General features: G+C 41.3%; 5 protein-coding genes and 1 non-coding gene across 8 annotated transcripts in view; 1 reads left to right on the top strand and 5 right to left on the bottom strand.

Moving 5' to 3' along the window:
- The first annotated feature begins 27369 nt into the window (after positions 1–27369).
- Positions 27370–78662, top strand: LYN (LYN proto-oncogene, Src family tyrosine kinase). 2 transcript variants are annotated; one of them, XM_059815474.1, is made up of 13 exons: positions 27370–27438; positions 48773–48909; positions 50149–50197; positions 50290–50395; positions 50746–50844; positions 50954–51057; positions 52533–52682; positions 53855–54007; positions 59558–59740; positions 60678–60754; positions 70201–70354; positions 72174–72305; positions 77307–78662. In XM_059815474.1, exons 2-13 carry the CDS (start codon positions 48778–48780, stop codon positions 77507–77509), a joined length of 1542 nt encoding a protein of 513 aa, XP_059671457.1. In that variant the 5' UTR covers positions 27370–27438; positions 48773–48777; the 3' UTR covers positions 77510–78662. The 2 variants fall into 2 exon arrangements, with proteins under 2 accessions (XP_059671457.1, XP_059671456.1); XM_059815473.1 differs by having other exon boundaries at positions 27412–27438; positions 48773–48846.
- Positions 78663–80993: 2331 nt separating this feature from the next.
- On the bottom strand, positions 80994–103468 carry LOC104254588 (kinesin-like protein KIF20A). The gene is given in 22 exon segments (XM_059815676.1): positions 80994–81269; positions 82519–82638; positions 84312–84379; positions 84462–84579; positions 86223–86388; positions 87610–87749; positions 88413–88583; positions 89874–90039; positions 90651–90797; positions 92788–92859; positions 94530–94641; positions 94723–94920; positions 95397–95493; positions 98594–98601; positions 98742–98830; positions 98832–98842; positions 98943–99127; positions 99227–99365; positions 100254–100373; positions 101923–101997; positions 103081–103229; positions 103426–103468. Coding segments are annotated over 22 exon segments (2670 nt in total).
- A 2874-nt stretch (positions 103469–106342) lies between these two features.
- On the bottom strand, positions 106343–109069 carry RPS20 (ribosomal protein S20). Its single transcript, XM_059815365.1, has 4 exons — positions 108976–109069; positions 107800–107899; positions 106984–107057; positions 106343–106566 (listed from the first exon to the last, which is right to left on the bottom strand). The coding sequence occupies exons 1-4, from the start codon at positions 108976–108978 to the stop codon at positions 106384–106386; spliced, it is 360 nt and encodes a 119-aa protein (XP_059671348.1). The 5' UTR covers positions 108979–109069; the 3' UTR covers positions 106343–106383.
- Positions 107141–107205, bottom strand: LOC132316817 (small nucleolar RNA U54). Its single transcript, XR_009483947.1, has one exon. It is a non-coding gene; the product is annotated as a small nucleolar RNA U54 (small nucleolar RNA).
- A 16052-nt stretch (positions 109070–125121) lies between the features above and the next one.
- MOS (MOS proto-oncogene, serine/threonine kinase) lies at positions 125122–126171 on the bottom strand. Its single transcript, XM_009809487.2, has one exon. It carries the CDS (start codon positions 126169–126171, stop codon positions 125122–125124), a length of 1050 nt encoding a protein of 349 aa, XP_009807789.2.
- Positions 126172–139220: 13049 nt separating this feature from the next.
- Positions 139221–144179, bottom strand: part of PLAG1 (PLAG1 zinc finger) — a 6100-nt gene continuing 1141 nt past the window's right edge. The window contains exons 1-2 of one of the 2 annotated variants that reach the window (XM_009809486.2): positions 141069–141310; positions 139221–140484 (exon numbers count right to left, since the gene is read on the bottom strand). In XM_009809486.2, coding sequence (XP_009807788.1) covers positions 139221–140484; positions 141069–141310 — 1506 coding nt within the window. Of the gene's footprint in view, positions 140485–141068; positions 141311–144179 lie in introns of those variants that run through there. The other variant, XM_059815593.1, reaches the window with a different exon arrangement.

Genomic DNA, 144179 nt, shown 5'->3' with positions numbered 1-144179 from the left:
GACCCTAGCTGCAGCCATGCAGGGAGGAGGCAGGAGAAAAGGCTGAGTCTGCAAACAGGGCTTGTCCACCCCAGGGTTTGGCTTCCACCTCTCCTTAGCATGGTCCTGTGGTGTCTCCTAAAGGTGCCCGAGGCTTTGGTAGTGCCTGAGCGATGCTGTGAGCAAGGCTGTTGCCCGGGGCAGAGGAGGGGAGGGCAGCAGCCCCCCTGGGAGCCTCGACAGTGGCTGGGCTCTGCTGGAGGGTTTCCCTGTGCTGGGGAATTCCCCGGCCCCCAGCCTGGCAAACACCCCCTGCACCGTATGGCAGGGTCTCACCATTTACCTTCTCCCTCTCCTACCAACCTAAGAGTGAGCCCTGGATTTCGCCATATAAAGAACGAAAGGATCGGTGTCTTTTTAGCACATATCACAACAGGGGTAGCTCTGGGTGTCAGGGAACGTGGTTTTGCCATCAGCCCCTTGTGTACCCTTCTTCAAGTCTCATGCAAATGTGTTTTTTGAGCTCTTCCTTTTGGCAGGTCTCTGGGGTCTCGGCCCATCACCTCGTGAAGTTCTAAAACCGGAGCAAGTTTCAAAGCGCTTGCCAGCAGCACGGGCTTCACTGAAAACCCGAAACGTTGCTCTGGGTTTCTGGGTTCTCAGACCGCTGAGGAAAAAAAAGTGCTGTTGGAGGCAGTCTGGGTTTGACAACAGCATGAGCTTTCTGTCTCTCTCTGTGGCTCAACTCATTTTCTTCCTTTTTCTCAAGGCTGTGCTGCAACCTTCTTGTGAAACCCCTGTGGTTTATTAGGGGAGTGCAATGGCATCACCAGAGCTTTAGCACTGCATCAACATGGGTAAAGAGGCTTACAGTGTGCCTTTGTTGTGTTGGGAGTAATGAAATACCTTTCCCCAATCTTTTGTCCTAAAAATGTGGCCAGAGAATGGGCATCAGAGAGGATATTCCTCTGCATAGTTACTGCGGGTTGAATAAATACATTTATCATACCAGTGCACTGCTACCTAGAGCTCTGGGGGTTCATCACATTGTCACAGTGTCAGACAGTGGCAAGAGCTTTTGTGAAAGGCGGTATTATGATCTGACAGCAAAACCCATCCTAGGGTATTCATTAAATTGTTCCAGGTGCTGGGACAGCCTATGATTATCTCAAACAGGAGCAAATTGTACGCTCTGCTTTCCCGGTATACGCGAAGTTAATCTGCAAGTCTGCCTAGGAAGGTTAAACACGGACAGTTTTGCCCAAGAAAACTCCAGACTGGCAGAGCCCATCGCCCCGGAGAGTTGTGCAGGGAGGACTGCCCGTGCCAAACGTCCGTGCTGGTGCGGGAATGATTTCCATGGATGCAGGTTGCAGCTGGGCTTATCCAAGAGGTTCCCTCAGACCTCAGAGCGTTTGGATGTTCCCAGCAGATGCAATGATGTTATCTGCAGCTCAGGCTCAGACCTGTACTTTTGGAAAGCAACTGCCCCCAAACGGGAAGCTGGAGTTCCCCAGAAAGTGGCTGCGTGGGAACCCTGGGCTGCGGCTCCCGCTGCAGGAGAAACCGCACTCTGAGAAGTGCTTTTAGTGCTGGGGTTTGACGCCGAGAAGCCCAGTTCTCCCAAGGAAAGTGAGTCTCATGAAGGTTCTTCACCTAAGACAGAAATTACCAGCCAGGGTGTTCATTAATCCTGTCTAGAAGAGGTGCTGTTAAGAGTCAGGTTTGAGAACAACCTTTGTGGTCATGTAACATAAAGCAGGATGTCTTCTGCAAGCAAGTGCTCCCGATGGCTCAGGAATGAGCTGAGTACTGGGAGCAGGACAGAGTGCAGGGCCAGCGGAGCCGTGTTCAGGCTGCAGAGCTGAACGCCGTGGTGCCTGGATTGCAGCTTCTGCAAGAGACACTGCTTGTGTCCACTTCTGCTCTTGCTGCCAAGTTTTGTGACTTTACTGGCAGTCTCTTGATTTTTTTAGGCAGCTTGTAAAGAGCATTGTCTGAAAAAAAAAGAAGAGCTTTCGTCTAAAAATAAATCTGTAGTTCTTGCAGTTAAAAAAAAAATGAACAAAAACAGCTGACACAAAAACAAGACCTGGATGCAGTATAATAGTTCAGAAAACAGATAAAAATGTCTGAAATGTAACTATTTTGCAATTGCATTGTCGGCAGGTCCACTTCATGTTTTAGCCTGAGGCACAGAGATGAAGAAAGGCTGAGATGATTTTTCGGCAGTTGGGATTGACCATGCTGCTTGTCTGTTACTCTGATTTATCAGCTTTGTTTAAAGAACTGGGGGAATTTATTACAAACAAGTTAAAGAAAGAAACAGTCTGACTTCTTGCACATTTATTTTCTCTGTTAATGAGAAGAATGACCTAATCCAAAATTATTGCCACTTGTTATAAAAATTCGAAGCGGAGAAATCATTTAATCTCTTTGCAAGTAGAAAACCAGTTCACAAACAGATGCGGTGGCTGCAGAATCAAGGTCTGCCAAGAAGAAATCCAATTTGGCTGATTTGGCAAAATTAACACTGTCGAATTAGCTAAAAAAATGAGCTCTGCCAGCACAGAAGACTCAGAAAACCCAGAGGAGGAACCAGCGAGGAGCAGCTGTTTGACAGCTACGAACCATGAGGTAAGTGAACCTGAGTATTTGGCCAACTCAGAGCATGTGGACAGACATGGTAAGCGGTGGGGATTAGGGACCTGGGAAAATTGCCAGAAGAAGAAATTCCAAGGAGCAGTGGGTCCCAGCTTGGAAGTCAACTGCTTGGGTGAGAAATAAAAAGAATCAGAATTTATAGGTCATGGTTTATAGGTATTCGGTCTTGCAGAAAGTTCATGAGTTTAAGAAAAAGCAGATTGTGGTGCCCAGGCTAGTGCAGGTGTTTGAGGAAATGCCCGGGAGCAGAGCTGGATTACTACACAGGTTTGCTGATGCTAAAGATGCTGCTGCCTTTCGCAGCAGGCCATCGTGAGGAATGGCAAAATGCACGGCAATTCGCAGTAACTTAGATAAAGGAATATAAAGAAAAGCTCAAATTCCTGCTGGAGTCCGGGTTGTATTAAGCAAACATTGCCCCTTCCTTTCCTCTCTTCGTCTGCAATGTGAGTTTTGTATTGCCTTTTGGGCCATGCAGGGAACTTTATTTTTCATTTACACGAGAAGAGTGATCAGCTGATCTTGGTGACAGATGTCAAGTCATTTTTTTGAGACCACACGCCAAGCGGCAATGCTAGGGTCCCCACCAGCAGTATCATTTTCCACGGCTTATTGCGGAGGAAGTAAATAGACGAGCTGCTCCGTGCTGGCCACAGCAGGACTCCCAAGCGCTGTAGCACACCAGGCAAACTGCGCTTTTGGGAAAAATACCACAGGTTCTTCAGCTGGTAGGCCTGGGAGCCAGCTGTCCTGTGCTGGGGGTAAAGAATAACTGGCCAATATGATCCGAACAGGCAGCAGGGTGGTACCAGGTACCCTCTTGACAGCATCTGAAACACTTCAAGCTCCCCACGGGTCTCTGAAGAAAGCCAGGGGCAGGAGGCAATGCAACCAGCTGCCAGCCCCCATCTATGTGGGCTAGCACCTGCGCTGTCCTTTCCTGGTTAGTTTTTCATTAAAAACAGGTCAAAATGAGTCAGTGGCCTGAGGCAGTGACACTTAGCTGCTGAGGTGTGATAACTGTTAGTTTTCTGGCCGTAAGAAAAATTAGCAAGGCTGCAGTTTGCTGCTTGCACTATAAAATGTATTTGCTAAGACCATTGGGGAGTTAACACAAAGAGCTGTGAACAAACATATCTAAAAGTACACAGTATACAGAAGAAGAAGCAACAGTCATGACTGCTTGCTAATGCCTGGTTATTCTAGCTGAACGCTTACTTGGTACCACGGATGCCGTGAGCCCCAAACCCCTTCAGTGTAGCTGAGGAGAGATTCCCTGTTTTCTTCCTGTCATATTGCCTTCCTACCAGGGCAACCCAGATTCCAATCCCAAGATCAGTGTCCAGCCATGCAGGAGAGGTTCCTACAGCTAGGTCCACATAAGCAAGCCACGCAGCACCCTGGGAAGGGAGCAACAGACGAAAACAGCCGGTGCAGAGGCCCCGTGCAGCACACATCGCTGGGATTTTATTACAGAGCAGCTCTAATCCGATCCTGTGGGGTGAGTGTGCATCGGTGGTTGAAGTGATCTTCTGGCTAAGTTTTCCCTGGCGGGAATTCAGCTTGCACTCTCCAGGACTACACTGCAATATGAGCCACAGTAAGGGGGGCAACCTCAAAATTATTTTAAAAAATGTGTTCTTGATCCAAATTAAACTACCAGTCTAAAGATATCTAGAGACAACGGGTGCCTTACCCAGGGACTGAACCCCAGCTCAGCATCCCAACACTCTCTAGCTGGAAGAACTGGAGGGCCAACTGGAGCTAAAAAAAATAAAATCACTGCTAGCCATCTGTGCTTCTTCTCCTTATCTCTATGTCTGTCTGTCTCTACAGACAGCAACCGAACGCTTCTGCTTTGCATGTCAATATAATTTCACTTTGCCTTCACTTAAAATTCATTTCAGTTTGAGCTGAGTGATTTCAGGCTGGCTGGCAAACTACCAGTGTCTCATTCTCTAGGGAAGAGCAGTCGCGGCTGGGACTGTGAAAGCAGGGCGCACCAGCTGCAGGCAAGGTCCCTCTGAACGTGGGGGCACAGGCCTGTTCCTGCTCCGAGCCGCGAGGGCTGGTCTGAAGCAGCGAAAGGCAGTGGGGAACTGGAATATCACTGGCATAGCACAGGACAGGGGACACCCTAATCCTGGCTGCCTCTCCAAAATTATCATTCTTTCCCTTCCGTAGCATTGTCTATGGACTAAAACTGTGTCATCTCCTGTGAGGGCTGCAGATATGCACCACCCTTACAGGTGCTGGCTCAGAGATTAATTTAATAATAAATATTATTCTGTTAATTATGTATCTACTGTGGGTTTTCCTAAAGTATCAGATGCTGCTATGTAAACACCACAGTTATCTCGATAGGTTATCTCACACACTGCCTCCACCTCTTTCCCATTCGTCTCCATCTTGTTAGGCACCAAGTGCGCACGGATGCTGTCTGTCCATACTCCCGGGGGTGCTCAGGACAGTGCCGCTCTGGAGCCGTGATGCAGATGTGGAGCTGCTGGATGTAACTCAGAGAAGAAATGATGCAACTCAGTCTAAGAAATTAATGAAGTGGTAGCAAGTAGAGCAAGATTGTTTTGAAATAAGAATGAATTATTATTGTATACTAAGCTGATTATGCAGCTGGGTTGAGATGTATAGAATGCCTGGGCTACACTATAGCTGGGAGAAGCCAGGCACACAGCCAGCCCCATACAATGCATGTGTTTGTGCGGCTGGTGGCAAGCGAATCCATCACCCTCTTCGGAGAGTACTGTAAATGTGAGCGGGGTCTGCCAGATGGCAGACATCCGGAAAGACACAGGGAGAGAGCAAAGCGTAACGGCATTGTGCATGGCAGTAAGCAGGCTGGGTCTGTCCACAGATGGAAACTTGCAAATCACAGCCCTCGTGTGAGCTCACAGGAAAACACTGACAAAGTCAGACCCCAGTTCCCCAGCCTCCTCTGCGTAACTGAAAAATCAGGACGAGGGTCTGGCTCGATCTCATCTTCTAAGGTTGCACAAATCTGGAGGAAATGGCAAGCCTGGATGTGGCTGAGCTGCTCTTGGTGTAGGGCACGCAGAAGGGCTGTAGGAAGACAAACTGACTCACAGTGCTCTTGTAGCTCATTAGATCTGGGGCTAACTAAAGACTGGATCATCCTGTAGATTATATCAGATTAAAATTCCAAAATCAAAAAGCACAAGGAAGGCAAATATGTTCCCTCTTCCTCCTCCTGGTTCCTTTGCTTGTCACTCTCCATGGGCAGCCACAGGATAAGGTGTCCTAGAGCTGCTGAATGCCCATGTGGAATAGGGAGGGGGAATTGTTATGTAGCTTTTTTTCTCAGTTGTGTTATGCTACTACTTCCAAAAATTGAATTCCATGAAATGTAGACAAGAATGGCTGGAAGAAAAGAAAGCTTTTTTTTTTTTCTTTTTCTCCTACTGCATCCAGTCTGTATTTGACTAAGTTTCTTGCTTCTTTGCAAACCTTTTTGTCTTTTTTCCCTTTCAAGGCAGGCTGAGGAAACGGAGAGAAACATGGGACTCATGTCCTCCTCCCTCGCCTCGCCTGCCTCGACTCAGAAGATATGCAGGCAAGGACGAGCTGCAGCTCCCTGGGGAGAGGGTGCTTACCTGAGACTTCTGGCTCAAGCGAGTGAGTCTCTGTGTGACACACTTTGTGAATTGCTCCTCAGTGTGGTCAATAGGTCCAGTCTTCTAGCTTCTGGTGTTCTTCTGGTGTTTTATTCTTATCCCATATGAACTCAAGTAAGGGAAGTCTGAGACCCCTGTCTGGGTCCAAGTGAAAACAGGTAGCTCAGAAAACTTAGTTTGATTTACACCAAGGCACAAACCTGTTTGGACAAACAGATATGTCTTTTTGAAGGCAGATATTGATCCATTTTTTGAGTTCCACCTTACTCCAGTAACAAAAAGACCTAGCAGAAACACCACGATTTGGGTGTTGGGCTGTGACATATTTTAACATCTTCTGTGCAGCAGCTCTTTAGACCACGTTGGGGTGTGTATATTTGTCAAGGATTGACAGAAGGGTGCTTTGTAAAGATACGAGGCCTTTCCACACTGCTGTGATATAATGGGTTGTTAGTGACTTGTCAGTTCATGTTTGCAATTACTGTTATTACTATTATTTTAAAACTGTGGGTGTTTCTAAAATTGTTTTATATCAGATAATAAGTATACTCATTCTTCAGTTACAGTAATTAGTATTCTGAGTTTGATTCTGCCACCTCGATTGCTCCAAGAGCTGGGACTGGTTACCACATATGCAAAGCTCTTAGCTCTTTTCCATAAATAGATTACAACCTCCTAGTTTTAACTCTTGATGTCCCAAAGACCATCCCTCCTGCCTCTGTCTCTTCGTCTTCATTCCTGTCATTTCTTCGGAGTTTCTCTCCCACCAAATGGTATGTCTTGCAAAGGAGTGCCTCTTTTTGACCAACATAAAAACACAGTCCCTAAGCAATTCCCATCCCTTGCGATGGTGCTGTAGAGCACATTTGCTTGAAGCGGCCCTAATGAACAGCTTCTGTATTAGACCCTCCTGGGCGGCTCTTACGTTTCCTACCAATTGTGCACGCATTCCCCAGCCCTGGGAGGGGACACTTCAGATCATTGCCAGGCTACAGCATGGAGCAGCCTGAAAACAAAGCTGGTGAGCAGTGGGTAGAGCAGAGAAAAGCCTTGATTTTAAAAACTGCCTTAAAAAACCAATCTGAGTCTGACCTAAAAAGAAGCAAAGTAGCGAAGCAAGTCAGTAAAAGCAAAGACAGGGGAGGATTCAGTAGTGTGGCACTGTTGGGTGCAACAACAGCTTAAGGTATGTTATTAAACCAGAAAAATGTTTTCCTGGAGAAAGCTCTAAAGTGACCTTTCAAAGGAAGAACCACCAAAGAGAAAAAAAAATCCAGACTAGCGAAACCGTGGAAGATGGGCCACAAGGACTTGCATTGAACCAAGGAAAAGAGACTGGATTATCTAATAAAAATGACCAGATTAATTTCTTTTAAAGCCTTGTTAGGAGGCTCCATACGCATTTTATGGTCCATCTGCTGGCTGGGGAATGTAATTTTCTCGGAGAGAATCAAAATCTGCCTTTGTAATGATTGGGAGATACCTAGAGCCCTCAAACTGTGGTACAGTCGACTGTATTTCATTAGGTAAACTGTTGTCTTCCTCACCAGACTACACAGGCATATTATTCAGAAGCTAAAGCCTGTTTACCTTGTTACCTACCCAGGTAGGTTTGCTGCTCTCTTATTGCCAGATGAAGCATCTCAGCTGGTTTTCTTACAGTATGAAAGTAAAGGAGCTGCTGGCAGATATTCATTATGACAAGTCATCAGGTTTGAAACTCTCTTCACACCTTGAGTTTGCCATCAGCCAAGTCCCTTCACCTTTCAGACCCACTACAAAGCCTGGGATTTTCTCACAGCTGATATGGGGGTTTCTATCTGTGCAACAGCTCAAATTCCTCAAATAGCAAATGCATCTTCCATTTACCCGCCAACATGGGGAGAGATGAAATAGCCATGCTGGAGCTCAGGACAGAATCAGGTCTGTTGATCACTGCCTGGGTGTATTTGCACACAGGACGTCTCACTCCGACTGCAAGGTGAAGCTGTGAACTGGTACATGGCTTCACTGAAGGTGCAGAAAGAGCCAAACTGACTTTTTGTTAAATGTGACAAGGTTAGAACATACTGGGTTTATTTTTAAGGAAAAAATATACAAATGCTCCTATTTCTAGCACATTTATTTGATTTCTAGCAGGTCTATTTGTAGCAAGTGTTTCCACCAACACTAGGAGACAGGTCCCTAACCCAAACTACCAATGGTCCACTTACTGCATACAACCAACACATCCTCCCTTCTGTGGTAATTGGGTGTATTAATAAAGCAAACAACAACCAAATAATATCGGTGAGCTCCAAACCCCTGCTCCTGGCTTGGCTGCTGCCAGGGACCATGTTGTAGATGTGCTGAAGTCAGACACTTGTCCTTGGTTTTTATGTGCTGGGGACACCTGTCTTGGGGTGCCAGAAATGCCATGGAAGCCATTTAACTCTTCCCTGAAAGCTTCATCCCAAAAAAACCCCCTATCTTCAGGAGAACAGTGCCAACCTGTTATACACTGCTGTTGAGGGAGATTGTAGCTCGTTAAGATGCAATGAGTAATATGTTTGAAAATGTAATTAAAATGTTTTTCGATCATTCATGAAAACTCTTTTAATGCCTTGTAAAGCTTGATAATGTCTGCGGTTGTACTTTGACCTGATGAAAGCTCTGAATGGAAACTTATACAGTAGGTAATATTTACTCTGGCAGTGTGTCAGTAGGCAATGTCTACTGCTTTTATTGCTCTGTGGAATAAAAGTTTTGAATTTTGCTCTGTACTGAACCATTTATTGTCTTGAAATTGGCAGCAGGAACACCCAGCTGGATGCCGGTATGTTTTGTGTTTGTGAACAGGCTGATCCATGGGAAACAATCTAGCAGACAAATCAACTTCTTTATGAATTAAACAAAATCTTTACTTGGGTATGAGGCATTTGAGCCTGAGGGAGCTATTATTTTGGAAAAGGCCCATAAAAGGACTTTTTAAGACACAAACTTTGTGAGTTTTAAGTATAATATTCTTAGACTGCCTTTAGTTGTGCCTTGCTTTGCATAACCCATTGGACTTTTATAAAACAATATCTTCTATGTAAATGGTGCTGGAGTCCAAAGCTCTGAACTGAAAGCCGGAACAGACTTCAGTGTCTGGCCAAGCTGTTGAGCTGCTTAAATTGTTCTTCTTCTGCCTCCCACCTTTTTTTCTGCCTTGTCCCTGGGACAGGAACTGCCATTTCCTATCTGTTCCTCTATTGCATAGCACCGAAAAATTCTTTCTTATAGGCAAAAGAGAGAGGTAGAAAGTTTACCCAGAAATAGCTGAATGCTCAAGACCGAAAATAAGCATAGCATCTAGAGATAATTCTGTGTGCTTAGAGCCAGTCCTATCAACTCTCACAGTCTTGTGAATGTCATGGGATCTGAAGCTTTCTTAATTCTCCGACTGATGGTAATCAAGGAGCCACATGATAATCTTGGCTTCATTAAAACAATGAAAAAATCACATGTAAATTTCTAGCTTTGTGGTTACTGAGGAAATATGAAGCAAGACAGTCTTAAATCCTGAAGGTAAATAAAATCATCTGATGGTCATTCTGACCCTTTATTCACTCCTCCTGGGTTAACATGCCTAATGTTTCTTGGCTGCTTCTTAGACATGACCATACGACAAATTGGTTCATCGTGAAATATCCTGTAACAGTCTTTGCTCTCACCCCCAGTCAGCCACCTTTATGATTCTTTTTCTCCTTTACAGGTCGAAAAGTGTGTGCTGACAGTCAGCCTACAGCAATGTGCATTGGATATTCTCACAACTTACACATGGCTTGTTCTCTCTGTAGTCTTAATAAAGGGCTCATGTGCTCTTCTTCTTCCTTAAATGCTGTGTGCTCAGGCTATTACACTGGTAGTCAATGGAAATAGGCTCCATTCTTGCAGACTTCCCGCATGACTTTGGGAAAGTCACCGTAATAGTTCCTCCATTTTTTCTGTATGAAATGACGATAATCGTATTTCCTTTCCTGGACTGCAGACTCTTTTGGACAGGTTGTTTCTTAGCACAGGTACGTACAGGACCATACTCAAGCAGGCTTTATAACCGATCTCTGTTTACTTTATATGTCCCTTGGAGCAGGGACTGGGATTCAGGTTTCCCCCTCCCAGGCTGGTCCAGAGGAGATATGACAAAGGGAGGAAGCAGACACCAAGCATCCCCACAGCTGTGCACAGGCCCCGCACCAGCGATCTACAGCCTGGACACTCATAGGTGAGTAACCTTGCACTGGGTTCCATAAAACATGAACTGGGAACAGTTTAAGGTTGTTAATGCAGGTGTGAATTGCGGCTGGCATGACTAAACACTCATGGATGTCGCTTTGTTAGAAAAAAAAGATCAGGATAATAAACTCAGTATATAATACAGGTCAAAGAGTATGCTTGGGGCAGGACTTTTTCCAGTGATCTGGATGATACCGTTTGCTTTCTTGTAACACAGCTTTCAGCGATTGGCAGGCACATTTTTGTCACATGATTTTTTCTGGACTACGATAAGCTTCCAAAGAGAGACTTAGTTTCCTTATTCTTTCCTTAAATTCATATAGCTTTAAGATGTCGCCTTTAGCCATGTTTCAGAGTTTGAATGCTTGATATTTTCAGGAAGAAATGTGAGAGAGAAAGAAAAACATAATAGTTTCCGATCATCAAATATTTTGGGTGAGTCATTCGCCTGCATCGCTAGATAAATGCAACAGGACATCCTGTAACCGTTGTGCAGTTTCTTTAACTTCTACTTTTTTTTCCCCTACAACATAAATAGGGAAGAAAGTGGCAATGGAGTCCTCTCCAGGCACTCCTCTATGCCTGGATCCTCTCCCATATCAGGAGAGGGAAGTCACAAGTTGCCTCTTGCGGTGACTACCCACCTCAGTACTGAGATATACAGACAAATTGTGGTCTCCTGGCCAGCGGCAGGCAATTCAGAGGCAAAGCCTCCTGAGGGAGGCTAGAGAAGCTCATGTTACTTTCCTGAGCCTTTTGCTTCGTGGAGGAGTTTCAGGAGTTACTAGCATCAGAGGGAGAGCGTAGCTATGAGTCTTCACCAGAGGTTTCCTGGAAAAGACCTGGAAGGGGAGTTTCTGTGCCAGCAGTCCTTTCTCTTGCCCACAGTTTCAAGACTAATGTCCCCCAACCATTTTTTTAGCTCTTGCATGCCAGTAGAAGAATTCCTAAGAGATTTCTCTTCTTTCTTTTGGATGCAGACAAATGGATACAGCTGACCAAAATACCAGTGAGAGTGGCATAACTCAAGTCAAACAAATCCGGCTCCCAACAATAAATCAGAACATAATAATTCTGGTCATAGAGTTGGCATATTTAAAGGTAACACAGAAAGGAGGAAAAGTTGAAAAACTGGCAAAACAATATATGCTTTCCTCTTTCTACTCTATCTGCAAGTACAAAGAGCTTTGAACCTTGGATCTATCAAAAGTCGATCTGATCTTACCCAAAGGCCTTGGAAAAAAAAAAATCTGATATCAGGTAGATAAACATCTAGCCAGAAATCTTAGAGTAAGCCTGAGAGACAGTTTGCATGTGTGTGTGTATACATATATAATCACCAAAAATTAAACAGACAAATTTACGGTGACAGACCAAGTGAAAGGGAATTAATAGAGAGGTAACAAATAAATAAAGCCTAACTTTCAGTAATAATTCCTGACAGAATTTTGGAGGCATGACTTCACATTAAACAGCTGGAATCTCCTGAAATTCATCTTCCTTCTCAAAATCCCTTTTCAAGATTTGTCCCTACTGTGACACTCAGAAGCAGTTAGCTGATGAAACTTGAATGGTCATGTGTTATTGAGGTACAGAGGATTTTATTTCATTTTTCATCGCCACTTACTGTATTTTTAATTATTATTATTATTATTGCCCTTTACTCAGTGTCAGGAAATGCCTTTCCATGTTTACACAGTATGTAGCACAGTAGGCTTCAGTTGTGGTGGTGGTTTCAATAAACACCATTAATAATTACCAGGAATGAAATCCGTCAATAAACAAGTCTCATAACTTTATGATCTGACAGTGAAATGAGGAGAAGTCAGTGTCCAACTCCTATCATGCATGTTTACTTCTGGCACTGTTCTTCCTCTCTCTCCCATACAGATATAGCCTCAGGAGGCAGAACAGTAAAGATGAGGCTCCGTGGTTTTGGTTACTATTTACATCAACATTTTCTCCAGATTGAGAAGTTCCCTGTAGTTCTTTTACACACTTTTCATACACACTTCTCCCACTCCCTCATTCTTTGAGTCTTTTCCTGATCTGGTCACAGGTATATTGGCAGCAGGCATTTTCTTCTTTATATTGGCAAACAGGTTTTTTTCCACATTTCAATCACCAATTCTCCTGCTCTCTCCCAGTGCCATCTATTTCACAACTGTTTTTGTCAACAAAACATCTTCCACTCCCTATCTGCTTTCCACATCGGGATTCATGCCTTACATCCAGACTGGGAAGTCTCTGGGGCAGGGACTGTCTCTGGATTGACATGTATGTATGTTTACCTCTCCTCAAAAAGCCCCAGCTCCAAACCTCAAAGTCCTATTACAGTAACTAATGCTGGTGTGGGTGAAAAAGCTTTAACCTATTCATTCCAGGAACCACTCTAAACACTACTTTCTAGCCTTGACCAAAAGGTAAAGGTTACTATCAATTTATTGATGGCCCTCCTAACCCTTGAGCTCTTCTTTCATCCAGCTTCAGGCTCTGCAGCCTCTGTTGAGGCTGTTCAACATTAGTAGTGTAGAGACTTTTCTTTTTATCCTTTTTAAGTGCGATAGCCTTCCTGAATAATTTGGGGTTTCCCTGCTTTTCTTCAAATATTACCTGAACATTATCTTCCACTCCTAATTGTTCTCACATTATTGTTTTCCAAAACCTTTGATTTAGTTGGCTTAGTAAAACATGCTATGAAAAATGCCCCAGGAAAGAAAGCGTTGCTTTGTTCCAGATGGTATTTTTATTTCTGTAAGAGCTGGGAACTCTCTTTAGTTTACCCACTAACCTGCTTTCAGTGTTTGTTGTTGGTTATTGTGGTATCGCTTTTCTATTACGTTCTCATCACCTCGTCTGGTGTAATCACTGTAATCCTTTACTTCTCTTTGTGCTTCAGAGCACACATAATACACCAGTTTAGGGTCGTACTTGTTTCTTTTGTCTTTGACAATTGACACAGCTGAGCCAGTTCACAAAAATAATGAGTATTTTCTGAGTAGTTAATTGAAAAGTTTTTATAAATTGTCACAGAAAATAAATAGTGAAGCCTGGAAGGGAAAGAGAGTTTGTGTTATGCTGCTGTTAGTTTTTACATTTATCATTGTCTGTCTTTTTTTTTGTAAAGCCTGTTTCAACGCAGCCCACGTACTGGATAATGTCAAGAAGCGTAATACTCACAAAGCATACGCAGCAGCGTGTTCAAAAGCGGCATGCTGGTTTTTGCATGAAAGAGTGGGTAATTCTCTGCCCGCTGTCCATATCTAGCCTACTTCAGTCTAGCCAAAATGCATCTCTGTCAGAGAACTGGTGCATGGCTTATATGGAGGTCACCACTGTCCCCTTCCTTAAATACAGCACAAACCATCCTCAGGGTTCACATCGTCGTTTGCATGTAATGCAGGAGAATGATAAGGAAACAAAGTCCTTTCATGGTTTGGCATCGCCCCAGTCTCCCGGGGTTGGACAGTCTCGGTGACGGAGCCTGTAGCTGCAGAACGGCAGTGTCCGGGGAGGTGATGCGGTGTTGCCCCCCAGAAGCTGTGGCCTGTGCCTGCAGTTGCTGAGGCTCTGGCAGACGCTGTGTGACCCCTCTGCACAGGAGTTTGATCCCGGCTGATGCCCTCAGCCTCAGAAGGCTGTCGGCAGCTGCTGGCAGAGGTGGGTGCACAGTGTGGCTGTTCTGTGCAGGTGCTTCCTGACCACCTTGGAGCCGAGGCTGGGTCGAACACCCCTCCTCTGCCTAGCCTTCCTTTCACCCACACAGCCAGCTGAACGATAATCATCGGACTGTCCTACAGACATCTCTGGGCTTCACGAACATCTGCCTCTGCCTTCCTTTGCCTTCATATCCTGCCACAGTACAGTGTGGCAGACGTGCTCCCCCTCCCGAGTGTGACACCCAGGAAAGCAGTCCTGGGAACCTGGCTGAAGCTTCCCCCATAGCTGGGGGCTCTGGCTTCCCCCCAGGCCTCATCGCATTCACACGCTCCCCATCTGAGGGTCCACAAAGTCTTGGGAACTCCTTGTCAGCTCCCTCCTGGCACATGACACCAAAGTGTGGCTCCTTGGTGGAGGAGTCCTCTACACCACCGAGTCCCTCTTTCCTCTGGCTGTCGCATTCAACCTGAGGGTTTCTTCGAGCAGTGGGAGTCCCGTGGGACTCCTTCACAGAGATTTTTGGTGTTTCTCCTTTTAAAGAAGTAGCCCACACTGGCTCCTGTTTCTCTTTGTTCATATTCCCCGCTGCATAGATGAGGGGGAAGCCACAAAGTCAAAAGTAAATGGGCTACTTAGTCCTTGAAGAATTTACCTGCCATGCCTGAGGGATCTGTCTGGCCAATGACATTTCTAAGTGCTATAATTTAATATTTTTATTAATTAATATTATTAATATTAATGGAGCACAGAAATTTTGCTCCGGCAGGCAAGGTTAAACCTATACAATTAATTAATAGTCTTTTCTTTCATACGCTTTGCCTTAGGGATAAACTTGGATGAGAACAAATGTGTCTTAATATCTTTGTTACATTTTTATGTTTTTTCATCAGGATTTTGCTATTGTTGTCATAATACTAAATTGGACGTTAAAAGCCATATTTCTAAATCTGGCTTTCAAATATCAAGCAGTGAAATAGCTGCACACAGTGTAAGACAGTGCTGTCCTATGCAAACACCGCATACAGCATCTGGATGCAATCTGGATGGGTGGGCTCAACCTCGTACGCAACAAGCCAGGTGTGACTCTCTCAGCAGTTTTCTTATTGCTCAATAGATTTCTTCCAGACGCTACCTGCAGAGCAGCTGAGAGCTAAAGTAACTTCTTCCAGTTCAAAGACAACCAGGGATGGGAGAGTATGATGAAAAATTGCAGAGTGGAAGGTGTGCACATGAATCAAAAGCATGATCTCACTTCGGGGCCAGTGTTGCTGATGGCTGACCAGGTAGGGCAGAAGGCTTGAGTGGGGTGGGTTAAAGGGAAGCTTATTTGAGAAAAAGGCCTTAAGAAAATGGAGATTAGCAGACCAAAGTGATTTGAAGACAGAATCGCAGAATAATTTATGTTGGAGTTCAACTTCCCACTCAAATCAGGGCTAGCTTCAAAGTTAGATTAGGCTGCTGAGGACCCTGTCTAGTAGTTTTAAGTATCTCCAAGGGTGGAGATCCTACAGTCTCTCCAAGCATCTGTTGCAGGTTTAACCACTCTTATGGAGAAAATATTTTTCCTTAGATCCATCTGGAATTTTTATTGCTGTGTCTTTGGCCATTGCCTCTTGACATTTCACTCTGCACCTCCAAGAATCTGGCACCTTCTTCTCTATAACACATCTTCAAGTAGCTGAAGACTACGATTAGACCTTCACTGAGCCATCTCTTCTCCATGATGAACACAGGTCTCAGCTTCTCCTCATAGGTCATGCAATTCAGTTCTCTAATCATCTTTGTGACCCCCTGCTGAACCTGCTCCAATTTGCAAATTGATCCCTGATGAGGAAGAGGTAAAAGATAATAGGATAGAAGAAAAGGTAGGAGACAAAAGACAATAAGGAGAAAAATCTTCAAAAAGCAAAGCCCAGAGCTATTAGGTTACTGTATGCAAAAGAAAATGGAAGGTAAGAAGGCAAAAAAATAGCATGAGGAAAGCAGCCACATAGTTCCAGCTGTGCTCTGTAGTAGCTCTGTTACCAGAGCATCTCAAGAATTCAGCCCAAAAAGCTTTTATCTGAGAGAGCTGTTGTTCCACTGATCCATTTTAAAGGTTAGTGTTGAAGTGGATTTCTTTCAAAAGTGGCTTACTAAAAATCTAATTCATTTTGCAGTAGTGTGCATAAATTATGGAGAGTATGAAATGGGAGGTTATTCACATAAGACAGTTACTCAGAAAAGTGAGTGATACTGGTTTTTGCATTAAGACTTATTCGCTCACAAACATGAATGTCTAAGACAGACAACTCTGAGACACAGATGCAGGCGTGGCAGATAGATAGCGATGACCAGGCTCTGCTTCCTTGATTTTATTGCAGCAGGCATGGCCATGATCTTGCTGTGCAGCCACATTCCCGTTTGTTTTGAAGCATCCTCATCCTCTGGAAGCCACTCTCTAGCTTAGTGGCATAAGAGCCACTTGGCAGTTTTTGCTCAAAATGGTCGTCAGGGCTGTGCTGTCACTAATAGAAATTTCTTCTACTGCTTTGGGACTGCTGTGAACCATTCCTCTGATCATGAGCTTGACAGATCAACTGGCTGTTGCTCAATGACCTCATCACCATAGTTGGCAGACATTGATTTGACACATCAGCGCAGGCAGCTACTTTGGAGGCCGGGTAATGTCAGTCCCTGACAATGCACTACATTCGTGCAGAAGTGATGGCAAAGCAGAGCAGCATTTTGAGTAATGTCACCAAGCAATGGGACAACAGCTATCATGGTTTAAAATGTGTGCACGTTTGCCTTTTTAGAGAAAGCATTTGTGTAATTATCTACAAATCTAATCCAATATATGGTTTTAGGGATTGTCTGATAGTTTTTTTTTCTCATTTAGTGTATTACTTGGTTAAGTAGATATTTTAAATTTTCAGCTATACCTGCAAATTATGAAGCAGATACCTATCTGGGCTGTGGGTGGGGTTTTTCCACTTTTAAAATATTTTTATGACTAATCAATCTGCTTAATCATCTAAATAAATGTTAACAGTTATCCAAACCTGTCATCTATACTGAAATAATAATGTTACCTATCAAAAGCATTAGAAAATTTACAGAAAGAGAGAAAATCTTCATAGCTCTATATACTCCTATTAAGTCTAAATGCCAAATTGAAGAGGAAATCAGAAGTCAGAGAAGTAGGAGAACATGCAGAGTCAGATATGGTCAGCTGTGTCCCATCGGAGCCCATTTAAGAACCTGAAAGATATGGAATCCAGTTGAGCTCTTTTGGCGATGATATCCAAGGTGCTGGGAGTCTCTTAGCAGCTACACTTCTGGATGGTTCCGATACTCTCCACTCTCTTTGTAGCTCCCTATTTGGTGGCCTTCCTGGGAGGTGAAACACTTGGAAAAGTAGTATCATCCTTTTGATTTCTCAGGCCCAAAATAGTGGGTTTTTTCTACCTACTTTCACCAGCTTTATTTAGCACAAATCGTAAGGTTGGAAAAACTGTCTACAGTATTTTAGCTAGTAGATTAGAATTAGATTAGAATCTACTGCGTATCACATATTTTAAACGTTAAAGATTGGGTTCATTCAGTTTATCTCTGAGCTTGCATATTTCACAAGCACCCTCACAGCTGCACCTGAAGAAATGCTGATATATACACACAAATAGCAAATTAGCCACACTTATCATTAGGCAATTTGCATGCCTAATGTAATGTATGCATTTCTATGCTTTGGGGGACTATGCAGTGCACCTCTGTGTTTCTTTTTGTGAGCAAACCTGATTTACTTCTGAGTACCAGCTCGCTTAAATGTAACCCTTTATGAGTAAGAGGGCTGCCTTAGTTACAGCAGTGTTTGCACATGTGTGGAACCTAGTTGCAGGTAGCACTAATAACCTCGTGTTAGTAGTGTGAACTGTTTGTCTTGTTCATGGAAGCTGTTTAATATAACTTTATGTTACAGTGCGGACAACAGAACAGAACAAAAAACAGAATGGAACAGAAAAAAAATGTCCATATGCTTGCCAGTTTACTTCATATGGATGAAAATTAACTTAGTTAATCAGACATCTCCTAACATGCATGGCATCTACAAGATTAGCCTAATGCCCCCGGAGCTCAGTCTTAAATTGCTTTTGATATTTGAGTTGTATTTATAGTGCCACCCTTGCCTCTAAGGCTGTGGTCCAATACAACAGTAAGCTTCATTTTAAGTACTACTGGACCAAAATTGCAGTGGCCATCTAATACAAAGCACTGCCCTGATACATGTAAGAGAAAGTTTTGGTGGATTAAATTCGTATCAATTAATTTTAAGTTGGCTTTGCCGTAGTATAAATTCAGTGGCTCCCTCACAGCTAGCACCGTCCCAAGGGTCTGCCCCAATGCCCTCGTGCCTCTGCCCTGCTCATTCTATTCAAAGATAACGATCCTTGGATGTCACCTGCTAGCTTGCAATCTTACATGTGTTGGCCATCTCTAATGGACACTCACCAGTCAGGCTTCTTTGTCATAGATCTTATCCTAGATTCCTGCCTTGCATCAGATCTCTTCATCAGATCTCTTCCTTAACCCTTGCCTTTGCATCAGAGTTCGCACAACCAGTCTGCCAATACAGCACTGTCACGGACTCACAGCCAACCTAACTAAAGTCAAGCCATAAACCTATGCAAGCCATAAATATAGCTGGTGTTCCTCAGAAACAAGCCCTTAAGCTGTACCACAGTGCAGACCTTTGTGGGCGATACATATCAAGATACAGTTCACCATTTCCCACAGATGCTTCAGTGGGGACATCAAATGGACTTGGGAAAGTTAAGGAAAAAAGACATGTCTCTGGAAAGTTCTGCAAGGTGGTTTGGTGGTTAGGGGCAACAGTGGAAAGGAAAGGATGGGTGAGATGGGTGCTGACAGGTTTATTGTCATTACGGTGGTGGACCATATCCTGAGTGGGGACATACACATACTTTCAGAGAAGAAAAGGGACTCCATGGCAAAGAATCTAGGGTATCCCTTTGTTGTACTTGAGGTCACTCACTTTAAGGTAGAGGACAAATTTGAGCACAAAAACCTGCCCACATGGAAAAGACATCCAAGGAGAAATGAAGTACTCTTGGCAGCCAAAAGCCCCATCTATTCCCAAATGCTCCAAGATGGCTTTTTTTTTCCTTTTCCTGGGTTATCTTAGCATTTTTTAGGCATTCATTCTGGTCCCAAGTACTTTACTAACAAACTAACTAGTACATGAGGAATGCTGCTCCCTAACTCTGCTCCCTAACTCTTGCTTTCCCCTAAGTCTGTGCCAGAGGCTTCTGCCTTGGTTTGCCCCAAGCTTGTGCCATATGGTACCTCCCCATTACTACCCAGAGTGTCCCTCCGACCCCTGCACCACCATACTTTGTGTCAGATTGAATTGCATGTCATACTCATGCAAGTCTTCCAGGTCTGTGGTCCCAATATGTCCCACTATTGCTCTCTTATCCCCAGCAGTCCTGTCCCTTGGAAAGAGCCACTTGACATGTTACCAAGAGTTAGGCTTGCCTGTAAAGTAGAAGAGGCTTCACCACCAGAGCAATCTGTCTTCACTGCCCTCCACCTTGTTGCAAGTCCACTTATTTTCTGTCTCAAAGGCAGTAGATCATGCCATGCATCCTTCAGAAATGTATATTCTTCCACTTATCCTAGGAGGTCTCCTTTTCCCCAGGTCTAACACCAACGTAGGTTTGCCATCCCTCACTGACTCCAATCCACAGCCCTTCATGGCTTAGGAGCAACCTATCCAAAGAATATGCACATGGAAGCTGCCAACAGTTGAGCCGATCCAGGCAGGGCAGAAGCTGCTGGTGTAGAGCTTCAAATAACCTTTGGAAAGGTTAACAACCTGTCTAGTTAAGGGAAGAAAAAGGATTACTTTTATTCACTTACTAACGCAATTCTGCTGACTGTGGCAGAAAACAGAACATCAAGCACAGGGAGTTCACCACATGATAGCCAGCAAGCTTGGCAGTTCTGTGGCAGCAAATGTGTGGATGCTGGAAAGAGGTGGTTGTGATGATAAGAACAGACTCCGTCTTGGACTAAATAAAGTATCCTAGGACATCCAAAGAGTGGAGCCAGTTGACAAATGCAGCTGCTGTTGAGATCACAAGTGCTAGCATAGACTCAGAGTAGATTGGTAGTGACCATAATGAACATCAGTTATTCCTACTCCCCCAGAATCTCGTGCTACCTCAGACTTAGCCTTCCTGACCCCTTCATATCCTCTCCTAAACACCTCCACAGCAGATAACTTATCCAAGGCTCAGCAGCTGCTAAGGGAACAACTCCTAATAGAGCAGGCATTGCCTGCAGGAGATGCTGTATGAGATTCTTGCTACAACCTGATCCTGGACAAGAATTTGGGCAGTGCCTATCTTCTACACTTCAATTTAAATATGTCTGGAAATAGTTGCTGTGTCCAGTTTTGTTCAAGATTTGATTTTCTTTTTGCTTTTTTTTTTTTTTTTTAATTACTTCCTACTTTTCATTTGTTTCCAGCTGAGATCATTATTTGGGGGCTTTCACAGCAGGGCTGGATGGCATCAGAGATGTTAAGGGTTGAAATTTCAAACATTTCAAAGCCTGGGGCAAAGAGCTGCAGAGCTGCAACGGATGGGATGGCGCAGCTGGGATTTCAAAGCCAGTAGGGCCTGGCTCCAAGAACGGGATACAAAGGGCTTCAGGGGGAAACAGCAACTGGGAACAGGAAAGTCAGAGAAAAGTTGATTTACTGCTCATGTCTGACATATGCCTGATTTCAAGTTACAGCAAACAGCTGTTAACCACTCAGCAGAAAACAATTAGTCAGGTTGTCCCTGACAATGTCACCCTCCCAGTTTTCACAGGAAACGAGCAAGCTGCAGCTGGTGGAGGGACTGGCTGTAGTTCCACTTGTTACGCTCCTACCCTGCCACCATCTGATCTTTCGGCTCTCTAAGTTTTTGTGGAGGACACAGCATGCAAAGGGGAGCCTGGTTTGGAAGGGCAGTTCAGTAGCCCTCCAACATCCTTTTGGACATGTTGCACAGCCATTTTGAAGCCCTACCCTGAGGTGAGCTTTCCTGGAAGAGGTTGAAAGAGGTTCTAGCAACAGCTAAGTTGCTGATAAATGCAAAATGAGGTCAGCAGGCTCATCCAGTATTAGGGTGATTCAGCAACTCCATTGCTCCAAATGGGCTCAGCAGCAGGTTTGTACTTGGCATGGCTGCACAGCATCAGACAGGCAGGAGATATGAAAGATGTGAGTGCCGTATGCCTTGCCAGACCAGCCAGCCTGAGCTGACAGCAGTGAAGTAGCTGTAATGATCCATGATAGCTCCTCTCGGCATTCCTGCTGATGGAAAGTTGTCAGGAGACAGGAAATAAAGACATCACCCTACCATGTTGCCATTATAGGTGGCACAGCCTTCCAACACGTCCTCCGCGTCCACAGAGGGTGCAGGCTGAGAACTTTACGGGTGGCAGGTGTCACCTCCTAACTCACACAAGTAGCCGTCACCTTCCCAAGCCCAGGCTGATGGATAATGCACCAGCAAAAGTTAGGTGTTTCCAGGTTTCATATAACCAAGGCAACCTTCTTCTTGATGCTCAGTGGTACTCCAGTGATAACTATCTTCTGTCCCAGATAAGAGCTACTTCTCACAAACCCTGTCCAACAAGGGGAGGGGGCTGATAACTTTAATTGGTACCAAATGTTTTCATCAGTGCTACCAGCTCTGACTTCATTAACTCGACATCCACATATGTTGCCTGATGCTCTGTGCTGTCCCAAAAGAAAATGAAAGCTGTACTTGGTACAGGGATGCCTCATACTGCTGCATGGCTGTGACCGGGAATGGGACTGCTTTCCTACTGCTACTGCAGCTGTTCAAGAGCAGCTTGAATACTGCACTGCTCTTGCACAGCGGCAATGCTAATGATGGTCCAGTGCCTCTCCACAAGGAAATTTTCTGTAGCAACTGGCTGATCTTGGAAAAGGAAAGCTACACTTTGACAGCAGCCCACTCTGGAAGCTGCCTCCAGAAACACCATGTTGCTTCTGAACTAACAATTCACATGGCACAGGACAGGCAAGATGCAGGCCGGACACCCATCCAGGCTGGTGATACTAGGTGTAATGCCCAGAGTACAAGGCAGGAAACAAACAAACAAAAATATCACCACTGTGTAATCCTGCTAATTTGAAATGATCATACACCTGCTCCTGAATTAGCTCAAATCTGTTCTTTCAGGTAATTAAATATTAGTGATCACAGAACTGTGTATTAAATTAAGCATAAATTAAACACATTCTTTAATAGCGTCAGCAGCCTCTTCAGACCAATAAGAATATCTGCAAATGGCCACAAATCTTTGAAAGCAGATGGCTCCTGGAACCACTTGTTGTCAGCTCACCCTTATCATCGCGTAGCCAAATGAGCTGTGAAGAACCCATCGGTCCAGCTGCTTTTCTTGGTTCTGTGAGTAAGATGATATTCATGACAATCAGGACGACCCTTTATTTGAGCTGTCATTTCTACAGAAAGGCAATCGGGATATTCTGTAGGGCACTCAGAGGCCATTTTCAGGATACTCACCAGTGCCCTGCCACCAACACAACCTAGCTCATTGCAACCAGTTCTCAAACCAGCTTCCAGTGTTGGAAACATTTTGACTCGCTAACTAGCAATTTTTAAGCTCACAGCCATGAAACAAGCGGAAACAAAATGGGAAAGATTCCTGTGTATAAAAAAGGGTAAGGGCAGGTGAATAAAATATTTAAAATCAGCAAAGACACAGAAGAAGCAGCTTTTATTAACTCTCAGAGTACCTCAAGGCAAGCACTTTTTCTATGTCCTGTATTATTATGGGTCATTCATGGGAATTAAAAGTAACAAGATGAAATAAAAAAGGGTGAATTTAGGATTTATGGCCAGAAAATATCAGTGCAATAAAATGTAAGCAGCTGTGCATTAGGCACACCCCTGTCTATGGGAAAGATGCCAGCTGTCCCTAATTTAACTTACTGAGTATTTGTAGTGTTAGTCTGAATGACAGGTCAAATGCAGGTTGAGTCAATAGAGGGATCTGTGCATTATTCCCTGAAGTGTTTTTAAATAATTTCCAAAATTTTAGCCATAAAATTAGTCAAGATTGTAAATGAATACATTTCAAATAATCACAATGGAAGTCCCATTAAAAATTAAGATTTTTTTTTGGTTTTGTTTCTCTTTACTATCGCAAAACTTGTTTTTCCAGGCTCCAAACGGGAAACAAGAACAGGAATTGATGAATATCCACACATAAGTGTGCGTTAACTTGTTGCTTCATACTTGAAAGTAACATTTATTTCCTATACTGTTTTTCTTTGAACAAACAAACAAAAGCAAACCGTCTTTATCACATGAAGAGCATGTTTCTTAGAATAAAATTTGTAAATATTCTTCTTACATAAGTCAATATGGCCTTCTCTAAAATCACAGGTTACAATAAGAAAGGAAACAATGCAAAATGAATGCCAAAACATACTGCTTTTATTTTCTGGGGTTTTGTGGTTTTTTTTCCTCCAACAACATTGTGTGAAGAATGACTGTGTGACTTGGATCTCATTTTTTATAATCCACTCTTCGCTACTTGTTTAAAAATTACCACATCATTACTACAAAGCAGGTTAACAATTTGGACTTTAACTACTTAATGATAATCCCTTGAGGAAGAAATACAATACAGAAAAACAATGCAAGCAGTGACTATGTAAACGCTGGAATTTCTAGAGAAAAGACATTTTACTGTGTCAACAAATTGAGAACAAGTTTCCAAAACTCTGGCTCATTCAAAAAAGCCAAATGTCTCAATGTTTTAGTTTTACAGGTATCTTCACTCTCTCTTTCCCTGTTCTTCTATGAAGAATTCAAATCCTTGTAAACTTATTTTTGAACAAAGTGATCTTTTCCCTGCCTTTTTTTTTTTTATTGAATGGACCCAGGTGTTGCTTGGGATCTCTCTCAAACTACTGCTCTGGCTGTGCCACTTATGCTTTCATGACTACTAGTATTCTTCTATTACTGCACTGCTTTTGGGTTCCAGCATACTGTAGAAAGAGCTCAGCAACAATGAGATTAAGGAATATATAAAAACATAGAGTGAAGTCTGCTGTCCGTTTTCATTGTCCGTGACAAAGTTTACTGCCCAGAGCCACTGCCCCTTACAGTTTGTGCCACTTCATGCTCCCAGACGCAATCCAAACAATGATCGGCAGCTACCTACACGGGTGCGTAGTTGGGTTGGTCTGGAGTCTATAGGACTACGTATAGGCCAGTAATTAATGGTGCCCAAGGAAACTTTCCTGGACATTCTTCTGAGTCTGCTGACAAATTACTAGATTGATCCCAGGCCACTTACCACTCGTAAAATTTCCAGAGCTGATCTGGAAGTTAACCTGGGCCAGGGACTACTCCAACACCAGTTTGGTGTAGTCCCCATGTTCTGGATGCCAAGAGAATTTAACAGCATGGGCATGGACTCCTCGGTACTGGAGCACTGTCTTGCAGCCATGCTTAATTCAGCAGTAGAGACGTAGTCTGGGAGTCAAGTAGGCCCAAAGCGGAAAATCAATAGCTGAGCATGAATGCTAGCTGGCTAATATGGCTCACAGTCCTTCGTACAAGGACCTCCACTTCAGTGACAGGCTTCTACTTTCTTTCTTGATCTATACACGAAGACGTTTAAAACATGTGACTAACAGCAGATCCAGAGACACAGGGAGGCTGGAACCAGCTTTTTTTTTCCCTCTTGGTGAATATATAATGAGCGAGAGAGTTCCCTTCCTGCTTACGCTTTCTAAGGTAGATTTTGTACATATTCCTCTTAACAGTGGGAACGAGGATGCACAAAACCATGACTTATTTCAAATGATACTAACAACCTGTCTTTGTTTTTTCTTCTTGTAAAGCACAGTGTATTTATTCTACTCCAACCCTTCTTCGTATTAGTTCTTTCGGGGCAGAACTGGTGAGTTTGTGCTATGCCTTCTCAATCTAATGTTGCACAGCAGCCTGTTAAGGGTAATTCAGCACTTTTTTATTGTTCCAAATTATTTACATTATAGGTAAGATTGTATTTTACCAGACTGCTAGACTCTATTATGCATTTATAAAACTAAATTTTGGTTTATTTACACTAATGCTTTGATAGGAGAATTCTAAACCCGCTGGAATACTTGATAAGGGAAAGAAGAAATAGGAAGGAAAGGAGGAAGGCCAAGACAGATGTGGGATCTGTGCACCATTTCTCCTCTTCCAGGAGAAAGACACAAGATGGAGGTACTTATGCTATAGAGGAAAGTGCAAACATGAGGCATTACCAGTACATTCTCTTGACCCTCTGTGTTAGCACGTCCATACTGAAATTGCTCATTTTGCATAAACTTTTGGAATCCAAATTTCTGACAGAAAAAGAATCCCCAAACCCAAAGACAATGTAAATTAAATCAGATGTTTCCTTTTTGTATAAACTTTTCATAGGGGAGAAGGTTGTTTTGTGGTCTTTTTTCCTTCTTTTTAAACACCTTTAAATAAGTTGGGGAAGGGAGAAAATATTTACCAACTTTTTATTAATAGATCTTGAAGGAATTCCTTACTGTCTTACCCTACAATATTTTTAGAGGCTGGTCTTATACATCTGCATCTACATTGCATTATTTGAATCATTGATGATGTAATTCAAAGAAGACAAGCAACTATTGCCCTCTGCTTTTCAGAGCTCTACAGATGCCCAGGGACATCTGGGACTGATTTAGAAATGTGGCAGATTATGGTCTGACTGCTTCTACGGACTGAGTCTTCTGCGGGATCAAGGTAGTGGCCCGTGTGCTGGAGCCACAGCCTTGAGACAGGACTGCAGCTCCTACTACAGTGAAGCGATCGTGCCAGTTGCAGGTGACCATGTGTGGCAGACCTTTACATCAGTGCCAAAGATCTGTAAGTCCTACTGACATGAATCAGGTTCTTCTCTTAAACCCATAGGGTGTGAGCTGCATTGAGCCATTTCCAGCTATTTGGATGGTCTGCTGGAAGTCCTCGCCAGCTCCTCACTCTGCTCCAACTCACAGTTATTCAGCCTTGTTGGTGGACTTCAAGAAAGGGTACAGAGATACCTTTCAGCATCTTGTACCACTCTGACTGTTTCCCAAACTTGTTTCACTGTCTTCAACACTTTACCTGGAAAGCTTAAATGTCTTTTTTTTGTTTGTTTGTTTGTTTTTTAAATTCTGCCTTTGAAATCTCCATGACCCGAACTCATCCAGGTGGTCTGGCAGCACACATACGACACCCGGACTCCAGTTCTCGTAGAGCTTTTCAGCTGCATCCTCTGGGTGTCATGTCCACACATTCATATTTCCTGTTTTGCTGACCTATGAGATCTTATTTCGCTTTTCAACAGGCTAGTAAAAAATCCTTTAAAAAAAAAATCAACAAAAAAATTAAAAGACAATCTTACTTGCTCTTTGTTTTCTTCCAACCCAGCCTCCAATGGACCTTAGGCGTTGCTACAGTTGAGCTTTGGAGACGTTCATGATGGGTTTAAGGCTGTTGGTGGACCAAGACAGCCTCTTCTGTTTTCCCCCTCAGGCTAACACGGTTTTATTCCGTTACAACTTCTAACGGAGGCCAGTTCGCCTCATGAAGTTTGCTCCGGGGCACGGGGGCACTCACTCCTCGAGCGCAGCAGCTCCGCCGGCCCTGAGGCAGCCCGGCAGAGGCACAGCCCCTGCACCCCCTCCACGGCTCCTGCCCCACCTCGTCCCCGCCGCAGCCTCCCTCCGCTCAGCCTGCCGTGGTTCAGCCGGAGGAGCCGCGCCTCCCGCCCGCAGCCGCGGGGGCCGGCGGCAGCAGCCGCCCGCTCCCCGCCGGCAGCAGCCGCCCGCTCCCCGCCGGCAGCCTCTCCCGCTCTCGCCCGCGCTCCCCTCGCAGCCCCGCATGCAAATCTAACCCGGCACCAGGAAGTAAGGCCAGCGGCTGCGAGCCAACCGCCGGCGGCCGTGCGAGGTTCCTCCGCCGGCTGCCCCCCTCTCCCGGCCGGCGGGGCAGCAGCGCCGCGCCCCGCAGCGCACGCACACCGAGGCCAGCCCCGCCGCCCCCGGGACACCCCTCTCGCCGCCCCGGCGGTAACCGTGGAGTTCGCTCGCTGCCGCTCAACTTTCGCACCCGGGAAAGTAAGTGCCTGCGCCCGTCGCCCCGCCGGGCGGCGGCAGCGGCGCCGGGAGCGGCCGGCGGCGGGGGGAGGCAGCCCCAGCTCTCCCGGCTTCTCCCACGGGGGCGCACCGGGCGGGAGCGGGGTGGGCAGCGGCCGGGCTGCCTCCGTGCCCGCCCCTCCCCACACCCGCGGCACGGCACGGCACGGCACGGCACGGCGGGTACAAGGTACTTTCCGGGGCGGCTTGCCCTCGCTTCTGCCTCCCGGAGGAGGTGCTGCTGCCGCCTGACCTTCCCGGTAGGACTGGAGGGGGACTTAAAGGAAATACGGCATTTGAAAAAAAAAATAATCATTCTCAAAAGCATGATTTACCTCTTGCCGCTTTGCCCGGCTTCTGCTATGGTCTTGGGGGCTCGGGTGCCTTCTGGCTGGTTCGTGCCGGAAAGCACGTAAAGTTAGCTGACCAAAGTCTGCAGTTGGGGTTTCGAGCCCAGGCGATAGCCTTGACTTAGGAGAGGCGTTGTGGCTTCTGGGTATTCTTCCTTACACCGCTTTCTTTCTAGGAGAGTAATTCCTGGAGCGTCTTCCAAGTTCAAGCCGCTTCTACTTAATTGTGTGTTCGAATGTGCTTTAGCTTGAAAGAAAGATGAGAAAACGGTATTGTGATGTTTGGTGCATGGTGTTTCTTGCTGACTACTATTGTAATGGTACAGTATGCCTAAGGAATGGTCTGGAGGGGTTTTCTCATTCCAGTTTTAATTTAGGATCTGAAAGTCAAGCCAGGTCTCCCTAGTTGATGCCGTACCTTCAGTAAAGCAGTTAAGAGCTTCTGTTGAAATTGTTTCTCTTGTGTGTTTGCAGTGAATGGGTTTGCAAGAACTCATCTTGCTGCTTCGCTCCCCTCTGTCAGCACCAAAGACCAAAGAGATTAACACTTAAAACTTGTTTAGCCAGATCGTATTACTGTGGAGAGGGAGCACAAAGGTTGAGTTCTTACTCTGTTGTTTCATCTGAAACCCCAAATCAATAACCTATCTATTGCCTTTCATTCCCACCTTTGAAAAAAAGAAACATTCTGACCAATCTTAACGTATTTTAGCTCATCGTAATACAAATTAGAAATTACATTTTATAGCTTGATCCCATAAAGTACCTGGAAGACTTTTGTAATTTAGAAATCTTAATGTTAGTTGCAAGTGTCTGTAAAGTATGAGTGCCAGGTAGATAAGGCTGCACTCATTGTAGTATCACTAAGGACTTACTAAAAAAAAAAAGAGGAAGGTTTTTGTTGGGAAATTGCAAAGCTATGTTGGGAAAATGTAGCTCAGTTTTACCAAAGGGATAGCCAAATTGTGTTTGTGTGAATTGTTTCCAACCCAGTATTGAATGCAGAGTAGGTGTTACCTAACCTTTTATGTGTTGGGACTTTGTATCTTTATAATAGGTGTCATCAACAACACCAAAAGTATGGATGAGAGAAAAAAAAGTAGCAACAGGCTAGAAATAAGTTAAATGCTGTTAACAGGACATTATGAAACCTTGGGCAAGGATTGAAATTAATGAACTCTGAGATCAACAGATGTCTCATTCTATGGATCTCTTCTGAGGTTTATAACTTTTTTCTGTCTCCATTTCAGCTTTGTGAGCTACCGACTAGTTAGAAAAGAATTCTTGATTTAATAACATAAAGATCTATTTTAGTTGTGTGCTGTTGAGATTTTTTTTTAACCATAATGGTGTAGAACGATCATCTTTGTTTATAAAGTAGCTGGCTGACTTGAAGTTACTCTGCTTTTCTCCTGTAGTTTTTTTGAGTAAATAAGGGGTTTTTTCCTATATAAATGTAGAGACGACAAAGTAAGGCTTAGGTCTTTCCTTATAAGTTCCTTGACCAGTGGAGTTGCACAATGACTCTGACAATGCAACGAATTATAAAGCGTTCGCATACAAAGTTAAACCGCATTGCCTTTAAGATGTTTAATATTCTGGGTTTTAATGTTACCCTTTCAAGAGAGTTTCTATAAATGTGAAATTCTTTCTTGCATGTATTTATGAATATGTAAGTATTTATGAATGTGTAAGTAACTTTCATAATACTTTTTCTCCCCCATTTTATCTATGTAATTGAAGTGAGCTATCTTCCTATGGCCTTGTTGGCTCTTCTAAGATAAATGGCATCACAGAACAGCAAGTGTTGTGGGAAGCAGTTCCTAAAACGGGCAACGAAAAAGGGCCGAGGTTTTCCTGGCTCAGCTTAGTAGCTGATCTTCAGTGGTGTGGCTCATGAGAACAGAGATGCTACATCTGGCCCTTTTTGTGCTGCACATCAGAAAGCAGCATTTGACCTCTCTGTAGCTATTCAGGAAAGTTTAAGAACTGCAGCATTTAATCTCAGATGTGATTCCATTTCTGTTACAAAAAGGAGACGTTTTTCTCTCTATACTTGGAATGTTATTTGGACTCTTTATGGGCATCTTCGAGGTTTTTGGATGGAAACGTGTTGACCATGAACCAATTTTTATTTTTCTCAAAGGTCTAGGTGATCTGGGGATGGGGTGAGGTCTTTCCTCCTTTCCATATGTGGATATTCTGAGTGACTGACTGACTTTATTTCTTGTGTCCAGGGAACTGTAGAGCCAGTTTTACTCTTGGGGTTCAGGGAGCCCTTTGCAAAACTGAATGAACACAGAAAACAAGCAGATGACGAATAAATAAATAAAGGCATGGGGTGGGCATTAGATGTAGACTAGGATTACTAGCACTCTGCTCTAGTAGCATGGCTGTACACAGAGGTGTATTTCTGCAGCACCAGTGGTCCCTGGAGGAAGTGAACTGTCACGTGCTGATGCAAGGGATGGGAGGAGAATCCACTGGCCAGGGATCCCAAGGGTTGTGTGAGCTTTGTGTGCAGTAGGTGATACTTCCTTCCGAAGCTGTGGAGCCGGGTGTGTAAATAATTACACCAAAACGCGTGACTCTGCTAAGTAGTATTTATTGGTTTTTTACCCCAGAGGATTTCTATCTCTAAGAAGAACAGCTTCATTCTGTAGAAGAACCAGTTACCCAGCTGAGAATTAGAATTTTTCTCCTGCTGATCATATTCCTACTCCTATTTCTCCCATTTATGTGTGTCCCCTCTTTCATGAGAGTGTAGGAGTGCTAGAGATGCTATAGAGAGAAAGACTTCCAGACTTGTCGAGCCATGCCACAGGAAACTATGTAGATAAAAAATGTAAAATTACATTGGTATGAAAACAGTCTTTAGTGAAGCATACAAGGAGAAGGAGACTGCCATACTGTAAACAGTAACGGTACCTTCTCAAAGAAATGAGCTTCTACTAATAAAAGGCAAATACAATGTAACTGTCCTTAGTGTGACTGTTCCTAGTTTAAACTTAATTGTCCTTCAGGGAAGGATGGAAAGGCCTGTGCTTTCGTATTTATTTTTGCCTGATTCAAATACATTTCCTGTTGACATTGTCATTAAATGCTGTAATTTCCGAGACTGAATCATTCACGGTGGTGTTCAGCATCTTTCCTGAAAATGTGGGTTTATGGAACAAAATGCAAAGGCAGAATTCATATTGTGTTGGAAGCATGAGGAAATATTTATGAGATACTCGTATTTGTTGCATGCCCTAAGAAAGTACTCATAGAGGTAAATAGATTAGTTATTTTTGTCAGCAAAACATCAGACGAGAGACGGTATTTTGACAGTAACGCTTTGCTGGGGACAGAAGGAGGAGGAGACCAGGGAAAGGCGCAGGGGGGAATGGGTAGTTCTCATTTCTCTGGGGGAAAAAGGGTAGACTAGCACCATTCAGGCCAGTATTTGCATCTCTTAGGTCAGCATAGTCTATCTTTTTCAAAATGCTGGCATCTTAAGTATCTACAATTGGTTCCTGTGTTTGCACAGCATACTATCTTACTCCTTCAGTTCAAAGGACTAAAACGATAAACAGTCTGAACAGTGTGTCCTTCTTCCTCTATGGTCTCTGCTGCATGTAACGTGAGGCTACTTCTTCCTGTCTAAATTGTGGTTGATGTGTTGTAGAATTTGCTACTTTAATTTGAAAAGGCCTGCTTTTTACTGTGCACGTTCTTGTGACCAAGCCATTTCTTGAAAGTGCCTGTAATAGCAAATTATGCAATCTTATACTGGAAAATGTGATAGCTCACCACAGGGGTTGGAGTACAGGATGCAGCTACTCTTCTGGAATGGCGTTTTCTGCTGTTTTCTGTATTTTAGACAGCTACTGAAAGCCTGGACGTGATAAAAGTTTGGAGAGCATGGACTCCCTCTGGGATGTGTTCTTAACTACTCCTTTGTTGGTTTAACAGAAAGCCGTCTCAGGAAGTTCGTCAACAAAAATGTAGTCTGTTAAGTGGGTTTTCTGATGTGGCATCTGTCATATATTGCTTTGCTTCTCATGTTTCCTTCATTAGTTTGTGCAGATAGGTGTATAGAAACCTGTTTGATCAATTTTTTAGTGAAATCTTACTCAAGCTTTTTCTTGGGCATAAACTGAAACAATATGGTATTACAGGAGTTACTGCAGAAGTGTATTTGGATGCCAAGCAGGTTTGTTCTTTCCATGTACGACTGTACTAGGGGCTTAGAACAAAATTAAAAGGTAAAAAGTATGTTTGAGTGAATTCCTACATAATGATAACTTGTTTATAAATCAGTAGGTGTGACCTATGACTTAAGTTTTCCTTTATTCAGACAAAGAAAATATTTCCCAGGAGTATCAACTCAGTAGGAAAAGTTCTGGATAGTAGAGCATCTATTGCATTTATTGAAATTGCCTGCTTGAGTGTCCCTTGCCAGCATCGTGAGGCTTACGTTCATTAGATCTAGTGGACAGAAAATGATTTTCTCCAGGGCAACCCCAGCCTTACCATGTGTCTTGGTGGGATTTCTAAAACCCTTCAGTAAGTGCTGAATGCCCTAGGGTAGCTGTGATTCAGGTGTCAGCGGATGGGAGCTGGAGAACAGGGTTAAGTGATGGCCAGAGCTGGTGTCAGCGCCACTGAGGAAGTGAAAGTTTTGGTAAACACACAGGAAGGGGATGGGCAGGAGAAAGAGGAAATCCTATGTTGGATGTTCTGGGTTCAACTTGTTCAAAGTACATTGCAAGAGTCATTTGAATGTGCCGTTATGGCATAGCAGAGCACGCAAATGGGATTCAAAGCACATTTCTGTAACTACAGACCTACCATTGCAAAAGGTCTGCTAAACTATGCGAAGGCTAGAGAGAAGCATTGCAGCCTGTGAGGGGTGTAGGAAAACTTGCCTTTTAAGCAACTCTCTTGCTGTATTGCTGGTGTGGCACTTTGTCTTCCTTTTTCTGTCTTGCAAGGTCTTTGCTCTGTCACTGATTTCCAGCACCAGCTGCGAGAGATTGCAGCGGCTGTCCTGGCACCGGTGGATAAGCACCGGGCCATACTGAGGGGAATGCTAAGCCCGTTTCTCTTGGGGTGTAGATGGCCTGATTGATGGTTTCTGCTAGGCAGGTGAGGGACAGCACTACTCCCACTAGGGCTGACCAGGAGAGCTTGCCTCTTCTGAAAATCTCCCACTAAATTTCCTTGGTAGCAGTTCCCATCCCTCTGCCATGACACTTACCAGTGTGTCTGAAAAAGTCTTAGAGCCGCACTGCTTCAAATGTCTTCATTAGTAATATTGGGCTGTTTGTTTGGGGCTTTTTCTCCCCAATTTCCTGGAAAAAGCCATGTTTCAGTCTTTATCCTGCTGTAGCAGTACTCCCTTCCTACCGCTATTTCCTTTTTTCGTCTCCCATCATTCTTTTATTTCCCCGACATCACTCTGTTGTTTCTTTCTCTCCAGCTTTGTCTTCAGTACTGTCAGTGGTATAAGCTGTTTATTTCATCTCTTGATTTAGATCTCTGTGCAGTAACTTTTCTTTTTCCTCTTCCAGAAAAATAAGCCTCAGCACCTTTCATAATTTAATTATCATTTGTAATCTATTTGTGCTACCTTATCTGGGAATGTGCACCCAGAATTATGTACCCCCAGCCTCTTGAAGAGGTGTGAAGTCCAATGGAGTACCAACCTGGCAGTACTGACGTGGTCTTTACAGTGTTTTAAGAAGCCTGTGCCTCCTTGAAAGGCAGCTTTGTACTTCTCTAGATGGCCAGCAAGACTTTTCTATCTAGAGTATGTATTATGTGTAGGTGTAATCTATCTTTAGAGCCAACTACCACTGTTCACCACATCTGATTTAAAATGGTGACCTCAACCTAACTTGAAACAGGTTAGTTTCTATTCTGAAAATGGTCGGCATGGATTGCCTGCTACCCCTTTGTCTGCCATTCTGCAATATTGCTTCGGCCTTTTCCGGTCAAGTTTTATTTCCCTTGTATGCAGGATGTTTTTCTGTGGTGCGTAGTGGCACATGTAAAAGGTTTTTGAGCCAACATTGACCCTCCTTGTAAATCCACCTGGTTCAGTGAAGCAGAGCGTGGACTTACTGCCATGTGTGCTGGCCTGTGAAGAAGAAACCAAGGCTTGGTGTTGTGGGGATGTGGTGCTAAGGCAACAGCTCTTGTTTCCAGGATTTCCGTGCTGTGTTCCTCCGTGTCAACATGCCCCATACTCTCTGTCCCCACAGAAAGTGAAACTTAAGAAATATAGCTTTGAGCAGTGCAAGTTTTGAAGAATCTACTTCAGCAGAGCCAGCACCAGCAGAAAAGAGATTTGGCCGGTGGAGTGAAAAAGTGGGAGAAAGGTGCTTCAGGTGAGATGTTTCTGCTCTCAGTGGAGCATTTAAGCAGGTCTGAGGGCATTGGAGACAAGTGTCAGAAAACGCAAAATTCAGCATTTGAATAGCTTATTTGAATCAGAGGTCAGAACAGTATTCTCTTCTGTAATGTATTTGACTATGTACCTTGGCAGTCTTCTCCTGCTAGGTTTAGATGGGTCAAAAGTCCTTTTCCTTGCTCCTGCAATAAAAGCAAAAATATCAGGATGCTTGATATGATATGACACAGGAAAGTAATTTTTCCTTTGAGCACAGAATACAGTTTCAGTGATGTTTATTGCGTGTTCTGCATCTTGTCATACTGATTGAGAAAATGTGCTTTCCTAGGAACTGTAATTGTCTCTACCCCATTAGTTATCAGCCTTTGCATGCTTGTTTGATTGGTTTCTCTCCTTTTCTCTCTCTGCTTCTGCAGTCTTCCCTCTTCACTTATTTCTCACCATCAATACCAATTCTGACTTCTCAGGGAGTTCAGCCTCCTCTCTTATACCTTTTCGCATATGGTTTGTGTTGTCCTGAAAACTTCCCGTGTGCGTCCAGCAATGAAGCAGCCTCACTGGTTTTTAAAGCATCTTCTTTACACAATGCTTAATTCTATGGTATTTAAATGCAAGTTCATTGTGGACTTATTACAGTTCTCCTGAAACAAACTCGGGTAACCATCATGAACAGTGATTTATTCTTAGTTCTTGCTTGGAAAGTTAGCTGCATGGGCTGTGAGTGCTGAAGTCACATACAAACAATGGGGCATGTGCACAGTCTAAGAAGTTTTTGTTAGGTACCGTGTAATCACGTGGCCTGCCTATGAGCTATATATTTGATTTTTGAAGTTACATAGGTTATAAACTTTAATGAGCAGCCAGTATGGTTGTAATAATAGTTCTGTGAAATTCTTGCAGTCTGCGGTATGAATGTGAAAAAAATTCTTGTCATGGACCTCCAGTTTACTGTGAGTCTAAATCTGCCAAAATTATCATGCGTGCTGTCCTACTCTTTAAGATCCATGTCCTGCAGTTTGTTTAGAAAGTCCTGGCCTGAGTCTTTCAAAGTCTGTAGACCTCCTGCAAGTTGTGTGCAGTCACAGTATCAGAACCTGGTTCAGTGGAACTGGCTGTGGTTGTAACTGCTAGGTCTTTATCTGTTATCAGTTGCAAGGCTCTTGACCATTAAGCAGGACTAGAAACAACAGAAAATACTAAATGCTGTGCAGTGCAGTAATGATACATTGTGAATACAGCAATGTTGGTTGTTTTGAGAGAGAGAAAACAAGAAATGTCAAGGCTTAGTCAAAATAGCAGCAGCAGTCAAAGTATTAATTGGTTTCTGAAAATGAAATAAATTAACATATTGAGCAAATGCAACATGCTTCTTCAAGTCAGTCCTTCACTCAGAACTTCTATTTAGTGTAGAGTAACTTCTCTCAAATACAAAAGAACTTTGATCAAGTTAATATTCTTGCATAGCTGCTGTCCCAGTGATTTGGAGAACACTGTGTTCGTTCTTGCCCTTGAGAAAGATCATCTGCAAAGACATACATGTGTTTAAAATCCAAGGTCTCCAGTCCTTCCTTAGAACGTTTGAAGCAGGAGCAATCAAGTGAACCATCACACCAGCAATTCAGAACCCTCCTTGAAAGAGACTTTCCAGATTCCCACTCTCACTCCTCTGACAATTGAAAGAATGTGAAATATTTTTCATTTTGGTTAACTTTAGAGAAACTTCTCATTCATGCTTATGTGTGCAACAAATGTGAAAAGCATGCTTAGAAACTTGGATGTGAATTCTTACTCCGTGTTCATTCAGTAACGTATTTCCTTTTACACTGTTACTGTCACCCCGGTTTAAGCATGTAGTTTCACAAGACTTTAGTTAAAGTGTGCTTCTGTCTTTGCGTGCCAGGCTTTCAGACCTGAATCAGTGGCAATTTGCAGTCCTTCAGGATATGTTCGGTAGGCTTATGCAGAGTGTACTCATATCTATTCAAAAAACCCTGGTCTCAAGCACTTCATCTAAAAACCTCCAAAAATTGCTCATCATATAGCTCTTTTAGTTCTAGTTAATCATACTTGCAGCGAACTGTTGGTTCAGACAATATTCTTTGGTGCCCCCGCATGCATCCCAAATTGCAACAGTTGCTTAGAACAGTTTACTAAACTGGCTGAGAAATCAACTGGAACATGCCTGTTTTAGATTCACGACCTCAAAAGAATATAATTGACACAGTTGAAAACTACGTAAAATAAAGGAGTTATAAATAGAACTCCGTGAAGTGCCAGAACCTGGAGTACAACTTACACCCTTGAAGTTAAGGGAGGATCTGCTACTTACATCAGTGAGGGCAAGATGAGGTGGTTCCTCACAGGAATACTTACATAGTTAGTGCTGGATGTTTTTCTAGTATCCATTGAAAGACTAAATAGTGCACAGCTTCATTTCTGCTAGTGTAATTTACTGACACCTGATTCGACACGGTCTGATTTTTTTCGAGAACTCTTGCAACTTCCTCTTGCGACTTAAGAAAACTTGTCCAAAGTTTGCAAACTTCCAGGAGGAACTGGAGCCTGAGTAAGAGTGTTAGCCCACATCAGCATGAATGATTTAACCCCAAACTTTCATCTGAGCTTAGAGTTCATTTTTAAATCCATAGTACATACCCCAGTACAATGGGCTGTGTTTCAGGAGGGTTCCTCTGTGTATATCTAATGGTGTACAGCTAATGAAACACAAAATAGTCTGGTGGAGAAGTATCTCTTTTTTTGCAACTGAACTATGTGCTGGCATTTGAAGAGGGTGAAAAAAAAAATCTGTTTTTCTTTTGTGAAACGCAGTGCTTTAGACAGGTGCCCAAGGCACAATATGATGCTATGTTAATTTGCAAGTTTGGGCATGAGTACGTATCAACATTTAAACATGGACGTGACAGCAGATGAACTCTGACCAACGGAGCAGTATGGTAAATGCAGTGTGGTGCAAAGTAATATGAGTTACAAAATGATCAGGCTTGTACAGAGTTAGGATCCATTGACACAGAAGTCATTCTGCACTAATTTAGTCATAACTATCTTAATGCATGTTGAAAGTGGATTGTAGAATGCATAAAACCAGGTGAGGTTTATAATAATTGATATATTCTATGGGGATATGGTTACCTGAATTTGAGAGAACAAAAGCTAATATGCACTAATGATCTGCTCCCCTTTTCCCCCTTTTATTAAACACACCGAAAGCAGAAGATAAACCCAAAGGAGAAGTGGTATACTTTCTATGAGGCCACCCTCAAAACCTTCATCAGGGCTTGTTGGCTGTGAATTTGCTGTCCTCCATCATGTTTTCATTGACATGTTGTGATAATTTCATGATCTTTGAGCTCTATTTACAGTATAGCAATGGGTTTGAATTATAGGTACATCTCAAAGCAAGAGATTACATCTGCAAAAGACTCTATTGCCAAAAACATCTTTAACTAGTTGAAGGCCACGTTCATAAATAACCATTTTCTCCCCTTTGTCATAGTAGCTATTAATGATTCTCCCTAACAAATGTCCTGTCAATACATTCGCTCGGGCATGTGGAGGTTGAGCATTAGGCTGCCTTACTTGAATGAGATGAAGGTTTCAGGTATCAGCTGCTACCTGCAAATATACCTTCCTATGCACCTTCTGGAGGGGGCAGACAGAGTGACAAATTTCAGTTGAAGAGCTAGTTGGGGTACATCCTGGTGATGATATTAAAAAGACACCTTAATTTTCTCCAAACTCACTAAATGTTAGCAAGCTGCTCACCTTGTCCGATGTTGTCTTCCAAGGCTCGGTGAAACAGGGAGAAGCTAAGTCTGATTTCTCTTTCATGTATCGCGTAGTAAATGCAGATGTTGGGTACCGCAGAACAGCTCATGCAGGGCCACTTGTTACTCAGTGTAATTTGTTTGTGTGGCTGTGCTTTTGGTTTCAAGTACATTGATGGGTACATTGAAATCAAGACCTGAGTAAAGCCACCGCGTGTATGAACTAGGCCTTTTGGACGGATGTAGAAACCCTTGTTGCATGCCTCTCAACTACACCTTGTTTTGGGAGGCAAAGTGTGTGTGTGAAGAAGGGGAGAGTGAGGAGCTAGGTAAGTACTGTTGGGACTGAAGAAGGATAGGTCCCAGATCTGTGTTCTCCAAAGAAACTGAGTGAAGCTTGTCCTTCTGCCCTTCCTTTGTGTCACTTGTTATGAGGATGACATCATTTGGGCTACTCCCGGACCTCAATCCAACACCTTGTCATTTTTATGGGTAGTTTCTCATTTTCCTATGCCACAGTGACTGCTCTAGTCATTAAAAAGGGAGGCGAGAATGATCCTTATACTACTGGCAGATGTGGACATCTATAAAGCTCAGGGCAATTATTAGACTACTGAAACTTTAGCACATTGCCATTATTGGCCAAAGTCATCAATTTAAAGCTGAAAAAAATTGTGAGTCATAGATACACTCAGCTTGGAATGTAGACATAGTCCTTAGGGTTTGCTAGCTGGAGTGGGACACTTCCTAATACTTAGGAAAAATGTCAGTCCTCTTCAATGTAGTGGTTTGGCCAAATTTTCATCTGGAAATGGAGAGCTGGTTATATGGAGCTGCTGTTAGTCATTACTGAGGTTTTTTACCAGTAAAGAAAATGACACTTTTACTTACAGTTTGCATGACATTGAAGTCTGTAAAGTATTTTGGGAACCTTCCCTTTAAGTTGGTTAACATGTTGGTACAGTTTTTCTCTGTTCCATTTCATATGATCCTTTTGAAGAATTTGATAGAAGTATTTATTCTGTTATGTCAAATTAAGATGTTATTTGACCTTTTCCCCTATCTTCAAAAGATATAGCACAGTAGAAAAAAAGTTGAGGAAATGGAAGATGTGGTTGCCTGAGGGCTGGCAAAGTGAATTAATTCATTGTTGATATTGATTCAAAATTCTGGAGGATGCAGTTGAGGCAAATGATTGTAATAAAATGAAGTGAGTATTATAAGGTCAGAAAACAGATGTTAGCTTAATGTAAGACTTGGTTTAAAATTAGTGCCAAAAACACTGACTACATGAATCTGGAACATTTTCATAATATGTAAAGTCTATCATGCAATGGTAACAAAATTACAATCTTGTGTGGATTAACTTTCTTGTGTTTTGGTGTTTTTCTTCGGTTGAATAAACAAAGATCAGTAGCTTGTATAAATGAAATTCCGCTTCATTTCAATGTAATGTTTTGTTTCAGAATATTATTTTAATCTTTTTGCAAGCATTATAACATTATTATACTACCACAATGACATTAGTTATTTTCAGTGTTTCTTTTTGATTTTTTTTTTTTTTTCTTTTTTACCACTGCCAAATTTCCTGCATGAAATCAAGCTTTTGACAAATCTAGGCAAAAACTGTGGTGGATTTGTAGAAAAATAGAAGATGCTTCTTTCTTGGTCAAGGCCCCCCATACCTGTTAGAGCTACCTTTCATGTCATCAACTATGATGGTATTTATTATATATGTCATGTATGAGTTCCAACAAAGATCATGTATTATTTAGCTGAGCACTGAATAAACTTACCCTCTCCCCAGAGAGTAAAAGGCAAGACAGGTGAAGGTTGGACTGTGGATTACTATCATTTGTATATAGATAACTGTTTACCTGAACTGATACAGTTAGATTTACCAAAGCGCTTCTATTTCAAAGGCTGCGGAGGAAAGTACATAATCCTCAAACCTCGCCCTACCACACCTGATTTCTGTATAACTGTATTGGATCACTTCATACTTGGAAGTTTGAGATGTGATAACTTAAGTCACCTATTTTCCATTTAGTATAGCAATGTGTTAATTAATGTTGGTTATTGCATAGCTAAAATGCCTGGTCTAGTAAGTAAAAAAAAAAAAAAAAATTAAAAATGGAGGTGGTATAGGAGAAAAGGTTTTTCCTTGTACAATGCAATAGTGCTGGTCAGGACAGGTCTGCCTTTCCCAGAAACACATCAATACAGCAACTCCAGGTATTTTATCTCACCAGAAGTTCCCTGTACTTATGTCAGCTTTTGGGGGATTTTTGCTGTATGATGTAATACACAGTCCGCTTCCACTATAGTCAGATGGCAGCACACCTTTTTTCCCTGTTCTAACTTGCCTTTTGATTTAAAAAATGTTTAAATTAGGAAGTGGTCTTGAGTTATGAATGTTGCAGAGTCCTACCCCTGATTTCAATATGCAGGCCAATGTGGGAAAGGAAAACAACACCAAAGGGTAGAAGAATGGGTGTTGAGAATGTCAATGAGAACAGTAGTCAGCTTGGTAACGAGCTGAAGAAAGGTTTCTGCCAACCCAGATTGGTTTAGTTGGACTGAGATATTTGTGCGCTAATGTTGGGAATGTGGGCTCTGAAGAGGAGAAGCAGAAATACTGGTGCAGGGCTTAAAACTGAATGTTGCAGAGGAAGCAGAAACGTGACAGATCTATAACTGTAGTAGGAATGCAAGTGTTGGAGAGCATGAAGGTGATAGGGTGTTACTTCCTGTAACCGATATAGGAAAACCAGAAAAAATAATCTGAGATAGCACAGACAAAGTAGAATTTGTCTTGGTCACAATTGCCAAGGAAGGAATTGTGAAAGAAGCTGAACGGGGTTGTGGTGCCTGTCTGCTGCGCTTCCCCAAGCTCTTGGCAAGACCGCTTTCTGTTGCCTAATGTTAGATTAGCATTACCTTGAGACTTTTTTTTTTTAATACTTTCATTTGCAATGAAAAAAAAGGAGTGCCCTTGTGATATTAGGAGGCATTAGAAACACACAGGTGGCTGAGAATATCATGCAGAAAGAATGGTCTGGCAAAATAATGGGGAGAAATTTAATATCAGGGTGTAAGGTCATGCCACTGGACATATGAAAGTCTGCTGTGACAACAGTTTGTCATTATGAAAAATGAGACAAACTTGGACGTCTTAACGGCTCGCAAGATGATTATAAAAGGCTAGTGTGATGAAATTGTGAAAATAATAAATTAATTTCTAGAATTTATTGGGTGACATATTTCTGTAGGTGGAAGAAATACTAATACTATTTGCTGTAAGGCATTGCTGAAAATCATCTTGGAACGTCTGACCGACTCCAGCCTCCTGCCCTTTAGAGGGATGAGTTAAAACCGAAACAGATGTGGAGAGAAGGGCTTCTAGGATAACCTGAAAGAGATGTGACTTCTCCCTAGTAGCCCGAGAGGATGAAAGGCTAAATGCCTTTATTGTCCTCAAAACATGCTTAAGACTGGGAATTACAAGACAGCTTCTAAGCTAAGCGGAGTGAGGTCCTGAAACTTTTCAGCAATAATGTCTTGTTCTTCCCCACCACCACCCATTAACCTCTCAAAAAATGGATCATGGCAAACTCGCTTCTGAGCTTGTACGATGCAATTGTGCAGCTCAGAACAGGTCTGCCTTTCCCAGAAAGTAATTTTTAGTCCTGTGCTCTAATCATGGTGATAAACTAGATAGCTCTGTTATCTTGCTCTGATAGACGTGCACCCTTGGAAAATTTGAGGGTTTGACTTAAATGAGAATAAGTTTGAGGAAATCTCACGATAACATGCTCGTTGCATACTTTTCCACTATAGTAATATTTGGGTTTTGATGGTTACACTGGGGATTAACTTGTTTCTCTTCTTTGCCTGTTTGTATAGATACATATGTCAAAATATTATTTTAGGTTTGTCTCACCTTTTCCCAAAAAAGATGGAAGCAGCTAAAGAATTCCCCCAATTTTCTCCTTTTTTAAAAATGCTGTCAGCTGGACTACTGCTTCTCACATCACAGGAACAACGGGAGTCTACACTGGGCAAGTCTATCATAGATAAACACTGAGTAGATTTAGGCTATCCATGCTCCTTTTTATACGCATTGCAGGCAGCACATGGTGATTTGTGCCCATGTGTGTATATTTGTGCCCATGTGTGTATACGTATATATGCCCACATATGTGTGTATCATATAAGGGATAAATTCAGTTTGGGAGGCATAGAGATGATGTTATCTGGACCTATAGAAATAAGCTAAATTAAAAAAGAAATTAAAATACATGAGGTGAGGAATGACTGAGACATACATAACCATTTCAGCAGAAAGGCAAGGGAACAAACTGCTTAAGTTCCCCTAGTTGGTCTCCAGTTCAAAAACAAGATGTAGGAAGTGAAACAAGATGAAAGCTGACCCAGGATTTCTGTGTTTGCAAGATTCTAGTCTGATGAAAGTTACCAGGCAGTCAGGGCTTACAGTAAAATTTAAATATGTGTGTGTATATATATTATTATATGTATTATATTATTAAATATATATACATATTTTTAATATTTTTTTATATATGTGATGAATTGCAAGTATTAGAACAAGGCTGAGCAAAACCCAAACGGATAATTTTTGAGACGGGCAAGGAGTAGGAGTCCACTTCTGTTCAGTTGCTCTCCAGTTTAATTCTTTCACATTACTCCCAACCACAGGTAATTTATTTTTGTCACTCTTGTTCTCACTCTGGTCTAGTAGCACTTCTTCACTGGCACAAATATGTATAGGGCAGTACTGATGAGGCTTTGCTGAGCTCTACCACCTCAAATTAAACTCCTCCTCTGTGTTCCTTGGAGGCTGCTTTGCCATTCTGCACCATGTGATGATGGGTCAGAAATGAATCCAGATTTCTCAGGCCCCTCAGAGATGGTCCTCCTCATAGTCCCAGTAACAGAGGTATAGAAGATCATTGCAACACTCAGGTACCACAGATGATGTGGAAGCAGATCAACATAGAGTGGAAGTCAGCAATAGAGGTTAAGATAAAGAAATTCCTTAAATTTAAGATTTTTCCCATTTTTTTTTTTTCACGGAATGGAAAACTTGAGCAGTTGATTGAAGTGATGTAGAAAGTTGGATGGGGTACTGAGAAAGGAGGTGTTTGTGTCCTTGAGCAGATTCTTCCTCCCCGGCAGTTTTAGATCTAAGTTGATCACTCCGAGTTTGTTTGTTTTTTGAGACACTTCTGCCTTGACCTTGAGGGTAATGCAGAGAAGTCTCATGTTCTCGATTATTCATGAGACCTGATGAAGGCATCACTGTGTTACCTCTGGCTTTATAACTTGTGAAGTAGCAACAAACCAGCTGGCATTAAATGCCAGAATGAAACATCTCAAACGGAGGAGGGAAAAGATATTCTTTTCAATTTTTGAATGATGTGTTAAAAAATAAAATTATTTACCCCTCTGCTCTCTAAGTTGCTGTAAAAGTCCAGGTTTAAAACCAGTTGGGTTTTTTATAGATAGGTGTAAACAATTGCTTCTTGTTCTTTGATTCAGAAGCTTAAATATAGAGCAACATTCAAGACTCAGAATAATTTGGGGGTCTTGATTTTTTTAAATTTTTTTTTCTTTACACTTCTTAAGGCACTGTCTCTCTAAGGAACATTTTTTTATATATATATATATGCATAAGAAATCTTGTGGCTTAAATGAAGAGTTTACTGCTTATAAACCTGTAATTGAATACAAATTTGTTTTATTTATGTACCTGTTAAAATACACATGTATATATCCATTAAAATATAAATATAGCAATTGTTGTAGTTCTAATTATTTTAAAAGTTACTTTATTATTGGAAAAGCCAAAGTATAATCTATTTTAGTAATTTTTTAAAAGTTTGCATTTTCTGCAAAGATTAAAATAAAACTGCTCTAAGCTATTGAAAAATCTATGAGGATTTGACAATCATTTTCGTGAAGACGTGACTTCGTTCAAGAAAAGCCCAGACATGTCAGGTGGGTTTTTAGGAAATGTGCACTGTAGACATTGTGTGTAACAGGATCACAAGAGGAGAATAGTTGTGACCATGAACAAAACAAAAAGTGAGATTGGCTTTGTAGATGATGCAAAGGATAAGCATGGGAGGAAATGAAACCTCAAATGCTGCTGATGGTGGATGGACAGATGATGGTCACACAAACCTTGACTGCTTGCAGTAGGAAGTATTGTGGCTTTAGACACATTACTCTGCTAGTGATGTAGCAAAAGGCAGATAAAGCAATTGTATTTTGGGGATAGACAGCAGCTTTTAACCCTGGAAAAATGTTGCACTAGTTTCTGACCCTCACCCCTCAATCCATTTTGGAATTAAGACCCAAGTACTGCTGTAGCAGATGGAATAGGGGATTCAGAGGGAAAATTCAAGGCAAATGCCTCTGTAGACATCAAAATCAGTGTCTGTGCAACAACCTGCTGCAGATGCTCTGTGTGATGGTTTTTATGTATATTCCTGTGGCTTTTCGACAGGTGCCTGAACTTAGATCCTTGTCACTGTGCTGCAGATGTTAACTCAAGTACCTGTCTTTACCTTTTAGCCATGAAATACAATATGCTCTTTGTTAAAAGAGAAGCTGTTACTTTTTTAGATATCTGTTTATAAAAGTTAGCAGCTAAGTTATATAGATTTTCTTTTAATTAAATGTTTATCTTTCATGTCTAGAGTTGTGGACAGGACAATAAATGACAAGTAGTGTCTCCTCTATTGTAAAACTGTTGGAATGGGAAACATCTGAGTAGGGACTGACAGCATTTCCTCTGATGTCTAAATTATTTTTATCTCTGACGAACAATAATATAGTTTTGTTTGTCATGATGCTACATTCTCTGGATTGCTCTTTGCTTACCATATTCTCTTTCTCTTTGTATCTGCACAAAATGCTTCCTTGATGCTCCTTGTGATACAGCAACAGAGAGCTATCCAGATAAACATTTTACACTGAGTGAAATATTTTATTTATGCATGAATGAACTTCCCCTCTGCAGATATTCCTTACGACTACTGCGTAAACTAAGAAAGATGTACACTTCCTACACATTTTGTATTTCAAAGCTTCTTTTTTGCATGGGTAATTTGCTAGGGTCAACGTTTGTGAAGTTAACTTTGGTAATGACATAGCATTTTGTATTTTGAAATCCATTACAATGTGTATTGATTGAAACTCTCCCGTCAGTGCCTGCTGTTTATCTTGGCCCTATGAATCTTTACTTTGATACCACTCTCAAAGTCCTGGGAAAGATCCGGATCAGATTTCTGTAAAAATGTATAATACCATTCTGGAAACAAATATATCTGGCATTGCAGGTGAACTGAGCAGTCACTGAGCAGAAGCTTTTGAAACCAAGACAGTTACGTTTGCTTTGGGCATAGGCCTGATCTTACGGAATTTTAAATGTGCAGTCCGGAACCCAGTGCACACAGCTTTAGAGGGCTAGCGTGTACAGAAACAGAAGATCTTGTGTCCTTTGAAGAGTTCAAAAATCTTTCGTTTCACAGTATCAAAAGAACATGTGCTCATTGATCTACTTTCTACTACTTAAAAACTATTTTTCAACTTTGTTTATGCTTTGTCTCCATTGTCTGCCTATGGTTGTTTAGAAATAACATAAGGTCAGAAAATTAAATGTTAAATTATCTATCATATACTTAACTATATTGATATATATTATGTGCTAAACATTCATTTTATGTTATTGCATATTTTTCATATGTTTCTTTTGCATGATCTAAGAGGCTTGTTTTATAAAGAAGCTAAAAGTCTCAGGATGTGTCTACATTAGCATTTTAGTTAGATCGGGATCCCGCTCCTGAAGCGGTTGCCCCTACTTGCTAGGCTGTAGTTCATGTTGTGGAGCAGAGTTGGAGTGCAAGAACGGGACTGCTTTAGGAAAATGCAGTGCTGGGCTTACCTTTAGGTAAACCCTTGCTATGGTCTTGCTCCTACTGAGTGTTCGGTCCTGGGGGCTACACTGGAGTGAACGGGGCAAAAACCCGCCTTGAAGCAGGTATGGGCTTCAGCACCAACTGTTGGGGCTACTTGCTAATGTAGACGTACCTAAGTCCTGTGAGGACCACGGGCTTTCATCTCCATTAGGAAAAAACCAAAAACCAGTGCTTCATGATGAGGGTCAGGATCTTCTCTTTGTTTGGTGCCATCACATGTGTTATCTCGCGTACTGTATTTGTGTGATTTCACCCGACACCGAGTAGACTTCTGTGGGATTACAGAGCACCTGCACATTGGCATTACTGATCTGTTGTTGTTACTGTCATGAACAAATGCTAACCTTGAGCTTACCAGCACAGCCTCACAGCAGGCTTAAGTTACAGCTGTTCACGTGCTTTAAGCTGCAGAAAAAAAATCTCAGTAAAAATGCTTTTCTCTGAGTTTACACCGGCAGTGGACAAGCTGCAGTCTCTGAAGATATCTTCAGCTTTCTTACAGCAATAGGGAAAGGGATTTTGGCTGACAACTTAGATCAAATTACCTTATGTCCTCCACTTCAGCTGTTTGTTCTGTAGAAGCAGAATTATCCAAGAGCAAAAAGGTTACCACTTAGGTGGCTAAATACCCGATCTTGCAGATACAGCAGGTAATTAAACACTGGGCTTCCTGATGTCTAGGGTGAGTGTGCAAACACCAGCCTGCCTGTGGGTGTACAGAAATTTCCTATGAACCATTAACTACAGAACAAGTGTCATCTATATATCCACAGTTATAAATAAATAAAATTAAAAAAAAAAAAATCCTTCTCAGTATTTCAAAACAACTAGTATGCAACTCATGTAGAGCTGAGAATTTGGAAAAAATCTCCCAATGGGTGTTTTCACAAACTAAAATTAAGCATTAAAGATGTTTGCTTCTAAGGGAAGATCCTGCTTGAAGGTGCCCCCCAGTGCCTTCAAACGAGGACGGGAACACTGAAATGTTGACACACAAGAAGAGGAAACTGTATTCTCTGCCTCTAAGGGATTAATGATGCCTGGTCAGTGCCTATTGATTTTCTGCATGATTCCTTTTATTTTTATTTTAAGAGAAGATGAGAAGGTGAGCAATGTGTTCTCATGCTGCTTTTAAACTAGTATCACAGGTCAGTGCATCACTGCTGAAATTTTATGGACACCCAAGATTTGTTGGCAATAGGTGACAGATAATTTGCAGAAATGGTAGGACAGGAGGCATCCTCCTCTCATGTTTAGAAGAAAACGTTCGGCCCATGGATAGGACAGCGCATCTGTCATGATATGGTGCTTCCTCAACGGCAGGATGGGAGATTAAATGAAGGCGATGTGGGAAGTTGAGAGCTGCCACGTGGGAGTGCTTGTGGCCTTGGTTTAGCATGATAGTCAGTTAAGATTATGGTTTTTATCAGTATTATTACAAAAGTACAAGTCTTAATATGGACCCAGACCAATCTGGCTAATTCTCCTACCTACAAGGGTCAGGCGTGTAAGGTGCCATCCCACTGAAACACTTCTGTCTGCAAGTGGGACACCTCTACTACTTTAACTGTTTACTGTGATGACCTTTTCTGTCCTAGAGATGAAGGTAAACGTGAGATGGAGTATAGGGTGTTACAATCTGCTTTAGCTTCTCCAGCTGTGTTTTTGTCAGTGCTGGTTTACTTGAGCCTGTATATGCACTGAGCTCTTATTTTAGGTTTCACATTGTTCTTCAAAGAACTGGCTTTAAAGATTAATTAGGGCAGGGGGGGAGTGAGAGTGTGTGCCTGCAAGGGGAAATGTGACTGTGAACCTAGCGTTAGAGCACTGACCTGAAAGGATGGAGAGAGGAAGGAAGAAGAGGTTTGAAAAGCATTCATAGTGGATTCTTTGAAGAGTAAGTATAATTACTCTTCTCTGAGGGAGGAATATAGAGATAATGTTGTATATGTGCTTGCTGAAGTACTATGTAATTACATCATGGGATTAGCAGTCAGGTTCCAGTCATGTAGATGCTAACAGCTGTATCTCATCTGATTTAGCACGGATGCACATCCTGAGAGAAGGATTATCCTTCTAAATTGTGTTGAAGAAGGAATACTTGTGTGGTGATTTGCCGTCACTGATACACACATCGGCTATTTTAGACTGCTGTAACAGGCCTGATTGAACACGGAGATTCATTACTGAAGGTCACAGTAGCAGCGTATCTGCTGTGGAGCTGGGACTGCACAAGTCATCAGCCTCATGTGAGACGGGGATTTGAATCTAACTGAGCTCCCTGTTAGACTGGCAAAATGAAGTGGGGAGATATAGGCCTTGCTAGCTCCAGCTGCAGTTCTCATCATTTGGACTGGAATTTTTTCCTACATCTTCCAAAGCAGCCTTTTCTCTAAAACATATAGAAATAAGTTGTCACTGCAGTAATTATATTTTTCTTATATCTATTCTGATATACACAGAAGTATCAGAAAGATGTAAGGGGTTTCAGAAAGGGGGAGACTGGGGAGAAAAAATGATAGATCTGAAAATGTTGAAATGGTAAATAACTGTTTTGAAATAATAACTTCATCTGTGGATTGAGACAAGAAGTCATTTCTGTCCTTTGCAGCAGAAAAGAGCTTTCAGTGTGTGTTCCTAACCTTTGGTTGCTCTCCCCGTGAACTATTGTCTATGAAAAGGAAACACGTTTTTGCTGTGTAGCCCAGATGATTGCATGGGAAACAGCTTGGTTTATGGCATAATGTTTTTTGTTTAATACCTTTTTTATTCCAACAGGAAATATGGGATGTATAAAATCAAAAAGGAAAGAGAATCTGCATGGAGATGGGCTAGATTTGAAGAATCAACCAGTACGTAAAACTGAACGAACTATTTATGTGAGGGATCCAACGTCCAATAAACAGCAAAGGCCAGTAAGTAGATAGTCTCAGGGGAGAATTCCAGTAGCAAGATCAAAGCATGACTGGCATAGCTTAAATTTCAACCCAAAGCACATGCGTGAAGAAATTCAAATGTTCATTAGTCCACGATTGGGCTTTAGTGTTGTGCAGTTCACCCTCAATGAATAAGTACTTAAAGAAATAAAAAATAAAAATTGGTGGTTTGTTACTTAATTACTTTATGTTTGTCATAGTTTTCTGCATGAAAACAGTAATCCTTGGCAACACTTGATCTAGATATAGCTGCATCTGTAGAAGAATGCTAGGTGACTTTAGAAAACCTGAAGCAGTTCAGAACCGTTTTTAAAAGCATCAGCGTTGGGTTTTTCATAGCTATGGGATCCACGTGTTGATTATTCTATTCAAAAAGGCTGAGGTAATCACGGGTGATTCTTTACCAGCTCTAGTCAACTTTCCTTTTACTCACGGAAGGCCACGACTCGACTTTGCATGAGGTGCGTAGGTAAGGACAGGAGGGGAGCGGAGGGTGCGGTGGTGAAGGGAGCAGCGCTGTGCTGCAGGAGGAACAAGCTAACGGCAGTTCCATGTGTGCTGCCTGGCATTAGAAAGGAAGGGTGCTGGGAAGGGGAATCCCGTCAGGTACCAAGTAGATTTGCTGTTTTGCAGATTGACTGGTACCTTTTTTCCCCACCCTCTCTACCGTGCTGAGCAAACCGTATTTCCTGACTGCACTTATTCAGGGGCCGTGCTCTCTGCGGGTGTGAATGACACCCTTCTCTCCCCTCTCACCAGCTGACACGGTGGACTCGGCATGCTCTCGGTCAACGTACACACATCACAAACTACCATTCTTTCTTTTTTTTTTTTATTACTCTTTTTTTTTCTTGCACAATCTTAGCAGCATAACCGTGCTAGTAGTTCTTTAGCATGACAGCTAGATGTTAATAACTGTCCTGTTAAAGTACCCTGCATAAAACCTCTTCAGCAGAAGTCACAAAACTGTGACCTTCCTCCCTACAGCTTGTGTTGCACCTTCCCGAGGTCTGAGCTGCTCAATTCAAAATCTAGTGGGGACTTACTATATTTTTAAGTTGTAATTTGCTTTTGAAGAATGGTGGGAAAAGATTGGAACACTTCCTTTTATTTTAAGACATATAAGATGATAGCAAAGCAACTGAATAATATGTAGTTGTAATGCAAGATTGTCACAAAGACCTAAAACTGCTTAATTAAGGACATATTTTATTGTAGGCAAATCCAGAAGCCCAGCTTTTACCAGGACAGAGGTTTGTCAGTGAAGGTACGTTTTTGTAGGAATCTTACTGCTGTGTGCTGTGCCCATGTCAGCCTGCAAACTAATGCAAACATGCCTTTGGCTTTCTACCTTTGTAGAAACAGAGGAGCATGGAGTCATCGTGGTAGCTTTGTATCCCTATGATGGCATTCATGAAGATGACTTGTCGTTCAAAAAAGGAGAAAAATTGAAAGTTATTGAGGAGTAAGTATGACAGTACTGATTGTATTGTAGCTTTTCTTTGGACTCATCTAATTCCCTTTATAATTTTTTGATATCCTACTCATAGCATGAGGGTATTAATGGTAAGAGAGCTCCCTTATATGTGAAAATACAAATGCATGTGGAGCTGTTGGTAGGACCTGACAGCTGCCCTTGGTAGCAGCAACCAAACATTGATCCGACGGAGCCAATGGCTTCTCAGGGGGCTTGAGCTCAGAGGAAAGATGCTTCTTCACTCTCCCACACGGGCAAAGCTCTCAGCACAGTAGAACCCAAATAACACCTTAGAATTTTCCTTTGCTGTGAATACTACTGTTGTTTCTGTTTTTCAGGCTAGGAGAATGGTGGAGAGCAAAATCTCTCACGACAAGGAAGGAAGGTTTCATTCCCAGCAACTACGTAGCAAAAGTAAACACCTTGGAAACAGAAGAGTAAGTTCTCCCAGGCTCTAAATACTGGCAAACTACTTCTTCACCTTGGCGGTGTATCCTTTGTGGGTGAGGGAAAGAAAGGGTTCCAACTCTTTGAAATGTTTTTCAGATGGTTCTTCAAAGATATAACCCGAAAAGATGCTGAAAGACAACTCCTGGCTCCTGGAAATAGTCCTGGAGCTTTCCTTATCAGGGAAAGTGAAACATTAAAAGGTAGGCTTTGGGGTGGGTTACTTTGGAATTGATAGTAGAGTTAAAAACATACAGTCTGTCTTCACAAAAATTGGCATCAAGTGGCACTGAGTGTGGAGTAGTCCCAGTGTGACCTATTGTGTGAATTTTCTGCAGTTATGTAGGAGTGAGAAGGAGGAGAAAATCACCAGGAAAAGAGAGAAGAGAGTTACGGGTTAACACCCAAAGTTGAGATGCCGGGGGGAGCATGTGTGTATGTGATTACACTGACAAGAAGCAGAAATGTATGGAGAGATCTTTTCCTTTCCTAACATTTGTGATTCCTTTATTGAATGATACTTTTCACTGTAAATAGTAGATGCTGCCTTTTATAGTCTTCCATTACTGCATCTGTATCCATCACTACAAGTTTTAAAAGGTAGTTAGTGCAGGATGAGGGTTTACACTTCTGCACTGCAGTGTGATTTTTTTCAAAAAGCTTTTTGATAAAGATTTCTGCTATAGACAGAAGTCTTTGTACTGAAAATCTTAGTGAAGTCTCCAGACTCTTCAGCTGGGACTTTGAGAAGAGCATAGGAGATTCTGCCCCAGCTTCTGGACTCTGACATGACTGGATGCTCCAGCTGGATACTCTAACGCTCCATCCTCCAGAGGAAGATACATGAATCCCTTCAGCAGATCATATGTCTATCCTCTCCACAGGGTAGTTTTTCTGGCCCTAACACCGCAGGTTCTTGGTTAGGTAGCTCTCTGTAATGGGCCCATATCGCTGTTTCTGAGCTCTCAGATGAAGACTCCTAAATTCAACACAGGCTGCTGGTAGTAAGGCAAAGTACCCCTAAAATATTTCTTTCTGTCCCCTTCTGTCACTGGATTGGTGTGTGGGGTGAGAGAAGGGGCTGAGGTGGTTTCTGATCCTTTGAAAATGGATGACGAGTTGTATGAGTGGAAGAAACAAAGAGCTCTGTAGTTTAGGTAGATGGTCTGCTGCCCCGTCTTAAATCCCAGCTGAGGTTAGGTTCCCTAGGACTAACTATCTGCCCTCCCTTCTGTGTGCATCAAGCCGCCTCCAAGCTATGCTTTTGCTAGCTGGCCCATGACTTCCAGCGTGTTCCTTTTCCAAAACGCTGATCTCTGAATTTCAGCTTCTGCCTGAGGAGTGTGACAGCCCTGGCCTTGCTTTGCCGGCCGGTTCCCCTCAAGCCGGGGGACTTTCTGCAGAAGTGGGCGTTGGACGTGGAGCTGTCTGGCTTATTGGAACTCCTAAGATTGTTGAATAAGACTGAAAAAGAAAATGTGATTGTAAGCGTTTTGGTGACCAGTTCAGGACCGGCTATTGGCTAACTTCCTCCTGTTGATTGCAAAATGCTTTTTGAGGAAATAAGGGAGTAAAAAGAAAAACAGACAAAAAAATGATTTTGTTAGGCTCAACTGTATACGCGTGGACACAGTAGACTTTTGCTGTCTGTTAATGATCATTCTTTCTTTATCCACAGGCAGCTATTCTCTCTCCATAAGAGACTATGATCCACAGCATGGCGATGTTATTAAGCACTACAAAATTAGGAGTCTAGACAATGGAGGATTTTACATTTCTCCAAGAATAACTTTTCCCAACATCAATGATATGATCAAACATTATCAAAGTAAGTTAAATTGGTTAGTGGATTACTTAATAGAATACAGCCATTATTTCCTGTGAAGGAAAATAAATGCTTTCTTGTTTTGTTTCAAACCTTTTAATCTTTTTTTTTTTTTTTTTTCCTAAATACCCCAGGCATGCATGTTATCAAAGATAAAGTAAAACTGGTTGGAACCCAAGTAACACTGTTATCATAATCAGACCTAATGCTGCTTGCTCTGTGGCATAGCATTGTAAAAGAAAGAATAGCTTTATAAACACTTTATCAAAGTTATGATGATGTGAAACTATAGTAAGAATTGACTACACTGTAAATAAATAAATTTGAGAGTAGATTTGTATTCACAATTGGCAGAAATACATATAGACTTGTGAATGTCCTCTTGTATCTGGTGTTGAGTGTGGAATTGTTTTTATTTTTCCTATACAATTTTTTTTTTCTTCTTATTTTGAATGGCATTTTGAAGGAAGTAAAATTCCATTGACTTCAAAGAAAGAAAATTGCTATCCTGGTGGATAGCTCAAAAACACAGGTTTTTTTAGTCTTGTAACTGAGAATACAGAGAAGACAAAAAACATAGGACAGAAAATCACATAGTGATTTTTCAAAGCCACACTGAGGACTTGGCCATGAGATTTCTCTGAGTGCTTAGACATGTGTGGTAATTCTCTGGTACAGCTGGAAAAACCTGAGAATTATTCTACATTTGTGTTAAAGTTATAGCTGGTCAGTGCCTGGAGAAAAAAATTATGGTGACCTACTCATGCTTGCATGCACATGCGTCTGAAACCATGCTGCAAGAAAATTTAATGTCAAATTCAGAATACAGGTTCCAAGCCTGACTCCAGTGTGCATCTTCAACATACTGTCAGTAATCAATCTTATATTGTATTTATTTGGTACGAATTGTACTAAAAAACCTTAATAATCTGATGGTAACCAGATGCATGTGGCACTTCTTTACGAAATTCATCTCTGAATACCAAATTTCAGTTCAGAAGTGCTTGAAGTTATATGAAAGCACCAGAAAGGTTATATTTTCATCAAAGCATGTGATTATTTTGAACATTATTTTGAGTTGGTTAGTGCACACCTGCAATTAAGTAATGTTTGCTCAAGCTGTGAGGCACAGAAGTGTAACGGATTTTGTATTTTGTTTTTCCTTTGAAAACCAGAGCAATCAGATGGCTTATGCAGAAAGTTGGAAAAAGCTTGTATTAGTCCCAAGCCTCAAAAACCATGGGATAAAGATGCATGGGAAATTCCACGAGAATCAATTAAATTAGTGAAGAAGCTTGGAGCTGGTCAGTTTGGAGAAGTCTGGATGGGTAAGTTTATTCCTTTGGAAAGAGTATTTAAGTCTGCTGAAAGAAGTGTCATTTCAGAGAATTTCAGAATAATAGTGGACCTGAAACCTGGTCTGATACACTTGTAAAACAGCCCAGTCAGGCCCAGAATATACCTTCTCGTGAGGAGGAGAGGATTTGAGAGGGGGAAGATATCTGAGATCATGGAACAAATCCTTTGGTGTCTTTTAAAGGGAAAAAAAAAAGTGATTAAACACTGTAATTGAGGGGATTGAAGACAACAGGGTTTTTTTGGTTGCGTTTTGTGGGGGAAGTAGATGGTTATAGTAAGATGTGACTCCTGATTCTCAAAATCAGTGGGCTTCTCAGAACTTTGTTTCAGATCAGAAAGTGGTAAAGAACCTGAAATAGAAAAAAATTGTGTCTTTTAGTGATTTACATACAGAGTTTTCATTGTCTCTTGGTAAAGAAGAGGCTGCCATATAATGCATGGGACTGCCGTACTGGGTGAAAAATGGGGATACTTAATCCAAGATTATTGCCTGCCAGACTGCTGCTGAGAAAGTAGGTGACTTATGTAGTAAGAAGATTAGAGATTGATCACCCCCTATCTTGACCTATCACGCAGGTCCCCAGTAATGCAAGAGTTGTAAATATTTATATATAGCCAGCAAAAAATGAGAGCGTTAATTATTATAACCTTAATTAGCTTTGCTTATAAACAACCTTTTTTTCTCAGCCTCAGTGACTTCCTGTGGCAAGGGGCTATGACCACGCTCTAATCACATTTTGCAAAAATATTTAATCCTCTTGCTTTTGAAATGCTGTCTGTTCAGGGATCTGAGTATTCTTTTGAGTTCCATATTGCGTTTTCTGTGTGCTACTCATTACTTACACACTTATTACTGGTTACCATTTTATTTGAGGTAAAGTATACCTTTCTCCCAAAGTCTGCATTATGGTGTTTTTTCAGGCTAGATCATTGTCTCAACCCTTCCCCAAATCTCCTTTTTGGAGGTTATATTTAAGTAGTAATAAAATTGTTATTATTATAATAGAACGGTGTACTATTATTATTATTATTAATTATTTATTTTTAAAGAAGATTCTATAGGCAGGGCATTTCTGAGCAACTTAAAAGTGTATCCCAAAACTTATTAGAAGATGCAAAACTATGAAGGGGTCTCTGATGACCCACGGGAGTGTGGCAGGCTAACAGGAATGTCATTGCTTTGAAGAGATGCTCTCATTTAGAAAAGTAAAGCACAGAGTGGTGCTGTTTGAGTGGCAAATTCCACACACAACTACAGTGTCAATCAGAAAGCTCTAATTCAGTCATAGGTGCAATCTTTTGGTATAAATCATAGAAAAACTATAAGTAACGCATCTCTATAATATAATATAGCCAAATTCAGCCTGTTATCTGCCTTCATGAGAAAAGGCTTAAGAAACCCTCTAGCTATGATACACATGAGCGACAATTTACATACTAGTTAAGAGAAGCATCAGCCATTGTGCAGTGTTTTTCTGTCTAATAAACCAGGGCAAGAAATGTTTAACTGACACTGAAACGCTATGAAAGACTTTGTGGCAGAAGGTAATCACCTGCTTGAAAATGTAGATCATTTTGGGAAGTGACTACTTCTGCACATGCACGCACAAAGGCATCAAACTTTAAAAGGGTGTTTCTGGTTCAAGATGTTTCCTCTTGTTTGTGTCATTATTTTAACATCTAAATTGGGCCTAACCCCTGCATCTGAATTGCTGCACTGTGAGAAAAATTAATGTACTGTGAAAGCGATCGCTGTGTTTCCTCTTCTCTGCTTCCTTTCTGAAGCGAGAGAAGCTGATTTGCATGGCGCGGGTCCTCTCGAATCAGGAGCGTGGTTAATCTTAGAACCAAGGAAGTTCAAGCTGGAAAAGACTTATTAGGTCAGCTGTGCGGTGCAGGGTATCAACAAACGCTGTGTATTGTAATGATCAACCAGCGGCATCAGGAGTTGTGTAGAGGTACTGAGGAATAACCTAGTTGTTACGCTCTCCTGATGAGAGAGCTAGTTGTTACGCTCTCTCCTCATACAGAACAAAATTATTTTTCAGCCATAGTGTGCATTAGAGAGAAATATTGTTCCATGGTTTAATTACTAAATAAATTTCTTCTTGATAAAGGGTACTTAGAACTGTGGTTTCAGAGGGAACAGTGTCCCATTCGGAGGAACTGGGCTCCCCAGTAATGAGAGATACAGAGCTACTGGAGAGAGTCCAGTGAAGGGCCACGGAGATGATTAAGGGACTGGAGCATCTCTCCTGTGAGGAAAGGCTGAGAGAGCTGGGGCTGTTCCGCCTGGAGAAGAGAAGGCTCAGGGGGATACCATCAATGTTATGTAAATACCTGAAGGGAGGGTGCAACGAGGATGGAGCCAGCCTCTTCTCAGTGGTGCCTAGTGACAGGACCGGAGGCAATGGGCACAAACTGAAACACAGGAGGTTAATTCTGAACATCAGGAAACCCTTTTTCCCTGTGTGAATGGCCAAGCATTGGCACAGGTTGCCCCCAGACAGGTCGTGGAGTCTCCATCCTTGGAGATATTCAAAAGCCAACTGGACACAGTCCTGGACAACTGGCTGTAGGTGGCCCTGCTTGGTCGGGGGGGTTGGACCATATCCTTCCAGAGGTCCCTCCCAACCTCAACCCTTCTGTTATTCTGTGATATATGGAAAGACAGAGATAATATTGTTACTGCAACGTGAAGGTATGCCAGCATATCTTTTATAGTCGTCTCTTTTTAGTTTGTCCGTAAGTACTCTTTGGGCTTCCAAGTTAACATTTTCCGCTTGCACATTTTGGAGGGAGTTAGCTTATGTTATGGGAGGACTAAGAAAACCCAAGGAACAAAAAGCAGACACCCATATGTCCCAAGCACTCGACTGTGCTCCTGTATGACCTGTGCAGAGAATCTTTGTCACTTACAAAGTGGGCAGGTGAATCTCCTACAACTCTAAACAGAGGAAACTTGCTATAAAGGACCATCAATTTCCCAGTTTTGTCTATTACTGCAAGTGCATTTAATTTCTTTCTTCATTACAGCTGTGTGTAATTTCACACATTTTATAAAGACGTTCTGTTTTTAGACTACCAAGTTAGTGTTTATGTGTGTGTTAAGGGCATCAGCTGTGCTGATATGATAGGTGAAAACAGCACGGCAGAGTTGTGTTCACATTTTATGCACTGCACCATGGAAGCAGTTAGAAAGCTGCAGCCTGTGCTTTCTGCCTTCACATTTAATGGGCTGTATGGAGATGAGCTAGAGATGGAGCTACTGTTGCATTCCTCTGCTCTTCAGCTGAGTGATGGCTGTAGTTGGTGAAGGAGTGATGTGCTGACAGGCAATAGGATGCAGAGAAGCTGCTGTTCCTCAGTCTCTGTCTTAGTACCTTCTGCAATCGTAACAGCCTGAGACATTATCTGGTTTCTAACAGTGTCATACCTCCGTAGCTCAGAGAAGTTGTTCCCAGTATAACCTTGCAGAGAATTACTATGAAAGCAGAGGAAAGAAAACAGCTGCGTCTTGTAGGCCTGATCACAAAGTCGTTTATCTTCAGTCCTGGAGATCTGGTCAGAAATGGTAGGCTCAGCCTCATTATTGTCTGTTACACGTTCGTATCACAGCTTGGCCTGATTCAGCCCATGCAAGAATGTGGGGGCAACCTGGCTGTCCAAGATACTACTGTCAAAATAATCATAATCGACTCCAAAATAAATACCTGAAACGCTAACAATTTTTGGAGGATTCTGTTCTAAGGTGTAGAGAAGAACATGGCTCTCTGTGTAAGACATCATCGCATTCCTCAGACTTGTGTACTGTTGCTTGCATCGCATTTAATTCTTAACAGAAGTATAAACTGCAGAGAGACTACTTACTTCCTGCCATGGTGTGGAAGGTTTTTTGACCATGGAGTTCAGTGCATCTAGGCAGCTTCTTTAGTGATGTGATGAACCACAGCAGCACTGCAAGAGCAGGGTCTATGTTTTATGCATTTTTGTTCCTAGTGTGCACTGATACGATGTGAACCATGAAGCTCTGTGGTATTAATAATCCATGAAGAGAATTCTCAAGCAGGGCTAAGAGAAAAGTTAACAAGCCAAATGGAGCCATTATAGTGTATTTTATTAATGAGACACATTTTGCTTGCATCTCAGGTGTAAAAGATTCATTTAGTAACCCCCAAATTACAATATAAGTAATATGGATTTTGGATGTTTATTTTCTTGTGCAGCTGTTAGAAAAATCAGAGTAAATCATACCGCACAAATACTGTTATTAAAATAAAAGGCACCTAAAATGAACCATGAAAACTTGCTGGTACATCTCATCAGTATCAGAAATGGATTTTTACAGTACAAACATGAGCTGAATGTTAGTTGCAAAAAATCTGAATTTTATGTCAGGTGTTCTAGATATAAGCAAGAATTTAATTGCTTACCTATCTTTTTTAATTCATATTTAGGCAGCAAACTAACCGTATGTTCATTCACATCATATGGCAAGGAATACCATGACACAGCATGTGTCTGGATTGTTGCTGAATAAGGAAATGAGTCTATTTCATTGAGTCATTGAGAAGTTTTACCTCTTCTGAGAAATATTTTTGCAGTGTTGAAATGGGTATGGTGGGGGACGAGAATTGCATTTATATCTCTCTTTCTTTCTCTCTCTCTCTCTTTTTTCTTTTATTTCTTTTATTTCTTTATTTTTCAAATTAAATGACTTCACAAGATAAACTTTAGGATCAGTGCTTGCTACTCTATTTTTTTAATGCTATTTTAACATCTATTTTATGTTTGGAAAACATTAAAGCAGAAAATAATTTGCTGCTTCTGTCATTACTGATGGTTGCTTTTTATATAATTAGAATATTACATTAGAAGGTTTGATAAACAGAGAAATGAAACAGCCACAGTCTCTTCCACTCTTGGCATGGGCTGTGTGATAAGAAGTTATCACATTTTAAATCTTGCTCTGAACGCTGGAGGATTGCAGTCCTGGCAGCGTATCTTTGTTGGTCATGAGAATCCTCATTTGATTGAACTTTCCGGTAATGCTCTGTTTTGAGCACTGAGGGTTACAGAAAGACTGGCATGCATAAAATGGTTATAATCACGGTATTTAAAGATGCTCCAGAATCTTGCAAGCAATCCATGGGCTCTATTAGATTCTGAGACAACTTATGTGGACATTCATTAAAACATCTCTTGACTGTTTGAATATTTTATGGGCTACTTGTAAATGAAAACTTGGTATGAAGTAAGATAATTTGCTTGCTTTATTTTTTTTTCCAGATAACTGATTTCTAAAAATAGGGAATGGATTATTTTTCACTGCAATGTTGTATCTCTTGAAAAATAAAAAGGAATTCTAGTGTAAATATTTGTGCTACATCTGGCACTTGCTCTCAGGCTCTTAGCTATTACTGGAATCCAACCTCACCTGCTTTACAAATTCCTACTAGTCAGGGTGCTGTGCGGTGCAGGGTGACTTCAAGTGCACTGATCATGTTCCCTCCTTTTAGGTTATTATCATAACAGTACAAAAGTGGCTGTGAAGACTCTGAAGCCTGGAACAATGTCTGTGCAAGCCTTTCTGGAGGAAGCCAACCTCATGAAAACACTTCAGCATGATAAGCTGGTTAGGCTTTATGCTGTAGTGACCAAAGAAGAACCTATTTATATTATAACAGAATTCATGGCTAAAGGTGAGAACAACATTGGATCTGCAAGCAATGTTTTAGTAAACTCTTCTGCTTCTCATAAATCAGTCCCCTTTTTCTTTAAAAAGGAAGGAATAAGAAAAGGAAAACTTGGGATTTTAGCATTATTCTTTTGAATGCTCTGATATAAAGTTGAAGGAGCACCTATCCTAGAGGAGGGCTGAGGCCTTAGTTTTATGATTCACTGCTGCATTTGTGAAATAAACTGTTTTTACCGTTTTCTTAAATGTAGCATTTTTAATTGTTTCAGATGCAGAACATAACCCCCAAAATAGCTCTGGTTCCTTTGGGCTCCCTACCTAACTTTTGTGTTGGGTGTCATAGCAAGGCAATTAAAACAAACCTTAGAAATTGCCTTATGTGGCCCTTGAATTGATAAATACGTGTGTAATAAGGTGAGTGATGAGTGGTCCTGCAAGGATGGCTGCACTACTAGAAAAGGACAACCTTTATTAGAGCATTACTACACAAAATAAGTGCGGTTTCCTTCTCAGATCGTCTTGGGTGGTAGTTTTTCTTGTTTTGTTCTGTTTTCAAGCAATTCTGCTGATAACTTCATACACAAGTGTTGAGCCACTTATTCTTTATGACTTGGAAGGGATTGATATGTGTGATTGTCCTAGACAGCTTTCCTGATAGTCCGTAGACTAGGGTACTTATCAAACTCGCCACCACTGAACTCAGGTATGGTCTGATGGGAGTTTTCTACACCCAGCAAAATGGCAAAGCTTGGATGCCTGACATGCTGACTTGGATGTTACTGTTGTTAAATCACATAAAGAGACTGCCTTACTGTAGTTAACTTGCAAATACATCAAAACATTTCACTGCAAAAAATTTGTGATCCAGAAAATTGGGGACCTGACGTGACCTTTATTTTGGTAATAAGCTGCACTGACTTAATCTTTCTCTGTTGTAACAGGAAGTTTGCTGGATTTTCTGAAGAGTGATGAAGGAAGTAAATTGTTGCTTCCAAAGCTAATCGACTTCTCTGCTCAGGTAAATTTTAAGAAATATTAACGGGGTTTATTTCTCTCTGAGTCTGAAACTCATGCTGGACAACTTTATCCTAAGGTTTTTTGCATTAAAAACGAATTGTCTCGGACAATTGCCAGCATTAGATGTCGAGGGAGGCATATAAGAAAATAGTGTAAGAATCGCGCTTTTGCAAGTTGTAGTTCATGTTACTAATAGGTAGTGAAGGCATTTCTGGTAGGTTATTGTTTCACCAATCTTTTTGGGTTTTTATTATGCATTAGAGTTTACAGACTGTTGTACCCTGTTATACTAACTCATTACAATTCGTGAGGAAAGACGAGAAAACTTTGAAAACATGTAATAAAACATCAGGGATTTATACTGAAAATTCACTGTAAGAATATCATATAAATAAATAGAAGATTAGATATTAGGAAACATTTCTTTACTGAGAGGGGGGTCAAACACTGGAACAGGCTTCCTAGAGCGGTGGCTGATGCCCCAAGCCTGTCAGTGTTTGAGAGGTATTGGGACAATGCCTTTGGTAACATGCTTTAACTTTTGGTTAAAGTGACCTAAAGTGGTCAAGCAGTTGGACTAGATGATCATTGGAGGTCCTTTCCAACTGGAACTGTTCTATTCTGTGGTATATTATATATCACATATTATTATATGAATGTTCAATATATCAAATACAGATTGAATGCAGGAGCTGGTTTTGCTGTACTTGTTGGTTCAGTGTAGCTATAGGCCTTCTAAGTTTTCTGAACTCTTTGGGTAACTTGTCCTTAAGAATTTAGTGGGGCAAAAGCTTTGTACATGTGGAAAACCTGCAGGATCCCAGGTCATCATCTGGAGAGATGAGTAACAGTGGGCAGAAAAAAAAAATGTAGCTTTGAAAATAGCATGTAAAATTCAAGGGAGAGAAGAACATCTGTGAGCAGTAATATGAAAGGAGACCCAGGGTGTGGAGAGGAAAGCACATGTGGTTTTATAGCAGACCTAACTAAAGTTAGGGATGTTGTATTCATTTTAAACGAATATTGTGTTTTCAGAAATTTAAGGCTTAAAAAGCTTAATGAACTAGAGAGCAACTCTAACTGTGTACAACGTGGGTAAATCACTTCCAAGGTGACAGGGGTCAGCAATTGTCGTTTACAAAGCTTTGAAGGTCGGGTCACTTGAAATGGACATCGCTTGTCACCCTGATCTGACAGCAACCTCTCAGAGCCAGTTCCTGCACTTGGCCTCAGAGGCCAGGACCTTGTGCAGCAAAGGTGATATGAGAAGCCCCTCTCTCTCTTCACATAAGAAGTAGACTATCAACAGAAATTCCTGAGAGCGAGCCATGCATTGGGTTGCAGAGTGATCTTAAAGGGATGTTCAGGAATGCCTCTCTGAGGATTTTTAGCTGCAGCCCAAACAAAACTTTGGAACAGAGATACCAGGATTTTTCCTCTGGAAAGAATTTGTAGGTTTTTTGAGCACGTTTGTAAAGAGCCCTTAAGGCCACTGGATAATAACAGGATTGTGTGGAATACACTTGCAGGCTGCGTGTGGTTCTCAGACCAGAGATTTCCCTCTGACCAACACAGATGTTGCACTGGTCTTCTCTCACTCTGACAGTCTGATGTTAACTGGTGAGTCTTTAGAGCAAAAGACAGGCAAAAATATTTTCAAACTCTGTTGGCCTGCTGCTAAGGTAATGGTAATTTTACTGCAGACCTGTGGATCCCACTTTTCCAGAATGTAGGCTGTATATGAAGGAGAACATAAAATGTGTCTAGTATTTTTGGTATGACTCTGGTTTGTGGACATTGCCCCTATTCCTCTTGGTCATCTACAGGCAACAGCCTAGCTCCTTCAGCACTAAAGCAACTGGCAAACCCTGGATTTTACTCATTGATTTTCATCTTGCCCGAGAGGTAATTTACCCAAAGAGCTCCTGATTCTTTGTTTGACAGTTCTTGAAATCATACTTGCTTCCGTTTGATAAGAGCTGCTGAAAACGTACGATGCAAATGCAGTGGACCTTTTGCATGTGTAAACTCTTCCTGCTTCTTACGCAAATCCGTTGATCTGCCATGTAGCACACACATGCATGGTGGCTGCGGTTAGGAAAATGATATTAGTTGTTACTGAACATACTCACGTCATACCTTTCAAACTGGTCAAAGCTTTGTCACAAAAACAGTCTTTCTTCTTTCCCGTGCAGTGCTGATACTTTCATTAATTCTTCTATGATCTACAGCTTCATTGGCAACTCTTACTCTCTTCTTTCTGCCTTCTAAGGCTACAAATTAAAATTATAATAAACCTAGAATAAAATCAATAGAGATTTTTGATGCAGTGCTTTAATCCCTCTCTCTCCTCTCTTTCTTAAGGGGAAAAGGGAAAGTCCTAAATCAGAATTAATTTTAACTCTTATTTGGCATTGGGAAATTGCCACTGCAGTCTCGCCATATTCCTTTTCAGGTTTCTTTAATTTTTAATGATACCTTCTAATGTTCCAGTGCATAATTATATATGTTACTTTAATAATTCTCTTTTTCCCCGTGCGTCTGCTTTGACTACATAGCTGCTTGACTGGAGCGAGAGGAATACGTTTTTGCAGCCTTTCCTGACTTCACCTTTAGGATAAGCACTGCTGCAAACTGATATATCACTTGACGATTAAAATGTGACTGTTTCGCAACAGTTTTCAATTGCCAGGTACAAAGGGTCTACACCTTCTTCACAGACAGAGAGTCCCGTGAAGATGAACTCTCTTTTTAAAAACTCTGTGATCAAGAAGTGTATTTTACTTTATTATGCGTCTGGACATTATTGAAAGGAACCTGGTTTTGGTTAATCCCAGATCAAAGACAATCTTGTCCAGATCAGTAACATGTGTTTGCTTCAAACCTTTCAAAGCTGCAGGCTGTTTTTAGCGAGGCTCTTCCCTAGAAACTGAGAATTACCAAATTTAAGGCAGTGTGAACCTCAGGATATGCTCCATTATTTCCTCTGCTTAAACTTCAGGAGGAGGATGCTCCCTCCCACCCTAAGTTCTTTGGACTCATTTCCAGTCTGGTTTTCAGGCTGCTTTGGCAGGAGCATCCCACCGAGCACTGGGCCTGAGCTGGTGGGCAGCCGAGAGCAGCTCTGAGGCCACTGTCCCCCACCCGCCATGCAAAAGATGAGGGATGTGGCCGGGATGTCCTGTTCACAGCTGGACCCTCAGGGGTAGCATCCCAGCCCCGGGGAGCGAGCGCAGCGGTTCAACCCCACTTGTCTGGCAGGCAGCAGCAATACAGAGGGAATTTCGAAGCTGCCTTTATGCACAAATCCCTGCCTTCTGCTGCCTGCGGTCTCACGTGTAGTATTATAGTATGGATCCAGAAAAAAGTAAAAAGCCACATGTCAACACAAAGGGAAATCTTTCAAAAGTATACCTAAACCATCTCTATGTAATCATTTCTACATGATTTTGGTTTAAAATCATCAATAAAATAGGGCTGGAGAGGATTGGGAAGGTTCTTAGCCTAGTTGTTTCTCATTATTTTGGAAATTGTAGGTCACACCCTTTTCTTTTTTTCCCAGAGTTTACTTCATTTGTAACCAAATAAAAACTAGGCTTAACTTTGAATACTGATTCATCACTTATATTTTTTTCCCCGTTTTGCTTGCCAGCTTTGCAGGCGAGTGAGGATATGTGAGTTTGGATTTACTGATAGTTTTCAGGTGTCTCATAAGCCACCTATATCCATGAAAACTGTCCTAACCCAGTTCTTCCCCTTTTCCACCCTGTGTTCTTACCCCTTTGTCATTCACATTAACCACATGTGCATCCTTGGTCCTTTCAGTGGAGACTGAAGCAAAGGCAGGCATTTAAAAACTTCTCTGTAGCATTTGCATGTTGTCTTCCCCATCATTTAAGGTCTTACCCTATTACTAATGCACCTTTCATTTCCCTGCTTATACTTACTATTTGTAGCACTTTTTGTGGGTGGGCTCTTCTGATTTTTGTCATATTGGGTTTTTTTTTATATTTTTTAATTTGACTTTATAATTTTTGTGTGTTTCTGAGCATGTACAATTTGGCCACATTGATCATCTGGCAAAGGCCTTGGGAGTCTGAGGAGGTCCCTGCTGACTGGAAGCCAGCCAGTGTTATTCCAATCTACAAAAAGGGCATGAGGGAAGACCCAGGGAACTACGGACCTGTTAGTCTAACCTCAGTTCCTGGAAATATTATGGAGAAGATTATACTGGGTACTACTGAAAGGCATTTAAAGAATAATGCAATCATCAGGTACAGTCAACATGGATTCACAAAGGGAGCGTCCTGTTCAACTAATTTGATATCCTTCTATGATAATGTCACCCACCTAGTGGATGAAGGCAAGGCGGTGGATGTAGTTTTTCTGGATTTTAGTAAGGCTTTTGATACTGTCCTTCACAGCATCCTTCTGGACAAGTACAACTGTGGGATGAGTGGTTTCACAGTGCACTGGGTGAAGAACTGGCTGAAGGGCAGAGCTTAAAGTGTTGTAGTGAATGGGACTGCATCTGGCTGGTGACCAGTCACCAGCGGTGTTCCTCAGGGTTAAATTCTAGGGCCAGTTCTGTTCAATATATTTATCAATGCTCTGGATGCAGGAGTTGAATGCACCATTAGCAAGTTTGCTGATGATACCAAACTGGGAGGTGCTGTTGACTTTCTTGAGGGACAGGAGGCCTTGCAGAGGGATCTAGATAGATTGGAGCATTGGGCCATGATTAATGGGATGAAATTTAACAAGTCCAAATGCCAGATCCTGCACCTAGGACAGAGTAATGATCAGCACAAGTATAAATTGGGAGAGGAGTGTCTGGAGAGCAGCCCTGCAGAAAGGGATCTGGGGGTGCTGGTCGACAGCCGGCTCACTGTGAGTCAGCAGTGTGCCCTGGCAGCCAAGAGGGCAAACCGTGTCCTGGGGTGCATCAAACACAGCATAACCAGCCGGTCAGAAGAGGTGGTTATCCCGCTGTATTCAGCCTTGGGGCCGCCTCACCTTGAGTACTGTGTGCAGTTCTGGGCCCCACAATTTAAGAAGGATGTGAAGGTCCTGGAACGCATCCAGAGGAGGGCAGCAAAGCTGGTGAAAGGGCTGGAAGGCATGTCCTGTGAGGAGCAGCTAAGGACTTTGGGCTTGTCTAGTTTGGAGAAAACGAGGCTGAGGGGTGACCTCATTGCTCTCTACAGCCTCCTGAGGAGGAGAAGTGGAGAGGGAGGTGCTGATCTCTTCTCCCTGGTATCCAGTGATAGGACGCATGGGAATGGTTCAAAGCTGCGGCAGGGGAGGTTCAGACTGGACATTAGAAAGCTTTTCTTTACCGAGAGGGTGGTCAAACACTGGAACAGGCTTCCTAGAGAGGTGGTTGATGCCCCAAGCCTGTCAGTGTTTAAGAGGCATTTGGGCAACGCTCTTAATAATTTGCTTTACCTTTTGGTCAGCCCTGAAGTGGTCAGGCAGTTGGACTAGATGATTGTTGTAGGTCCCTTCCAACTGAAATAGTCTATTCTAGTCTCAATTTTTCTCATCGGGCACTGTCTTTACAATAAGTGTGATTTGCCCTTGCACTTGTAATTGCTGAAGTTTTTTGATGGTGGGGTTGTTCCTGAGACTTTTTTCCCTTGAGGTTGTACCTGTCAGCCCTCCAGGTTGTTTAAAACTTGCTTTTCTAATTAAAAACAAAATCTTCATATTTTGTTATTCTTTCATTCCCTTTCATACTCATTCTACTCTGTTTCATGATCCCTGTCACTTAATTTTCCTTCTCAACATGGTATAATGCATTCTTAGCATGATGTAAAAAACGTCCTATCAGGCTGACCCTAAGCGAACCCATCTGGCTTCTTTAGTATTCCGCATTTTTACATAGAGCCTGGGAATGCACAAGCAGAATCCAGTACATACAGCAGAATTCAGTGTTGCCGTAACCCCCTCTCTGCATGAAGAAACAGCATTGCAAACTATGTGTAAAACATGCCTTGTTTGAAATAACTCTTGCAAAAGAGGATCACAGACCTTTGGAATGGAAGTTTAAATCAAGCGTGTCTTTGAGTTGAAAAACAGAGCTATGAAGGAATCCAGAAGTTCTCTGGTTTTGCAGAAAAGAAAATACATGAAAATAGCTGAGTTTCACCTTTTGGAAAAAAGCACAGATCTGCCCATCCCTCTACGTGCTGTTTAACGTCAGCTGTGGTGTTTCACCAAGGAAGCCTTTGAGTTGTGACCAAGTGCTTTTGCTTTTCAGAAGGTGTAGCTGTTCTGTGACAGTAGGTTCTCTCCTCCCTACTTCAAAGTCCTCCGCTGCTTTTGCCTCTTTCCCCGAACACCTTCAGAAGCAAAAAGAATGGGTCAGAAAGTAGGGAAGTTTTCAAAGCAACATCCTATGTGTCACACTTTTGCTACAATTTTCTTTCAGGATTTTGAGAGAGTTTTATACCTACTTGTGAAATGATCCACAAGTGTTCCAGAAAGTTAAATAGTTACCCTGTTTTACAGGTAGAAAGAGCAGAAACAGAGAGGAAAGAGCACTGCCAGCTGAAATCACACCCCAACTGGGTGACAGGGCTGTCTGTAGAACTGTGGCTCCAAGTCATTCATTTATTGCGTGACTTTTAGCTGAAGCTTTACAGTACAGAGGCTGTCTTGAGGGGTGATTTATTTCTTCCAGAAGACTTTTCTTCCATGCTTACCCTGGGTGCATAATTCCTAGTATTTAGAGATTTGTTGGTTTGTTGTTTTTAAAAGGATTTAAACTGGGTATTTCTAGAAGCATGTCAGTAGGTCATTAAAGGTGAAGGGGAAACTGCTCCCTTCTTGGTAGTTACACTTGTGCAGTGTAGGCAGAATCCTCTCTTAAAGGCCCCAAAACATATTCCAGAAGCCCAAATTAGCTTTCCCATCCTGCTCCTGAGTAGTAGTTACTTGTAGCCGAACAGTCTTGACAGGTACCAATGATCATTAAAAGAGGGGGGAAAAGGCTTTAATTTTCTTTTGTTCCGATGAATTTTTCTACCTTTAACATATTATTTGGCAATGAAAACCCAACAATTATCATAAAGAGTTATCACATGGGCTCTGACACCCATTCACTTGATAAAAAAATGCTCTGTTTTTTTTTCTTTTCCCACAAGCAAAGGTTTAACGTGACCAGATGTGTGAATTCAGTTGTCCAGTTGCTGTGACTCCCCTCCTTCTCCCATTCAGAATTCCTTGCCCATTATTCTTTCCTACTTGGAAATTTTTTGCATGCCCAAATGCTTGCACATCTGTGGCTTCTTTGAATTTCTCTGATTCAATGCAGTCAAAACCATTATCCTGCAATTTCACAGAAATGTAGTTTGTATTTGCTGAAAACATAGTGGATTGTTTGATGTCACATTCTTCGTTTGTGACTAATCAGATGATTACTTCAGTGAGTCTGGCACAAACAAGAGGAAATAAAATGGTCTTTCCAATGGCTTCTCTTGGTTGGGCTTGGAAACTAAATATTGCTGTCACTAATGTCTCTTTTGTGAAGTGGTTCCTCATTCCGCAGCCAGCAGTTTGCCCAAATGTTAAACCTGTGCAGGGAAGCAGGAGGAAAGTTGATTCCTTTGTGATGGTTGATGTGGTTTTGGTGACGTTGGTGGACCTGTCTGCATTTTGGCCGGAACCTCCAAGCTGGCCAGTCCAATCTCAGCACTGATCTTAGAGCAAAACCTTCCCTTTCATCTCTCATTCCTCTCCAAACCCAAGTAATCGCATAGGGAGGAAAGAGGGGCAGAGCAGGCTCTAATCAAATACTACTCTTCTGTTTTGTCTGTAAGTCTCGAGTAAGGTTCTCCGTGGCAATTATTCACTAGTAGCTGCTTCCTTCATTATAAAACATCTTACTGATTTCTAGAAAATGTGAAATGCAGGTGTTCTTCATTCTCTTCATCATCAGAGTTTCTTTCTGGTTTAGTGTGAGAACCCGCCTGCATTGCACAAGGGCAATGTAACACCCTGCCCTGAAGAATCTATCAGTTTGTAAGAAGAGGTTTGCAGTGCGAGGAGGTGGGAGGGCAAGTGGCTCTATTTTTCCATTGCCTAAACCGAAAAAGAGGAACGAAGACCGTGTGGTTTTGTGTTGTAAGTGGTGGCAGTGCGTGCCTTCGCAGTACCCCTCGGGGACTTTTTAAAAATGGATAAGCGGAAGCGATGTTACTGTTTTCTTCAAGTTTGCTCAGGCGTTCCCGCCTGCTTTACTGCATGGCTGGAATGAGCACCTCTGGCGCTGAGAAGAGATCCGCGCGCTTGTATTCTCCTGAGGTGGAGAGGAAAGAGCCCGTATGAGTGTGCTGGGGACTGGCACTGGGGAAGGACCCTTACAGCTTTACTGCCGCTTCATTAGCAAATCCGAGAGCTTGTGCGTTCCCCAAACCATGTGGCCGAGAGCGACCTGTCTGTCACCCACCCACAGACGTCCTGGAGCAGTGCCTGCGGCACAGCCAGGACCGTGGGCCCTGCCTGCGAATGACCCATCACCAGAGGCTTACAAGGGAGAGAAAAACTGACAGCTCACAAGCACTGGGTTTATTTTTCTTCTTTTCCTAGCTCCTTTTAAACTTCTGGACAGAATGCGACCTACACATCAGTTTTATTGCTCTGATTTTAGAAACTATTCTTTCACTTTCTGTTTTTCTGAAGAGTAAAATGTTTTTCTTCAGGGGAAAAAAAAAAGTAGTCTGGGTAAATACTGAAAAAATCATCCTCAGTGCGTATTTTGAGGACATTTATCATCTTTAATTTGGTTTGGAAATTAATTTGGGCTGCTGAAATACAAATTAAATTTACTTATGATAGTATCTGAGAGCAGGCTGTTGCCAAACACTCCTCGTGTATGAACAGGTACGTGTTGTTGTAGAAGAAAATAAAGACAAAGTTGTTTGCCCTGTCTTAGTAATTGTTTCCTGATTGTCCAGGCCTATACTGGGTAAATAGAAAGTTGTGCTTTTTTTAACTCTATCTGCACTGTTGCTTCATCAATCATTAAAATGACACCTGTGTCTTGTTTAACTTAATTCCTTCCATTTTCTTAGTATTTGGAAAATAAACTGGTTAATAATTTGGGGAAGAGAATATTTTAGTAGAAATCTCAGGAACATTTTAATTAAGATTTTGTTTCAGGAAATGTCTCTAATACATATCTCTAATCCTGCCAGCTGTTATTCACCCAGGTAATTCTTTTGAGGCTGCTACTGTAACTAAGGTTTTGCAGGACTGGATCTACACATAGGTTTTCCATGGCAATCTCCCTTTCCTTGCTTCCATCTCAAAAAATGTTCCGAAGTTCCTGGTAATGAATAAATGGATGCGGCTTTGTTGATGCCTTGAAAGAACAGAGAGGTCAGACCCGCTGGTGGTGTTGTGTGGTGTTGAAATATGAAAAAAGTTGTTTCATTGTTACAGATTGCAGAAGGGATGGCATACATAGAAAGAAAAAATTACATCCATCGGGATTTGAGAGCAGCGAATGTTCTGGTTTCAGACTTACTGATGTGCAAAATTGCTGATTTTGGACTAGCAAGAGTCATCGAAGACAACGAATATACAGCAAGGGAAGGTATGTATTTTTATCTTTGTCTTTAAAACTTCAGCCTCTGGGAGGCAGTGAGGCTGTATCTAACGATAATATGGTCACCAAGGACAGAAAATGCCGTAACAACTTCCTAGAGGCAGCATTCTAATGCCAACAACTTTAAAAAAGAATAAGGAAACAAATAACCTTTCTGTGCTCCCTAGGCTTTTTGAAAAGTTTATTTTAAATAAATTTGAAGAACAAAGAAAATTGAGAGTACTTAACTGCACACAAGTTTTTCTAAATGGAACAAATTAATTGCACACCCACAGCTTCCATCCCACGGAATTAAATACCAAGAAAATACTATGTTATTTTCTTTTCACATCCTTCAATGCCATATGCACCTCCTTTCACTTAGGGAAAGGAAGGAGCCCTAGGGGTTGTAGTTGCTGGTAACAAGAAAACCTTCAGCAGAACTGATCACCTTTGAACTTGCTTTAGCAACTGCAGCATTGATTTGCATGTTCAGCAGCATTACTGCTACGTGTAGGGAAGGCTGGGTCCATGTCCCTGTTCAGCACACGCATGGGAGATAACATCACAGCAGAGTCCGGACTGGCAAGAGGGGAAATCATACTATTAAAGATATTTGTCTGGGTTTTGCCATGTGTGTTTTGCTAATGTTGCCAAGGATCCTTCCAAGAAGTCTGTAGTCGGTTTGCTGTAGTGAGAAGGTTTTATTTATGCTTCCGTGCACAGATTGCGTTAGGGTAACTTTTCTGAGCAGGTTTGTTGGCTGGCTTTCCCCCCCTCGTTTTAAAGACACTACCTCATATTTTCACACAGTCTGGATGGAAACTGTGGTAATGTAGGACGAGAGGGGAAAAACTAAGGTATGAGGAAGAAAGAGAACAATGCACTACAGTTGAGATTAAAGGAAGGTGAGCTATTCAGCAGTCACTGGGTAACAGTAATTCAACAGATCAGAGGGAAGGGTCCAATTAAGCAGTTTTCAGAGGTACGGAACCTGTATCTGTGGTTTTTAGCTAGCTCTGGACATTGTGTATTGATTAAATGAACCTTTCAGGTTATAAATTCTTTATGCCGAGTTTCTTTGATGTGTTTTCTGCCATTCAGAAAAGTTTCCTAGCTTACCTGGTATTTTGTGCTAGAATGATAGAGCAGACTAAAAAGGGCATAGAGAGAATCTGCTTGTATTACCATTCGTTGCCTGAAGAGCTAATGTAATATTCCCCAACAAAGGCTGCTTGAACTTTTCTTATTTAACTGGAAGGAGCTTGTTTTTATATGGGTTTTTTTGGACTCAGTTAATTAGACATGAAAGACAGTATTTTAAGATATGACTTGCCACTGCTTTTGCATCTATAGCTGAATGTGAAATGCATTACAGTGTATGTTGAAGCTAGACTGACTTTCTTTAAAATAGGAAAAGTTAGTTAAAGTCTTGACAAGTTCCAGCTGATGGGACTTGTAAGGTTGTTGCCTGACCACTGGACAGAAGGGAAAATGGTGACTGTAATTATAGTAGAAATTATGGTTGGACTTGATGATCTTACAGGTCTTTTCCAACCTTAATGATTCTGTGATTCTGTGATTCACCATACCGAAGAGTTAAAAGCTGCTATGTAACTTTCGGCATCTTATTTGCACCTCCAACACAGGACATGCAGTGTGGCATGTCCTGGCAGCACATCTCTGCTGGTAACTCTTGGACTGAAGGAGTTGCTGGTAACTTTGCGAATCTAGAGGTGTCATAGGCAAGTTGCTTAAGACCTTTTAGTGACTTAATATCAAGTGTTTAAATTTTCCTGTGATTGATTTAGACTATATGTTTTTTTAGGTGCAAAATTCCCTATTAAATGGACAGCACCAGAGGCGATTAACTATGGATCTTTCACTATTAAGTCTGATGTGTGGTCATTTGGGATTCTCCTGTATGAAATCGTTACTTATGGAAAGATTCCTTATCCAGGTATGGGCATGTGTTTATATCATTACTCTGTATTTATACTTTGGTGTTAAAAAGCAAGGAAAATACCCAGGGAAAGAGCTGGCATCTGACAGTAGTGACAGCAGTGATTTGGAAAATGTCTTGCGGGTAATGTTATTGCTTTGAAAACTTATATTCACCGTATGTGTAAACCACGTGCCTCTTTCTTTGGGGTAGATTTTAGCAAACAGATTAATGGCACCATGAACAAGTAGTCATTTTCATACATTCAAAAGGTGTTAGCAACTGCAGCAAATGCTGAATTGTCACAGATCACGGCTTTACAGTCAGCAGCACAGTCTCTAATGGTGCTGTGCAAGCTGCTGGGGTTTTTTAATATTGTAATATGTGAAAGTACTAAGAAAGTGTGTTTTCACAAGCAAATAGGCTGTAGTAATTTGTCAGTGTTAGCTAATCTAAACGAATACGAAAGCAGACCCTAAAGCAGCGTTGATGTACTGCTGGGGATATTTACTCTTCATTATTCCATATGGTTCAGGTACGAGACCACAGCGGAGTACATCAATCATAGCTGCATTAAGTAGCTGGGAAAGGTTTATGTGCTTTATGTTTCGTTTTTCTTTCTGTTAAACAAAATACATATTAATGTTTCCAGCACACAGAAACAACTTGTATGAAGGATATTTTTGCACACGAAATTGTCACATCTCAGGCATAGCTGATTAACTCGGGGTAGCAGACCACATTCATTTAAGCTTATGGAAAATTAACCTAAATTCTCTTATCTTGTGGGCAAATGGGGAAAGTACAGTCATATTCGTCTGTACTGCACATCTCATAGATGGAGTGACTTACGAGAAGAACCCTTAGGATCCTGCAGTTTACAGGCAGTAAAGGGAGAGCTGGTATTTCATCCAAGCAAAGCTTTCGCAGCACTTCCAGTGCAGCAGCTCTTGCTGTTTAAACAGTGAAAACATTTTCACCACCACTTCCTGAGCAGCTGGAATTCTGCATCCTGAACTGCCAGAGATGTCAAAGGGGCAGACCTGGGCAACCCGAGTCCCGGGTTCTGAAATGACAGGAGGCTCAACACCTCTGGGCACAGGGAGACCAGACCTCCCGCGAGACTCAGGCAGCAGGGAAGGGGTGTTGGCGGCCAACTTTACACCACGTTATGGAAGAACATATCAACTTTCCGTACAAGAGGCAGAGCCAAGCCAGACATTCTCATTGCTCAGTAAGGCTCCAGCCCAGGGAGGCACTTAAGCTCAAGAGCAGCCCCCTTAAACTTCAAGAGGTGATAGGGCTGCTTGCACAGCTAAGTGTTTAAACATATGCTCCGGGTTGGTTTTTAGGTAAGGGCTATAAAATATGTGACTGAGTAGCAGGTCCTCCTAAAGCTATTCTCAACACTGCTTATGTCCCCAGGAAGGATCAGATGGGAGCTGTATGCAGCTGAGTAATGCATGGTTCTTCCCACAGTCAGAATACTTTTTTCCCTTGTTAGCACATGCCTGCATATCCAGACAGTTGCCTACGCTGAGCTGGGCTCACAAGGTTATTTCTGGATGCCTTGAAAATTGTCCTTCCCTGCGCAAACCTACGAGCTCACCTGGAAACCAGCACTACAAAAATACAAAACCCAATCCAAGACTTAATTCCGCAGCTAAGTCTGCTCTCTCTTTGCCTCCATAAAACGTATCATATTTTTATTTTAAGGAAAAAATCAATCCATACAGCAGACACTGTACTGCTGTACTACTGTGTGAAAATATCTCTTCTGGGGAAGTCTGGGCAATATTTTTTTTTAATATGGGAGCATTTTTATGAGCACTGTAAATAGGCCATACGCTGTGGATTCATTTGTCAACCAGCAATTAGAAGCAGAAGCCTCTTACTGTATGCTGGAAGATTTTAATAGTTTGCAGGCATTGCTTGCATTAAACTGAAAGAGGGATATATGTCTATTTTAAATAGAAGTATAAATCGAAATAGCCTATTAGACTGAAGAATCAGAAGGACAGCAAAATAAATGGGTGACCGATTTACTTTACATGAAGAGATGTGACAGGTTTGGGCAAATTACCCCAGCATGGCAAGAGTAACCTAGTGATAGGTTGTAACCAGCAGCCACTGGAGAGAAACAGTAAATTGATTTTTCAATTCTAACAGGAATGCTTAAAAATATTACTTTCAATTATTAACCAGCTCCAGCAACTAGACAATATTCAGCATAAAGCTGCATATGAAACAGTTTAAGTTGAAACTGGCAAGTAGTTAATACCTGTGAAGAAAACCTAGGCAGGCAACTTGGTAGGAAGCATTTCCAGCCAAGAAGCTTGGGGCTTTTGTGACATTTGTTCTTAAATTCCAACAGCTGTTTCTCTTCTTGAGAAACTCAAAGCAATTAGTGGGACTATAGTTTCAGAAACTACCTCTGAAATATGAAACAAGTATCTGAATCTCTGGGCAAATAAGTTGAATTGGTTGTTAAAACTATTTTCCAGGTGATTATATAGTATGTTAACAGGTACCACAGTGTAATTAACAGACATGTACCAAACCTTTAGAGCTAATGATGTCCTTTGCTAGCATTTAAGAGGGTGTAAGTGTAACAAATACGCACATGGGATATATTTCTTTTACTGATTAGGATGTAGTTTTGATAAGACAGGTAATTCTCTAGACACACACACAAAAAAAGTTGAACAAGTAGCTATTTTGAGAGTACTGCATGGACTGTGGGGTAGACAGGTAAGGCTTTTTGTTTTAAATAAAACCCAAAACATGCAAGTATGTTCATGACATTGTATTTACTATGGAATACTCATAAAAGTATTTTCATTTTTTGTCTTGTGAACTTAAATGGTTATTTAACAGATAGTTTTGCTGCAGGTTAGCTGAAACACAGGCTTTGACCTTGGCATTCAGAATGTAAAAATCAGTCCTGCATACACTAGATCTAAGCACAATCCTGTAACGTACTTAAACACACAGAATCAGCCCTGTTCTGCGCAAAACCAGTAGCAGCAGTCTTCAAGTGTTACACACAGTTAACTAAGACTTTGCATAATATGAATAACTGTTTTACTGCATACATTATATACAATCCATTTCTTTAAGTTCAAGCAATCAGATCACTGTTCTCTATAAAATGCTTTATCGACTTTCTTCCTGTATTTATTTTGTCGTTACATAGAAGTAATTCCTTATTCTGTGACAACATGCCATTCCACTGCTACCTTCAAAATGCTGTTTTTCTACACACGTGTGCAATGTTAGCTCAGGAAAACTTCACTCATCCTTCCAAAGCGGAACTGAAAATACAAAAGATGTGCCCAAAGTAAGCACTCTGATCCAGACCCAGATTTCATGACTGACAGTAGTTCTAGAATTGGTTAAAGCCAAAAAGCTTGAACTGAAGTCAACCCTATGAACTACAGTCATTTTGAACAATCAAAGTAGTTATAAAGTTGTCATTTGGTTGTAATTCACATGTGTCCTTACCTACCAAGTGGCTTAAATCATAGCTTTAGTAGTCAGATAACACATACAACGATCTGCACAGTCTGCAGCGATGGAGCTGCACAATCACCAAGTACTCAGGGAGCACCACATCTGCATCTCCATTGCCGACCTTGCTCGGAGCAGGACCTGTCCCGCCTCCTCTCAGCAGAGTGTAGCTGCTCTCCCTGCACCTCTGGGGGACTCATGTAGGCAGGAGCAGTGAATGTCAGGCACGCACCTGACTGGAGGCCGAGCTGCCTGAGAAAAGCCCTGAGAAACTGTAGTCTCAGGCAGAACTGCACCATGTGGAGCATTTAGCCCGAGGAGTGGCCGGTGGCTGTGGGATCTGGAATACCCTTCTCAATAGAGGGAAAATCTTCACTGGTGGTAGCAAATATCTAGGCTGAAGCACAGGTGCTTCCTGCATGCCCAGTCATCAGAAGAAACAGCATTCACTAGAGTACAGAAAGCTTAGAGTCTGTGTCCTGGAGAAGGTAATCCTGACACAATTACTTCACTGGGTTGCATAAGATTTGCAGAGGAAGGGACAAGCTGAAAGGCAGGTTCTGGGTAGGAAGTGGTGAGCCTTTTTGTTGGCCCTGCCATAGCTGACCTTCTGAGAGCAGGTGTTGAAATCGTTCTGTGAACCAATCTCTCAAGGATTTAAAAAAGGGGGGGGGAAGGGGCACAGGGGGAAGAGAGGAGGAGGATGGAGTCCAGGGCAGGCCTCTTTCACATGACGTTAGTTGGCACGTGAGGCTCAGGATGCACTTCTGGTAGTTAAGAGTTCTTACCCTCTGAAAGAAAACCATAATGGGGAAACAAAGCAAAGCTCAGCACAGCTGGCAAGATGGTTTTGCACAATAGGAATAGGATGAGGAAGAAGGGAGGGGAAATTGCCTGTTACAAGAAATGGTATCATGAGTGACCACGTCCAGTATCTTGCAATCAACAGCACTTACTTACACAAAAGTTGATGTAGAAGAAAATTTGAAAATGTGTTACTACATTGGGCAGGGTGACTAGCAGCATGGTCAAACAGGTAGGCTGCTCTCTGTCTCAGTATGGCTGGGGTCTACAGCGAGCAGGTTAGAAGCTCTGCAGGTGGAGACAAAGGCTGATGCCAGGGTGGGCTTTTGCTGTGAATCTCACCACCGCTGGAAGCAGAACAAACAGGGGCAAGACTGGTCAGAGGAACAGAATGGAGCTGGTTCGGGGGACAAGAATTATGACCTCTCTCACAGTTTTGTTAGACTTGGCACTAAAGAGGTTGCTACACTCAACTGGGAAAACAGAAATCTTCCCCCAGGATTTTCAAAGCAAGTCCCTCGGTGCCGGTGTACACCTCAGCCTTCTTTATTGAACTTGTATTAGTAGCTATCATTAATAAGTAGTAATAGCCTTGTATTATTGGGTGAAGATCTTTAAAGTAAGTGAAGTAAATAAATAAAAAGAAAAAAATTGTTTCTTTAGGAATTGAGGTAATTTGATCAAAACTTTCTTTTTCTGTTGAAGGTATGAGCAATTCAGATGTGATGGTTGCCCTTCAGCGTGGATACCGAATGCCACGCATGGAAACCTGTCCAGCTGAACTTTACGATATCATGAAAACATGCTGGAAGGACAAAGCAGAAGAGAGGCCAACATTTGATTATCTACAGAGTGTGCTTGATGACTTCTACACAGCAACAGAAGGGCAGTATCAACAACAGCCATAGAACAAAGAACAATTTTTTCTATTGACATGGATCATTGTCACAGACTATTATTTGGACAGATTGCTCAAACCAATTACTTCATGAGTTTGGATGTCTTAACCAAGTGTGGAAGCTGAAATGCTGAAGGAAAGAGTAATTCCACAGAGAAATAATAATGTTTTTATTTGGTTAAAACAGTTCCTCTAAAGATTGAAGTTCTCCTTAAATGCTCTGTTTTGCATCTCCAGAAACATCTCAAACCAAGCAGGCTTTTTGGGTTGGGGAGGGAGAAGGAAGGAAAGAGATCATGCACTGGTAGAGTTTGACAAAGCCTTCTGAGGATCTAAGTCATGGCATACATTACAAGGAGATCTTTATAAAAGGGGCAAGAAGATGCATGAACAGCTGTTTCCAAAAGAAAAAGTCATGAAGGCGAATTTAAAGATTTAAGACATGGTGGTGTTCTTAAATTATCTTTTTTTTTTGAAATACAGCATATTGTGACAATTTTTTTTATATCCTTGTTATTTCACAGTAGTAATGGGAGTACTGTCACCTCTTGTAAGACTTTCTAAATGGCGTCATGGTTTCCTGTAAGGAAGAGTTATGTATGTAATTCTTTACATTGAAGATTATTCTGTTTTACTGCTGTATTACTCAAATTTAAAATAATTTTCAAAGCATTGCACAGCCATCACAGATGCAGAAGTGCAGTATGAACACACATGATGGCAGAAGCAGCAGCACACCTAGCTTTCTGTTCAACGGTTCAGTTTCCCACAAAGCCAAGGTCATCATCTGAAGTCCACAGGAAAGCACAGGATTTTGAAGGAAGTTAATACTTTCATTGCAGTTGCTGAGACTGTTACCAGTGAAAGTATTTTAATCTTAATTTGTAATCCTCTGTAATTATTCAAGAATATTCCTTATATTTTTGCTGCTTTAATCAACTAACCTGAAATCTGTTTTAAAGCTAAAACTAGCTCTAGCACTATCAAAAACAATCTGGAAATATGCAATAGGATATCAAGTTACACTGCAGCGACACTATAGGTTTGTTGCTCAGTATATAAATCTAATTCATAAAAGTGAATGCAGTTTGCCAAGATGTGCATATTGAATTGTTCTATCAAATTACTTACCAAAACAGCTGAGCTAGTGCAATTGCAATGTAACTACCACATAGATGATTACTTTTTTTTTTCCCTAAAGTCACACTGGTTCTTACAACTGAAACCCAGCACATCTTTGCCACCCCTCTGCCCAATTATTTAGGCAAATGGTACTTTGCAGAAGCTTAAAATCTTTCTGCTAAAGCTTCAGTGTGCCTGCAGTTGAAGTTCAGCAGCATAAATATTAATTGCTTTTCTTTTCCATTGGCTTCCTTCAATCAAACTGCACAGTTTAAGCAGACTATCAGTTAAATATGTAAATAGTTTCTATTGTATGGTGATTTTTAATTTTAATAAACACTTAATCTGAAGCAAGTTGTATGGTAATAATTTGAGATAAAGCAAATGGCTGATGTTCTATCCAGAGTGGTAGCTTCATGTGGAACAGGGGAACATCACCACTAACAAGATTATTTTGCAATGGTAAACATTAATGGATGCTGCTTTCCTTACATTTCCTTACATCAGCTTTGAGAAGCTGAACAGAACTGAACCAGCCATTTCTGCATCCTTAGTAGGGTTTCTTTTTGATGTGGAGGGCAGGAAGAGAGAAGTCAGTCCTCAGCTGTCCTTTAAAACTGCTTCTCAGAAGTCTTTAATGTAATAGCAACACAGTCCATTGCAACTATTTGGAAAACATTACAGTTAAAAATTGGTCAGTACTCCACTACAGGCTTCATTTCATTTTAAGGAAAAAAAATAGCTTAAGATAATGTAACCTTGTCTTTCAAACCATTTCCTGTAGCCAACCAAAGCGCTCTGGGAACATGGAAACAGCAGTTGCTCAGGAAATAAGAGGTTATAGTTGGTGTGTTAGCAAGAAGTGACAGACTATCAAGGTGTAGCACTAGATGGTTTGAAATGGTATTATAGAAAGTTTCCAGCATTAGCCTGTTGTGATGATTTTTTTAAAAACTTTTTTTAAAAAGTTTTGTTTGAATATTGCTGCTGTTAGAGCAATTTGTGTGTAACACCTTTATTACTCAAGGAATCAACACTCAGTGTATTGTATCACTACACCAAAATATTTTTTAATAGCTAGAATAATATTTTAGAAGTTCTACCCTGGAGGGATTACAGGCCTTTAGAACTACTGACGCCAGATAACCTATATTTAACAGAAATAGTTCCAAACATAAGAGTACTGGCTTAAGTAAGTGCTACATCTCCAGCCTGGTTAAAGACATGTCAGAGTGATTACTTATGCATTTGCACAGACCACCCCAAAACTCAAAAGACCTGGCAAGAACAGTCACACCAGGGAAGGGCTGTTCTCAGAGAAAGGCTGCACCACCTACTGTCTCCACAGGGAGGGTGGGGTTCTTACTCTGAACTGGGTCCCCTTCCACTATGAAAAACAGCATTACAGACTGATCGATCCAGTTTGCTTATGGATTCTGCCTTGTTCTAAAGCAATCCTCCAGCACTTACAGGCATGGTACTTTCACAGTAGTTAGTTAGTCAGTGAGGATAAGAGTTTTTCTGAAATAGCTCTAAGAAAGCTATTTCAAATTTTTTCATGCTCCAGTCTTCCTCCCTTGAATTACTAGGTTAAGGTAAGTAATATAATCAATCAGGGCTATGATTCTTTCAACTCAAGATCATCATATGTCAACCACTATGATAATTTGGCCTTTAAGTTTATGATCTTTCCTTATCTTGATTTCACCGATTTTCTCACCTTTATAAAATGAACAGTCAGAGCTTAATACAGCAATGGAAAATTTTATTATAAATAACTTTTTCAAGGTTTAATGCATATTCTCAGTAGAAATGCAATTGATATTACAAGTTACTTACAAAGCCAAGTTAGCTGAAAAATAGCAAGGAGCCAGATAAGACCTCATTTTGTTGCCCCTTTTATGAGGCCTTAGGTTTAGCAATTTGCTCAGTTTGGTCCCAAGATGGCACTTTCCAGATCAAAGCCAGAATACTAACTGAAAAACCAAGCTATTTTAACTACTTCAAGACTCAGCTTACAAGCCATTGATTTCTAGGAATCAACAATGAAAATTAAATACTTAATTGAAAAAGGTAACAAGAGCAGCAGATGAGGAACATCCCACTTCGCATGAATCACATTTATCAGTATAGAAGTAACAGCAGTTACTCAAGAATTAAAATTATATATATATCAAATGACATCCCTATATCAACAGTAAAAGCACAAGTTTAGGTCTATACTTACATAGCTCTAAATTCAACCCTGATTCAATTTAAAAAGTTCATATTAAACATTTTTCTGTTAGTTAACATGACAGTGAAGATGGCATCTACAGTGATAAAAAGCTACCAACAGTTTAAGATGGATAAACAATTTGATTAACCAAATATTATTCTTTTGCTTTATGAGCCAACAGCAATTGTTTTCTTGAAGAGAATGAAGCATCTTCATACTTCCCCCAGCCTTTACCAAGAGGTGTACTAGCAGTAGCTGCTACTGTGGATTTCAGGTTAGCCAACAAACCTCTCCTGGGTTTTTGTTGTTTTGGCTCCTCTGTAGAGAAATGCTTTTTCCGTTCATCAAGTTCCTTTTGCAGGGAAGACACTGTTTCTTCAAGCTCAAGAACACGTTTAGCCCAGTTCTGAAGACTATTCATTTCTTGATCCTATGAGGATAAGGCTGTGTTAGGTATGTGAACACTCCAAAGTCTTTAGTTCTAAATTTTCTGTTTCAGATTATTTTACTATACCAGTAAACACCCCTGTTATTACTATGCCAAATAGCTATTCAGTACCCATTTCTTCTGACTTCTATGTAATTTAGAGAACAGCAAACTACAGGGCCATCAGATCTAGTTAGAGACTAAGTCTGACTGAAGAAACTGATGCTAAAATCCTTAGCCACACAGTGCAAAGAATCACTGTTGTTCTAGGAACAACAAAAAAAAAGCAGCTTTCCTGCCTTAAGCTGCAATTATGAAAGCAAAACTGGTGAAATCAAAACTCTTATCATAGTTGTAAGTCTGCTAACCAGGACTGAAGAAATGCTTTGAGTGGGCAGAATACAGACTCTTAAAGATGCTCACTAATCCTTGTGGTTAACAAAGTCACCTTCCCATATCTTGGAACCGATTAAGAAACAAAGCTCAAGATGAATAATTTTCAGTCTCAGGCTTAGACTAAAAGGCATGCAGAAGGTAATTTAATGTTCAAAGAAAAAACATCGCTAAGCAGTCTTATACCTACCTTGCTTCATTTGCAGGTTACAAATGAGGCATAAATGAAAAGTGTCAAGAGTTCAAAATTTTCATTTTTTTATTTAGGAATCTAGTTGATGTCTGAGGTCAGATGCAGTCAACTTTATGAAGTCCCTGCTTTTGAAGTAAAGATTTCTTCTATTTCAGTATTAAGTAGTTTAGCTGCCCATCTCTCTTATGCAGCATGGCCACCTCTTCCGGAGTGTCAGTATAGCTTTAAAGCCATAGAACCTTAGGTCTTGTTGCACTAATGTTTGTGCACTGACAACTTGCTTGCCCTCAGCAAAACACTTCATGACTAGAGTGCTGAGTAGTATTTTTCCTTGCTTGACAATAATTTGTGGCATCTTTAGATTAGCAAGAGTTGTTAGCACAAAGTTACCCTATTGACCAAGTCTATCATTTAAATTGAAAAATTAGTCTTGTCTTACAAGATGCAAAGTCAAGGAGTGAAACACAAAGGTTCTGAGCTCATAATTCAGGAAGTTAGGGACAGAAAACAAGAAAGCAAAAAATCAACTTAAGTAAAAACATTATGCTAACATCAAAAGAAATTAGTAAGACTGAACAGTGTTTTTACATGTACAAAGATGCAGAATCATCCAGTACAACTATAGATACAAGCCATATTAAAGTTGCTTTTAAATTGCTGACAAACCTTGAGCATGATTGTATGCTTCAGTTGACTGTTCTCTTCTGCCATTTTTCTGTAGCCTTCATTAACTTCTAGCAGGGTTTCATTTAATTTCTGTATTTTAACCTTCAGAGATTTTATAAGCTGAAAATAAACCCCATACACACTGAAGTTCAGGACAGCATGTTTTACATGAATTTTGTTTATGACTAGAACTTATACAGACACTGTAAGCATTTCTGATTAATATTGAATAGTGCAAACTGCAAGATCAAGAGCAATGAAGACAAAGCCTGCTTCTCTCAAACTCGTGTCCCAACCCATCATTTCTGGTGATAACATACAGCTGGAGCATTCAAGGGCTATTACACTGAAGCTACTAGATTTACACAGACCTGTCAATAAAAGAACTGCAGCACAGACTAAGCTACTTCTGGAACAGTCGGCTCCTTTTCAGTAAGTGTAGTTAAAAGAATGCTCTCACCTCATTAACACTATTCATATAATTAATTGGAACACAGTTACAACAGAAGACCTCACCTTTCTGACGGGAATATTGATGAATTTAAGTCCTGAGAGGGAAAAGAAACTCTGAACCAGCAAAATTAATATCATTAATTTACTTCTACAAGGTTGGAGGGAAAATACCTAGATTGCCAGAAAACCTTTGCCCATGTTTAATGGCTGAATGGGAGGGAAGAAAAAAATAGTGAATTACTCACCACACATGCACAGATATGTGAGGCAAAGCAGCAGAAGGGCACTGATGGAAACAACTGCTTTAAACTGCTCTCACTTCAGTTGTTGCCAGGCAGCAGTCCCATCATTCTAACACTTTCTAGCCACACAAAACAATCAATCCTGTATCCCCGTATCAAGCATGAAAGCCAAACTTTCTTTCTAGCATCAAAATTCAAAATTTACATAGGAAATGGAAAATGATTTAGAGCTCTCAAGAACAGGAGTGGAAAACAAATGCCAGGGCAGTAACACAAGACATTAAACTTGGTAAGGAAAAAGTTATTTTTGGAGTACACTTTCTCAATTGAAAGGGATTTAAGTTCACTTTCCATTTACACAGTTTATTAGAACCAGCTGGAACTATTTCTCCAACCCCTACTTCTATTTGTTATTAGTGAAAGGAGCAAGGCTTGTCTCTTCCCTCCTCCCCATCCTCTTTAAATATATGAAACTAACTGCAGCCTTACAAGAAGTTCATTCAAAGTATAGACTAAAAATGCACATCTAAAAACAATAAATATTTGTTTTTCATAACACAGCCTGAAGCTCATAATTTCCACCTCTATATGCTATTCAGAACAGGGGGATCTTGTTTGTTTGAAAAACAGAGACATTATCCTTCACTCAAGTTTAAGGGGATAGTGGAATTCAGTACTTACAGAAAGGACTGGTTTAAGGCACTATTTTGGCTCTAGATGTAAACTGCTACCAGATTCTGTAACTGTTCCCCTGTGCATGAGCAGGCAGCATTTTGGGAAGGAAAGCACTGAGGCCACAGCAGCAATGTTTACAACAAATTCCAATGCAAGACTATATACTTCCCTACTTTCAACTCGCATCATGTTCACCATATGACTTATTATAGGAGTAGATGCCTTTACAAACTAGAGCAAAGCCAGGACACAGAAATCTCTAGCAAACGTCATCCACAACTGGGCAAGGGCTTTTATGTAAACTTGATGCCAATTTGCAGGAGTCTTCATGCTTTTATCTACAGTGCAGATCTTTAAGCGTTGAACCACGCCAGAGTTTAGGACTGTTACCCCCAGATTTGTTAAATATTAAGCAAGAGCTACCTCTTCTTTCTCTTTGCATTGTTTCTGCAGTCCTTCATTGGCTCTCTTCATTGTCTTAGTCGTAAGATCTATAGGCAAAAGAAAAGTTTGCTTGTTTATACACAATACCAAAAGTAAATTCAACTTTGAATACCCAGATTAGATTCCTACCTAGTTCCATGTTATTTTCAGTAGTCAGTATAACTGAATGTGGACTTCCCAGAGCCAACAGCCTCCCTGACTGTTCATCAAGTTGCTTTTCCAATTGCAGTATTTTATTCTCTCTATCCTGAAAAAAGAAGGGCACACGGTAGAATTTGTCTAAATTTCTGCTTAAACTGATGTACTACTACATGTCCTTCAATTATACACACATGTATATGCAGTTTTAAAATCCTTTCAGGTGGAAGTTGTGATGGTTATGGTTGAGAAATCACAGTAAGGAATAACACTCAGATCATGAGATCTTCTAGGAAGAAGTTACTTTACACAGGAGTTACCTCTTGCAGTCTGAAGATTTCAAAACTACAATAGAAGTAACCAAACGGCAGAAAGGAAACTTTAGTGAATCTGTGTTAAACACTGTTGCCAGCTAGCTTACTAAATAGGGAAGAACATACTTCACAGAACTAAATTTTAATCTCAATCACTTTTTCAGTACCTGTCAGATTGCTAGGGTGGTATTTCAGAGAAATCAAATAAGTGTCACCAAGAAAAGTTATCCATCTAATTCTGGTTCTCTGAAAGCTGCCTGGTCAGATTTCATGTTGTGCTCTCCTTTGTCAATTAAGACTTTTACATCTTAGGGATTTCATCAGTTTCTTATCTGACTTGCTACCAAGACCATCTTGTTCTTTGATTCTTCCCTTATGCAACCCTGGCCACAAGGCAAGAGGCAGCTATAAATACAGAGAGCACTATTAAAATTATTTTCCTCCACCTCAACGTGGTGTATAGCTATGGCTTAAGTGAACATAAAAACAGAATTTAAGTGGGGCAAAAAAGACAAGTGTAAAGGAGCTGGAAAAACAGAGGCCATTACACAATACAGTGTTGCTTGTCAGCACCTGAATGGAGAGCTGTAAAAGCAGAAATGTTTATATATCAAAGTCTACACCGAAACCCACTTCCCTCATTTCTTGAAAGGAACCCGCCTACTAGCGGAGTGAGATGTCTTTTTGGTCCCTGGACAGGAGAGTGCAGTGAGAAAGCACCTCTGGCGTACACCACAGTTGTTGTATTCTTCCACCACAGACGTTCTGAAAAGACTGAGACCCACAGGTCTCATCTGTTGCCTGGATACACTCAGCTATCTATGCAGAGGCTACAAGTAAAGACTGGTAAGAGCTGCACATGGCTAATGTGGCTCAGTTGCAGAAGGAATAGCAACTTACTGATGCCAACTCTGAGCAATTCTAGGTATAAGTACATTCAGAAGATTAAGTTCTCTCCTGCATAAAGTTTGATTTCTTATCACAATTTCTTATCCCACAATCCTCCCTCTAGATGTTCAGAGCAGAGATCCTTTATAATTAAAATAGCTACTACCCTGTACTAAATTCCGCACCAGCCCTTTCAGGCTAGCTTTTTACTCCACACCCCACAATCCCAAGGATCTCCAAAGCCAGACTGCTGTCTACACCATCCCTCTAGGTGTTCTAATCATTGCACTACAGAGATAAAGATGACTTCGATTTAATTGAACTGTGCCTTCAAAGATCAGGAAGTTTAGGTATACACTACAGATAGTGTTAGACAGAAGACATCTCTATCCCTACGGTTGGCACTGGACTCCAGAACAGCTAGGCTGAACTGCTAGTTATTTTGACTGTTCAATGTTACATTTAGGATTCCTGAATGATTCTGTTAAGAAAAAGCAAAATTTACAGTTAAAAGGCTAGCACGCATTTTTTAACACCAGTCAAGTCATACCTCAACTTTCTCTTGTTCAGCAAGAAATTCTTCTATGGGAACATAATGGTCTTCAATTTGTTCCATTGCACACACATATGCATGTTTCTTGATGGCCTCTTTATACATTTCAAATTTGCTCTCCAGTTTTTCTTCATAACTGTCTTTCATATCTTCCAAGCGGTTGCTGAGGAGAACACGTTAGTTTTATTTAATATATTAGCATTACAGCTATTACAATTTGACTGTGTTCAATTGGCAATATCAAAGTTATTCATCTAATCATAAATTGTGAAGTTAAGAGACCAATAAGTACTTTTCTCCCTTTTATTCTCAATGATCCTACAGACTTGCACCAAGGCATACCTTCTACTTGGCATATACCAGGAAAAGTGCTATAGAAGAACAAATACTTAATATCTGTCAAACAAAAGTTTTAATTAAAAAAATCCACCACCATGTAGTGATAGATATTACTACATTCAATTAGACCCGATAGTTGAAGCACATTTCTGGGGGGTGTCCTTCATGTTGCTGGGGTTTCCCCCCCCCCCATTAAAGTTAAGGCAAAGTGAATTTGGCATTTATCTCAAGACATCACACATTACTCTTGTCTCAATTTAAAAAAAAAAAAGCCCCAGCAGTGACACAGAACATCACCTCAAAAGAGAAAATGCATCACTGCTGTTTCATGTGTTTGATCAAAGGTACCCAAAGAATTTTAAAATCAGTGCAGGTGTTAAACCATAGTGTGTTCAGCTGGCAACTTAACTTGGGGTTAGTCTCTGTTAGCAGGAAACTGATTTCAAGAACAGAAGAGTTAAGAGGAAGTAAATTCAGCTTGAGCAATCTGGACATACTTGAAAAAAATCCCCGTATTAGTAACATCAGTGCAGGCAGCCACAGTAATTTATAAGACAGTAAGCTCAGAAAGGTTTCTAATTCATCCAGGAGCAAGAATCCAGAAGGAGAGCTCAAAGAGATACAATTCAAACTACGTTAAGTACATGCATGCATATTAACATGACCAAGTGCAACTTTTGGAACAATCACAAGCCTCAGTGGGGTACCTGTAACAGTGTTCCACATCTGCTAAGTACTAATAACAAGTCAGGACGATCTCCAGTAATTACAAATTAAACAGAAAAGGTCAACAGAAAGCAGCATTACTTTTTCATTGTACATGGGAAGAGGCTGACCTGTACGAGTTTATTTTAACATTTCTTCTTCCCTTTTCCATCAGAGGCTTTGAAACTGTTCAGCCTTAACTTCTCTAAATAACATGAGTATACATGCCTTGCATATACACAGATATGTATACACATACATATGTGTATATATATACACATGTATGCATTTATGTATGTTGAATCCTTTCAGTCTTGAAGAGGTCTGCAATATGACTTGCCTCCAGGCTTCCTCTGTTTCCAACAGCTGTTGGAACATTGCTTCTGCCATCTCTTTACGTATCTTCACTTCCAAAAGGAGCTTACTTTGCCTTTCTGCAACTAGCTTCTCCTTTAGGTTCTCTGTAGTTTTCAGGAGATCCTAAATTTAACATATTTCAGTTCAGAAAACAAGCTAGAAACACATATTGATATGCATGTCAGTTGAAATATTGACACAGCCAGCCATTTACAAAGGGCATTTCTACAAGCCTACATTTTCAGGGGGGCTGCACCAAGATTTAAGTATTTTCAAACACAAATTTCTATGTAAAGACAACCTTTCTCCACCTTGATGGGTTCTGCTATCAGAAAGTTTACTATTGTTTTGGCATTTAAATATTAATTTGTACAACTATTTAGCATAAAGCCTACTTGATTTTTACAGTTTATTGCTATTAGATTGTATAGCTTTGTTTTTAAAATGCTGCATCTTAACTTGTTCCTGCTGTTCCCAAAAGAGCGCAAAGAACTAAATAATGTTGTTTTAAACACATATACTGCTTCCTTACTCTTCTCGTTCAGCAACCAGTTGAATTCCAAATTTAGCAGTTGACCTAACTAGAAAGCCGCAAGCAGCCTTCCACAACTACACTTGCTCCCTCAGAACTAGACCACTTTAAGTCTAGGTCTGCCTGACACTGAACAGAAGCTTACAGTTCTCATTTGATACAGCCTCCAGCACATCTCTTGCATTAAAGATTCTAATGTTAGAATCAATAGCAATAGCTTTCTTGGGTACAATTTTGAGTAGATGTGTATCTACCTCATGACTCAGAATGGTGATGTCCACTTCCTCTTCTGCGGAGGTTTCAGTACTGTCGGGAAAGTCATCTACAGAAGTGTTAGCGTCAAAGTGCATGATAGATTTGCCGTTGCCTCCAACTAGCTTGGGTGGAAAATAACCAAAACTTTTGGGTAGGATTGTCTGGATTACCTGGAAAATCCAGAGTTGAACACGCTGATTTATCAATGCTGTCAATATTGCAGATATCAGAATACTACGAAGAAGTGGCATGAATGCATTGTTGTATTTACACTGTATTTAATGATGACAAGAACATTAACAAAGTTTTACATGTCTTTTAGCAGACAAAAACATCTGTCAAGACAAATATAAGACTTCATTACTCTAACAAAGTGAAAATGGGAAAGCCCATCTAATAACAAACTTAGTACACTGGTAGAGAAAGGTGTTTTCTCTCCCCTTAAAATATAAGGTTTTGGTGTAGTTTCCTGGAAAGTTAATGAAAAGCAGCGAAACCCTAAAACATTTGCTCCTTCCTGAAATACTGTGGTCAGGATTCAGCAATTCATGCTAGTTACATACAGATTTTAAGCACGTATGTCATAGGACAACATATCAGAGAAGCTTGTCTCCTCAGTGCACCCTCTTATCTTGTGACGAAAGTGGCAGCCGCACTGAATTAGAAAAATCTTTCTCTCTGAAATCATATTAGACATGCCATTACAGACTTGGAACATGTCAGAACTAATCCATGGTCCCAGACCAGAAATGGACTTTATTTCTGACATGAAACACAGTACAGGCCATCATCCCACTCCCTGCAAGCAGCGGCTTCCAGGGAAGCTGAATGAACTTAAGACCAAACATCAACCCCCATTCCAGAATTTAATGGGAAGCTGACAAGCAGAGCTAGCAGAAATTAGTAGAGGGTTTTTTGCCTTCAAAGGAGAGGAGCCCACTACCTTCAAGTGTTAACTTACAAAAAAGTCTTCCCTTTGTTATTAATTTCTTGCAAATAGGAGCAATGCAGGCACAAGAGATCTCATTCAGACTACAAAATAAGAAGCTACTTTTACTATCACCGCTAGCTGTCCAAGAAGTTTTAAACAATTGCCATCTTGTGCAACAGATTTTTAACTGCACACAGGTTAAACAGTTCATCAAAAGCTTGACTCAAAATCTTGCAGTTGCTCAGATATTTGGTATCTGAAAGTGCCCTGACTACTGTTTTTACACAGAATGTCTGTGGTGTAGAACTGAACAAGCCACAGACAGCTGCAGCTATCTTAACTTCTTACCACAAATAGGTTTGAGGATGGGCAAGACTACTGGAAGCCTTTTAGAGGGAAGCCACATGCAGAAGAATTAATATGATGCATCAAAAGGCCTAATCACACTCAAGTCCATACAACCTGATCATTTCACAAACCAATAGTAACAAAGAATGCAGAGTAGCAGAGAAAGTAGATGCACTCTTACCTGTTTGGCTATAGCTGAAAATTTCATTACGTGTAGTGTTTCATCATATGTGGAAGCATGCTGATTAATGTTTACAATCATACAAGCTTTGCCTTTTCCACAAAAGAATGGCTGAAACAGACGAGTCAGTTTGCTCTCTCTGAATGGAATATAGCTTGGCTTCATCCTCATGGAGAAAACAACAACAGAATTGTGAAACAAAAAAATTGTAAAGTTGTGTGATACTGTAACTTAACTTAATTCTATTTCTCTCTTTCAGGAAACAGATCTAGTAGGATGCTCATATTTAAGCCTAAGCTATTCCAAATCAAAGAGCAAGGTCTTTCCTGGATCTCAAACTCTCCAACAAATTGAAGTATTTAAAACTTAAATTAGTATAGTGTCAGCACCACAGTTCCCCAGTCTTACAAAGCAGATACTAGAACAAGCCAAAAGCTAAGCACAAGACATCTGTCAGCTGTCCGATTAATCTACTTGTATAATTTGGAGGTGGAAGGGGATGGGAGCTCTGTACACAAAATGTATTGCTCATGCACACACACACACGAAAAAGCTTGGTAGTTTGCTGCTAATTGCCCTTTTTTATTCTCTACAAACAACAGTTTTAGAGAAAGAATGTTCATTTCAGGTATTCCAGTGACATCAGTAATGAAGAAGGCTTACAAGATTTTGTAGATTTCCATTTTCCTCTGACCATGCCAACCCCTCACAGAAACATAAAGGGATGCTTAGGTTTTCAACCCAGAACTGGCATGTTGTTTACAACTTGTCACTTACTTTGGATTTTGATTTTGCTTCAGTGCTGCAATGCATTTTCCAAGGATATGAAGAGAATTATTAATATTTCCTGCTTCTTTTAGTCTGTCTCCAAAGGCTTGTGTTTTATTACACCTCTCTGATCCAGCCAAGTCACAGAAAGACAACCTGTGTGAAAAAATTATCCAGAACACACATATAAACTTGTTTCTAAACAGTATGAAAAAGAAATAAAAAGTTCTATTATGTGTCTAAAGCATAATGAGTGACTCATTTCAGCCTACCTAGATCACAGAATAAGTTGTACTTTAATGTCGACGTTTTGTCCAGGAGGCGCTACCCAAAGTATTTAGGATAACAGCACTGACTTATCTGTCTTCCCATTGTATATAAAGATACTTAAACAAGATAGCTGCTCCTAAGACAGCCTATTCAGCACATTCAAAGAAGTCTGCTTGTAGCATTCATTTAAAACTTGCATGAAGAACACGAAGGCGTTCTTACATGAAGAATTCAGTTTAGGAACCCAAATTTTGTTGCAATCCTAAAGTACTTCCAGACAAGATAAGAGGAATTTCTGAAACAGTTTTGCATAGTGGGGCTCTACTACAGAAGCACCTGGACCGTCACCTTCACCAGTTCCAGCACTGAGAGTTTTGCAGGAGAGTAGTATGCTCCAATACACTGCAGTCTGCCTCTTTTGGATGTAGAACCATTCGTTCACTATTGCAACTAAAAGGCCAGAAGTCCTTCCCAGATCACATTAGAGCTCTTTGTTTGGCTATAGCAATTATGTGCCACTGAATTGTCCCTCATAGTATAATAGATTAGAGACAATTGTCCTGGATAATGAAGGAATTTCATCACTTTTACTTTATATTAAGAAAGCTCTGGAAGTTAGATAATTTATGTAACCCAACTATTACTCACTTATACATAAACTTATTTACATAAAATAGCACCTTTGTAAGATCATAGCCTTTCACACAGTTGAAATATGTGCCTTATTAATATGTATATTATTAATACGTACTTATTTCAGCTGTGTGAAAGGCTATGATCTTATGATCTTTATCCTTTTCAGTACAAGATGAAGAGCTTTCTTCTTCCTTAAGCAACATACAAACTCTGTCATTCACCTAACAGCTGCTGCAAGCTTTGCCAGGAGAATACACCAAGACAGGGAACAGCAAGGAATACAGATGCAGTCATTTCCTCAAGTTATCTTTCCTTAGAGTATTTATCACCGTAATGTCTGACATTAAAAGGTGTTATCTCAGTGAGGTATATTTATTACCATCTCTGCTCAGCAGAGACAAGAGAGAAATCAGTAGGAGATAGCACTGAACTAAAACACTCTGTTACAGGACTGTCCTCATTTTTCCATATCAAGCTAAATGGACAATTAATCAGAAAAAAAAGCTAAAAAGCTATCTAAATGGCTTGAAGCCAAAAGATTAGGCCAATTCCTCTAACTCACAAAAGAACAGAGAAGTGTAAGGACTTAGCACTGCTCTCACAGGGTGCACCTACATTAGCATTTTAAAACAGAATAGTTTTTAAGCAAATCATCTGATGATCCCCTCTTACTGTAGATTGTACATGGAGCAGTCCCAGAGCATGTCACCTACATTCTTTTTGGATGATAGACTTGAATTTGTGTTCCAGGAGCACATCAAATGTGGTGTCACAAACATTCAACCCATAAACTAGTCCGGTCCCAAAGTAGAAAGATACACTAGCATAGCTTGCACCTTGGGTCTTCAGCGCTAACTGCTGCACTCCAAACTTCAGAGACTGACTTCTATCAGCCAGCCATTTGAATTCTGCTTACTGGAACATATAGTGTGGTATTACTTAGTACTACTCTGTTCCCACCTCCCCATTATGTATTCCCCTCAATTTATGTACTACCTACAGAGTTTTAACAGATTCCTTCAGCCAAACCTTAACAGAATAAAAGAGACAAGGAAACACTTCTATGGCTGTCCATATCATGCTTCCAGCCAGTTTTATGCAGCCAGTGGAGTTCTGATTTTCCTTCTCAGCTCTCAGAGGATTTGTTATCAAAATAAAGTTAACAAGTTTAGCATGCTTATACCTTATCAACTTTTCTAAAATATTTACATTCTGATAATCAGCTGAAGCATTCACTTACTCTGAAACTCCAAGAACACACGGCTGATGCTCATCAGTTAGCCTTAGTAGCCTGATTGAAAATATACTGTGACTGGAATGGAAAGAAGTCCTTTTTAATAACCACAACTATGAAAATTAAGCAGTCACTGAAGCAAAGCAAATTTGTATGCTACAGAAAGTGCAGTGCTGAAGAAAGAACAAGAATTCATTCACTAATTTACATTAGTTACCTTCACAATGCATTCATTCAGCAGCAAAAAGCAGCAATAAAAGTTGCATTTTATGATTTTCCATTTCTTCCAATACAGGAGAGGGGAAAAATACAACATGAAGTCTACAAGCTGTTTTGGAATTAACAAGCCAGTTCACTTGAGTCTACTGATCAGAAGATGAGTACTCAGGTACTCATAGTATACAAACTTTAGACAGTATCTGAACTCAGTAAATTTGTAGAATTAACTTCTTAGAAATAAATAGGTGATGGGGGAGGGGAATAAGTTAAGGTTTGACAGTCCTTATTGCTTACTTCAACACACACAGTTATTTGTTCAGTTTTGAAATTACTCTGTTTTCTAGAAAGGTTGAATTTGTAACACTTGAAAATCCAGTTATTGTGGTTTTAGACATCAAGCTACAAAAGCAGTGGACATATGCTGTCTGAAACCAAAGAGAAAATCCCAGAACCAGGAATGCCCTGTCCCCAGTTTATCCAGTGAATCAGGAAGCACAGAAGACAAACGTCTCTAGTGTAGATTTAAAGCAGTGCATTACTCCTCAGCACCAACCCACAATTTAAGAACGACATTTCTAAAAAAAAAAAACCCAAACAAACCCGCAATTTAGAAACAAGCTAAGTGGAAGTCAGCATATTCTCTGGAGCAAAAAGAAGGCATCCTAGGCACAAAACTCTGCCAGAAAAAACAGTTCTTCTCTGCACTACTTTAGGCTTGAGTGAAATTCAGGTGGAATCATAGCATGAAATTTAACGGCAATGTCTTTAGCTAATACAGAACAACGTAACTCTCGCTTTTTAGAGAAAAAAGCAGGCTTAGTAACACTATGATTATATTAGCTAAATATACAACATGGCCCTTCCACACTTAAAGGACAAATTAATAAGAGGGCATTAAAATCAAGTAAGAAGGCATTTTCAACAGAAAGCATACCAGCTTCTTTATTTATTTCCTCCCACTCCATCAAACCAGATTCCCCCTGATCTGTCTCCCAGAGCTGGGTAAGAACTAGGGGCTTAATTCTTAAAATACCAGATAAGCTCACCTAGAACACAGCAATCTAAAAGCATCTAGATAATCTAGCAGCACTGAAAGGTACTCTACTACGCACTCCTTGCTACATCCCCTACCGACAGACTCCAGGTTTCCAAGAATTATACTGTCAGTGATGAAGAATTATCCAGCTTTTGCTTCAACATCCTCACACAGCCATTCCCACTCAGCACCATTAGCATTTGCCAAGATGTATAGCCCTCTTGGCACTGAAAAATGAATGTGATTTGATCTTTTTGGCTGTCCAAAGCCATGAATGGCAATCCAAGTCCAGCTACTATTAAAGTCTTAGGGCCTTTCCTAGCTTTCTTCCAGGAAGAACTTCATAATAAAACCAGAATAATCAAGGAAAGTCTTAAGCTATTATTGAAGAGTGGCTCACTCCAAACACATTTTACAGTCTTCTCCTCCCTGCCCCTCCTCCCTCCCCTTAAAAGAAGAAAGACCGACTATGCTTATAATTAGAGGAACAAACCTCCTACTTGATTGCTCATTCATTCTAGTACAAGCAAAGCTTCGGTTCTTGTTTCCGATTTTCAGTATTTTACAGGCTTCTTCAGTGCTCTGAATGTTAATCCACTTCAAGTCTGTGAAAAGAGACCTTTTACATACACTTCTGATCAAAGAAATTCTGTGAAACTGCCAAGGTCATAAAACAGTGTTATTACCTTTAATATAAGAATTTCCTCCTTGATCCTCACAAATTCTTAAGACTCTGCGCTTCTGAGTTTTTGATGTAGATAATACGTTTAATAGGTCATACACATATTCATTATAAATTTCACAAAAGGAAATCCACACAGATGCTTGTGTTCTTTGGTGTATGTTAGTCCTATATATGTCAAGTGGAACAAAGTTGTTCTCTGCTAACCCAAAACAGAGAAAGAATTCAATGATCAAACAGCTCATTGATGAATTTTAATTGCAGTATATAGAACCTTCTAAAAGGAGGAGGCTTGCATATGTGTTGTACAATGAGACACACAGTACTGTATTACTTTGAGTTTACCCAAGAACATTCAAACTTCTCAGCAGTCACCTGTAACCAGAATATGCCCAAGTTCAAAGCTATTGCCCCCCTCTACCACAAGCTTCCAGCAGCTTATACATTAGCTTTGCAGAACTAAGCCTCCCTCTACCCCCAAAAGGGGCAAATCTACCAAAATATTTTTCCGTTGTTACTTTCTCCCGAGCTGAGTCATTAAAATTTTGTTTAAAACTGTATATATTTACTTTGTAGTATAACACAGAGATTTTTTTAATCCACCAATAATTACCCACTTATATTCCTAAATTTCTGTTCTTTTTTTTTCCCCAGAAAATTTTTCCACTTTATTTTTACCTAGTGAATCAGAAGGAAGACTTTCTGAAGTACAGTTGGAAGAAGCCGACTCCACATCACACGTATTTGTAATAGTATTTGAGATGCTTTCTGTCTCCTTGAGAAAATAAGAGACCGTTACATCCACATGAACAGACTATGAGAATAGCAGAAGTAAAAAGTTACAGTAATGCAGTATTTAAGATTCAAATATTGCAGTAGTATTAAGTGTTAAGCCCCCCCTTACTCTGGCTGTAAATGAAATGTTTTTAACAATAGCAAACTAAAAATCAATAAATGCTCTTTCCCTCAGAAGAACTATTGCTCTCTGCTACTCCCAGCAACCTGTTTTGGAGTCCAATTGCTGCTAACACAGTAGACTTACTTTACATTCTGGGGGAACCAAGATTCTCTGTCAGACTGCAACAGCCCATAATGCCTTTATGAACTACTGGACAAAATCTGAACAGTATTTCAGATCAATCAAAAAAACTGGAGAAGTAATTTTCTCTCAGGGGCAGATGGCAGGGTGGCGGGCAACAGAGAGACTAAAGCAGCAGAGAATCCTAATTTGCTTGTTTGTTGCCAATCACAGGCTTGTGCCAGGCCTGTGAGTGTTTGAGTCAAATGTACTTTAAGACCTCAGAGTGAGATGATAGCTTCATAAAGGACTTAAAGATCTGATAAACCAACAGTCTATGTTGGTTTAATTCAGACTGAATTAAAAGGCCATTAAAAATCCTGTATAGATAACAGCATAATTTCTTTAAGTACACACATTTGCTGAATTTCTTTACATCAACAAAATTTAAAAACCTGTCAAGACTTGTCAAAGCATAGGCTTCAAATTACCGCTAGGAAAACTGGTGTAATGAAGTAGCAACTCCCACTATTTAGAGATTCCAACATCTCCACGTACTACCTCCCTCCCCCCCCATGTTTTATACACTGGTATAGATTTTCACTAGGACATTCACCCTGATTTCCCAAAACCCAATCCTGATAGAGGGTCATCGTACAGTAGAAGAGGGGAACAGATTCAGAAGAAGTAAACCTTAATGTTCTAGCTATTAGAAGGCAGTGCTAAGTTCATTATGGATTGTCTACTGATGCCTATGTTACTCACTTGGTAAATCCAAAATTAAATTTTTACAAACAGAAAAGTTTGAAGCCATACTTCCAGATCTTCTATTTTAAAGATAAATAGCATATGATTTTGTTGTCATTTATTTTATAAATTACCATTTTGCAATGACTGCACTGTCTGTATGCTTCTGCTGCTTGAGTAGTTACAAGTATAACCACAAGCATGGATTCTATTCATTCTGTTTGTAAAGTACAAAGCAGAACTCTAAAGCAGAGTAAGGGACTGACAAGCATGGCGCATCTACGCATGTCAAAAATGCAGTGGAGTGTAAAAAAAACCAGCACCACAATACTTGTGCACATGGTAAGTTTTTGTAAAGGTATTTCAACAAAACTGAGTGAATTAAATATGTTGCTATACTGTTCTTCTGTATTTGGTCTTATGATTTGAAAAGAACATGAATATGATTGCCTGAAAACAAGTGGGAACAGGAACCGACATTGTTTGCCAGTGACAGATGCTGACATTTAATAGCAAATACAAGGACAGGTGGGAATAGGAATGCAAGTAAAGCAGCTTTTAATCCTGAAAAAAACTAGTATTTAATCCAGTAAATAGAACAAGGGAAGGAAAGAGAGGGTGTGCACCATGCCAAGCAAGAGTTTTTGCAGCAGTATTGTATAGAGAACATAAATGGTACAACATAAAATACAGTTTAAACTAAGAGAATGAAAAGAACAGCAGGCTCTTTCTGCATGACATGTAAACTGAGCCTGGGAGAAGGGCCTACAGAAATCCATGTCAACCAAAACCAAGCCCAAACCGTATCTGCTCTCAGATTACAAGCTTGAGTGAACATCTGAACAGTGATGCTATTCACAAGCTATGAAGAAGCACAGCTTCAGTACTGGGGATAGCTGAGCTATCACTATGAAAGCATTGTAATACATAAGCAAGATCTTGTCATGTATTATTTTCTAGATGCATTTTAACCTTTCCTTTATGATGGTGGAGTCTTGCTTGCTTTTCACTGTAGTGCATCAGTATCTAGATCACCTACTGCAACATTCAGTAACTAAACTATTAATAAAGTCACACTGTGATTTAACAGAAAGGAATATTTGGAAAGTATAGATATGTCTTCAAAATAAGATATTTGACCTCCTGTTCTAGACCTTGAGCTCCTGCTTGTTCCTTCTTGCAAGCTTGTAGGTTCCATAAAGTTTTAAAAAAATATTTAGCTACTATCCTCCTAACCATCTCAGTTTTTCCTTTAAGACCCTCACCCCCTGCACATACACACACACAGTGTAAGTGAGCTTCTAAGACACTCAGAATAAATAGGCAATCTTTAGCATCTTTTAGATTTTTTTCTCTGAGGTCTCTCCTCAAAAGTTAACCAGATTCAGACTAAACGAAGTTCAGTTTGAAGAGTTTAAATTAAGCAATAGAATTTAGAGTAGAACTTTACATATGATTTACGTATGTATTTGATTCACAGAAGGATATTCTTTCAGAGCTGACTGGAATACTTCAACAACATTGGTATTAAAGACCACAGAAAAAAGAAAACCCAGTCAATCATTAATGCTATACTTCCCAGAATTTGGAGTTGCTTTGAATGATAATCCCAAAAATGCAGTAGGCTCACAGTTCAGGTTAAATATGTTCTGAACATAAGGGAAAAAAAAGCCAGACATCTTGTGACAATTTACAACTGGGCTTAGAAGTATAGAAGAGTCACACACATAAGGGTGCCCATTTTCTGGTGAGACCCATTTCTTACACTGGAAACAGAAATTACTAGGTAATGAGAACAGAAGGCTGCCACAGTAAAGACTCCTCTATTCTACCTGCAATCTTCAGAGACCAGTTAGATACATACAAGCCTCTAAAACAGGCTCTAATCCTTTTAGGAAACTCATTCTGTGGCATCTCACTTCACTTGCTGTATTAGAAAGGTTTCTTTATGAAGTTACATAAATTACATGTTTATCAACTTTTTAATCTGCCTTAAGACTGTCTTCCACCACAAGGGACACTTCTGCCTTCTCCACTGCCACTGCAAAGACAATGCCATCATTTCTCCTGAGCTAGTACTGGAATCTGAGCAACTGCCCAGAGATCCAGCCTGGGAACCTGACCCAAAGGAAGATTCACTTAAGAAGCAGGTTTTACATAGGTCAGCTCCCAGAGACTTTTCAAAGGCTGGTGTCACCACAGTGTCAGAACTGCTCCCCTATGGAAATCCAGGCTTTGCAATGGTTTTTGGTTTGAACTGTGTGCTGCCTTCTGCAGAAGTTCTTCCAGTTTACCCTGAGCTCCAAAAACAGCCAGCTGCCTTATTATTCCAAGGTTCACCAAGTAGATTTAGATAAATCTAAAGAATGAATAGTGAAACAGAGATTTTATTAAAGATAGTCTGTTAGGAAGTTTTTACAAAGTTTCACTCAGTAACAAGGAAGTATTTGGTCACTGACCTCTTTCAGTGACGCAAGAATAGCAGTTTTTATGGCTTCTTCTTGCTTAACTTGTGCATCTTCTAGTTTCTTAACATCATTGCTCAAATATGGTTTGAAGTTCATCTTCAGGTAATGTCTTCCCCTTATGTGGTTAAAAATTACATCAAGTGAGCGAGGTAAAATACCAAAATCTTTTGAAGTTCCTTAAAAATAACAAACAATAAAATGTAGACATTCATACAAACTTCTCATTGTATTTTTGAATTGGTTGTTACATATGCTTTTTTGCAAACATTTTGTACCTTGGATAGTGAATGTCTTGCCTGCATTTGTAACCCCATAAGTAAACACCAGTCCATTCACTCCACTAACATACGCTCTTACTATCTCTTTCATTGAGCCTTCAAAAAATTCACTCTGAGTAGTTTCTGGTCCAAAGACCTTGGAGAAAGGGAAAAAAAGAAGAGAAAGAAAAAAGGAGTAATAAATGGCACAAAGAAGTTTAATATATCAAAATATTAAGCACTGATTAACAGTGACTAGTTTTTCAGAGCAAGCTGAGGAGATACCAGCTTAGTTTTCTGTCTGTCCTGAACCCCTTCCAATTCAACATTTTCTGCTGGGTTTTCATAGAACGCCTGCTTAATTCTGAGAGGCCCTCAGGCTTGCACTTATTTCTGAATATTTTCCTACTCCCAAAATAAACTACTCAGAATGCTACTGAGCACATACTGTTTAGTGTGTTTAGAGCTCTGCTCGTGATGCACGACTCCCTCCTTACTCTATACCAGTCACCCACAATTGATGAGAAGATCAGCATTACAATTGTCTAAATGACTCAATGCCTGGTTTTGATACTGTAAGAACAGAAGTTCTTGGCAGTAAGTAAGGCAGTTAAGACACTTACTTCTGGTATAGAAGGTTTAAGCAGTTAGGCTGCTATTCTTTCAAAAGAAAGTCCCTAAACACATGCTTACATAAGTCCCTTTAAACAGGTGATGTCCTGTAACACTTCCCAGATGAGGGCATCTGCAGAAACAGCAGAACCACTGTGTGTGCCTACAAGAAGCTTCTGTGGCATCTAATCAAAGAAAACAACACAGCTAACTGAAGAAGCTTATTTGTCTCATCTAATAGGCACCTCCATTATAATGCAGCTTTCTTGACAGCCTAACAGTAAATAATATGCAGTCTGGTTTTTTTAAGGCAAGTACCACCACGTGTAATTCAAAGAAAAATCGCATTGCATGATACAGTAGAAAATTCAATTTTTATCATTATAGTGGGAAAAACCAAGCTGTAACTAAAAATTAGAAAAAGTTTGCCTACCTGAGAAAAGGTAAACCTGTGCACAGAATGACCAATCCCTCTTTCACTATTTTTCATTGCAGAAGACTCTTTAGGTGCATTAAGAATTACTGTCTGGGGATCTTCAATAGTTACACAACCCTTAAAAAACAAGACAAGGTAAACCAAAACACCACACAAAGTTATTTAGGAAGAAAGCTATCGGGGGGGGGGGGGGGAAGAAACAGCAAAAACCCTAGTGTTTTCATCTATTTACCGAGCTATGAAGTTGCAAAATTTACATATAATCTCTCTGAGGCATGTAACAACTACAGGGATATCCACTTCACATGAAAGCCAGGGTGTAGACAAAGTTAAGGCAATCATCTGGAATTTTCCAAGAGGTATAAAATTTTTCTAGGATTCCTTTCGGCAACTTTTTTTTTTTTTAAATACTTTCTAAACCCTGGTATTTGGTGATTGTGGCTTGCACAGTCCTCGCTATGAAAACAAAGGTATATAGAAATCTACTGGTTTCCCACTTCAGCTATTTTCAGTGTGAAACAAGCCATGATCAGCGTAAACAAAGTAAAGTAAGTTTGAAGTATTATCCTTTGATTGACAGACAGTGTCATCAGTAATGAAGACAACTGAACTAGTTTCAAGTAATTTGATTGCTATTTCTCAATTAAAGGTAAGATGCAATTACCTAGCACTCACTGACTAGATAAATGTAGAATGCAGTATCCCAGGAAAATTTAATTTTACACCAGACAGGCTACCAAAAATACAAACTGAACTACCCGTATAGCTTAACAGTGTCTTGAAGCATCAGCTGCAAGGATTGACTGTAACTAAATCTGACACACATGCTCAGAGGCTGGCCAGAGCTGGTAAGACTAATAATCCATGTGTAGCATGTACATAGGAAGTACTGTTCTTTCTAGGAATCTCAATTAACAAGTCTGTTTATCAACTGGTATAGAAGCTCGAAGAAGCTGGGTACTGAATTTAGACCAATCACTTGCTCACTGTACCAGGCTCTAAACCCATATACTCTTTAACATTCCTCCCACGTTGCCACAAACAGGAATGCAGGTCAGACATACTAAATCCTAGAGAGCTACAGAAGAATCCAACATCTGCAGCACGTGCCATCAGAGACCTTGTCCTCCAAGGACAGCTAAATAAATTCTTTGCATCAGTATTCACAATAGATGAGGGGGCAGGGGGTAGAGGATTATTTCTGTGTGTTTGCATGTGCACATGTGTGTGTAAAACACTAAAGCATCTGAATCTGGCAGTATAAACTGTAGAGGTTATAGAAGACTTTGACAGGATGAGCAGCAAGTCACCAGGATGACGTAGCAGACTATTCAGGCATCCCAAAGAAACTCAAGGGTCAGGTACCTGAATTACTCCTAGAATTGCATAATCTCTTCCATGAAACACCTTCATTTCTTGAGCACTGTACAGAGTCAAGAGTGACACCAACTTTTGAATAACATACTTTTGCAAAGCTACAGATGTGCATGTCTGTACCATGTAAATTAGTAAAAACGGTGATTTAAAAAAAAAATCATATTTATCTAGGTGTCCACTAATCCTATTTGGAAGCAGCACATGTCTTTTATAAAGGAAAGTCCCAGCTTACAGTAGTAGGTGTTCTTTGGGGGAGAAAAAAAACTTATTTCTTAATTCTACAACTAACCTGAGATTCATGGTTTTCAAGCTCTGCTACAGAAAAGGGCCTCACTCTCAAGAAGACTTTCAAAGGTTGATATGCCTATTCATTAAAAAAAATACACAGTTATATTGGCCACTTTTTAAACAGAACAGCCCCAAATCATATCAACATACATCTCTGATGCAGCATTTTATCTTACTGCCTCACTTTCTCCTTCCTTGTGAAGCTCAGACCCTAAGCTTTCATTTGCTTCTTTACCTCCTAATGTCCTTAAGTAACCCCTTTTTTGTTCCCCCCACCAGTGTTCTTCTATGACTATTGGAGGCATAAACTGCACTGCTTCCACCTTCTGGTCTCCCTCTGTATTGAATTCAAGCTGTATTTTCTAACAGCTGCTCTGCAGTACTGCACTTCTGCTTTGTATGGAGCATGTTCAGTTAACAGATGGACACTTTCTTAGCCTCAAGAGACCACTTCATTACCACCATCCAGGCACCAGCCTCTCATCTTCATCACAGTAACAACCATGAAACAGTTCTCAGTTGCTAAGGTGGGCTTTTCCATCCATACCATTCTACAAAGGTCTCCCCATCCAGGTGGGGCAATAATAGCAGGGAGATTTTCAGAGGGATCCCAGCATTCCTTCCTTTCTCACAGAGCTTCACAGTCCCTACTTTGGCAACATGTTCACTTCTCATTTACCAGAGATCTCCACAGCCCTCCTATGACCAGCACTCCACTAATCATACAAAATTAAAGTCACCTGAGGGAAGCCTACCATTCTGAAAAATCAGAGATGGCTACAGCATCTTCAAAAGTGTACTGCAGCACAGCATTGCAGATTTTTATTTCCAAGCACCTAACAAGTTTTTAACAAGGATCTATATCCTTTTTTAGCTTACTAAAAAGAACACTACAGTCACATTACATTCAAAGTGCAATTATTGAAGTCCTTTACCTCCTTCTCAAAAGTTTAGCACACAACACATCACATAGCCAGTAGCAAATGCAGATGGTCAATGCTATGATCTATTTGTAAGCAATAAGAAGTAAGCAGAAGAATCAAACACATCTTGCAGGCAGGGGAATATAGCAGTTCTTACCAAAGAAATATTTGCCAGAATTAAAGCTTTTAAAAAAAAAAAGCATAATCAGAAGACATATTACAAAACCAATCCACACCTCCTGTTCCTCTGTATTAGGCAATACTGTTGACTCCATAGGTGAGGGTTTACCAGCTACATTCAGAAAAGAAACTGATTCCAACATATCGGATACTTCTGCAGAAATATAGTTTTTCCCCTCATCATCCATTGTTCTGTGCAAATGAATTTGTAAGGAAAGAAAAAAAAAAAAAGTCCATCATTTTCTCACAGAACAGGCAAAGACAGAGAGCAAAATAGAGACCAGGGTAGCTTGTCTATAAACAAGCACCTCTGAAGAAAATAAGGTCCTCTAAAAAAGTTTGGGAATATGAAGGAACTTCAAAAAAAACAACTGACAGTTGGGTTGTATTAAGAAATATGTAAATGAAAGCACACTAACTGCCTCTGTTGGGCATTGATCTCATCCACCTGCAAGTGCCGGGCCACAGACTGCAACCCCCACCCCGCAAGGCTCAAGACTCCCCAGGCGTCAGGGACTCGGCCATCAGGCCCAGGCCCGCACCCCCCGCGCTCAGCCCCTAGGCCGCCGCGCCCTGCCTCCATGAACCGTCGGCTCAGACAAGGCCCCCTTCGCACACACGAAAGGGACGGCCCAGGGGGACCAGGCAGGCATCCCCAGGCGGGCGCACCCTCTTCAGCCCAAGGGCGGCCGCCCCCCGTCGAAGGGGAGGCGGCAGTCCCGCCCGGGCTCCGCGCTGGGCCCCAGGGCGACGGGGAGACAGCGCAAGGCTTCAAGCCGCGCCCCGCCGGGCGAGCGCTCGCGCAGCACCAACCGCCGCTACCTTGCCGCGCGCGGGAACCCGCGAAACACTCCCACGCCGACGGCGGAGGGAGCACTTAGGCGGGGGAAGGCGGGCGAAGGCGGGCGCTTGATTGGCCGAACGGGAGGGAGCGGGCGGGGTGGAGCGGCAGTGACGGACAGGCCCGTGCGGGCACAGGCGTGGCTCCCTCCGCCCAGCAGGGGGCGCCGCCGCACAGCTCAAGGCAGCCGCGGCGCCGCCAGTCCCCCCCCGAGCCGCCGCGACCGCCGCCGGCGGGGGGGGGACGGGGACGGGGGGGGGCGTCTGCGGCGTGTGCTCGTGACGCAGATGTATTTATCGTTTTTAATAAGGCACGGGGGAAGGAAGAGGTTCGAACGAAGTAAGGCGGCGCCGACAGCCGCAGCTTGGCGGCCAGAGGGGGGGTGTCTTGCCTGAGACTGAGTGTGCTGGGGGGGGAACGGGGAGAGACGCAGATACCTAAATATTTCCACCAAAGCAGTTATATAAAGTTATTACGCCTGTTATGTAACCGTTTCGACACCACGCGGTATTGTCGTACACTAAGCAGAAAACAAGTCACAAAACGCTCGGGTTACACAAAGGCAGAACAACAGGGCCAGGTCGAGCGAGCCGCGTACCACAGGGCGGGGGGCGGAGCCCTGCCGGGGGGCGGAGCCCTGCCGGGGGGGCGGGACCCGGCTCCCCGCTCCGGAGGAGCCGGCGGTCCATCGCCTCCGAGGAGCGGATGACCTGCTTTCCCGGTGAGGAGGGCAGAACCTGTCTACTCAGAGAGTCGGGAGACAGTTTCAGACCCGTGAAGTACAAGACCCAGGCACAAAGCTGTGTTTGTCCTCGTTTCTAGAAGTTGGAGGCAGACGAAAAGCAGGAGACACTCAAACGACCACAGAAAACTTCTTTTTGAAGAGCCACAGCTGCTCAAAGAACACAGATGGGACTTTACGGTCATTTAGGTATGTTTAAGGGGCACCACGTAAGTCAGAGGCACAGCCAGCTGTAAGCCAGTAAAAAGCTATTATATTTTGACCAACAGCAAGACCAAAGACAGAAATGACGTCAAAGCTAGCCAGCCCTCCCTAAATCCTTCCAAGTGCTTTCAGTCAGAAGGCTGTTGGGTTAAGCAGAGGGAAGAGGACTTGGGTGAAAGTTAAAAGCTAATCATAGACAAAGGTCAGTCAGCCTCAGCTACTAACACTTCTGGTCTGTTGCTTGTCCGGAGATTTATCCCCTTCTAATCTGACTGGTGTCACAAAGTCAAGTTCTTACCAGGCTTTTCAGAGCACCTCATACAATACAAATAATTTTAAAACTAAAGCTAGAAGTATCTGTCAGGCAGCTTACAACTCATTACCAGAAACTGACCTTTAAGACAATACAGGTTTTTTTTTCTCTGCTCAGAGATGTTTCCCAAGGAAGCAGGCTTGTCACCATATGTGTGTAAATGCCACTGAGTTTCTCACCTCTCCTTTCTACCAAAGCTCTTGAGCCTGCTAACTAAAGGGATAGAATCCCTCTAAGGCTCTCCATTTAATGAAATTAAGACAAGCAGGCAGGTCAGGGACTCTTGAATCCCTTGAGTAAGAAAGCTCAAGCTTTGGCCACTGTTTTAGGTCTTAGCAAACACAAATGGGACCTCAAAGTCCACATAAACGCATGTTTTCTCACTTCTGTTTATTTAATTAGAATTCATGTTCTCTCTTATGCTTGAAGCAGAAGCAGCAACCTAATCTTAAGTGGATGAAATGAAACAGTGTTCCTTCACTTAACTCAGGGCTTTATGTCTTGTAGGTTTAAGAATTAATCATAGTTCCTTTAAGGATTAGTTTGCAGAAGAAAAGAAACCCACCACCAAACTTGAGAGGCCTAACTAGCAGCAATGAAAATGGCTGTTTTATTACTTTACATACGAAGCTTACCTTTATTACCTTTAATACTCAAATCTATGGAAATCTATACCTAGAAAGTCAACTAGAGAATTCCACAGCTTAGTTTTGTGACTCTACATGCAAGTCTAAAGAAAGAACTTTCTAAATTCAATGTATTCACCACAACTTACGAAGTTTTGTAACTATTATCCTCAACGATCCATTGACTGTGAAAAGCACGGAAAAAGAAACAGACAAGTAAGCTAAGTGTTACTTCAGCCTTGCATAGGAAAAACTAGGAGTTGAAAACTTGGTAATTTACCTAAACATCAATTTTAATGCTACTGCTTGTCTGGGTATAGACTAAGATTTCAGCCAAAGTTAAATCCTTTATGGAAAATATATTTTTAATAATTTCAGTGCTGCACTCCCATGCAGTCACCAACCTCCAATGAAACTATGATGCCCAAGTTTCATCTTCCTCATATTTACAACTGGCATATTCTTCCTTAAATATCAGCACCACATGATCCTCTCACACAGCATTTTGATTATGATCTCTGTTGTCCTTCTTCACGAAAATCATCATAGGGCTACCCAAGACTCTTGGCACGCATATAAAAACAAACAGTGATGAAAATTTGTAAATCAACTTTATTCAACGATGACCATCATTTAGGCATCGGCAATAGTAACTTCAACTTCTACACCTGGTTCGATGCTGATGGAAGTGATCTGCTTCACGATCTCAGAAGGGCTGTGTAAGTCAATGAGCCGCTTATGGATACGCATTTGGAAACGATCCCAGGTCTTGGAACCTTCACCACAAGGTGTCTTCCTGGTAGTGATTCGCAGAGTCTGAAAAAAATTGTAAACGCAGGGTATTTAGTTGATACATACAGAAGACTAATCTACAATCAAATCAATCCACCTAAAAATACCGTATGGTATCCATGCTGTTGGAAAGTTACTTCTAAGTTACCTTCTACTGATGTTACCACTCCTTCCCTATATTCAATTTAATTAAAAAAATTTCACTATTAAAATAAACTGAAGGATAAAAAAATCCCCTTCCATGTTCAACATGTCTTGCACTAAACAGTTGCCCCAAGAGTCAAAGCAACTTGTGAAGTCATTATCTGTTTACACTGGGTCATCCTCAACTTAGTAGTACTGCTTTTCATCTCAACTATTTTTTCAAAAAAAAAAGATGTTTTAAGCGCACATTTGCAGAAAAACCCCAAACTTTTAAGACGGGAAAACAGTGTTAAGTACCTTGGTGGGCATGCGAACAGGTCCCTTCACCTTTAGGTTTTTTTCCTTAGCGCCTCTGATCAAGTCAGCACAGACTGAAAAAAATACAAAATAGCTCAGGTTTATGAGGTTTTGGGTTTTTTTTGCTTCTTTTCTTAAGTGAAGATTTCAAACAAAATGTTGGCTCAGAATAGCGTATGAAATGATCACTGCCATTCATTTTAAGGGTTATCCTCATAGCCAACCCCATAAAAGTGGAAAGCGTTATGCCATGGTTAGCAAAACCATGTTACAACAGTAGCCATTGCTACAAGTTTAAGCTGCATTTAAGCTGTTATCAGTCTGAAGGTCCTGCATCAACCAGTGAGTCTATAACATTTACATTATATGAATAAAACACTGGCAAAGCCAGTTCCTAAACAAGATTAAATGATTTCTTAAAGAATGTTAAACTTCCAAACTAAACTCTTCATAACAAGAGTGACAAAACAACTATCAAGAAACTGGTGCCTTTCAGTTCTTATACATTCAAATAGCGACAACTAAAACCCCCATGAGAACTAAAGGGAAGAAGCTGCACTCTCTTAAGCTAGTCATTGTAACATGAAGTTTTCAGCATCATGAAAAACCCCAAACACTAGCTTCCATTAAAAATTAAATTAGAGACTGCTTGTCAGTGTATGCAGCGCTGTGGGTTGACTTTGTTAGCCATGTCACATACAAACAGGCAAACGCTAAAATCTTTAATTACAACTGGTTTCAATACATTCTATTTTGCAATACATTCTATATCATTCATTACTTCACAATCTACCCCAGTTAAAAAGTATCACTCACCCTTCTCAAGTGATTTTACATTACGACTTGTCAAAGTAATTCTAATGCGATGAATTGCTACCTCTTGTTCCACAGGTGCTTTGCCAGTATCTTTAAACGCCTAAAACGTTGAAGTTACAAATATCAGACACTACAGTTAACACCAACTATTTAAGAGGCTATCCGCAGCCTCTTAAAAACAGATTTCTGGAGCATAAAGAACAATTTAGCTATGGGACTATTTTATTCTACTGACTAAATGACGTTTCCAAAGGGTACAGTGGCACGGAAGAAATGGTGGGAACAGACAGTAAGGGCAAAGTCCTAACTGCTTTGAGGAAGAGCAATTTCTTAAGTGTCTAACTGCACCTCACGGTGGGAAGCTGCAAGAACATCTCTCCCTGGTTTGCCTATATACAGCAGGTTGTCCAGTCACTAATCCTCATATCAACAGAGCAGCAACAACTTAAACAGTGAGAACAAAAAGGGGCATCTGGCCAGAAAGACTAATTCGGCCACTCAGGAGATTGACGTGAAGAGCTTATGCAATCAAATGCTTGCAAATAACTGGGCATTAACGTGGACCAAGTGAATTGATGAAAGAAAAGTGAAAATACGAAGAAAGGTCTTAAACACGGTACTTCCGTGACTGATGAGATAGTACTTGTTGTACTAACTGATGCACAGTCCTCTAACAACAGCCGATTTTAAGGCCAAACGCACGAGGCCTTGCCGCCACCACCACTCACGCCGGGCGGAGGTCGCCTCCTCTTCCCCCGCGCTTCCCCGCAGGCAGCGGCTGCCAAGTCGCCACAGGCGCCGCTCCCGAAGAGGAGCTCTGCGAGGAGAAAGCGCCACAGCCGCCGCGGCCTGGTGCGTCCCGGGCTCCCGCACCGCCCGCCCTGCAGGCCGGCTTTCGGGGGAAGCCGGTGCAAGGCCCCGGCCTGCGGCTCCCCTGACTGTCAGGGGCTCCGCGAAGGCGCTCCGGGAGCTGCCCCGGCAGCAGGGGGTCCTTCACGCACCGCCCCCCAGGGCAGGCGGCCCTGCCCCGGGGCCGAGACCGAGGCCCAGGCGGCGGCCACGGGCCGGCACCGGCGGGGCGCACGCGGCCGCCCGGGCCTGGGGGCCACACGGCGCTGCCGGCAGCTAGAGGCGGCAGCCCCTCTCTCCCCCCTCCCCAGCGCCCCCCCGCCTCACCATGGCGGCAGCAGAGCCTTCCTGACCGACTTATTCCCGGGCGAGGGGCGGTGCGGGGCCCAGCGAACAGCGGTGAGCCAGGAGGCAGCCACGGGCGGCGCGGGCAGAGGAAGGCGCAGTGGCGGCGGGGCGCTTATATAGCGAGCGGCACCGCCTCCATCCGGGCGCTGCGGGACCTTTCACCCGCCAGCCGGGGCCCGGAAGCGCCGGGGAGGGGAAGCAGGGTCGGCCTGGCCTGCTGCGCGCCGGTGTCGGGCGGTAGCGGCTCCGCAGGCGCTAGTTGCGGCGCTGACGGCGAGTAGAGAGGGGAGAGGGGGCCGGGAGCGCTCCGCCCGCCCACCTGGGCTCGGCGGTGAGGGGCAGGGGCGGCCGTCGCCGCGCACCCGGCAGGGCTGAGCTCCGGGGCCCGCTACGGGACGTGCTGAGCGGGCCGGTCTCCGCGGGCCGGTCTCCGCGGCGAGAGCGGTTTGTGGGGCTGCTGTGCCTCCTGCACCGGAGCCGGCTGGCGCCCTGTGGGGCACAGCGTTGTTCCCCCTCGGGTCCTGTGGGCATCTTGCGCTCCTGGTTGCCTTTACCGGTAGACTGCGGCTTTCTCTTTGGGGAAGTACGGGGATTTGATGTGCAAGCAGGCCTTTATTGCTTCCAGTGATAGCGAGCCCATTCCCATCTAAGCTTTTTTTTGTGTGTGTGTGTTCTTTTTAGTCATTACTGAAAGCGGAGGTGTGAGAACAGAAGCTATAAGTAAAAACGCTAGTTTCATTCATTTTTAACTTGAACTTAAATTCATTTTATTTATTGAAGTGCCTTTATTTATTCAGATTGGACATTGGAGGGGTGTTTTTTTAATGGGAGCAGTCATTGATTTGTCCTGGACACTGATAACTGGCGGTCCCAAAAGAAGCAGTTTGCTGAGAGCGTGCCTGTTTCTAGTTACATCACTGCTCGACAGATGTATTGAACTGGAGAAGCAGATGTTATGTTTTATGAAGTGATGGCCTACAGTAAGGTCACTGTGATTATCTTTTAAAAATAATACTTCAATTCCAGTTTGGTGTTTTGTCTAGTGATCATAGGCATGTATAATGTTAGCAAAACTACTGCCACCTTTGGAAGCTTAGTAATTACTACAGTTATTCAAAAATGCCTGCATGGTGTTTTAATATGAACTTACTTTTGACTATCACACTGCACTTAATATAAAATTTTTTCCCCTATGAAATACTTTATACGTCTTCATATGGTCCTTAAACCTCATGTGATGGAGTTAACTTTTGTATGTCAATTATTCCATTGTGATGCTCAATTTTAGACTTGTTTTGCACTTGGATCATTTGTATTTGCTCTGTGAAATCTCTGGTTCACTAATAACGTCTTTAGACTAGATGCTGTATTCTGATAAAGCAGTTCCAATAAACATGGATACAGAAGTTGTCATCCTGTTGCTGCTTCCTGAAATGCAGCAATGTCTTTTGCCAATGGAGATCAGTACTTGAAGAATCTGTTTTGATGGTAGTACTGTTTCTCTGGCGTCTTCCTCCCTGCAATGAAAGCAGCATTTTGTTCTGGTGGTTTGTTTTCTGAGCCATTTAACAATTATATTAAAAATTTTTAACTCGCTTATGCATAAGGAACCCATGGTTACTCTGTTATCAGCTATTCTAACTACTTCCTGAGGAAGTTTTCCATCTATATTCATCACTCTTAAATACATGACCTCACACTGATCATGCTGAAACAATTTTCCAGTAATCCAGATGGTTCCCAATCAGCAATCTTGCTACATTATTTACTTAGAGCTTTTATGAATGTTCTTAGTAAACTTTATTTCCAGATAAAATAGAGTAGTTTGCTGCCAAGAACTAATTCCTGTGGGATTCAATTAGAAGTATGTCTGACTGATTCCTCACTGATGACGCAGACCTGTATGTAACCTTAGTTTTAATTTACTTACTATGAACTATACGTGCACAACTATGCCAATTTCTCTGTGTCCTACTGAACAAGTCAATGTACAAATGTGTTATATCAACACTGTTCCTGTTGTCTACCAAACACATGCTGTAATTGCATGAGGAAAAAAGTCAGTTTGAAAAGACAGAATTTTTCCATACATTTGAGCTGTGTAATTTAAGTAGAATTTCCTCATTCATTTCTTGTTAGTGTATCAAGAAGTCAGTTGGGTTTTTTCCCTGGGATTAATGCAAGGTTGACAGTAAGTTCCTCAATTTCTTCCTTTCTTACTTCTTTTTTTTTCTTCTTCTAATATTGGCACCACCTCAGCTTTCTTTGATTTTTTTTTTTTTTTTTCTGAGCTTCCCCAGATTTCTCAAAGCTTATGGAAAATCCGCATTAACAGCACACAAGTCTCCTTTGCCAGCTCTTAAAATTCTTGGATGCAAGCTATCTGGAGCTGCTGATTTAAAAACTGCCTTACTTCTGTTCCTATGTTTAAGCCTTTCCTTAGCTATTGTTAGAATTTTCTGATATATATTGTTTTTCTCCACAAATGTAGCACAGAAATTTATCTAAACTTCCTGCTTTCTCTGAAATACACTATAAAAAAAAAACCCCAACTCCTTCATGCTATTCACATGAGTAAATATCCATTGTAATACAACTTTCTGCTTACCTTCTGAATGTTATATCATTCTTAGCTTCTAATTCATATTTTGTATTATGCCTGTTTTTCCTTTAGTGACATACTGGTTTTAATGTAGGTTTTTCTCCCCAGCTAATGCTAGCTTTAGTGAGTTTGGACTTATAATACACTTGTTGGCATATGCTTTTTAGATGAAGCTTGCAGGAGTGTTTTCCTCATGTCACATAGTGAAGAAGATAAATGATTAAGCAGCAAGACATGCCTTTAACACGACTTAGTAGTCTGTAGCAGAAACAATGCCTAATTTCATGATTTATCACACAGAATATTGTTCCATGTGCATTCATGACACTTTCTGACTTTATTTTGTTTTTTATAGATTACTGGAGTTTTTTTCCTCCCTTCCTTTGACCAGTTTGTCCTTCAGAAACAGTTCTGAGTAATGAATTGAATATTTTGGTATCCATATCTTTTCCACTAGCTTATAGTAAAACCAATTAGATTCAATTTATGCTTCAAATTAGTAATTCAGTTCCTATTAATTAAATGTGTAGGGAGTTAGGTTCTTGTCAGGTTTTTGGTTGTTGGCTTAATTTTAGCCTGATCATCTTTACTTTGTGCTAAATGAATGGTCATCTGATTCTTTAGCTCCTTAATGCCATTGCATTTAATCTTGCTAAGTTTTGCCTGGGAAGGTTGGGGTTTTTTTCCTCTCTTGTCAGGCTAAGTTATACAGGTTTTTTAATCCAGAAAAGATGTCCTAATGTTCTACAAATCTAAATCCATTTAGTCTAGATGTCAGTTAACCTTCTGTCTTCCTTTGTTCATGTGACAAAAAGGATTTTTGAGGCAATCTCCTAGATGTTCTTGTAGTGCTAGAGCAGTCATAATTCAGGAGTAGATCCTGGTATGAGTCTACCTATGTGACTGACCAGTTAACTGAACGAGCACGTGCCTGCTCTCACTCAGCATCTTCTGAAGTATAGTAATAACTTCTCGAAATGAAGGCTTGTGCTGTCTTCTGCTGAATGCTGATCTCTGATGCACCTTTGGGTGGTTCAAAGGACAGACAGATTCCCCAGGCTTTGCAAATTGTCTTGTGAACGCCATTTAGTCTTTTGAATAGATTTATTCTACTTATTCCTCACAGGTAGCTTATGGATGGTTTTGGCAGGGCTCACAGTAGCTTCCTTAAATCTGCTTTGTCATTTTTCATAGTGATTTTTTGATGTGGGCAGCTCCCTGGAAGCTACCTGGGTTATGCCAGCCTCATGCCTCTAGTCTTTGCTTTCAATGGTGATTAACATACTGCCAAAATATATTCCTATTTACTTACTTGTAAATCAGTTCCTTCTCCAGTTGAGATCTGAACACACTTTTGAAGATTTTGTTTGAACTTCTGGTTGTAAAATACCTGTGAAAGCAGGATCATACTCGAGGCTTCTCAGGAAATAATCAGTAGGTGGTGGAGTGTCTAAACCAGTCAGCAGCAACCCAATGAAAGCTATTTTCAAACCTTTTAAGAAAGGCTTCAGCATCTGCTTGGTCTCAGTTGTAGGTATCTGCCGATCCTCTTGAAGTTACTCAGTTGTATAATGTCTCAGAACTCTCCTCCAAGTTCTTTGCTCAGCACTTAGGTATTACCTGTTAATATCCCTTTGTCCTCTCTAGATTTTGAACATCTGTATTTACTGTGTCTACAGGTTCCTCAGCTATTAAAACTTCCAGAAGACCCACAGGAACTGAAAATACCGCCTTTTTAAAGATTGGTTTGTGTAGCTGCGTAGTTGCTAACTGGCAACTAATGTTCTCTGCAGGTAGCAGATGGACAGAACGCACAATGCATGAGCATCAGTCTGCAGCTGGAGTTCTCATATTGCACCTAGCCTGTCCAGTTTAAATTTTCTAAATTTTCATGCCAATTCTGGCATAAAGCTCACCATATAAAAATGCAACCCCCCTCAAAATACTAGGCTCTCTTTACCTGAAAAATTTCTCATGTTACCATGGAAAACATGAACTAGATCCATGACTCAGAAACAGAGCAATTATGCTTTGATGGAGTCCTTTACTGTTGACGAATGTTGCTGCAAATATTGATTAAGAGACTTTTTCAAGTGGACAGCATGAACTTCATAGTTATCAGCACAAGCTCTTTCCTTCTAAATATGTACTTTATGCCTGGCAGATAATACACTTGGCTTCTAGCATCATTGACCTGGTTAGAGCAAAACTTCTCCTTTGTCAGCCTGTTTTGCCTTGTTCTTCTGGCAGAAATCACAGTGACAAAAAATACATAGCTGCTAATATGCTAGAGCATTCCTAGTGACACTGAATCTGTGATACATCAGTGCAATATGTCTTTGAACACTCACGATTGAAACAGGATTGTACATCCACCTGCTTTCAGGTGGGTATTATTTGAATTTGTCCTGCTCTAGTTCAGTCTTCAGATTTTTTTCAAATTGATGAATTGTCTTCTGTGCTTGTCTAGAAGAATGTTTGTTGCCTCTCCACTCCTTGCTCTATAGATGTGATGCTTCTGTCAAATTTGTTATAATGAAATAGCAACTTTTTGCAGAGAAGAACTGCAACTCACAGTCTTGACAGCACTGAGGTGGTTTATTGATTAGCAACATATAATTTGCCAGTAATCAGTGAACTGTATATTGTGGATCATTATCAGCAATACAACAGAAATCACAATACTAGATGCTTACAGCATGTTAATAAGCACCTACAACTTCCTTACAAACCCTTCTACAACTGATCCCACTTACATATTCACACAGTTATATATGCATATGCCCTCTCTTGCAAGAAGCATGGGTTACAAATGCACACTCCCATTTTTGGGGGTGCAGATTCCCCTGTTTCTAAAGCCTTCCCCTGGTTACTATTTAAGCTGGGTGATCATTGTCTTAAGCAAGCTTTGTTATTGTTAATTTCCTCTCAGTGCTGTCAGGTTTTGGGCAAACATCCTCTCAGAACATGCCGATTTGGGTATTCTGTTTGCACACAGTTTACACTCACATTCCTACTGTATCATCTGTTGTTATCCAGGCCACATTACCAAGAGGAGGACATGCAATTCCTGTGCAAAAAATCCCCAGCATCAGTCCAGTGAAAGCAGAACTAGCGGACACACAAAACTGGCATTTTTGCATCCAGTTTTCATTTTGGAAATCACCTTGGAAGCTTTCATGTGTGGAAAGTTTAATCAAGTATAAAAAATATATTCTGAACTACAGAGATTTCTCCAATCCAGATCTGGCCACTTGAGGCAGCACCGCTTGGCACTGTTTGTCACGATCTGTTTTACTTGAAAACATAGTTCAAGAAGACTGCAGTAGTTTGCAGCACATGTTGAAAAGCTGCATCTATTCAAATAATGCCCACAGGACTCTTTGACATAGCAAGCTGTTTTAACAACTGAGTTGGAAGTGGCGTCCAGGGTGTGGGTTGGTTTGCTACAGCTACCTTGCTGGCTTATCTACAGATGCTTTGTACTCGTAGCATTTAGGAACTAGCAGTACATGCTGGTGTGTATGAACTCTTGCAGTACTGTGCTAACAAAGACTTTGGAGTTGTCTTTCCTCCTTCGTCTGCCTCCTGCAAAGACTTTGTGGGAAGCTACCAGCAGCAGGGTGTTTGCATGGTTGGATGTCTGTCCTTGAGGAAGAAAAAGTTGATTAGTTTTACAGCAATTTTATTTACCAATATATGTAGTCTGCATACATTTTTGCCCATGACCTTCTGTCTACTGTTTTAGAGCCCCGTTATGGTCACTGATCACAGTTTTTTCTTCCAAAGACCAGTTTAATCTAATCTAATTCTTTGGCGAGACAGAGTAGGAGGGAATTGTTTCACGGTGCTTGTGCTGCCTCTCTATCATGGAGCAGGGATAATTTAAGGAATGATTCTGACCTCACACTGCCTTACGACTAGAGGAAACACTTCTCTTTATATAGAATACATCGCTGCAGGATGTATTTTTGTTTTCCTGAGAAGTTTTTCCTCATCCCTTTAAGATCAGTTTCCTCCCTGTGATATTCTTGATTGAACTGGTTTTCAGATGAAGAACATTTGCAAGAAAAATTTAGCAAATGCTTGCCCTAGATGATGATGAGATTTAAAGCAAGGGGAAATCACCATCTTGATGGTACAGGACTATTAGAGCAGGATATTAGCTGCATCTCACAATTTTGTCTAGATTACCTCCAGGTGTCAGATCGACTTCTGTGGGACTTGCAAAGAAATGCCCTTCCCAACCCTGGAGTCTGTAAAGAAAGACTAAAGCCAATTCACTAATGCTTCTCCTGTTGTGACCTGACCCTGTGTGAACTAGCCAAGTTAAATTACTCAAAACCTGACAGAAAGAGGAATAATAACATAAAACTTAGGACCTGGAACTAAAGGAAATACTGTGGTGTTAAAGATGTGCTTTAGAAACAGGAATTATTAGCCACTGAGGAAATCATTACACTGTGATTGTTCGGAACAGCTGGTCGGATCCACAATGTAACATGAAAGTGATCCAAGAGGCATCAAATATTAAGAAGTTTTGGTTTCAAAGGGCTTGCTAACTTCTCTAAAGAGCTAATGCGGCAGAGCGGCAGCTGCAGCTTACTGTGTAGAAATTACGAGGTTGCAGTAGGGGAGCAGGAACAACAACCATAGAATCTGTAATGCTATTTCATAGAAGACCCAGCAGTTCTGTTTAAGAGAACAACTTACAGGGGAGTAAAGCAAGTCTATTAAACTTGTCTTTCACCTAAATATACGGCAGAAGTTCCTACTTCACTTGTCATGAAAACAGGGCTTGTACATGTCCTTTCACACCTGTCTACAAGACATAATTGTTAGAAATATGGAATATGGTTTCGTTAGTCTCCCAGGAAATGCTATAAAATAGAAAAGTCTTTTTCCCCTGCAACAATCACTTAAATGTTGTAAGATCAACTATACGTAGATGCACACCATCGCATTTCCAACATCCTTACCTCTGTGCACAGTGAAAATTGAGCAACGGGTTTTCCAGATGCAGATCGAGGGGAGCAGTATTGTCTACTGGTTTAAAACTGCGGAAAAGACAGTATTAGTGCTTAAGAGGGTTGTGGTCAAGCATTTGATTTTTAGGCAAATAAAATTAATTATTGTGGTATACATAGAAGGTGGTTTTGAGTATGGTAGCCATGCCTCCTGAAAAAAATTTCAAGAAATATTAGTACTTGTAATTTTTTCAGCATTGTGATCCCATGTTTTTCTTTTAAGTACAAAATACATATATTGCAAAATAATCTTTCAGTAATTATGACTGTTGGAAGATGTTTCTGAGACCACCCAGCAGGTACTTCATTCTATCAGTGCCCACCCCCTTCCTGCACCCTTGCAGTGGGTATATTTCCTTTTTGAGAGTCCCTTATGTGTTCAGAGGAAGAACTGCTTCTCATGCAGTCTTGTGAAATGTTCCTGGTGTGAGGTAGAGCCAATCACTTTGTTCTGTCAGGCACAAATGCTTATGCTAATGCCTAGGGATTGATTCTCCTCTTCCCTGAAAAAAAAACAACACACCTTTGATATAGAAAACTGAGCTTTTTACTCTTAAAGTTTTCTGTATATGAAAGAAATTTCTTTTCCAGTGAAGAATGCACCATTACTTGTGTACTCGTATACATTGCTGAATCATTTGTGTTATTAAAGTATAGCACTAACTAATCATCATCATAATTAGCACATAGTGCAATCATCAAGAAAATAAAAAACCTCACAGACAGTTTAGGGGCTGGTAATGGTTTGCAGAGCATTTAAAATGAGCCAGTTTTTCATTTTAATGGGCCAGGACAGTTGGATTTTGGGGCGTCTGGGAGTGAGGGGAAGGCTAAGCTTCTTTTAACTAAACAAGAGACTAATACAACCTAGTGGTAATGGGTGACCACTCTGAACTGAATCAGAGGCCTCATGCAATTTTAAGGACTAGTCCGAGACCTTAGTTTAAGTCATACAGGGTCCTGACAGTCCAGTGAGCAGGTAGCTCTAGCATACAACACAAATTCACATGCCAGCATAAACTTATTTTTCAATGAGCGCTTCACTGATTGAAAGGCTTGTAGCAAATAGGTTCATTTTGGGGGGTGTCTCCCCTCTCCCTGTTTATGGCTTGTCTTATTGCTTCCTCCAGCCACTTCCCTTGTTTCTCCGTGCAAATGGCTCTTTCATACTACCCTTGCTACGACGTGTCAGGTAGTTCTAATTTTTATTGTTAGGACACTTTTTCAAATGCTGTTTGCAATTCAACATGCAACTTTTTAAATGAACTGTGCAAGCATGAAAATATTCAAAGCAGAAAAATATTTTCAAAAAAATTAATTTTATTTCCTCTGAAAGTCAGCCATTGACAGAAATGCTTAATTCAATTTTAAGAACATCCTTTTTCTCCCTTTTAAATTAGAAAACATCTAATAGCAATCATTTCATTCCCAAAAGCTATACAAGGATTGACAACTTCAAGTGAGGTCTGGAGAAGTTCTGTCACTTTCTATACAAAGAGAAATTCGTGTGACATTCATCTACTGGCATGTCAATGCAATGATACATTCCTTCAAAAGCTTTGTGTGTGGCTTTTGTATTACCTGCAAACCATTTTAATGGAATTGTTAGATAAGAGAGAAACAATGATGTGACCAAAGTATATGATATCTCTCTAAACTTACTGTATTACATAATATATACTATTAGCTACTATTAAATAAAAAAACAGCCTCCCCAGCGTATCAATTCCCGTATTTACACTCAGCTTTTTTAATATCTCTGTTCAGGTGCAACTTTCCATACTTGTCTTATTTGCCAGTTTCACTCGTGCCATATCTAAATCAAAACCCTTCACCATTTTTGAAGTAAGTGGTCAAGAAAAATACATGGCTTGAAAATAAAATTGGTTTTCCTTCCGCCTTTTTAGGGGGGAGTAACTTAAAAAGAGCTGGACATTTATGTTTCCAGTGTGCAGCCTACTTTGCTCTTTGTAGCCTGGCACATGTGCAGTAGAATATTTATTAAGTTATGAATCACCCTATTATCCCAGGTGCTCTGCAAAGGCAAATGCAATCACCTCCCTGCTCTGCTGAACACTCAGGCTATTGAACTTCAGGCTGGGTAGGAAGCATAACTCAGCCTCGTGCTCAGAGAAGTCCAGGGGTGGATGGTGCCTTTACTATCAAATTGTCCCATGGCATCCTTAGCTGATGGCAGACTGGGATAGACGCCAGTAGACTTTTTTTGTTCCATTTGCCTTCTTTAACTGGTTTTAAGGCTTTTCATTTGACAGGCAGACAAATATTTGGCAGCTGTGTTAACTGAAGCATAGAAAGAGGCTCTTTGAGCACTGCATTAAGGTATTTGCAGCAGATAAATGGCTAAAATAAAGTATAAGAAGTAAAATGTTCAAAGTAGAGTTAATTTTAAAAATAACCGTTCATTTTCTACCCCTACTTTCATCTTTGTTCTAGTGGATGAATTTATAAACACAGATGCTAATGCTGTAAAAATTAATACACAAGTCAAATACTAAGCATCCACGTAAGTCCCATTGAATTTACAATTTTTTGTGGTATATCCTGTAAAACATTTTTTTTGTTTTCTTTGCTGCAGAGAATGAAGCTAGATGCCTATGTTTAGATTATATGAAAAGATATGAAGGTAAAAATAGGGAATTTGGATTGTGTGACTGCTGAAATTATTTGCATTGGAGTTTTATGGTAAATTATATGAAATGCAGTCCACCTCATATAGGTCCAGAATTTCTGAAAGGGTTATATCTTATCACAGAATACAGAAGCAACCCATACATCTTCATGCTTCCCGTCCTACCAGACTTAGACTGATGCTGCATCATCTGGATCTGTGCAATACTGATTGCACACTTCTGAATTTGCTAGACCCTGCAGAGCTGACCAGGACATGAAGGCTAGTTCAGCCTTTCAAACTCATTATGCTTTTATATATACCATGCCAAGGCATTTAGTCCACAGAAAGAAGAAGTGCTGTCCGCTTTTATATTTGATTGGCTGGATGATTGGGGCAGCCATACAAAGGATCCTCAGCACTGGCTTCACAAGCGTTTCATGCTCAGAAAGCATAGCAAGACGTTGATAAACTACAATTACCTGGTTGTAGCACTTTCTCCAGGCCTTCAATAAATCTTCTGTTTAGGCTGATCAAGCTGCTGGTCATCAGTTCCAGGAATGAAGAGAATAAATAAACTAGGTACAAATAACCCTTAGGGTTTATCCTGACTTACAACTATGTCTTGCTAACCATCTGGAACTGGATTGCATACATATGTATGGGGAAGGAGAGATAAAGAACAAAACCAGCTTCTAGAAGGACTTAGGGAAAAATTTGGATGAACAGAATCCCATAGGAGTTGTAACACAATTGTCTGCAACTGCTTTGCTAGTATCATGTGCCTTCTGCTAACATTTTATATGGAGGTATGCAAGTGTGACAAAGTTGAAGAGCAATGTGCAGCTACACTCATTAGCTTTAATGCCAGCTTTAGAAGCAAGAAGGCATCTTCTAAAAACCTGATGCCATGTCCAGATGAATAAAATGGAAAGGATAAAACTCTGGTGGATTAAATATAAAAATAGATGGAAAAAAAACTTCAAGGAACTAACATAAACCCCATAATTTATAATTTTCAGAATATCAAGAACAAGAAATCTGTCAAGCCTTTCTGGCAGATCTACCGCTGTCAGGTTATTAAAAAAAAAAACAAACCCAAAACCAAACCACCCCTAATCATTGAAACCTGATCCCCCCCAAGACAACAAAGCCACTGCAAAGAATCAAAGTGTGTTCTTTGCACATGTGTTGTCCCTGGATGAAACATAAAATAGGCTCATGCTAGGAACATTTTTGTAGGAAAATTCAGGAGCTCTCTGAAATTCAAGCATCTATAAATGTTATTATAATTGCAGAACTTTTGTGGTTGGAAGGGACCTCTGGAGATTGTCTAGTCCAACCCCCTGTTCAGAGCACGGTCAACTAGAGCAGCTTGCTCACTACTGTGTCAGTTGGGTTTTGAACATCTCCAAGGAGGAAGACTCCTCAGCTGCTCTGGGCAACCCATTCCAGTGTTTGACCATCTTAACAGTAAAAAAGTTTTCTCTTGAGTTTAAATGGAGTTTCCTGTCCTTCGGTTTGTGTCCATTGCATTTGTCCTGTCACTGGGCACGGCTGAGAAGAGTCTGGCTCCGTCTTTACTGCCTCCCATCAGTATTTATACAACCTGATAAGAGACCCCTGAACCTTCTCTTTCCAGGCTGAACAGTCCCATCTCAGGCTCCTTACAGGACAGAGGTTCCAGTCCCCTATTCAGCTTAGTGGCCCTCCATTGCACTCTTTCCAGTACATCCATGACTTTCTTGTTCCAACAGAATCCTGAGCCGGCCACAGCACTCCAGGTGTGTCTCACCAGCGCTGAACAGAGGGGAGTAATCTCTTCTGGCAGTACTCTGGAAGAGCTGGCAACGGCCTTTCTAGTGCACCCCTGGGTGCCGTTGGCCGCCTTTGCCGCAAGGGCGCATTGCTGGCTCACGTTCAACTTGGTGTCTGCCAGGAGCCCCAGGCCCTTTCCTGCAAAGCTGCTTTCCAGGCTGTAGTGGTGCGTGGGGTTATCCTCCACCAGGTGCTGGACTTTGCAGTTCCCTGTGTTGATTTTCGTCCACAGATTTCTCCAGCTTGATCAGGTCCTCTGAATACCAGCGCAACTACCTGGCATATCAACCACTCCGCTCAATTCTGTATCATCTGCAAACTTGCTGAGGGTGCACTCTGTCCCATCATCCAGGCCATTAATGGAGATGTTAACCTGTACTGGCCCCAGTATCGATCCCTGGAGTACACCACTAGTGACTGGTCTCCTGCTGGATTTCATCCCACTGATCACAACCCTTTAAGCCCAGCAGCTCAGTTACTTTTCATTTTTCACTGTCTAGTCTGTACTTCATCAGTTTCTCTATAAGGATGTAATGGGAAAGAGTGCCAAAAGCCTCACTAAGGTCACGATAAGCAGCAACCACTGTTCTCCCCTCATCCAGCAAGCCAGTAGTCTCCTCATAAAAGGCTACCAGGTTGGTCAAGCATGATCTCCTCTTCATAAATCCATGCTGACTACTCCCAGCCACCTTTTTGTCCTTTGTATGTTTGGCAATGGTTTCCAGAATTATTTGTTTCACCAGTTTCCCAGGGATTTAGGTGATGTCAACTGATCTGTAGTTTTCCAGGTCCTCCTTTTTGACCATCTTGCAGATAGGAGTGACATTTGCTTTCTTCCAGTCCTCAGGAATCTCTCCTGACCACCACGACCTTCCAAAGATAATCAAGAGTGGCCTCACAATGACATCGGCCAGCTTCTTCAGCATTTGTGGGGGCATTCCATCAGGTCCCACGAACTTGCATATGTCTTGGTTGCTTGAGTCTGATCCTGCTTTACCAATGGTAAGCCTTCCTTGCTCCAGGCTTACCCCTGGGCTCTCACCTCTTGTATGTTTGTTTTTCATGTTTAAGTTTAATCAGGAGCTTCTTGTTTATCCTTGGAGGCATCCTGCCACTTTTGCTTGATTTCCTGCTCATTGGGATGGACCAATCTTGAAATTAGAGAAGGCAATCCTTGAAAATCAACCAGGTCTCCCAGGCCTCTCTTCTCTACAAGACCATATCCCATGGAAGTCTTTAAGAAATAACTTTCTTAATGACATGATTGGCATTTGTACAAGATACATTAGCAGACACAGAGAGAGATGATTTGTTTAGAAGGAGCCAACATTGCTTTGGTTGAAAGGACTTGTGCTTCACAATTGTGCTGAATTGTATCAGAACTCTAGGAACGCCAACAGCATGCAGATAAGGAGCTGGTTGATATGTTCCCCTTGGGTTTCCAAAGGCATTTGAAAAATCCTTCACTGCAAACTTGTTAAAGGTACTAAGCAGCCATGTTTAAGAGAGAAAATTCTGGGCTGGATAAGTCAAAAGATAGGAACAGAGGATAAGAGTAAAGTGTCAGTTCTCTCAACTAGATACAGTCCCCAGTGGTGTTTCGCAGGGTTCTGCACTGCTCAGTGCATTCATAAATCGAGTGCAAGAGGGTGAGCCATAAAATAAACAAATTTGCTGATGGTGGAGTTATTTAGGGCAGTGAGTGCAAGGGCCAGCTACAAACTGGCAGAAGGAAATTTACCATAGGTTGATGTAAAATGAGGCAAATAGGCAAAATAATCCTCATCACGTAGAACCATGGATTCTGAGCTATCAGGCCTGAGGTGTTTCTTGATTAGTGTTAATTCAATGCTCATTAGCAATCAAAAAGAAGCAAATAAAATCTTAGAAGTTACTAAAAATATAACCTTATGACAGCAGATTATGATGTGCCTACATCTTGAGTGCTGCGCAGAGTTCTCACTCCCTTTCAAAAGAGAGTTCAGTAAAATTGACAGAGACATCTGCAGAGCTGATTACGCTTCAAGAGTAGGTCTTGGCCATCCAGTATTCTTCTGTCAAGTATAACAGAATTTGAAGGGTGCTTGATTTTTCACAGAGACTCAAGTAGCACTTACTGATACTAAAGTATCATTAAGCACAAAATATGAAGTTTCTAGCAGTTTAAGCAACAAGCTACCTAGACTGGCAAAATAAATACAACACATAAGCATCTAGGAACTACTAAAAAAACTTTCATTCCATTTTTTATTATATTCTTTTAAAGATTGGAGAAGCATTTTATGTAAGGCTTGATGTTAAGGTGAGGCATGCCAATGGCTTTATCTGACATTTTATCTTACCTTTTAAAATGATTAGCTAAGGGCATGTAACTGGCTTATTACGATAACTTTTATAAGGTATTTCTTTTTTATTAAAAGTTATGCAACACAAAAAACATAATTTCTGGTTCTATAGCATAATTATTTTGACAGAGAACACAGGAAACCTATTCCAGAATTTACCTTAGGTTTTTTGATTCCCAACGGCATTTTACAGTTCCACTTAAGGGGGTAAGAAAAGCAAGAAATAGTTAAGCTTAGATATGCTTTATAAACCATCAATTTCAGTGACCAACCCAAATACCATAAAGACCTACAGAATCATCTCAAATTCCCATAGTTACTCATTTCCAGGATTTCACGGGGCTACAAACAGATGCGTGTCAGAAATCAGGAAACTGGCTCCATTCCTTTGGGATTTTTTTCCAAAATGGAAGTAAGGGGGAAGAAGGGGAAAAAAACCCAATTTGACTGAAACATCACTCTTTCTCCTGTCTTAAAAAGAAGCAGAGTCTTTGAGCAGAATGGCAATATCAGCTACAGCAGTCAGATCTTCTTATCTCCAGATAAGGGTTGAGATCTCAACAGATCTGTAATTATCAGTTCTGATAAATCAGGAATCAGAGCTCTTTGTCTTCAGCATCGCCTACAGCACTTCCTGTCCCAGACACGTTACAACCAGATTAGGAAAGATAGTAGATGAGACATTAGCAGTGCAGAGGATAGTTCAGTCCTGTATGCTTTGAGCACCAACAGAGTATTATTATGACTGCTTTAAGCAATCTTCAGTACTTCCAGTGTCTCGTCTAATACTGACCCATGCATTACGAAGGACAAGTAATCCCCGCCCTTACCCTGATTTATGAGATTTTTTTGTATCTATAAATCTCCCTTCATGTTTTCCCAATTTTTTTTTTTTTTTTTAACTCTCCCTGTACCTCCAAAGCCTGGGAACTTTCTATTCCATACAAGATGCTCTTATACTTCAGATACTAAAGTTTACAATATGTCAACTAGCAAGTTGCAACTAACACACCTGGTAGCATGGATATCTTATAAAAGCACAGGTTGTTAATGTATCTTCTTACTCTTAATAGCCTTAGACTGACAAAAAGTTTCCTTATTTCAACGGGGAGATTGGGTAGTTCACATTTTCCATTTCAGAAACAGCATACTTACTGAAATTAAGTACATCTAAGAACAAGAAAAAACCCACTGACATTCTGTATTTATTTTTCTGCATTCATTGATTTGTGACGCATACTCATTCCTTGGTAAATGAAGAGGAAAAGCTCAACACACAAACCTAGCTACTGTAAAGAACTACTCATATCTGACATTTTGCAAATACCAAAACTTATTATGTACAAAAACCTTTCGAAAAGCAGCCCTTTTTCGTACTTCACTTATTTGAAAACAACTATTTTTCTGCATGTCACGTTCCCCAGTTTCTCCCTGAGCAAGGCAGAAGACAACAGATCAACCAGACAAAGTCGTATTTGCCAACATCTTGTTCTTTGCCTCTATCCCCTCCCATGGTAAAAACCCACAGTTTTGTTAATTCTCTTTATTTATAATCTTCTTACAACAAAGCAGTTTCCTTTTTTTTAGTATAAAAAACAGCAACAAAGCCTTTAGGTCACACAGGCTAAATTCATTATGTTCGGAGGAAAGGCGGAGAGAAAGAAAAATTGACAATAAGAGAAACTGTCAGAGCCCTGAGTTTTCCTAGACGTTCCCCTTGAGGGCCCTGAGGCTGGGAAGCAGCTGGACTGCGCTCAGGCGCTCCTCTACATTAGCCTTCCAGCAGCAGCTAATAATGCCCTGGAGCGTCTGGCCCGCTGGTGACTCGTGGAAAACGGCAGCAGCCAGCGAAGGGCGTAAGTTATAGGCTACCACAGCATAGAGCACATACTGCCGCTCACCCAGGTAGGGCTGCTCTCGCATGACGATTTGCCAGAGGGTGATCGCAAAGGAGTAGATGTCTGCTTTGGCAGTGACCCTCTCCCCCTTGAGGAGCTCAGGGGCACGGTGTGTGTACGTGCCCCCTTGCTGGCAGACATGGGGACTCTGGGACAAGCCTTCCTCCAGTTTCTGGGAGCACCCAAAGTCTCCAATCTTGCACACTCCCTGCTCAGTGATGAAGATATTTGCAGGCTTCAGGTCCAAGTGCACAATGCCCTGTGAGTGAAGAAAGGCTAAGCCAGTCATAATGTCACAAGAATAGCACACAGTCTCTTCCATGCTCAGGGCCTTTCTTCCACATCCTCCTTCATCATCCTCACCCGGTCTCCACGCATGCCCGGTGCCATAAATTACATGGTGCAGGGTGATGTTGCCCACATACTCCATAATGATGGTGCCCAGGCTGTTCTGGCTGGCCGGGGCACACGTGCTGGCAGCCACCACACGTACCACATTATCATGCTGTAGCCGGGCTACGTTCAGCTCAGCCCAAAAGCTCTGTCGTGATGCAAGCCGGTTTTTGCTGCTCTTCTTCACCTGCTTCACAGCCACAGTTGCACCATGGTAGGTGGCTTTGTAGACAGAACCAAAGCCCCCAGAGCCTAGGGGCTGCAGAAGGCAGAGCTGATCCCAATCAATGGAGCACCAAGCCAGGCGTGGAGGCAAGCGGCGAGTCCTGGCTGAAGGAGTTCCCCCCAGGAAGTTTTTGCTGTCTTTGCCAGGGATAACTAAGGGGCTGCTGCAGGGTCGCAAATCTGCAGATGGGGAAAACTCCAAAGGAAGAAAACAATTAAGAGGAATGGGTGATGGCATAATACGATGGAGAAAACAACAGGCAGTTACTAAGACAGAAAACCGGAAAGTTTCCCTGACAGAAAGGACTCTAGAGTGGCTTCCAAAGCCTTTTATCCTCTCTCCACCATTCTCCCTCCTGCCCCCAAATGAACTGCATCTGTCACAACTAACTGAACCCAATCAGGCTCACCTGGAAGCATTCTTCTCCAACCCTGAAGTAAACCTCTAGAAAGTCAAGGCAAATGGATTTAAAGCTAAAAAAATATTAACTCACATGTATTTCACATAATTTCTAACCTCAGGAGAAAAGAAAGATGTTCTGCCCTTTGAATACCTTTAGCAAAATGCCCCGGCAGTAAATAAAGCAGTGATTGGCGAATGCATTTCACCATGGCTCCAGGCAAGAATGAGCATCAGATGCATTAAACAGCTCTAAGACATTGTCAGAGGGAGCAGCTGAAATGGTGAGTATTAGCATTTAATGAGCCTATGGCAGGCATAACTGAACGTAAAAGTGTGTTTGTAGAGACCTGCTACTTAAACATGACTAGGACAAGGGGACTGGTTTGGCTGCTCAACTCTGCCCATGCAGGACAGCAAGCTTAATAGCAGCATAAAGACAAATGATTGTTTTGTATCATCCATTGGAAACAGTAAATAGAATTATACATAAAGATTTAGTTGTCTTCCCATGACACCCCACGCAGTTACTACAAATGTGTATTTTATTTCTACATCCTCCTTAGTAAACATTGCTAAATTTACAGAGCTGTTCTGGCAGAAATCAAACAATTGTAATTTTGCCTTGCTGGTCCCCGTGTTTTTTTCAGAGGGGCTTTTGCTCTTTTGACCCTGCTTTCACATATTCACAATGTTCACGCTAACTGCCTTAGTGTTTGGTACCTGCTGTACTGCCCTTCCTTCAGAGCACCCTTACGGGACCTGTGCAGCTAAGTGCTTTTGAATATTCTGGTAAGTACCTTTCTGTACATGTTGACAAATATCTTCAAAAGCTTGGTCCCCATTTCCCACCTCCTCGCCCTTCAGAACCTTCCTCTGGATGTCAGCTTTACCAATAACAAATCCTGCCATGGGACTTCAAAGATTGGAGGTGCCTGTTTCTCCAGAGTTTATCTCTGGGCAGCACTGGCTCCGCAGGCAGTTCCTGCAGAGTTTTCCTGGTGTTTTCTGTTCCTTTTGTGTTGCTTCTCTGGATGAGTAAGATGCAGCACAGATGCGCTGAGGGAGGTTTCAGGGGTGCTCAGAACATGTGCAAGCAGAACTGGAGCGTTCTCCACCTTGAGAAGGGTTTGGTTGTTCACCTCAACGGACAACCCTAATGTCCCAAAGACATCTTCTGACCGTACTTGAACTCTAGATCAGCTCAGCCAGAGGGTTTCAAAGGTATCAGTCTGTAGCGAATCAGCGATGGAGATCTTCCCCTGTACTGAGGTTTAGGACTGTCAGGAGAAATTTGTCATCACAGTTCACAGGGAAGCCAACTTGGACCAGAGATGAATGAGAATGGGGAATTTGGGTTATCACCTGCCAGTGTGAAACAGATAGGCTGGGGAAGAACTAGATAAATAGGTGCTAATATGCATTGTAGGAGTTGTTAACAAGGGAGAGTGCAAAGAGTTAGGGATGCCAGAGGGCCTCTCAATGCTCCTGGGTGGGATAGTCCCTGCCGATGGGACTGCCTGACAACACAAGGCTCCTCTTTCCTTGCCCCTCCCAGAAAGGACTTGAATAGTACAAGAGGCCCCTGGACTCCTCTGGTCTAGCACACCCTGCGAGCTTTCTGTTGTAAAGCACAAGCCAGCCAGGTAATACCCTGCTGCTGCCCCCTCCTAGGGACACCTATCTGGCCTGAGGCACTGCTTCAACATCAGTTATGGAGGGATGCATTGGGGGTGGGGGGAAGACCAAAGGAGCTTTAGTGTAGTTTTAAACATGCAGTGAAGTAAGCCATGGAGACAACAGGTACTTTACACTCCTTTTCTGAGCAGCAGTGTGATTTTATGCTTCTATGAAAAAGTCTTCTCTTCCAATCTTTGCAGAGAATGTTTTCTAGGCAGGCAAGTTGTGATGGAAATGAAAAGCTGCAATAATCAGATGAAGCTATACTGGAGAGAGAAAGGATTTTTTTTTTTTTTAATGCTTATTTTCTGAGAGCCATTAGGGCTCTAATTCTGGCATGGACCTCTGTGCCATATAGTATATAAATACAGCAGAGAGACAATCTCTGCTACAAATTCTCCAAGAACTTCAGCCTTCTCATGGGAGAAGTGCACTTCTTACAACCTGTTTTTTTACCAGGTTAAGGTGGCAGAGAAAGTTCAAAGGGAAGGTTGGTTGAGGGAGAGGAGTAGGTAGAAGGATGTGTGGATGAAGGGTCTGAGTTAAGCTGACAACTATAGGAGCATATACGGAGATTTTGAATGCTGCAGAACACAGTAGTAAAATCTATGTTCATAAAACAGGGTTAGGATTAGGGCGGTTCCCAAATTTCTTTGGTTGAAGTCTCATCCGGAATGATAGAGCAGACCTTCCATACTATTTTATTCAAACTCCATGCCTCCTCCCCACTCCTTCCAGTTGTCCCTTTTTTAGTAATTTTCCTGTTCTCCTTTTCTGCTAGCAACCTTTCTGGTTTGCCCCTGTCATGGCAGGGATGTTGTATTGTTCTTGGGGAATACAATGAATTTTTGAACAGGAAGAGGGGCATATTTTGGGATCTAAACAGACTTAATGCAACTTACTGTCTTGTCTCAAGCTGACTGCTGAGCACCAGAGCAGGGGAACATCCAGTGTCTTTCAATATGAACACAATTAAAGCAGATTTAAAAGCAAGCAGGCTTTTATTCTTAATAAACGTTATTTTCCTGTAATCCAGTTGATGATGTGGCCCAGTGACTTCTCACGAGACACAACTCATGTAGGATGTCCTTGCCACGCTTCACAGCCCCGTTTAGCTCCAGCACTGCCGGAGGAGGGGGCCACAGCGTGGCCCAGGGAGCCATCTTCAGCATGGAGCAGGGATGTTGGGGACAAGCTGCCCCTTCCCTCCCAGCCACCCCTCCCCAGGGGAACCCACAGCATCACACCAGGCACCCACGGCAGCCTCCAATCGTACTGTTCTCATTTCACTGCTATTTTCACAAGGAAGAAGGAAGCTGTATGAACCAGCAGCCATCAACAAAGAATGCAACAGGAACTTTTACAAGTGACAAGAGGGAAACACAGACTCTGTGTCCCGAGGGCTGCAATATGTTGCAGCTTCGCAATATGTCACAGCTACCATAACCTACAGCAGCAATGGTTTTGTTCCAGGCTTGTGTGTCGCATTTCTACAAGTAAAACATGCCTGTCCATCCGATGCTGCAACAGCTGTCCAACCTAATCTGTGCTTCCAGCTGAGAAGGAATACAGAATCAGTCTCGCTCGGTTCACCCGTTTATATTTCACTTGTGTATCAAGAATATAGAAACTCTTTGTTTGCCATTACTGTTAGTTACTATTGCTGTTCGTTGAGTAGCTAGACAGAAGAAGTCAGCCCCAATACCGAGGGCCTTAAAGGACTGATATGGATGTAACCCGCCACGACGGAGGACACATACCAAACACCAGAGTTTGATTCTGATCAAGGTACATCACTGTTGTGGTTCTTAACAGCCAAAGTTTTGACTAAACCAGACAGAACTGGGGATTGGAACTGATTTCAGAGAGTTTAAGATTGTACAGTTATATTCTTCTCCACAATCATTACTTTATTTCTTTGTGTATTTGTGTGGTGTACCATATAACAAACCCTTGAAGGCTTGGCTGTTCAGTAACTTCAAAGAACTGCTTTACAGTATAAAGGTAGCACTGTGTTTCTCCTAAATTACTTTATAATCTTGCTAAAGGAGTCAAATTTATCTCTTAGTACTTCAATTACAGTCCTACTCTCAAAATAACACAGTTCCTTAGCCTGTGCCTTAGTGATTTCTGAGAGGTTTTTTTCTTCCCAGTTTTAAATCAAAGTTGTTTTTTTTTTCCACTTACTGTCAGTCCCTGTGATTTCAGTTTAGGATTTGGTGATGAACCTATATTCTTCCTGACACATATAGTGTTTCACAGTCCAAATGCTGCTTCCAGTCACACCTCATAGACCTCAAATGATATTTAGTTGCCTGAAAGCAGTTCTGATATGATCAATCACACAGGTAAGCAGTATCATTATTTGAAGCCAGTCCATACACAGGCTTGCTCTGAAGATAGGCCACTGAATAACCATTTTTTACCACAAGCACAAGCCAGAAAAGAATCCAGTTCACATTTTAGAGTTTGATTGTTTTGGTGAGACAAATGACACCTTGGAATAGCAAATACAAGGAAGTTTTCATGAAAGCAGTCAGAGGTAAACCCAAATGCAAAGAACAAATACATCTGCAAGAACTGTGATGCTATTTTACAGCTGATACTTGGAACAGAGACATAATAATAATAAACATTTAAAAAGGTTAAACCCTGATTTATAAATAATAAGATCAAGTTTCAAACACATTGCCAAACAGCTGCTCTTTTTTCCTTCCCAGTAAGGTTACCCCGTGTGTTTGAGAGCACAAAGCAAAGGCTCTCCTTTACCTGAACACACTGAGGTTTTAACTGGAAACACTAGCATGGCAGGTGAGGTTTCACAGCTAATTTACTAGGGCCTCACTGACCACTGGTGGACCAGGGATAACAATCTGCGACCTGCTGCTGTGGATTAACATCACAATTGAAAAAAAGCACCTTGAAACAAGCTAAGAGAATCTAAACTTAGGGATAGATAAAGTGTGAAATACAGACTCTGACCCATGCAAAGACAGGTACCTATCCTGGCAGGTTTACTGCTGTCATATGGCAGGCACCTCACGCAGTATTTTCAGCCAAATTGTTCAAGACTGCTTTTGCAGTCTTGCCCCTGGAGCAAAGCTCACTTTGGTGGGTCACGGGGAGATGACAAAAAGTAATGGTGGAATTTGCAACTTGCAGCTTAAGGACTAGAACACAGCCCCAATGCTTTAATGAGAAAAATGAATCAACTACAGCAAAGGGCCCAGGGGGTAACAGTGCTATTCTACTGCTTGGTGACAGCTGCTTTCCCAGGTACAGCAGATTGAATGCTGATGCCTAGGACTGAAGTATGAAAGGGTCAGTCTCTCCCAGCAGCTCACACAACCCCATTAACACAAATAATGCCCAGCTCCGCGACTCTGGATTAAATACACTGCCATAGCAAACGTGGGGGCTCCCTGCAAACACCACGCCTTCAGAGAGTTGCAAAGAGGGGAAGAGGCACGAGAATCAGATAAACTCAGTGGCTCTGAAATGATGGCCTGGGCGCTCTGGTGGGCCATAGCAGATTATCAGAGGTTGCCCTCAGTTACAAGGTATTAAACCTGCCTGATTAAAATGGGTCGTACAGTTCAAGTACATTGTTACAAGGTTTGCATCAGTAAAATGCAGCTTCTTGTAAAAATATTGCTGAAGAAAAATACGCCTAAGCTGAACAGAGCACATAAACTATGGGGCAATCCTGTAATACTTCATTGGCCTAAGGAGCCAGACACTGACAAAGTAAGAGAAGACAATTTTTAGGTGAGGATAGACTTCAGTGAGTTTGGGAGCTTAGTCTGTGCTTATTTGTCATTAATGTCTGATACTTGATATTCCTGTGTTAGAGCTCGGATCTTGCTCATTTATGGCATGCCCCTTAACCATACAGAGCCTGTATTTTATTTTCATTTTCAATGTAAGTACTTGTGAGGGAACTTAAGGATTTATCTATCACCATGTGTGCAACAATTTAACACACAGGCAATAAACCAGAGGTGAGCTTAATTTCAAAGTCACAGCCTGCAGAACTTTCCTGCTGAAATTGTATCTAATACTACACAAGGAAAGCTGACAAACACCTTCCTCGCCAGAGTCTGTGCACCCCATAGATAAATTGCTGCCTCTCATAGATTAATGAACTATTTGGAAGAAACTCTTCCAACTTGCCTGGGAAACCACACGCTGTGTTAACTAGGAGATACCTTTACAAACTGCATGATTCATTTGGACTTGTAAAACACAAAAACCTTAAACTTTTTGAAGTAAACCAAAACAAAATAAAACTAATTTCTCAACTTTTCCAGGTTTGATTTCCCCCCCATGCATACAGACACATACACATCTATATGTACACACACACACACACACACACACGTATATATACATACATATACAAAAGTTTAAGCAACGTACTGATTTTCAGAAACTGTGATTATTCAGGTACTCTGCATTATTTTACACACGTCAACCAGAGATCTGACCGCTTTATATGAAAGTGACGCTAAGCCATTCTTCTTTGTACACTGCAGTTCAGTGTGACAGTTAAAATCAGGGCAAACTATCAAGGATCAATTCAAATGATTTCCAAAGCAGCCACAGCGTGCATTATTATAGTCCTGTGTTCAGAGTGCTCGGCTCATAGCTGATGTCTCTTCAGTCCCCGCTGAGGCAAACTAGCTTTGTAGCTGGTGATTTTGTGACACAAACATCCCCAAAGGAGACAAGGTTGTGGAATGACGATGACATTGAAGGACACTACTGTTAATTGTATGTTTTTAAATACTTATTTCTTGGAAAACATTCCATTACTTGAAGACACACAGACCATTACAACAAATAAATATAGCTATGTAAAAATAAAAATACTGGGGAAGACGTTGCGCCTTTATTAGGAGTAGAGAAAGTTTTTACTCAATTACCTGGGATATAGCATGCAAGCAGGAACTTGAAACTTCATGCTACTGCTGGGGTCTGTCATTTTCACCACCACTATCTCCACTGCTGTTCAAAACACAGAAATGCAGCATTGCTGTTTATTTGCTAACAGCCCCAGCTAATAACGATAAGGAAAAGTTAATCCTCTAATACACTTAAACTTTTAAGCACAGACTAAATTTTGTAATAGAGCTCATCTTGCTGTCCTACTTGCTGCCTGTTTGTGATGGCAAACCCTTGCTGTGCCAATGACAGCAACTGCCACTTTGGAAAACTTAATTTCTATGTGATTTAATACAATGTTTTGATTTGCAAAGCGGGGAAACCAACAGCGTGTAGCTGCTCAGTTCTTGCTAGTCCAGCAGCAGCTCTGCATCACAGTTCTGGATTTCTCTGTCAAAAAAACCCATTCTTTATCCTAGGGCATGCTTATACATGGGAAGGAAAAGGAGAGTGAAGGGGGAAACCGGAATAGTCTTTCTCTTCTGCTTCTGGAGGACAGTGAGACCAGGTATAGAGAATACTGAAAGACCATTTTTCTGTATTTTCTTATGCAAGTTTTGGAAAGGGGTGGTTACAAGAGAGAGAGAAGGGAAGATGCCTGTGGCTCTGAATTTAACAAGGAAAGCTCTGGCAGGACTGCACCAAGAGATCTCTGAATAGAACATAGATATCATCCATGCAACCCTATTCCACTTATTACAGAGGCTGACAAGAGTTTCTAGAGGGTGGCAGTTTGGAAGGAGGACACGTTAATTCAGTAACGGTGGGGGAGACCAGCTACGATAGTGAGACCACGGGGTGGTTTTCTTGGGGGGCAAGGGATAAATGGTTTTGCAGAGTATTTCATATCACAGAGCATCTGTAGAGCTTTTGATTCTCAATACAACAAGGCCTACTTTCTCAAGCAAGTTAGAAACCTGTGACACATAAAAGATAAGTCAGCTCAGAGGAAAGGGGTAGGGATCAGAAAAAAAGGAAAAAATGTCTGCATACAGAGCGGTCCCACTACGGAAACCCCAAACTCACCTTCCAGTGCTTCACAGCGTTTCAAAGTGCAATTTGATGGCAAACTCAATTGCTTCCTTCTGTTCAGATCTGTCTTGTCACAGACACTGTAGCATCATCCAATTTGTTCCTTGGTGAAACCATGAAACGCAGATACTTATGCTTTAAGATTTTCTGAAAAACTGACATTTTACCAGTCATAAATTAGAAAGACAGTTATATCTTTGCAAACTCAGAATAACTACACCCAGCAAAACTGGATGTATTCTGTAATTACTTGTTGTAATCCCAAACATGCAGATCAAGATTATCTATTGAAATGCCAGGCGTAAGTTATTCATTAACTAAAACCATTCTGTAATTTTATTGATATATTTTGTGGAGTTCACATATTTTTTGTACAGCAAACATAACACTGTAGGCCACAAGAAGCTGCAGCACTATTGTTTAATAGCAGCAAGGTATATTTTATAATCAGGGTATGTGGACAATAAATAGTCTGTTTCTTTGGATGTGAATGTTTAAAATGAAGTTCTGCTGCAGCTTCATAATGTGATTGCTATTTTACAGAGCTTATACACAAAAATATATATGCAATCTTTTTGTCTATATTTTATACAATTACAACAGTAGTTTGTGAATACATTTTAAAGTACATATACATGATAAGCAACTCGATTTCCCATATCACAGGATAGCAGATTTTAAATGCAAGAAACATATACAAATTCAGTCTGGAATGCAGGGTTTTCTGTGTTCTTTTCTTTCCTCTATTTTTGACTCAAAACTTTTATCATTAAAACATTTTAGCATACAAGTCCAAACAATTTTTCCACTAGCTAAAAATATAATTTCAGCAATCCGAGTCAGGTTTGGGTATGTCATCATTCCCCAATATACTTTTCCCAGTTTTTGTCTAAATTCAAAGGCTTTTAGTAATATATAGTATGTTCTTCACTCCACACCATATAAAAAGCCCACATTTCATTTTAACTAGCAGTCACCTATTCTTGTGAACAAGAGCTGGGCTTGTCAGCGTTTAAATTTGCATGCCCAAAATTTTACTTTTGCAAGTGCTTATGAATACATTGTGGTGTTGCACAAAGTTCATTAATGACAAATTAAGTCACAGTATAAAAATATATCATACAACTATAGGTCTAGTATAGTCCTTTTTTCTATGGGTAAAAATACATCTGAATGAGACAGGGAGGTTTGTAGCACCATGAGAGGAGTTGTATCCCAAGTTACATTAGCAGCATGATCCAATATAACAATATTGCAGGAGTGTTTCTGAGGAGATAAACATTCACTCTGGTTCAACTGTACCACTGAAGCTTATACTGAAAAGTGTTTACATATGATTAGCAATAGTTCTGTGTCACTTCCAGGGCTAGATAACTGTTATCAAAAGACACTGCCTTCCAACAAAAGTAAGACACCCTTATTGCATAAAAGCTTTGGGACTATCCAAACACATTTTGAACTACGGTGGCCTTACTTGTACGTTGAGTGTGATGCTAAGTAGGCGGTGGTTTTAACTGTACACTGGGAGGATGCAGGATGGGCAGCTAAGCCTATACGGTTTACTACATACCAGATAAGTACATTTATTTCAGAGGCTTATCTATAGACTGAGAAGAATACAGGATGAGCTGCTAAACCAGTGTATGAGACAGACGTAACGAAGGGTGCAATCCTGCTCCCCTTGACCTTTACGGATGCAGGATCAGGCCCTAAGTTAACTTTAGACAGCAGCATAGTGATGATAGGATTTTATCATAAAAATCTGTATCAAATACTGCACGTTAAAAATTTTTGCCATAGTTTACCATCCAGAACTCCAGAGGACACCGTTTGCAATTGGTGAGGACAAACTCCTAATTTTTTTTGACTGGTATTCAAAATGGCAGTAGAAGACAGTGTAGTTTGAAACATGTAAACCTAGTAAAAACCATTGTAAAACCCTTAAGAAAGACACACTGGTTCTGTGCAATATAGCAAATTGGTAAGAAAACACTGTAAAAATGTACCTGTTTAAAATTACAATGTCTACCATTTTGTACACAAAGCATTATACCAAAGGCCTACATATATGTAATCTAATGGCACTTGAAACAAATTATAATAAAAGGTTTTATAATAAAAAGCATAACCTGTAAGAAATTTTCTTAAAAGGTTTAGGTTTTCTTTTTGAAAGTGCTATATCTTGTAATATGTGTAACATAGAGGTTGACCAAGCTTTATTTCAAAAAATATTGGCCTATAATACATGTTTAGCTCACTAGGCAAATGATCCTGAAAATATGTACTCTTAACATTCATTATTAGCTTAATAAAGCAATCAGCTCTGGCTCATGTTTCAGTCAGTATATGGTTTTTAAAAACCGCTACTGCCAAATTAACAATAAATCACTCTATTCCACAATTTACTACTAAATAAAGCACAAGCAACAAGTACACAAAAATATATATATTTAAAAAAAAAAACCACCTTACTAGAAGTTTAGAAGTTGCACAAAGAGTGGTGCATGATCAGCCAGCCCTCCCCCCTCCCACCAAGAATCCATCTGAAATCGAGACAACAGGGTTTAAAAACTGACATTTTAGTAGTGGCCAATAACAACTCTGCCTAAGTGATACTCAAAAGCACTGTGGTGGTGGTAGTATTGCTTACAGTGTCAGTCTGCTTCCACGTTACCGTACATCCTAGTTCAGTGGCAAACACATTCGGTGCAGCCACCCACTGAAACCCTGACTGAATGAGGTTCAATATCTTGTCTGAGGTCCCTATTTCTCAAGTGAAATGTACGTCTAACTCCAAAGTGAAATGTCAATCCCTTTTCAGGAAGCTAAGGCACGAACAAAGTAGTGAGGATTCTGGCTACACGCTAAGAAATGGGTATTGGCAAAGTGTCTGTTGGGTTTTGTTTTTTTAATCAAGTCTAATCGGCAACTGAGAGTGATAAACAGTCACTATGGACTTGAATTCGTGTGCCAGAGGCTGCCCAGGACGGGCAGCGCTGCCCAGCCAGGTTGCTGGGCTGGCCGCAGGATGCCAAGCACGCGCAACTTTCCTCTGCTGCAGGGGGAGTCGCAGATGCGCGGCTCCACGCGGGACACAGCCCACTGGAGGAATGAAGTTCATTTATCTTCATCTCAGATTGATGTAAAAGATTGAGGATAAACATGAGTTCTTCCTAGATGTGTTACAGTTGCCGATGTAAACTAGAGTTACATTCCGTTGCATTCACCTTGTGCTCTGTTCATCTATGTTTTTCTTTCCTTTAGAAAGGTGACGATAAAAAAAGCAATATTGAACAAATCATTCAACTAAAGATGTAAGTAAGCGAGCAATCTGTTTCACAGAAACCAGAGGAAGCAGTCATGAAGCAGAGCTAAAAGCCCACTTGGAGATAACGTGCTCCTAAACCCAAAAATCTAGGAGTAGTTTGCAGAATTTCAAAAGGTATTTTCCTTATTAATACATCCTTATTTTAATGCCTTTGGAACACATACACATTTATAAAAATGTTATCTTTCAGTAATAAAATTTAAATACACATATGTATAAAATAGTAAAACTACACCTGCATATTGCTCCTAGAATTAAAAAAAAAAAGTAGGAGCTACTGATAAAACATCCGGAGCATGAGCTCCTTAAATGGGAGCAACTTTTGTTTCTGTGAAGTATATTTAGTTTAACCACTTAAAACCTTGTATGAAACCTCATAATTGTTTGAGAGATACTAATGTACGTGATTTCTATTTTTTAATTCCTTGTACAAAAATGACAAGGAAAAGAATGTTATTGTTGAATTACAGCAAATCTAGTTTGCTTTCATGCATCACAGGGTTGTTTTTTTTTTTTTTTCCTCTTTTGGTTACTAGGGGTTGGGGAATAGAATATATTGCATTAGGTAAAAGTGGTGTAAGCAATATGCTTTTACTTCACTCCTAAGAGTCCTGTCTTTAAATCTTGGCAATGGGCAAAAAGTCCCTAACCAAGTACCCAGGTGTAGAAAGTGTGATTAACATCTAACTTGTTGCTTAGGAGGACATAACACACCATGTAACACAACTGAAAAGGTCATTCCAATAAAAAAAAAACAAAAACAAAACCTGGTATTTGCAAATTTACATTCACTCTCTGACTGCACACTAGTATTGAACTGAAAATAGATACACACTTTCTGGCTGGACTTGATCCACCCTTTGGCGGTGGCAGCTGGGAGAAGACTGATGCCTACAAATGTGAATACACTATTGGAAGATTCCTATGCAGTACTCTTTCTATGCTACTAAAGAGAAAAAACAGCAAGTTAAGAATTAAAACAAAAACTGCGACAAAATATTCTGCATTACTAAATTACAACACTTTTATATTTCAAGATCAGCCATTAATTTCGCCTGTTTCCCTCTACCAGAGTCATGAAAGCACAACAACACAGTTCCAAATTCAACTTGAAACATTTGTCATTTAGGCAAGCAGAGATTCTCTGTTGAAATTCTGTTCAGCCATGATTTTAGAGAATTAAACTACATTTTTTTCTTCCGTTATCCATAACAGGCCACAAAAATTTAAGCCAGAAAATGGCAAAATTCTTAACACCTTTTATAATGACTTCAATACAAGTCAAAATGCTATATATATGTACATGTGTATATATGGACTTCTATATATACACACACAAGTTTTCAGAAAAATCTGAACTCTGTATTTATTAAAAAAATTTAGATTTGTCATAGAACAGATCAGATGTGTCACCATTTGGGAAGAGGATTTGTTTGGAAAGGGACTGGAGAATTTTTTTCCCAAATCTTCAGGAACCTTTGCGATACATATTTTAACTGGATTCTTTGCAAATACTAAAATATATTAAAAGGTAAAAGTGATAGTTCTACCACTGATATCAATAAAATGGAATAGCTAGTATGATTGAAAAAGTTTTTAAAAAGGGATAAGTGTTGAGAGTTTGCTTGGGATGACTTTCTACTGAACATTTTAAATGTGTCAATTGGCAGTGAAAATGAAAACAATACAATGAGACTTTTTTTAAAAAAACAAAGTAAACACAGCTGAGAATAAACACTTTCAAAACATTTTAAAAAAGTTAATTTAAATTTCTTACTGGCTTCATGAGATTGGTACTGTACAAAAGCAGAGAATTTATAATGTCTTATAGTAGGCACTAAGTTAAAAATGGTCACCTAAGGCATTTCTACAAATAGACAGTAACAAGCCAGCTTTGTACATCCTATTGAAAAGCTTGATGAAATCGTGGTAGGGTGGTGGTTGTGCTTAGACTGCTCGTGAAAGCTGCTGACAACGAGTGCAGAGACCCAAGACCTATACTATTGCTAGGATCTTGTGGATCCTGGGTTTGTGGTGGAAGTTGAGTCATAGAAGAATGCGCCTCCTCTTGAGTATAACTCATTCCGAGGTTTCCCACTGAAACAGAAGGATTATAGGGAGGGCCATTTACAGGTATGAAGTTGAACAGCTGAGAAAAGTCCAATGATGGGGTGTTTAGAGGTTCGCTAATAGGAACGGAGCCCTTGGAAAGGGAAACCTCCCCAGACCCATCATCTAGTGGCCCTACTTGTGGATCCAGCCCTAGTTTTGATGAAGATGCTTGAGAATCCTGGGACGAAGAAGGCATACCACTTTGCAACTCCATTAAGTAACTTTCGATTTCCCCTTTCAATGGCTGTTCTTTTTCAGGCATAGAAATTGCGTATGAGGTAGTACCGAGCGGATATTTCAACGATAGCTGGTGAGAAGGGTGGACAGACTCCATATCTATTGGACAAGGCATTCCCAATGGTAATGATGTGGCAACCATTTGGTGTGCAGATGCAGAACTCTGCATGGACTGAATCTGAGTGTTGTAGAGATTTAATTGCAAAGTGTTTGTAAATGGCTTTGATGTCAGTTCACTGGAAGGTAAAGACATCACTGGAAGCAGCTCATCCTTAATAGGCACAGAAACATTGCAGGTAAAGGGATCTAGAAGGTCCATTGGCTCTGTTTTGACCTTCAAAAGTTCCTGGTTGTGACTTTTCTTCATGTGGCGTGTGAGGTGATCCTTCCGCCCAAATCTCTGTGCACAGTACTGACAGAGGAAGTCCTTTCTTCCAGTGTGCACTACCATGTGTCTACGGACATCCTTTCGGGTGTAGAACCGACGATCACAGTGTTCACACTGGTGCTTTTTCTCCTTCACTCCACCCGATGACTTGCCTGCGTGAGTTTTTAGGTGCTCCAGCAGCACTCCTGTGCTTTCAAAAGTCTGCAAACATACCTTACAGGTGAGGTCACCGCTTGTTGCAGCATGCAAAGCCAGGTGACGTTTGAACCCAAGCTTGGTATTGTAGTTCTTTCCACATTCTTCACACTTAAAGGCCTCTTTGTTGGGATTGTGTGTATGTAGGTGATTCTTTAGGTGATCTTTTCGGTGAAACATTTTCTCACAATAATTACACTTGTGGGTTTTCTCAGGAGAATGAGTAGCCATATGCCTTTAAACACAGATATATTCTGTAAGTAATTATTTTGATCAAAAAACACACGTGCTCATTTTTTAATGGCAGCTAAATACTACACTAAGGGCTGCTTTGCAACAGAACCTTTTAACTGAAAGCATGACACTACAAAGACAGTTCGACAAATTTAAATATAGCAAAACGTGAGACATTTCTCTTAAATCGACACTTTAGTTTTGGCGGGTTTTAGTTACTGTAACAGGGGTATATGGGCAAGTATGAAAGTACTCATGTAAAAGTCCATAGCCAAAAAATTTTCAGTCCATACTCTTTTTTCTCGTGACAATTCCTTATACAAATGAAAATTCTACGCTCATTAAAAAAACAACAAACAAACAAACAGAAAACAAAAGCAGAAAACAAATTAAGAAACAAAATCAAACACATTAGCTTGCAAACTTAGGTAATTTAGAATTCTAGAAACAATCCAATGGCTACTTTAATTAACACATCCTCTCTGCAATCAGCTGAAGGCGTACACAAATATATACTTTTACACGGCTTAACACGGCCAACATAAAATAGATAATATAATCTGAAAGATAAATAGAGTTTAATACCTTAGTAATTTGTACTTAGAAACAAAGGCCTTGGTGCAGTCTTGTTGTGTGCACTTGTAGGGCCTCTCTCCTGTGTGAGAGTATGAGTGAACCTTTAATTTCTCAACACTGTTAAAGGCCTTGTCACACAGTTGGCAAGGAAAGTTTTTTCTTGGTTTGGTTTCACCACGCTTACGTTTCCCTGAAGGGACTTTCTGGGTATCTCTTACTTCTGACAAATCACCAGGAATGACAGTGGCCATCGCAGCCTAAACCAGGCCTTCTTGTTGGACACTTGGGAATTGCCCAACTCCACTAAATGATTTAGCTTTAGATGGCTTCTCAAGTTTCATGTGGTCGTAAAAGAAAGCAAAAGGGGACTGGAAAAAAAAAATAAGAAACAACTAGTTTGTAACTAAACTTAGATTTTGAAGTTTACTTGCTATGTGATGCTTCTGAATAAAACTTAAAAATAAAATTAGGTTCAGCTGGTCTAATGTAATACCTGTAGATTTCTTTACACTATTTGCTGCAACTCTTAAAATGCATTGCTCAGGATGAACAGATCCACATATGCCCTGAAATCACACCTCACAACTCTCCCCGCAGGCACTGATGGAGAACAGCAAAGTTTCAGTCAGATTACAGGAGGCATCAGGCAAAGAGCCTACCTACCCAGACGGCTTTCGGCAGCTTCGGATTTCAAAGGAAGTAAAGCCGTGCCTGTGGTGTTTGCACAGACACACGCACACATGCACGCACACACACGGTTATCAAAGTGAAAGTCTGTAAGCCTCGAGATGTTTGAAAATCTGCGTGAAAAGCAGCAATACCCATGCTGACGGTCTGGGAGGGCAAAGCTCATGTTCTTGGGCATACCTCCTCGTTTTGATTACTGCACATCTATGCATCTACTCTAGTAAAATGTACGCATTGCCAATGATTGCTAACGCCAGGTGAAATTCTCCTGTGAATGTACCCTCTGCTAACAGAGACTTGATGTATTAACAACAGAAAACCCACGGATTAGGGACAGATTAGATAGACTAGGGTTTTATCAGCCCAGCACTGGAGACCCCCGCCCTCCTCACGCTACCCTGCAAGACGTAGGGGCTGAGAGTTGAGATTTAGGCTAGCTCAGGATGGAGGCTCTTAGTCCTGCTGGGGCATCGCAAACCATGAATTAAACTACAGGCTTTCAGCTAAAGGAGGTGCATGACGCTCGGGTACGTCTTGCGGGCGAAGAGCTTTAAATTCATCATCTGGTAACGTATAGTAGCCACTGAGAGCCTGCCATTACAGGGCACTCAACAGCCCTCCTTTGTCACGGGTAGCCGACAGCTTCTTCTCATCATTGGAGCGCAATTGCTCTTTTAGACACCAAAATCGAGTGCTACTCATTGCGGGAAGGGTCGAGTGCGAGGCCTGCGGCAGCAGGCGTGAGGAGGAGGACGGCGGCAGGACAGCACTCAACGCAAGCGTTGCGCGGGGCCAGAAAGCCCCAAAATTTGGCCTTTCTCCCTCAAAAGCAGCAACCCCCTTCCCCGGCCCCGGTGCTGGGGCTCGCAGCTGCCGTCCGCTCCAGCCTCTGCCGGGGCAGCTGCGCAAGAGGCGGCTGGGCTGGGCGGCACCGAGGCCCGGGGCAGCGGCCAGGCGGGGGGCTCGGCAGCCGGCCGCCCCCGCGGCCCCCGGCAGCAGGGCAGGGGAAGCCAGCAGCTGCTGGGACAGGTGGAGCGGGTGGCTAGGAGCTGGGCAGGGAGCACCAGGCCGCAGCTGCTCCAACCTAACGCCACCTCCCCGACAAACAGAACGGACGCTTCCCCGCTGGCAGCGAGGGGAGGCTGGATAGCTTGGAGGTGGCCTGGCCCCAGTCACAGCTGTCCTCTCTCCCCCACTGAGGCTGGGCTCCGCTCAGCAGAGGTGGAGGGAGCCAACCGCTCCAGAGGGGAGTGGAGAGCGGCTCCCAGGTGTGATGGGGGCAAAACTAAACGGTCCTTGCAAGAGCCCCAGCATGACCCTGGAAGAAAGTGGGGAGGAAGGAGAGCCTGTGTTTTTCTCAATGCATGGCAGGACAGGAGGGCGGGGGAGGCAGGGAGGGGGAGAAGGGGATGCGCCTCTTCAGTATCTGTATTTTATGAAAGCTTCAGATTGAGATTTCCATTTGAAATGCGTACACAGAGTATGTCTTTGTCTATGCCTCTTCCTCCCTCCTCCCCAAAACTTTTCCCTTGTCTTTTATCAAGAGGAGAGAAACATTGGCACTCGAAGATGGAAATCTGCTGCCTTTCAACCCTTTAGTCCTTGAATGGCAGGTTAAACTATGCTACTTTCTTTAAGCTAGAAGTTTTGTAAGACCACCTTTACTCCCCCCAATTTTATATGGAACCACTAACCTCTTTAAAGATACCCAGTGACAGAAAAGGTGTTTCTTTAAGGACTCTTAGCATTTCAGATTTGTCTCTGACTCATTCCCACTCATGGGATGAAGCCTGGAGACATCAATTCCATGAGTGGGAACATGGACAAGTCTTCAAAGAATCAGCTTAATTTCATTTTCTGTTTCATAAGCAGCTTTCTAGCTCATAAGTGAAAAAATGAAACAGTTGTTTGGAGACTTGAGACCAAAGTGTTTCTGCAATAAAAGTAAATGAAGACTAGTTCCAAAGACTTCAACGGAGCCACCAATGTAATCAAAAGGAGGGTCTGATTCACATCAAAGTTGTGATAAATTTGTGGATTGAGAGATTTTTCAATATATGCTTTAATTAGAATCTGGTAATAAAATTCATTGTACTTTTCTGTAAATGAACACGCTGGTCTTCTATGCATATTGGCCTGAATATAGAATGAAATCTTGTTTTAGCCTAATTTCTCCTGACAAATGAAGTTCTAGGGGAGAGAAAAAAATCCAACCCACTCTATGCTTACACAGGGTGTATCTGTATCATGAGGGCACCTATATGAGACCCACCGCCCAGAGCTGACAGTGCAGCAGCCGTGGCCCTTGCTGCGTGGCGAAGGCACCTATGGTCTCAAGGGGTAAGAAACGGCTACGATCCCTTCCACCTCCCTGCCAAATCCACACCTAGCCTTAGAGGGGCAGGCAGCATCAGTGGCAAAGGGGAGAGAAAC

This window comes from Gavia stellata, chromosome 3 (genome assembly GCF_030936135.1).
Source record: "Gavia stellata isolate bGavSte3 chromosome 3, bGavSte3.hap2, whole genome shotgun sequence".
Taxonomy (NCBI): Eukaryota; Metazoa; Chordata; class Aves; order Gaviiformes; family Gaviidae; genus Gavia; species Gavia stellata.
This window is presented reverse-complemented; position numbering and strand designations above follow the sequence as displayed.

What these genes read in the sequence shown, in the direction of transcription:
- LYN (XM_059815474.1), top strand. Translation starts at nt 48,778, where the DNA reads ATGGGATGTATAAAATCAAAAAGGAAAGAGAATCTGCATGGAGATGGG. An exon ending in CCAATAAACAGCAAAGGCCA is followed by an intron (nt 48,910 to 50,148) that starts GTAAGTAGATAG and finishes ATTTTATTGTAG; the next exon opens with GCAAATCCAGAAGCCCAGCT. An exon ending in ACAGAGGTTTGTCAGTGAAG is followed by an intron (nt 50,198 to 50,289) that starts GTACGTTTTTGT and finishes CTACCTTTGTAG; the next exon opens with AAACAGAGGAGCATGGAGTC.
- RPS20 (XM_059815365.1), bottom strand. An exon ending in TGTAAAATCACTTGAGAAGG is followed by an intron (nt 107,058 to 107,799) that starts GTGAGTGATACT and finishes TATTTTTTTCAG; the next exon opens with TCTGTGCTGACTTGATCAGA. An exon ending in CTGTTCGCATGCCCACCAAG is followed by an intron (nt 106,567 to 106,983) that starts GTACTTAACACT and finishes AATTTTTTTCAG; the next exon opens with ACTCTGCGAATCACTACCAG.
- MOS (XM_009809487.2), bottom strand. Translation starts at nt 126,171, where the DNA reads ATGCCATCACCCATTCCTCTTAATTGTTTTCTTCCTTTGGAGTTTTCC.